This window comes from Bubalus bubalis, chromosome 14 (assembly GCF_019923935.1).
Source record: "Bubalus bubalis isolate 160015118507 breed Murrah chromosome 14, NDDB_SH_1, whole genome shotgun sequence".
Taxonomy (NCBI): Eukaryota; Metazoa; Chordata; class Mammalia; order Artiodactyla; family Bovidae; genus Bubalus; species Bubalus bubalis.
The window spans coordinates 6,298,936-6,443,114 of NC_059170.1; the positions used below are offsets into that span (position 1 = coordinate 6,298,936).

General features: G+C 45.4%; 1 protein-coding gene and 1 pseudogene across 1 annotated transcript; both read right to left on the minus strand.

Annotated features, from left to right (window-relative positions):
* Nucleotides 1-6,562: 6,562 nt before the first annotated feature.
* On the minus strand, nt 6,563-7,399 carry LOC102407835 (annotated as a pseudogene).
* Nucleotides 7,400-11,714: 4,315 nt separating this feature from the next.
* On the minus strand, nt 11,715-94,939 carry ARFGEF2 (ADP ribosylation factor guanine nucleotide exchange factor 2). The gene is made up of 39 exons (XM_006052909.4): nt 94,631-94,939; nt 81,527-81,557; nt 80,293-80,416; nt 72,656-72,802; nt 71,512-71,691; nt 70,924-71,155; nt 65,216-65,284; nt 63,269-63,420; nt 60,890-61,020; nt 59,474-59,708; nt 58,296-58,395; nt 57,440-57,579; nt 56,008-56,116; nt 54,888-55,056; nt 52,956-53,067; nt 52,223-52,428; nt 50,792-50,876; nt 50,518-50,689; nt 49,742-49,893; nt 48,136-48,264; nt 46,954-47,112; nt 43,098-43,245; nt 41,876-41,975; nt 39,594-39,634; nt 39,323-39,492; nt 36,244-36,395; nt 34,250-34,422; nt 31,387-31,547; nt 29,658-29,788; nt 29,407-29,536; nt 28,028-28,163; nt 27,444-27,582; nt 27,284-27,338; nt 25,706-25,820; nt 23,011-23,141; nt 19,845-20,013; nt 18,541-18,679; nt 15,950-16,067; nt 11,715-15,413 (listed from the first exon to the last, which is right to left on the minus strand). Exons 1-39 carry the CDS (start codon nt 94,749-94,751, stop codon nt 15,237-15,239), a joined length of 5,340 nt encoding a protein of 1,779 aa, XP_006052971.3. The 5' UTR covers nt 94,752-94,939; the 3' UTR covers nt 11,715-15,236.
* Between the last annotated feature and the right edge of the window lie 49,240 nt (nt 94,940-144,179).

Here is a 144,179-nt window from a genome sequence, read left to right on the forward strand (position 1 = left end):
TTGGTCATATTAGTCCGCTTTTCTGGACATTTTCCTCTAGTACGGGTGAGAGCAACCCTGGTGACTTAACAGTTTTTCATCCCTCAACGCCAATCAGGAAGGAAGCTGGCTGGCATCTTGTGTCTGTCTGGCATGATTACCAGGTTTTGTAGGAAGCCCCACACTTCCCAGGTGGCGCTAATAGTAAAGAACCTGCCTGCCAAAGCTGGAGACTCAGGTTCAATCCCTGAGTCAGGAAGATCCCCTGGAGAAGGGCATGGCAGTCCACTCCAGTATTCTTCCTGAAGAATCCCATGGTCAGAGGAGCCTCGTGGGCTATATTGCCATGGGGGTCACAAAGAGTCGGTCACAACTGGGGTGACTTAGCATGCACATAGGAAGCCCACAGGCTGTGCCACTTTTATTAAGTCTGTGGAAGTGGCTCCAGCAGGGCCATCTCCCCTTGCCCTTAGCAGCCCGAGGGACCATGCAGCTGAGGGCCATGGAAAGGCTTGTCCTCCCTCTCTACTCTCTGTGGGGCCCAGGTGACCCGTGAAAATTCCCTGGGAATTCCCATCCTGCTCGCTCACCACATGCACACACTCTTAGGTTTGCTACAACTGCTGCTGTGTTGAAAACCAAAGAAAACAGTTCAGCCATTTTCAGGAGCAAGAAGTCAGTATGCATGTAGTCGTCTTTCTTTCCAAATCCTGATAAAATAGTATATACATTATATGTATACCGTATGGAAAGACTTTCTGAAAGTGGAAGACACTTACGTTTGATTTGGATTCAGAAAAGCATGGACACATCTGACTGTGCTTGGAAAACAAATCTAAGTTTGGTTTTGTCTCACTTTTAAAAAGTCCAGTTGAGATCCAGAAGAGTGTTGATATCTAAAGTTGAGACAGGTCTGATTGCTTCTTACCTTTTATTTTATTGATTATATTTTTAATGTTGGTGTCTTTTTTCTTTTGGTGTGCTGCATGGCATGTGGGATCTTAGTTCCCCCGCCAGGGACTGCACCTGTGCCCCGTTGCAGTGGAAGAGGGGAGTCAACCACTGTGCCACCAGGGAAATCTCTCTCACTTTTTTTTTAATGAAGGCAACTTCCTTTCTTGGGCACATGGTGGGATATTCACATGGTGCAAATAGCCTTTGGTCTTTCACTAACCAGGACATTGTTGTTTAGTCGCTAAGTCATGTCCAACTTTTGCGACCCCATGGACTGCAGTCCTCCAGGCTCCTCTGTCCATGGGATTTTCCTGACAAGAATACTGGAGTGCATTGCCATTTCCTTCTTCAGGGGAGCTTCCTGGCCCAGGGATGGAACCCGCATATCCTGTACTGCAGGTGGATTCTTTACCACTGAGGCACCAGGGAAGCCCAGGTAGAACATTCCGTTCAGTTCAGTTACTCAGTCGTGTCCGACTTTTTTTGACCCCATGGACTGCAGCATGCCAGGGCTCCCTGTCCATCACCAACTCCCGGAGTTTACTCAAACTCATGTCCATTGAGGTGGTGATGCCATCCAACCATCTCGTCCTCTGTTGTCCCCTTCTCCTCTTGCCTTCAATCTTTCCCAGCATCAGAATCTTTTCCAATGAGTCAGTTCTTCACATCAGGTGGCCAAAGTAATGGAGTTTCAGCTTCAGCATCAGTCTTTCCAATAAATATTTAGGACTGATTTCCTTTAGGATGGACTGGTTGGATCTCCTTGCAGTCCAAGGGACTCTCAAGAGTTTTCTCCAACACCACAGTTCAAAAGCATCAATTCTTTGGCACTCAGCTTTCTTTATAGTCCAACTCTCACATCCATACATGACCACTGGAAAAACCATAGCTTTGACTAGATGGACCTTTGTTGGTAATGTCTCTGCTTTTTAATATGCTGTCTAGGTTGGTCATAACTTTTCTTCCAAGGAGCAAGCGTCTTTTAATTTCATGGCTGCAGTTACCATCTGCAGTGATTTTGGAGCTCAAAAAATAAAGTCTGTCACTATTTCCCCATGTATTTGCCATGAAGTGATGGACCAGATGCCATGATCTTAGTTTTCTGAATGTTGAGTTTTAAGCCAACTTTTTCACTCTCCTCTTTTCACTTTCATCAAGAGGCTGTTTAGTTCTTTGCTTTCTGCCATAAGAGTGGTGTCATCTGCATATCTGAAGTTATTGATATTTCTCCTGGCAATCTTGATTCCAGCTTGTGCTTCCTCCAGCCCAGCATTTCTCATGATGTACTCTGCATATAAGTTAAATAGGTAGGGTGACAACATACAGCCTTGATGTACTCCTTTTCCTATTTGGAACCAGTCTGTTGTTCCATGCCCAGTTCTAACTGTTGCTTCCTGATCTGCACACAGATTTCTCAAGAGGCAGGTCAGGTGGTCTGATATTCCCATCTCTTTAAGAATTTTCCAGTTTGTTGTGGTCCACACAATCAAAGGCTTTGGCATAGTCAATAAAGCAGAAGTAGATGTTTCTCTGGAACTCTCTTGCTTTTTCGATGATCCAACGGATATTGGCAATTTGATCTCTGGTTCCTCTGCCTTGTCTAAATCCATCTTGAACATCTGGAAGTTCACGGTTCATGTACTGTTGAAGCCTGGCTTGGAGAATTTTGAGCATTACTTTACTAGCGCGTGAGATGAGTGTAATTGTGCGGTAGTTTGAGCATTCTTTGGCATTGCCTTTCTTTGCATTGAAAACTGACCTTTTCTAGTCCTGTGGCCACAGTAGGACATTAGCTGTAGGTACTTTATTGAATATTTAAGTTCTTTATGTTCTTATTTTTAAATATTCTTTATCAATGTTCTCTGAGAGGCATACGAGTCTCCCATCGTGATTCTGACTTTGTCACTGTTAAATGGTACGTCAGTCAGCTTCTGATTTATATTTTGAAGCTATTACGTCAATAAAGGGTTCCTGCTGTTTCTTCTTGATGATGTCTATCATCTTATAATGTGAAATATTCCTCTTTGGCCCTTTCAAAGCTTTCTTTTTCCAATTCAGTCTTGTCTGATATCAACACTGTTGGATCTGCTTTCTTTCTGCAACAGTTTCCTGGGTCTTCTCCTCCCCGTTTTATTGAAGTATAATGGACATCCTTTTCAGCCTCTCTTTGTTGCCAGAATTCTTTCATCCTTTTGTATATCATAGTAGTTAAGAGTGTGAACTTGAGCCAGACTACCCAGGTTCAGACCCCAATGCCATCTGTGTAACCCTGGGTAAGTTACTTATAACTTGATTGCCTAATCTCTAAAACAGGGGTAATAATATGATTCTTCCTCTTACGGTGGTTGTAAAGATAAAGAATGATATGTATGAAGAAATGATAAGTATGAAAAAATGATATGTATGAGGCCCATGAAAAAGCAACTGGGAAACAGTACCCAACAGTGTTAGCTGTTATGACCATTTCTTATGACCAGTTGAAGTGTATTTTTTTTTCAAACATCATACCACATCCCTTGGCGTGCTGCAGTCCATGGCGTCGTGAAGAGTCCAACACGACTTGACAACTGAACAACAACAGCAACCACATCCCTTATATGTGGAATCTAAGAAGAAATGATACAAATGAGCTTACTTACAAAACAGAAAGAGATTCACAGACTTAGAAGATGAATTTATGGTTGCCGGGGGTAGGGAAGGGATATTAATAGTTAGGGAGTTTGGGAAGGTCATGTACCCACTGCTATATTCAAAATGGATACCATCAACAAGGACCTATTGTATAGCACAGGGAACTCTACTGGATGGTATGTGGCAGCTTGGATGGGTGGGGGTTTGGGGACAATGGATACATACACATGTAGGGCTGAGTCCCTTCACTGTTCACCTGAAACTGTCACAAGATTGTTAATCGGCTACACTCCAATCGAAATAAAAAGTTTAAAGTTTGAAAAAAAAAGTTTTTTGATGTGGACCATTTTAAAAGTATTTATTGAATTTATTGCAATATTGCTTCTGTTTTATGTTTTTTTTGACTGAGAGGCATGTGGGATCTTATCTCTGACCAGGGATTGAACCTGCATCCCCTGCTTTGGAAGGTGAAGTCTTACCCACTGGATGCCAGGGAAGTCCCGGGAGAGTATTTGTGACGCCCTCCCATTGTCCCAGCCCTCGGTTTTTCTCAGGTGGTGCTGCTTTAGACCTGGGCAAGCCTTTGGACCCTTCCCTTGGCCCCTGTATTTTAGAGGGCTCCACACTGGCCCTCCTCCAACCACTCCCTGTCCACGGACCAAGTGGGGGAGCTTCTGTGCTCACCCAGAACCTGTGCCATTCCCTTTCAGATCATGTTCTAGTCGCCCAACACCCTGGAAGTCCCCACCCTTAGGCCCTGAGTCCTTTTCCAAGATCTGTAGAAATCTCTTGCCTGGGTCAGTTCTGAGAGCAAACGTACAGCCAATGGGAGTGCCCGAAAGCTGGAAGTGTGACAGAGGCAAACGAGTTCGCAGCGGGTTTGGACGGAGCTGAGTATCTATACACAAGTTCAAAGCCCTGCGGTGCTGCCTGTGGCCTGAGGAGGAGACAGGGTGCAGGACAAAGGCCAGTTCTCCCTGCCCTGCTCTGTTCTGGCATGGAACGCTGGGGAGCCTGAAAATGCAACTTTTGAACCGAGACTTGCAGGTATTATAAAAGTATTTATGGAGGAAGCAGGTTCAGTTCAGTTCATTTGCTCAGTCATGCCCAACTCTTTGCAACCCCATGGACTGCAGCATGCCAGGCTTCCCTGCCCATCACCAACTCCCAAAGCCTACTCAAACTCATGTCCATCAAGTCGGTGATGCCATCCAACCATCTCATCCTCTCTTGTCCCCTTCTCCTCCTGCCTTCAATCTTTCCCAGCATCAAGAAAGGAGGTTAGGATGAGTTTTATTTAAAAGCTCATACCTTGATATTTGACTTTGAAATATTTAGACTCACTTCATGTGTGTAGTCAAAGCTATGGTTTTTCCAGTAGTCATGTATAGATGTGAGAGTTGGACCATAAAGAAGGCTGAGTGAGTGAAGTCACTCAGTCGTGTCCGACTCTTTGCGACCCCAGCCCACCAGGCTTCTACGTCCATAGGATTCTCCAGGCAAGAATACTGGAGTGGGTTGCCATTTCCTTCTCCAGGGGATCTTTCTGACCCAGGGATCGAACCCAGGTCTCCCGCATTGCAGGCAGATGCTTTAACCTCCGAGCCACCAGGGAAGCATATAAAGAAGGCTGAGAGCCCAAGAATTGATGCTTTTGAACTGTAGTGCTGGAGAAGACTCTGAGAATCCCTTGGACAGCAAGAAAATAAAATCAGTCAATGCTAAAGGAAATCAACCCTGAATATTCATTGGAAGGACTGATCCTGAAGCTGAAGGTCCAATACTTTGGCCACCTGATGCGAAGAGCTGACTCATTGGTAAAGTAAAAGACCCTGATGCTGGGGAAGATTGAGGGCAATAGGGGACGACAGAGGGTGAGATGGTTGGATGGCATCACTGACTCAATAGACTTGAGTTTGAGTGAACTCCAGGAGACAGTGAAAGCCAGGGAAGCCTGGGCGTGCTGCAGTCCATGCGGTTGCAGAGAAGGACAAGACAGCGCCAACTGCGTGAGCCCATGGTGGCTGCATTTCTGGCCCAGAGCCACCAGATGTCAGTAGTGGGCTATGTGTGCCCTCTGGAGCCACTGCCCCAGTGAGCTATATTCATTCAGTTGCTCTCCAGCCCCGGGTTGGGAAGATCCCCTGCAGAAGGGAAAGGCTACCCACTCCGGTACTCTGGCCTGGAGAATTCCATGGATTGTATTGTCCATGGGGTCGCAAAGAGTTGGACACCACTGAGCAACTTTCACTTCACTTTCCAACGCATTAAATAGCCCTTCCCTTGTGTGAGATCCCTGTTCAGGGAAGGCCTAAAGGGAACATCAAGGCTGCAGGTGGGGGGAAATCTCTGCTATGCAGTATGGCCAAAAAAAAAAGGGTGGGTGGGATGAATGGAGGTGAGGGATGCAGACAGGGACTAGGTAGCCAAACAGGAGGTGAGGCTCGTTCTTTTTTTTTCCAAGAAGTTAGCTTTTGAGTTGGAATCCAGGAGGAGGAACTAGCCATTAAGCAGTCCAGAGAAAACACATCCAGGAAGAGAAATAGCAGGACCAAAGGCTCGGAGGCAGGAGCAAGTGTGGAACTCTAGAGAAGTCACAAATTTGTGCCTTTAAAGAAAAAAATTAAAGTATAGAGGCTTCCTTGGTGGCTCAGCTGGTAAAGAATCTGCCTGCAATGTGGGAGACCTGGGTTCTATCACTCGGTTGGGAAGATCCTCTGGAGAAGGGAAAGACTACCCATTTCAGTATTCTGGCCTGGAGAATTCCATGGGCTGTACAGTCCAAGGAGTTGCAAAGAGTCGGACACGACTTAGCAACTCTCACTTTCACTTTCATAGTTGATTTACAATATAGTGTTAGCTTCAGGTGTACAGCAAAGTGATTCATGCATATATATATATATATTCAGATTCTTTTCCATTATAAGTAATTACAAGATATTGAATATAGTTCCCTGTGCTATACAGTAGGTCCTTTTGTTTGTTTGTTTGTTTGTTTGCTGCAAAAAGCTTTATTGTTTCCATTTGGTCCAAGGCTTGAGAGAGGGCTCCAGGATGTTAAAAAGCTGCCTAGTGGCTGCAGAGAGGGGCTTCAGGCAGCCCTGATGTTAGGTGGGTTCTTCAATGGCCACTGGTCTCCAGAAGCTCCTAGTCGTGCTTGAGGGTAAGCCTTTCGAAGAGATACTCGCCCAACCCAGCCTGAGGACCAGCCAGCCTGCGGAGGTTGGTCAGGTGGTCACCCATCTTCTTGATGAGTTTCACTTCCTCATCTAGGAAGTGGTTCTCCAGGAAGTCACAGATGTGGAGGTCTCCTTGGGCAGAAGCCAGGCCATGCAGATCCAACAGGGCTTGACTCAGGTTCTTCTCTAAGAGAAGGGCGGCTTCCATAGCATCCTGGGTTTTACCCCACTCATCTTGAGATGGCTTCTGCACGTCCAGGAAGAGGGCGCGGCCACCACGCTGGTTTTGCAGTTTCAAGAGTCACTCCACGCCCTCGCGCTTCTCCTTGGCCAATTCGCAGAAAAAGTGACCCACACCCTCCAGGGCCACAGAGGCCCGCAGTTGCATGTTAACCAAGCGGTTGACGGCGGCCTCCACCTCGGTAGAATAATTCTGACGAATCTGGGAGCTCATGATTGGTCGGTAATAATGAGTTAAAAAATGGTGGCTGGTCCCGGTGATCGCAGACAGCTGAGTGGCTGACTCCGGAGGTTGCGACTGGAAAAAAGGTTGGAGGGTGGTCGGAGGCTGGAGCAAGGGGCGTCCCTGGGTCTGTTCCGTCCAAGCACTGTTGAAGCAAGAGACAGATCCGTGGGGCCGCTGAGCACACTTCCTATACAGTAGGTCCTTGTTTAATGTTTTATATACAGTAGTGTGTATATGTTAATCCCAAACTCCTAAAGTATCCCTTCTTCCCCTTTCCTTTCCCTTTGATAACTCTTAAGTTTATTACTTCATTTAGTATGATAATCTTTAGGTTCATCCATGTTGCTGCAAATGGCATTATATCATCCTTTTTAATGGCTGAGTGATATTCCTGTGTGTGTGTGTGTGTGTGTGTGTGTGTGTGTGTATACACCACACCTTCTTTACCCAGCTTCCCCAGTGGCTCAGTAGTAAAAGAATCCACCTGCAGGAGACACTCAGGGGACCCAGGTTCAATCCCTGGGTTGGAAGGAACTGGAGAAGGAAATGGCAACCTGCTCCAGTATTCTTGCTTGGGAAATCTCGTGGACAGAGGAGCCTGCTAGGCTACAGTCCGTGGGGTTTCAAAGAGTCAGACACGACTGAGCGACTAAACAACAAACAAACAACATACCACATCTTCTTTATCCATTCAACTGTTGATTGACACTTAGGTTGCTTCCATTCTTGGCTATTACAGATCATGCTGCTATGATCATTGGGGTGCATGGATCTTTTTGAATGAGAATTTTTGTCTTTTCTGGATATATGCCCAGGAGTGGGACTGCTGGATGGTGTGGTAATTCTGTCTTTAGTTTTTTAAAGGAACCTCCATACTGTTCTCCACACCCTCTCCAGCATTTATGAACTGGTGACTTTTAAAGGTGTGTATTAAAGTGGAAAATGAAGGCACAAACCATGAGGCCTTACTGGCCCAGCCTCGGCATCTGCTTACTTTCTCTCCTATTTTCTCTGCTAGTCGCTATTTCTTTCCTTGACTTCTGAATGTCTGTGCTAGTCAGGAAAGGGTCTGAAGGTACAACCCTGCAAAGGCAATATAAGAGATCTGGTAACAATGATTTCCAACTCAGGTGTTTGTAATACCCAAGCAGTTCAACTTACAAACAGGATCCTGAGAGACCAGGACTGTGTTCTGTTGCAAGCCCTGCTGGGCTTCCCACCTCACCCCCCAGAACGGGCACAGTGGGTAGCGTGTGTGCTCTGAAGACAAGAGTCTGGGCCAGAGTCCCAGCTCTGCCGTGTTCCTGCTGTGCGATCCGGCCTCACTGGGCCTCCGTGTCCTCATCTAATGCTGCTACCCTCTAAGGGCAGAAAGTCACACAACAAATCCTTCTGAACAAAAAGTTCTTCCTTCCAGCTTCCACGATCTGACCACTGGCCTCTCCTACACAGCTTGTTTTTTTCTCAGAAACCCATGAACTCTGGAGAAGGAAATCAATATGCCATTATTTAAGCCCAAATTTACTCAAGCTAAGAAGTTTATTAGAACACCTGAGTATTCCCTGGACATAACTCAAGACAAATTCTTTAAGCAAATGTGAATTAGGTTAAAGGACAGGAAGCTATAGAAGCGTCATGTGAAGATTAGGAGTCTCTGCTGCTGCTGCTGCTAAGTCGCTTCAGTCGTGTCCAACTCTGTGCGACCCCATAGACGGCAGCCCACCAGGCTTCCCCGTCCCTGGGATTCTCCAGGCGAGAAGACTGGGACAGATGAAAATTGACTATGACATAAAATTATCCCCAAAAGCTCATTTTTTTAAAAAATTTTATTTTATTTTTAAACCTCAAACACTGTATTAGTTTTGCCAAACATCAAAACGAATCCGCCACAGGTATACATGTGCTTCAAAAGCTCAATCTTCAGTTGAATACCAGATAAGGTTGGCTTGTGTCTGGAAAGAGGCATTAAAAAAAAGTACTAAAATCATTTTTTCCAGAATCCTTACAGAGTCCTCATCCCTTCTCTCGCTGTTGGTATGCAACTGCATTTACTAAGCTGGACGTTCCTAAGATGTGACACAAATCACTAACCCAAGGACAATTTAGATTTCATTTTCTTGGGCTCCAAAATCACTGCAGATGGTGATTACAGCCACGAAATTAAAAGATGCCTGCTCCTTGGAAGAAAAGCTATGACCAACCTAAACAATGTATTAAAAAGCAGAGACATCACTTTGCCGGCAAAGGTCCGCATAGTCAAAGCTATGGTTTTTCCAGTAGTCATATACCGATATGAGTTGCCCCATAAAGAAGCCTGAGCACCAAAGAATTGATGCTTTCAAACTGTGGTCCTGGAGAAGACTCTTCAGAATCCCTTAGACAGCAAGGAGATCAAACCAGTCAGTCCTAAAGGAAATCAACCCTGAATACTCATTGGAAGGACTGATGCTGAAGCTGAAGCTCCAGTACTTTAGCCACCTGATGTGAAGAGCTGTCTAACTGGAAAAGACCCTGATGCTGGGGAAGATTGAAGGCAGAAGGGGATGACAGAGGATGAGATGGTTGGATGGCATCACCAACTCAATGGACATGAGTTTGAGCAAGCTCTGGCAGATAGGAAGGACAGAAAGTCTGGTGTATTGCAGTCCATGGGGTCACAAGGAGTCAGACGTGACTTAGTGACTGAACAGCAACAAAACCTAGACAACAGGCATATTACACAGGTTTGCAAAAATTCCAGGGAAGGCAACCACTCTGGTCCTCTGAAAAAGGAAATGTACTTTTGCCTAAAATGTGCACCAGTCTGTTAGGTTACAAAATGCAGTATAATGCTAAAATTACCTTTTCAAAATGCTTAAATCAGTAACCTGAATAAGCCTGTGACCTAAGCATGCCCTCCACTTGGGTGAGCAAAAGAGACTTGAACGGGATGGCCAAAATAAGCTAAAAGTATCTGCCACAGAGGGACTTTCAGGTCCTCCAGTACATGCTGAAGGAGCCCTGTTCCTCAGAGGAAGTCACTTTAGTTCAGGGTGTTTAAACCTTGGCATTACTGACACTACAGCCCCCACTCCTGCCCCCAACTTGCGGGTCAGAGTGGGGGGCTGTTTAGCAGCATCTCTGGTCTCTACTCACTAGATGCCAGGGAGCACAGCCACCCCCACCCAAAAATGTGACAACCAAACATGTCTGCAGACATTGCCAAGTGTTGGGGCAGAACTGAAAGCCACTGGTTGGCAGCAGGTTGAAAACCAGTGCTCTAGATAAAACTCAGGCAGTATCTGCTCTGAACAGATAAGAGACTCTTCAGAAACCTTTTCCAAAAGAAAAGAAAGTGAAAGTGAAGTCGCTCAGTCATGTCCGACTCTTTGCAACCCCATGGATTGTAGCCTACGAGGTTCCTCCATCCATGGAATTTTCCAGGCAAGAGTACTGGAGTGGGTTGCCATTTCCTTCTTCAGGGGATCTTCCCAGCCCAGGGATCGAACCCGGGTCTCCCTTATTGCAAGCAGACGCTTTGACCATCTGAGCCACCAGGGAAGCTCTTCCAAAAGAAAGGGCTGTTCTTTCGTTTTTCCCTGGAAGCACCTGAAATGTGGTACCAGAGAAAGATGTTTTATACCAATGAATTAGTAAAGACGACCATGTGTTAGTCAATTTCAGCAGTGGAATATTTTAATTACAGTCATAATTTACAACGTGAGGTATTTCAGAATGGATTCTGTAGGGGAATTCCTTGGCGATGCAGGGGTTAAGACTGTGCTTTCACTGCCGGGGGCTGGGGGCGGGGGTGGTGGTGGGGGTTTGCCGTCAGGCAAAACCAGAAAAGAAAAACGGACCCTGCATCTGGAAGCAGGAAAGGCGAGCTTCCTAGGCTGGCTCCCTGCATGAACCTTAGGATGGCCTCCCACTCATGTCCGGTTGGCTTCCCTGGGAGTCCTCCTCTGCAATCTTGCCCTCAATGCCAGCAAGGGGAGATTTCTGTCTCCTCTTGGAAAACCAAGCCACTGGTCAAACTAATTAATGAGATGAAATAATCTTCTCATGACCTCATAACTGGGTATTTTCTTTCATGAGGAGGGGGATGAAACGGGAATTTTACTTAAAAAAATTAAAACCCACAATTAATATTCTCCCATTAATAATTATATTAGTTAAATATAAAGGCCACATTTTACCACCAACTGATATAAAGTACAAGCATATATCTGCCACAAGAACAAACCCAAAACCTGATGTGCTGTGCTGCGCTTAGTCGTTCAGTCATGTCTGACTCTTTGCGACCCACCAGGCTCCTCTGTCCATGGGGATTCTCCAGGCAGGAATACTGAATATGGGGTTGCCATGCCCTCCTCCAGGAGGATCTTCCCAACTTAGGGACTGAACCCAGGTCTCCTGCATTGCAGGCAGATTCTTTACCAGTTGAGCTACCAGGGAAGCCCCCTACATGATAAGTCTGATATGCATAATGGCTTGATATACATTAATCACTACATTAAAAGCAATTTTACTTTTTAAAACTTTATTGATTTACCACTTGATTAAAGCATGGGATATTTAACAGTATTATACATAATATTTTTACATAGAAAACTTTACATAGCATTTCATATTATATAATTCTGCTTATTCTTTCAAAAATGTATACATCCATTGGGCAAGGAATGCTTTTCATTAAATTACCAATATTAAATGCACTTAATCATGTATAGATTAAACAAAAGTAGCTATTAACTAATTTTTAGGCATTTTTAAGGAGGTAAAACATACATTTGCACATAAAGAAATATTTGATGCAAATATGCAAGATAAAATTTTTTAAAAATCAGAATACTGAGAAAAACTACACTTTTGATGAGTGTCTTTTTTTGAGAGCATGGACTTTCACGTAGAGTCATTCTTTTAAATACTCAGCTTTGGTTTCTTTGTTTCCCAAATTACAAAGCTGCAGATCACAAACTCCAGGATTTCGCATGAGTTTGAGCTATGCCTACTTTTAACACAAATTTTAGAACAGAATTCAGAAAATGCAGTTGAGGACCCAGTTTCTATTTAAACCAATATCCATTCACATCATAACAACAAACGTCTGAATGCGACGGTCATACTTGCATTTATCAGCAGGTTCCTGTAATAACTACTCAGTATATAGCCATAATCACAAAAGAATGATGAGAAATTTTAGTTTTTTTAGGTGTCTTTTTTTTTGCATTTTGTACAAAAGTCACTCTCAGAGGAAATGTTGTTTCCAGATATTATTAAACAATTCCCATTATGTATGTTCTTTGGTTGTACGTGAGGAGTGACAGGAAAAAGGTGTATTTGACTAAAGATGCGTTATTAGAAATAAAATTTCCCATCCACCGTTTGTTGTTAAGATGCCAAAGCTGGTGATCTCCCTAAAGGACAAGGAAGAAAAACAAAATTGCTCAAAGCAGCAGTATTGTAACAAACAGAAGCTTCTCTAGAGACCCAGCACAAATAATCAACACTTAAAGCAACTGAGAAAGAAATAAGGCCTTGGAAACGCGCTGCTGTCCTCCGTAACATTGTGAACGGCTGCTGGCCCAGGGCTGCGGGGTCACCCCTTTCATGGATGTCTGCGGGGTGGCATGCACCACATTCACCGTGAGCTGGGACAGATTTATTCACAAAAGAGAATTTAGGCTGAATGGCTTATTACTGGAGGTAAGGGATTTTCATCTGTATGTCACGGTCCACTGACAAGAAAAAAAAATCACCCTAAATGGTTTGACATCCAGTTTTTAAAAGGTCCATGCTGGTACAATTCAAATGCCTCACTCAGAAAATCGAATCTTTTAAAAAAATGCAGCTGAAAAGAAATTCAAACCTGAATGTTCTGGCAAGGAACAAAATGCACTTACACATTTCCTATGCTGTGAGCAGAGGGAGAAATGAAAGAGGAGGCAGGAATACATGGGCAGAGTCCTGCCATCCCATTCAGTGAAGAAAATGTCCCATGAGACCCTCAGAGGGGAAGCGAAGATCTCCACGCAGGGACGTGGCTGGACAGAAAATGTATGAGTGGACCTGCGTGCGCCCCACTCACACCCTCAGTGCAGGCGGCGATGGGGACGGCCGACTTGCTGAGGCTGTGACGAGCCACAGAGCCAGCGAGGGAGTCAGCGCGTGGCTTCCACGCCGCAGGGTGAGGATGTGACAGAGTCCAGGACTAGGACGTCGTTTGTGCTAACGTTTTCCACTCACGGTAAAACAAACACTCTCCCTCTGCCCCTTCCTCCTAAGTGTCAGACCCCTCTTCTCTCATGGATGTAAATAACGTAAAAATCTAAACATCTCTTTTTTTCTTTGGTAGAGAAATTAAAACACTTTTTTGGGGAAAAAAAAAAAGTAGAGTACTGCTGGCCAAAACCAAACATTTCTCAAGGCTGGTAGTACACACACAAAAAAATGTGAGAAACGGTCTCTTAGTAAACAAAAGCACCAGAAATCTTTCTCTATAAAGAAAAACTAGCTGATTTTTTTTTTTAGATTAGGTTCCCAACTGACTAACTTCTAAGGCACCAGAGTTGACCTCAACAGAACCCAGTTTATAGGACTACAGGGCGTAGGTAGCCATCTGCATGTTTTAATACCTCTGTAACGGTTCTAACGCTGAGGGCTGCTCTTGGCGAGCAGAAGGTGAGGGCCGAGATGAAGCCTGTGTTCTTTCTCACCGACTTGAATCAAGTCAGCTCCCAAACCAACTGCTTGCAGGCCTTGGGTCGTACGCATAGACTGCCCACTCCACAAGCTGCACCACAATTCAGTTCTATGGCAGCTAAGAGTATTGCACCATCGTTAACATCATAAGGACCCCAGAATCTAACCCTTCAGAGAACTCAGCTCCTCGGCTCTAATTAACGGAAGCACTGAACATCGGCCACCTCTTGCCAAGGTCACGGTCAGCTGCGCTGGCCTCACAATGGCACAGGTCTGCTTGGGTTCACCCCGCGACACGTGGCTATGCAGGCTCACAGGAGCCCCCTCCTCACGCAGAGTGCCCAGCACCCTCCCCCATCTCTCTCTCTTTCGAGGGCTGGCCAATGCTGGGGACTGTGGCAAGCAGAGATACTAACTGTTGGTATACTCACTATTCCGAGGTAAAAATAAAAGGCTTACTCAAATATAAATTAACTCTCTTAAATTACTACTTCATTTTTGTTACTACTTCATATATTAGATGGACAATGTATTCTGGAAATTTTAATACCCCCTCCACAAATACTTCAAGGAAGACTAGCCATCTTCATTCAATTGTTTCCTTTTTCCTATAGACTTTTCCTCCCCCAGTTACTGAAACAGGGAGAGCCAGAAGCACTACATTTGTTTTTTAAACCTTGCAAGCTCTTAATTCTAACTTAATGACTAAGCTCTGCTTTCAGTCAAATCCTCAGTAATATCTTTTTTTTAAAAAATGCTTTAAAAATCACCCAGACATTAACAAAACAGGGAGGAAAAAGAACAAAGAACTCTTTTTTCCCTGTACCTTTCCCCAAACTAACGTAACTACAGTTGACTCACAACTGACAAAAACACCCAAACTTCTCAGCACATTCAAACAACAAAAACCCAGCGTGTTTTAAGTGGCACGTAGCCGTTACAAGAAATTTTATTAATATACTCTCTAGTAATCACGAACCTATACAGCTATGTTCAGTATTTTCAAGGAGGGTGACTTCCTCCGACGGGAGTGAAGAGCCAGTTGTGGGACTCTGCACGACAGGGACGGCGAGTGCATGACAGGTGACACGCATCCGATGGGTAATGAGGAAAGACTGACGGAGATGAGACAGACTCCCCACCTCCTGTGTCAACTGGGTACGCAGCAGTTTAAAGAAACACCGCAATGCCCGAGCCGGGACTCTGATGGAACCATCTTTACCCAGGCCTCTCTAGCTTCAGGATGTCAACTTTCTACAGTCTGACTCTTCTCGAGATATGCCAGGCAGGGGCAGCGTGAGGACAGTTCTGCAGAGATGCAGTGGTGCCTGCAGGGGCCAGGGCTACCAGATTGGCGACAGGCTCCCCGGGACTTGTGATGGCTCTTCTGGAATCCATATCTTATACACAACGCCTATCCTCAGGAAGAACTTCCGCAGAACGGCTCGGAGCTCAGGAATCAGGTCAAACTGCATAATTTCACACAGGTAGGGGTAGTACATGGAAGCATGTGCTTTAAACTTGAGGTGGGAGAGAAGGAGAGAGAGAAAATTAGACGTGGAACTATTCTTCTGACCCTGGTTTTCTGAAAGTATTCATCTCACCCTGGAACTTCTTACAAATAATAGTGGCACTTTTCTCCTCACTGTTGGGAAACAGGTGCAAAAATTGCCAATTAAAACTTCTTTTAGTTATATTTAACGCCAAACACAAACGGGGAACAGCCTTGCTACCAAAGTCAGTTTTCATTTCAGTAAATCAAGATTCCAGTTCTAATCCAGGCTTTCACAACCTCAACCCTCTCTTCCAACAAAGCCACAGTGAAAATCAGGTAGTTGTTTAACAGCAACCTGCCTTTCTCCACTGGGGTTCTTTGAGAGAAAAAGCCCAATAACCTCAGACACCCATTGTTCATGATGAGTCAGCTTCTCACCAATGCTCCGAGAATGGTGCTAGTTATGTAACCATCCTTGGGAGAATGGGGAAAGTACTTACTTCAGTCTCAGTATAAAGCCAACCCAAACCCAATTCTGGTGAAGACATTACTTGTTTATACCTTTTCGTCATTTATTTTGAGGGTTTTTGTTAGAAGTAACAATAGGAGGCTTGTCCAGGCTTCCCGATGGCTTTCAGAATTCACCGTGATGAAATAGGCCAGGGCCTCGGAGCACACACTAGAAGAACCAGCGGAGGGGGTGCATGTCAGACAGAAGAGGAAGGTCACACATTTCACTGGAGTGGAGAACTCTGTCATTTTTTTTTTAGACTTTTTATTTTGTATTGGAGTGTAAGTGATTAATAATACTGTGGTGTTAACAGTCTCAGCTGGACAGCAAAGGGGCTCAGCCATACGTACACATGTATCCATTCTCCCCCAGAGTCCCCTCCCATCCAGGCTGCCGCCTAACACGGAGCAGAGGTCCCTGTGCTCTACAGCAGGTCCTTGCTGGTTATCCATTTTAAACACAGCAGAGTGTCCAGGTCAATCCCCAACTCCCTAATGATCCCTCCCCCTGATCCTCCCCATCGGCGACCACAAAGAGAACTCTCTAATCTTGCAGTGAGTTTCTAACGAGCACCTGCTCTGGCTGTGCCATCTTGAGCAAATCCCTGAGCTTCAGTTTGCTCAGCTGTAAAATGGGAATAAACAACTGTACCAAACTCAAGGGGCTGCTGTGAGGATGAAACTGAACAAGGATATTCAACGTAAGGCCAGTGCAGGCTGGGCCGGTGGCGGGGGCTCGGTCAGGCAGGGTTTGCAACACACCCAGCACGAGAGCCTGTTACCCACAGTTAACCACGGACCCCCACTCTCTTCTCACACAACACACAACAGCTAGTTTTTTAAACACGCTGGGTTAGAAACTTAACACTTATGTACGTCCTCCAGAGAAACTGTGTGAGACTATGTAGGTAATTCTCTTTTGGACTTGATGTTAAGTTGAAAGGAGCTGCTGCTGTCCCCTTTAATTAATGAATTCATTTTTCAGTTTATGACTTGTCATATATTCTCTTTGTAAGATGACTGAAAAGGGCAAAAAAAAAATCACTGAAGAGAAAGAAATTCCCACAACCTCATCACTCTAAGGAACGTGTGTGCGTGCTATGTCACTGCATTCGCGTCCAACTCTCTGCGACCCCATTGATTGTAGCCCGCCAGGCTCCTCTGTCCTTGGGATTCTCCAGGCAAGAACACTGGAGTGGGTGGCCATGCCCTCCTCCAAGGGATCTTCCCCAACCAGGGATGGAACCTGTGTCTCCTGAATCACAGGTGGATTCTTTACCGCTGAGTCACTGGGGAAGCCCACTCTAAGGGACACATGACATTATTCTGGCATATTTCCTTCCAGCTATTTTTGGTGACTTTTAAAAAGCAATGCTGATATATTACAAGTATATATGGTTTTACTTCCTGCTTTTTTGTGGTGAAACTTGTGTTATGAGCATGTTTCCACATAAAGGAAAATTTTATTTTTTTAAATTATTTTTATTTTTTGGCCACACTGTGTGGCATACAGGATCTTAGTTCCTTGACCAGGGAGCAATCTGCACCCTTTGCATCAGAAGCTTGGGGTCTTATCTGCGCTGGACTGCCAGGGAAGTCCCAGAAAATCACTATTATTTTTTTCCAGAAGATTATTTTTTAAACACTTCATTTACAAAATTTCATATATTTAATTTTTGGCTGTGCCCATGCGGCTTGTGAGATCTTGGTTCCCTGACCAAGGATTGAACCCAGGCCATGGCAGTGAAAGCCTGCAATCCTAACCACTAGGCCACCAGGGAATTCCCCCAAACTTCATTTTTAAAGGCTGCCTAATATTCTATCATAGGATATACCATAATTTATATCCTATGATATACTCTGATACACAGCTGAGCTGTTTTAAATTTTTTCTCTTTATATCTGCAATGAACGTTCTGTGTGAGAATCACAATTCCCTAACAGTGGAATTACTGAGTCAAAGAGAGATGGAATTCTTTAAGGCTCTTGAGATACCTGTATACATATGTATACACAGATATATGTAAAACGCCCGTGATTTCCAGGAAGACCCAGTGGTGTGGGAAGAGCACGCGTCTTGTCACACGGTTGTCAGCACCCCATGTTAATGTTTTCAAATCTTAAAGGAGTGCAAAGAGGCGTAGACACGGCATCTTGCTCACAGTTGCCCAAGAAGCTGGGTGGCAAAGATCTACTTCTCTGCAGAGGACTCTCTCCATGGCATCCACTGCCTGCCCACTGCTGCATTTCTGCACAAAGTAAGTGCATCCTGGTGCCCACGTGATTCTAGTGTGCTTCTCTTGGGAAGCAGGAATGGTGGGATGTTGGAGCTGACAGTGCTCTGGAGGGGACCTAGCCAGGACTAGGGCCTGATGACTCTGAGCTCAGGCACTTTCCCCTGCTGAGGTTTCTGTGTTTTAAGAAATGATACATGCAAGAAGCAAGGCCCTGTCCTCTTTAGGGCATTAAGAAAACTGGAATAGAAGAGTCACCCAACAGAAAGAAAAAACAAAAAGGAGAACAGTTTCTAGGGAAGTCAACATACAGGTATTTTTCTGCTACTCTTTTCAAATCACAGTACTGTTGTAAAGCATTTGGTGTATTACAGATAAGAAATCTAATCAGAAATAATTTCTTCTTACCTTAAAAGTCGCTGCTGAATTTCTTCCCAGGAATCCCTGCGGTTCTCATCGACATACATTCGAAACAGGATCCTTAAACAACAGGCCAGGCTGCTGGTTTCTTGCTTCAGAAGATTGGGTTTAGACTTGCCCTTAAAACCTAGGGATCAGGTAGTCATGTAAATTGTGCACGCCCCTAGGGTAATGCTGAGAAAGCATGTGGGAACCTAACGTAGTTACTTTAGGAAATATCGAACCATCTCACATTTAAGAAAATAAAATTATTATTTATTTGGCTGCACAGGATCTTAGTTGCAGCATGTGGAATCTAGTTCCCTGACCAGGGATGGAACCCAGGCCCCCTGCACTGGGAGCACAGAATCTTAGCCACTGGACCACCAGGGACGTCTCGATCTCACATTTTTGACACGGCTCAACTGTGATACTGAGCAGAGGCAGCCCTGACGTTGCACCCTCCGTATTGGACATACTTTGTGCCTCGACACACCCTGAACTGTTCTCCATTCAGACTCTGCTCACGGTGGGTGAAGCCATTCATTTCATCTTCCCAAGTGTTATGGCTCTTTAAAGTTCTAGCATGTTTCTTGAGTTGCTAGATTTTTTCCCCGCACAAAGCATATATAAGAACACATTTTCTTAAACAAAGCAATACCAATCAGCCACTGGGATGTGTAAACCACTCTAATAAGCAAAATCTTATTATTGGCAAATCATAAAACACCTAGTTTAAACCTAAAGAGAAAACTGACATTTTAAAATTATGGGCTAAAACAGGCATCTGGGGAGAAAATTAACGGTAATAATACAAGAATTATATATAAAGTATCACTTTCATACAAAGTTCACAAACTGAGACTCCTACTATCTCCACCCCTGTACAAACATACGTGTGTGTCTACACACATACACCACTCATGTCCAGGACTTTGTATTTACATATGGAGGTGGGAGAGAAAAACCCCTAAAAGCCCCAGAAAATGTACCAGTGTGTCTGTTTCTCCTAGACTTCCACAGTTTTTATACCATCATATTTAACTTTACAGTTTTAATCTAATGTAAAATTTCTTGACTTGCTAGGTTAAACTCTAAACCGATTTGTTTTTCCATCAAATACTGAGACTCTCCTGTGTGCCAGGCTATATTCCTGGTATTGGGATGAAATTTCCCTTCTTTCTCCCTCAAGTGTGAAAACACCTGTTAAGTTATTTCAGCTGTGTGTACCATACCAGGGACTTTCCAAAGGCTTAACGGTTTAGGACGGTGACCGGGGCGACCACCTGTCCCATCTGTGTAGTCTGCCTTACCTGCTCGCCACAGGACAGTCCGTTGCTCATAATTGGAGTTGAAGGCCTTTGAGAATGAATGGGACTCCTGCAAGCAGTCCAGGAGCTTGAAAAGGTGCTGCGAAGACATGTACTTGTACATGCCCTGGTCCTCCGTCTCAATGTGGATATCTGTGTCCAGCGTGTCTTGCTGGAGAGGGGAGAACAACAGAGCTGAGTAAGGAAGACAGACTGGCTCTGGACACGCGGGTATCAGGGCTCTCCAGGAGTCCTCCTCTCTGTAAGGCACACTGCCTTCCTCAACAGCCTCAATGGTTTTCCACTGAGACCTGCTCCCTGGCTGGGGAGAGGATACGCTGAGCTCCTGCACGACGACAGGCTCTGCGGGCCAGTTTCAGTTGTGTCAGTACTGCCTTCGCTGCATGAACAGGAGTGTGTGTTTCTCCAATTATTTCATTACAGATTTCATTACACGACTGCACTGTCTGCTTCTTATTTTATGAAGAAAGTGGAAAATGAGAAAATCAAACTGTAGTACCCGTGACAGAAGCTGTGAGGCTCAGAGCATAGTGAAAGAAATTCTCAGCCAAAGCCCACATGGCAGCTCATCTCAAGCCTCATCACATGATCAATGAACTTCAGTAGGTCTGACAATTGTGTTTTTAAATGTGAAGGGAATAAACCATAAAAATAGGTATCAATTGCTAGAAATTTTTATTGAACATGTTGCCTGAAATGTCGGACATAATTAGGGATTTTATATTTGCTGAGCCCTCGAGGAAAATGGACCACATCCCTCCCTGTAAGCCAGAGGTTACAAAAGGGCAGAGTTCGCAATACTCCTGAAATAGATCTACAAATTCAGTGTAATCTCCATCAAAATTCCAGCTGACATCTTTGCAGGAATTGACAAGCTGATCCTAAAATTCATAGGTAAATGTTGTAAGTGACACAGAACAGCCAAAACAGTCTTGGGGAAAAAAAAAGCACAAAGCTGGAAGACTCATACTTCCCTATTTAAAAAAAAAACTTATTAAAAAAAAAAAAAAACTACAGTAATCAAGACAGCGTGATACTAGCATAAAGACAGACATACAGAAAAATGGAACATAACTGAGAATCCAGGAATAAACCCTCAAATTTATGATCAAGAGATTTCTAGCGTGGATGTCAGAATAATTCAACGGGAAAAAATAGTCTTTATATTGAATGGTACTGGGATAACTGAGTATTTACATGCAAAAGAATGAAGGCAGACTCCCTATCTCCCATCATATACAATAAACTAAAAAAAAATGGATCAAAGACCTAAATATAAGAGCTAAAGCTGTAAAATTCTTAAAACAAAATGTAGGCCTAAATCTCTGTGACTCTGAATTAGGGCAATGCTTTTAGAAATAACTTTAAAAGTACAAGTAACTGGAGAAAAAACAGTAACATTACTTTTATCAAAATTAAAAACTTGTTCTTCAAAGGACATCATCAAGAAATTGAAAAGATAATGCACAAAATGGTACAGATCATATATCTATGTGCTAAGAGACTAGTATCTAGAAAATACAGAAACTCTTTCAATGATAAAAAGATAAATAATCCAACAAAAAGGATCTGAATAGGTGTTTCTCCAAATACGAGAATAAATCCACAATGAGCTACTACTTCACACACACGAGGATGGCTGTAATAATTTAAATAAAACCAGCAACACAATGATAACCACTGGTGAGGAGGTGAAGACCCTGGAACCTTCACACACTGTTGGTGGGAATGGAAAATAGTCTGGCTGTTTTAGGCAAACACAAAGCTACCATATGACCCAGCAATTCTACTCCTAGGTTTATACTCAAGAGATTTAAAAACGTATGTGCACATTAAAATTTGTACAAAAATGTTCACAGCAGGATTATTTGTAACAGCCAGACAGTGGACACAACCCAAATGTCCACCAACTGATGAACAGATACACAAAACGTGGCATGGGCACACATGGGATATTATTCAGCCACAGGTGAGAACAGTGGAGGAGGGTACACGCCACAGCACAGCGAACCTGGAAAGCGGTGAGCAAAAGGAGCCAGACACAAAAGCTCACAAGTTACACGACTAACATAATATGTAATATCTGGGTTAGACAAACCCAGAGACAGAAGATAGATCAGCAGTTGCCAAGGGCTGGGGCAAGAAGGGAATGGGGAGTGATACTGATGGTCAGGGTGTTCCCTTTTGCAGTGATTAAAATGTTCTAGAATTAGTGGGGAAGTCTGCATAGCTTTGTGAATATACTAAAACCACTGAACTGTAGACTTAATAATATAAACAAAACCCCAAAAAGGACAGCCTTTGTGCTGCATCTCTCCCTCAGGTATAATTATAGTATTTAATAAACAAGAGATTTCCATTTTTCAGGGGGGTGGCCTGCTGCACAGCTTCTGAGATCTTAGTTCCCTGACCAGGGATGGAACCTGCACCCTCAGTGTGAAAGCGCTAAGTCCTAACCACTGGACCGCCAGGAATATCCCCTGAAATCTTGATTTCCGACTCCTCTCGAAACACTGGAAGACTCTCACAGCTTCACCCACCTGGCGGCAACTGGCCCTGGAGCAGGGAGGTGGCGGGGCTCAGCGGCCTCCCACTGTCCCCCCTGGCCTGCTGCCCCTACTCACAGCATCTCCCAGGCCATGAAGTACTCAGGTCTGCAACCTGTGGTGGAAGGTTACTGTCCCACTTTTGGACACTGAGTTCTGTTTCCAAGCATACTGTATATACAAAAAGGTTGCATATACAAAACAAAGGTATACTTTCTGAAGGAAAAAATTGGGACCTTCAGCCACATAAGTTTTCCTTCTCAGTTAGTCACGGGTTAACTGTGTATCAATGATAAGGAGCAGTCCCTGTGATTAATAACACATTTTTTCTGAAGCACCAAGGCAAGGGGTGAATCTCAGCAGTGGAATGCTGGTAAACCGGCTCTCTGAGAAAGGCTGATTTTCAGTGCTTGGTGATTTCTGTGGGGAAAGCACTCCCGTTACGGCCAATATTAAGTGACCAGTACCCTTGTCGCTGAACACAGGGCTGGGGCAGTGAGCGTGAGGGGCTCTGGCGGCCAACCCAAGGTGGCTCCAGCACACCACCGCACCCGGACAACCTCCCCACCGGCAAGGACGCTCTTCTCCCGGCCCGCCCTCACCTGGGCGGCAACCATGTGCTCTGCATCCTCCTTCTTGCTTGTCGCAGGGTAGAACACGATGTTGTCAATGGTCTGTATCAATTCCAACTGGACCACACACTTGATGAGGAGGCTGGCAAACAGTTTCTGATCTATATCAGATGATAAAGATTAACCCTAATAATGATTCAGCCAGTACTGAGTTCACTGAGCTCTTCCTGTGTGCCAGCACAGATCCTGATGCTGCAGCATAACAATGAATAAGCTGGACAAAAGTCCCTGGCCCCCCCATGGCAGAAGGACAGTAAACAAGCTCTTTAAGTATAAGATACAGGATGTCACACAACGAGGACACAAGGTGGGGACTGGGAGGTGGAAGGGGTGCTGTCAAGGTGGGGCTGCAAGCTGGCCAGAAAAGGTTCTCTCTGAAAATGTGCTTTCTGAGCAAACACCTGAAGAGGTGAAGCGGGTCAGTGACGCAGGTCCCCAGTTCTCCAGCACGTTTCTCTGCTCTTCTACAGACCAGCTCTGGGCTGTGCTCTGTCCACAAGAGGCTACAGGTTCCTGTGGTAGCTGGCCTTGCCAAAGGGCTGAATCTCAGCTGTGAGGGTCGGGGGAAGGGGTGCAGCTCATGTAAATTCTTAGCTCCTGGATCGCTAGATGGAGCAGCCACTGCCCATTTTTTCTGCTTCCATATCTCTCAGAATCTTCTCCTGCCTGTTTCAGTGGCTAAAATAATTCTTTGTGGAGAATTTTCCCTGCTTAGATTATTGATGTCGTTTCTGCCTACGGACCAGACTCCGACTAATGTCTCATCTTCTTAATCCCTGGGTTCTGGGACAGCCCATGGCTGATCTGACTCCAGTCCAAGTACAGCTTCCTTTCCAACTTATTGTTAAAGGACCAGAATGTTGAAAGTATCAGATAAATGTTAACAGGGAGTTGAGTCATCTTCAAGCTTTTGAAAATGGCTATGAAGTTATACATATAACAATTCTCCACACAGAATTAGTTTTAAGTGAAAAAATATACAGTGGAATTGAAACAGATGTAAACTTATACTTGTTCAATGACACCACCACCTTGGACCCAAAATAAAAAGAAAGAAAGTAAACAATGCAAGTGTGTCAAGGGTTGCGCCTGCTGCTCTATGCACTGAGCTCATCCCTGAAAAGGAGGTGGAGACAGAAAACTGGGAGAAACAAAGTTCTGTTCCCTGGAGAACTGGCAGGGCCTCAAGTCCCAGGCATTCCTCAGGATGGAAGTGTCTTGCTGCGCCCAGTGGTTCCACTGAAGAAACGTCCCCTTGTTCCTTTATCTGGGGCTGATGAGGACTCAGCTCCATCCTTTGCCTGGACTCTGGAGACACCCTGGCAGTGCCACAGACATGGAGGAGCGGCCTGCAGTCTCCAAGGTGGAGCCTCTTGAATGAATTCCAAGGGTGGTTATTTTCTAGCCTTCAAAAGATAATGGTGACCACACAGAGCTTTGTCTAATGTGCTGCCTCAGAAGTTCATGCCAGTGTGGACACCTACAGACTGGTGTGTTGAGAAGAGGGTGAAACCACTAGGAAGAAAAATGTCAGCCACAACTTTAAAAAAAGACCAGACTAACATCAGAAAGGGTTCAATTTCTCAGTCAAAAGTGTCTGAATCTTGACTCTACAACGTATTAGTAAGTCATGTCATCCGAGACCTAATTCATTCAAATGTAAAATGGCACCCCCTCAGACGGCAAGGGTAAGAATCACATGAGACTGTACACGCATGGGACACACAGTGCCTGGCTCACAGCAACTGCAAAACCATTCTTTTAAATGAGACAGGAAAACACACCATAAGCAACATTAACGGATAAATCAGTAAAAGTAATTTGAAACTTATATCCAGCAAAGGGATCTCTAACACACAGAGCCCCCTCAAATTAATAAAAAGACCAACAATCAGTACAAAATGAGCCAAGATTATAAACAGAAAACAGAGCTAAGAAAACAGAAATGGTTCTTAAACACAGGAAAAACTGCTCAGTTTCACTCATAATTAAAAACTGCATATTAAGACTACTCAAAAGATACCAAGTATCACCTAGGTGTTTTCAAAGATCATGTTAACAGGTGTAACCTTAATAGGCAGCAACCTGGAATTATCTATCAAAATAGCAAAGGGATTCTGTTTCTGGGGATTTACTGTACAGATAAACTCACAAATAACACATGTATTATGTGATTCAATGGAGTGTTGTTTATAACAGAAAAAGACTAGGAATAACATAAATATCCACTGGTAGGAACCCAATTAAGCAAATAACAGCACAGCTACAGTGTGGGGCAGCACACAGTAGTATAAAAGGGTGTGAGAGCACTTCAGGTACTGATTTTGAATGATCTCTAAGTTACATTAGAGATAAAGAACAATGAACGGTATTCTATAATGTCTATAAAAATGGTGGAAGAGAATTCATATATAAATATGCATTATATGCTTGTGTAGATGGATATGCATTTGCTTACACATGAGTCTCTAAAAAGGACTATTAGCAACTGGTGACACTGGCTGCCACAGGGGAGGGGAGCTGCAGACGGAGGCTCAGGGGTGGAAGGCAGGCTCACAGCCTCTTTTCCTCTCTGCATCTGCCGAATATTTGAATCATGTACATGTGTTACCTACTTAAAATAGCAAACAAATAAAAACAAAAACAGTAAGAAAAGGGGTCTTACTTGCATATGGTCTGGCTTTCCAGCCGTCATCGGTCGGGTTAGAGAGTTGGCTCTGACCCCTCTCAGAGGCATTTTTATCAATGCTGCTTAAAGACTGGCGGTCCAGATCCACATCCTGGAAGTTAACCAGAGAGAAACACAATGCTCACTCCTCCATTCACAATTTAGGACCTGCGCAGAGATGTGACTGGTTTTAACACCGCTGGCCCAACTTGAATGTTTAAGTGTCTTGCTGAGCTTGAAGTACAATGTAGCACTTTTCAGAGGCTGCATGGGAGAGATCATGAATTTCAATAATTTCTTTCTCCCATTAAAATTTCACATTTTCTGATTCCAAATTAGGTGGCATTTCTCTACACACTATGATTTCATGATGAGTGTGACAATTTTTAATGAGATCAAGTTCAAAAATAAATGAGTATGGTAGGAGCTTTTTTTAAAGTTGACAGCAGAAAGTTAAACAGAAAATGTTTACATACTGTGCTTTATTTTTAAATGGCTATATCCCAAAAGCCTTTCAAAATCTAATGCCTTTATAGTTATTTGGAAATAGAAGCTAGTAAGACTAAAGGTTTACCCTGTAAACCACAGTATTTTAAAGGGATACTACTTCTTTATGGGGCCTTACACAAAAAATGAAAACTATTTCATTGGTGAAGAGAAAAGCATTCTTTTTAAGATTTCTTTTTTTGGATATGGACCATTTTAAAGTTTCTTATTAAATTTGTTATAATATTGCTTTCTGCTCTGGTTCTTTTTCTGGCCATGAGACATGTGAGATCTTAAAGTTTTCTGGCCAGGGACTGAACCTACACCCCCTGCATTGGAAGACAAAGTCTTAAACCACTGTACCACCAGGGAAGTCCCAGGAAAGCACTCTTTATGTAAGAGGGCAATAAATAAGATAATTACACCAAAGCAATATTTACAACGGTGAAAGGCCAGAACTGACGTGACAGTTCAACAAGAGAAAATGCATTAAATAAATGATAATAATGTGCATCCAGGGAAGAGGCTGTTCTCAAAGACTATTTAAGAATACGGAAAAATGCCCACAATGGTATTAATACATTATGTACAAAGTGAGCCCAAACTGCAAATGTGGGTTGCATGTGCTCAATCACAGAAATAAAAGCTAGAAGTGCTTTGTAGCTTTTATTGAGTGAAGTGACTTATTTTCTTAATACTTCTTTGTACTTTTAAAAGAATACATTAATGAATATATACAGTGTTTAGCTCTTACAGGGCTTCCCTGGTAGCTTGGATGGTAAAGAATCTGCCTACAGTGCAGAAGACCCGAGTTCCATCCCTGGGTCGGGAAGATTTCCTGGAGAAGGAAATGGCAACCCACTCCAGTATTCTTGCCTGGAAAATTCCATGGACAGAGAAGCCTGGCGGGCTACAGTTCACGAGATCGCAAACAGTTGGACCCAACTGAGGGACTAACACTTTCACTTTCAGCTCTTATAACCTTCCTTACTCACTTTCCATCAGAAAAGCCTAAACTCCTTAGGCTCCTTAACTTTTTACTATGATATGTGATCAGAGAAAAGACAACTGAAAAAAAAAAAGTCTTACCAAATGTTTTTCTGCTGGATCGTCCTCCATTCCTACAGGTCTCCATGTCAGCAGACTTCAGGGAATGCAAGAGAAGGAAAATAATCAATGTGAAGGGCAGCCTGGAGCTTTAAAACAACTGAACATAGAAATAAAGAGCAGTAATCACATTAACACTTACACGTGGGGGATGGTTGTTTTGAAGATATCCAGCATGCAATTGCATGTTTCGTCCCAGACGTCAGGACTGAATTTCTCTCCGTTGGATATTACTAAGTTTTCTAAGCAATTTGTACCTGATCGAGCCAACTGCTCGTTATCTGCAAAATAAAACATCTATCATTAAACTTCAAATGCTGTTCTGATTCCAGCCTGATCACTGATGCTGCATATTGTGATGTGGGGAGACAATGCAACTGGTAGGCTAGTAGGCCTCTAATTAATGAAGCACTGCTAAGGATGGTATTAAAAGTTTTTAGTGTTTAAGTAGGCTATAAAGAGGTAAAATTATTTTTTATACTTTATTGTTAAGAATGGAAGAATGTCAACATTTTGATACTTAATTAATTGGCTCCTTGTATGAGAAATGCTTTATAAACTGACTTGGAGGAGAAACTGTTTCTATGTTCTAATTTAATTAAAAAATACTCATTTTCACCAATTTTAAATGCACTCTTCAGCCTTCATGCTTCTATATGTTGAAAAAATTAATCTCTCACTAAAGACTACATCAAGAAAAATAATGCCTAGCTACACAAAGAGTACCTTGTTTTACACACCACTGCAACTGTGCAAATACATCAGAAAGAAGAACTTCATTCAAAGTTTCATAGAACTGGGTAAATACGTCACAAATAGCATAAAGTGCGTGATTGCAAGTTGTTGTCATCCACTCGGATTTCTGGGGAAAAAAAAATTAAAAGATAATGTTTAAAAGGCACTCTCCTTGTAAGGTGAGATGGTAATTCTCACATATCACTGGCAAAATATTCTGAAACAAAATTTGGCAATAGGGATCAACTGTCTTAAACATGTGCACATCCACTCATGCAGTAACACTACTTCCAGGAATGAACCCTGAAGAAATACAGATCTGCGGCTGAAGATTTATGAATAAAGATGTCTACCACGCAGGTATTCATCCACTGTAAACACAGACATAGACCAACGCTCAGTAACGTGGCGATTACGCTGGGAACATCCATACGACAGAATTTAAGCAGTCATTCAAAGCGACACTGCTGGGAACTCCCTGGAGGTCCAGTGGTTACGACTCTGCCCTTTCACTGCTGGGGCCCAGGTTCAGTCCCTGGTCAGGGAACCAAGAGCCTGCAAGCTGTGTGGCACGGCCAAAACAAAAAAAAAAAACCCCCAAAAGCGATCCATTCAAACATGTTAGTTATGTTCAATACACCTTACACAAAAATGTAAATATTAAAAATGATGTTGGATAGACAAGTTTTTCCAAAGATATACAAATGGCCAAAAGATACATGACAAGGCACTCAAAATCACTCATCAGAGAAATGCAAATCAAAATCACAATGAGATAACACCTCGGGCCTATCAGAATGGCCATCATCAAAAAGACAAGAGATAATAGATGCTTGAGACGATGTGAAGAGAAGGGAACCCTTGGGCACTGATGATGGAAATATACATTGGTGCAGCCGCTATGGAAAACAGTATGGAGGTTCTTAAAAAATTTAAAAATAGAACTACCATATGATTCAACAAATTCTACTTTGGGGTATACACCTAAAGGAAATGAAAACATGATGCTGAAGAAACACATGCAACCTCACATTCTCCCAACTGTTCAGAAGTTGGTATGAACCAAACAGTGAAGAGGACCGCGAGGCACCTGCTGAAACCGGCAGGTTCGGTGCTCCAGGGCCGAGTGGGCGCACACTGGAGATTTATTTCCCCTCACTCGTCCCCAGATGGGAAGTTCCTCAGCTCTACTCGATGACTGGGAGAAGAGGGCCAGGAAGGGTGTTTTCCTTTTCAAAACACACCCAAAACGGCTCGCTGTGTAAGACCTCTGTGGGCTGTGGATGCTGACGACACAACCCTGGGCACAGACGAGGGCCAGAGCGGCTCTTCTCCCATCTCCCCCGGGCAGTGCTTTCGTCATCACCCACCTCCGACTGTTGCTCGGGGAGTTTCATGTTGTCAAAAATCCTGAACACGATTCTGAACAGGTCCTGCCACCAGTGCTTTTCAAAGGTGTGGCCATAGCTCTTCATGATCTCGAACATGACTGTGAGCCCTCTGGGGGAAACAAAGCCGGGCACAGAGGAGGGGATGGGTGGGGGAAGAGGGCAGGGGCCAGGGGAGGCGGGGACTGAGACCCAGGCGGGGAGGTGGGGAAGGGGCCCCGGGATGTGGTTACCTGGTCCGGACATCTAGCTTGCATCTGTTAATGATGCAGGAGAGCTCAAACAGGATGGGGAACCAGCCTCGGACCCAGACTCTGTCACCAGGAGCCACGTTCATGTCATCGCTTGTGTATTCTTGCAGCACCTACAACGAGACCATCCCTCAGAGGCGGACCCAGCAGGTTAAAGGAAGGAGCCGAATCAGAACTACAAGAAGATGAAAGCTCCTCATTTCCCCTCCTAAAAACCTCAGTTCAGCAAGGGTCTGTTGGGAATCCTGCAGAGATAGAGACCAGTCTGTTTCAAAGGCACATGCGCGGTTTCTCCCTATGGACCTTTGTGGGTTTTAGAGTAAGGTGAGTGAGGCAGATCACAAGAATCCTGGTGGCAGGAGGTTTTACATTAAGAAAAGCGATAAAGGTCAAATGGTGATAGCAAAACATCCAGGATGATTCAGTATCTCAGACTGTTCCCAAATGTTACTACAAAAGGAGAAGGGGGCAGCAGAGGATGAGATGGTTAGACAGCATCACTGATTCAATGGACATGACTTTGAGCAAATTCTGGTCGATAGTGGTGGAGAGATGAGCCTGGCGTGCTTGCAGTCACAAAGAGTCAGACACGACCTGGCAACTGAACAACTGTAGTTGTATTACTTAAAAGAGGAGTGGCAGCACCTACTATTGACTGAGCACTTGCTATGGGCCAGGAGCTGTAAAGGTGTTTTACCTGAATTAACAATTCTCACAATTCCCTGAAGCAGGTAGAAATAATGGTTCCACTTTGTAGATGAGTTAAGAGGCACTAAGGGATAAATAAGAGGCCCAAAGCCACGTGTATAGGCGCTGGCGGTCTTTACACAGTCCAAATGTGAAGCCCTACTTCCTGCCCTGTCTCTGGGGTCCTCAGCCCTCTGTTCCTTAACCACTCTTGAAGAAGCGTGCTCTGTTGCAATGGAGTTTCTCTATCAACTCTGGTTATTTAGCATTAGGCGATTGCTCTCTGTGCTTCACTTACTGCCCTTGTATAACGGGAATATAATTACCCCTCCTATGGGCCTGATGTGGGGGTTAAAGGAATGCACACACAGAACATGCCTCGAATGCTGCCTGACATATACGGAGTGCTCAATCAACAGCGGTCTCACTGTCATCTCATCTCATTGAGCTGTTGCTGGGACCAGATGTATCATCTCGGGGGCGTGCACTTCTGTAAAGAATGCTTAAAGAGAGATCTGTACAGGCCATCAGTTTAGTCCTGCTTGTTTTCACCCAACTGCAGTGTTTTGAGGCTGTCAGCTGACCCACTTTAGGAAAGTGAGATATAACAGAAAAACCCTCAGCATTTTTGGGAGAAAACAAAAGGTGATCTCTAAACGTGATTTCTTGGCTATATCACGGTGGCATAATGTCATTTCCTAGAAGAGAGGTTTGGTTTCTCTCAAATACAATGTCTAGCTTCTTCAGTTTTGCCAAAATTCACAGCTAAACTATTATCTTCTACAAAAACAATCTGTAGGATACTATATAAAAGTTCAGACTAAATAAAATACTTTCATACATACAAAATAACCAGAAGGTAAAACCCCTTTTATGGCAGTATGTGGAAATAAACATCTAGTTTAGGGCAAGCACACATTTGTAAGAGGGCAGCTGGAAAAACTCTTTCCCAGGAGAGCAAGGGTCTTTTGTCCACGCATCCTTCCCCGCCACGGCTCAAACAGTGCGAAGAGGAACACTGTACCCGCGGCCTCTCAGAGACGTATTTCCCACAGAAGCGGATAAGCCGGATGGCTTCCATGCTCGTGTCAGGGAAAGCAGCGTTGCAGGCGAACTCCGATAAGCACTTCACAGCATCTTGAAAGGAATCGATGGCTGCAGGGAAATGGTGCTGGAAAATGGTTGCTGGGGAAACAAAGGCACATTTTTAATAAGACCAGGATTTAGAAACGAGGATTAAACACACACACAAACATAGGAGATGATTACTGCAGTGAAAATCTAAGGAAGGCATGTCAGTGGTCTCTGGAAGACAGGGTTTCTGATGAAATTATTCAGGAACGAATGCCCTGAGTACAACTAGGGCAAAACTGCACTGCTTCCTCAGCTCAAGCAGTGAGGTAAAGGCCCAAATATTCATTCATTCGACAAACATTTATTGAGTGCCAACCACATGCAAAGTGTGTAAAGCAACTATACTGCAATAAAAATTAATTAATAAAAAATAAAATTATGGATAAGATGGGAAATAAAAATCCCACAAAGTGTGGTTGTGGGCCCCGGGGACAGAGATAAGCAGTCAAATTTCCCACCTTTGCTCCAATGGGTAAGATGGACAATAATCACCTCAATCAGTAGATACGTAAAATAATCCCAGGTGGGGTGGGTGCTGGGCGAGGGGACAGAGACAGGAGAGGCTGGTGGTGGGGGAAGGACTCTGGGAAGAGCTCCTTTCTGAGATGTGGTCCTAAGGAAGTGAGAGGACTGCCAAGAGAAGACCAAACTGTCCATTTTAGGATGGAGTCAGCAGAACCGTGAGGGATATACAAACGTGGATGCATGTGGGGTTGGCCTAGAGGGTCTGCCTGACGGAAGCCAAACACTGAGGGAAGCACTGGCCCTGGTTCTGTGACCCTGAGCACATCCCTTCATTCCCTGGCTGCTTCCGCCCTAAGATCACACCTGGTGCTACCTTGCTGGGACCTTGTAAGGACAAAGTGAGACATGGAAGGTCAGTGAGCCAAAGCTGACAGGCAGTTTAAAATCGACAGTTTTCAAAATCTTACAGATACCACCTGAGAATATGAGTGACAAGAATTAAAAAAAAGTTAAAAGATCTCAAAAAAAATCAAAGCTGACCCGATGTCTTACAATGTCCACCAACAGCAAGACCGGCAAACAGGCAGGCCCAGGGACAGAGGTCAGTGCAGGGCGCAGGGCCATGGCGTGAGTTCTGGGCTGGACTGCAGGCGGCAGGCTCCCTCCACCACCTCCTGGCGGTGTGACCTCAGACAAGCTCTCCTCCCCCAACTCTCCTGCGTCTGTTTCCTCTTCATTGAAACACGGGGAAGTACTGGTTTTTCTATCAGTGGGCTCAAACAACCCCAGACCAAAACTATCCCAGAAAAAAAATTTCAGAAAGTTCCCAAACTCAAAGCCTGAATTTGCTGCATGCCGGCAACTAGGTACACAGCCTTCTTATGTTGTATCATGTACTATGAGTAACCTACACTTGATTTAAAGTATATGGGAAGATGTGCAGTGGTTTTATGCTATTTCATCTTAGGGGCTTGAGCATCCGTGGATTTGGTACCTGAGGAGGGTCTTGGAACCAGTTTCTGACAGATATGAAGGGATGACTGTGTGTTCTTGTTACTCATGGTACTCGTCCTACAAAGCTGCTGTGAGCGACGCACTGGCAAACACTGACCCATTGCTCCTCGTGGAAATGGAGTTAGGCTCCTGTGAGCCTGTGCTCACGATACTTTCATCAACCTATCAACACACAAACTTGCTTTGTGTGCATTCCTGTCTAAAGACAGTTCAGTTCAGTCGCTCAGTTGTGTCCAACTCTTTGCGACCCCATGAACTGCAGCACGCCAGGCCTCCCTGTCCATCACCAACTCCCGGAGTTCACCCAAACTCATGTCCATCTAGTCGATGATGCCATCCAGCCATCTCATCCTCTGTCGTCCCCTTCTCCTCCTGCCCCCAATCCCTCCCAGCATCAGAGTCTTTTCCAGTGAGTTAACTCTTCGCATGAGGTGGCCAAAGTATTGGAGTTTCATCTTTAGCATCATTCTTTCCAAAGAACACCCAGGACTGATTTCCTATACTTAGAATATTTTGTTGGCTCACTGACACTGAACTTGCAGCCAACAGCAAGGCAGCTCATGCCTGAGCGAAGCTTAGACATGTATTTTCTCCATAAAGGACCACACAGACGTCCTGCCCTTAGGAACACTGGCTAGCACATCAGCACTGTGCTATGGACTAATTTAAAAGGTAAAATCACAAACTAAGACAAAGATGCCGAAAACACGGCAGTGAGTTTTTGTTTGTTTGTTTTTTACCACAGGAAGGATACTTGTTTTTTATTTGGCTGTGCCACTCAGCACGCAGGATCTTAGTTTCCTGACCAGGGTCCAAATCCACGGGCCCTAAGCTGGAAATGCAGACCCTTAACCACTGGACCGCCAGGAAGTCCCCACTTGTTTATTTACAGTAAAAAAGCCGAAACGTGAAGGCCTTGTTCAGTCTCAGCTGGGAACAGGCACCCTGGGGGACGAGCATTTTGCTGCTCTGTGTGTGTTCATGTCAGCAAACGACCACCAAAGGGCCAGGAATTTTGGTTTTGGGGTTACATATAAATTTTAGCAAGTACCTGAACTCACAAACATAGAAACGGTGAATAATGAGGGTTGACTGTGTTTCCTTTCACAGTTAAGCACATGTCAAGAGCCCAGCATACCACGTGACACATGAGTACATCACAGTGTAGCTGAAACAAGGAAGCCCCTTTTGGGAGTAAACTAGACAGGAAATAAGTGGTCACCCTCCTAGACTTGCATGTGGGGCGTCGGTCGGGAGGGGACGGAGACACTCACTGACGATGTGGCCCGTGGTCTGGAAGGCCAGCTCCACGATGTTCCCGTCGTGATCCGAGGCCGCCTGGTGGAACACGGCGAAGATGTTCTTCCAGCCTGAGCGGATGTTGGCCGCCTGGGAGTTCACCATCTGGGCGATGCAGCGGATCACCATGTCCCGGATGGTTGGAGACCTGAGGAAGGAACGGGCAGCCATGTCATCTGTACTTTGGACAATGGGAAGATAAATGAATATGGTTCAATCCATAAAAGCAGTACTTAAAAAAAATTTTTTTTTAAAGCATGTACTAATCCAGATTCATTAAAAAGAAAAAAATTAGAGAGACAAAAAGAAAAAAATAATAGGACAGTCAATGGGGCAGTTAGTTGCCTAGTCAGCGGTCATCCTCCCATCTCCTTAATAACAGAAGTCTGATTTCACCTGGGCAGCCACATGCTTGATCTCAGGGAACCAGCATAAACAGTGTAAGCAATGTGACAATCTTGTCTCATGTGTCAGATCCTCAATTTCCCAGTCTCCCGTGCAGCTAGGGGAGCCATGTGATCTGACCAATTAGGTGTAAGAGAAAAAACTATGCCATGGGAGGGGAGGGGTTTCTGGGAAGGTTCTGCTTTTGTCTTAAAAGGAATACACTTGTGAGGCGCTGCCCTTTCTCCTCTTGTTCCCATTCTGATGGTGGGCTCTATCCCTTTAAATTACTCCCACTGTGAACACGGCATGATGTCTGGAGCTGAAGCCTCCATCCAGCAATCATGAAACAATAAGCTCAAGGAAGAAGAGTACCCTGTTTTAGGTCAAACAAAGGGACAGAAAGAACCTGGTTCCTTGGTCACAATTTGGGCTATGGGACCAATGCTGGGACTGTCTTCCTCTGACTTGTTAAGCAAACAGTCCATAGCCTTGTGGTCAATTCTTCTGGCCCCAAACATTTAGAGTAACATACTCATAATTCTTCCATCCAGAGATGTGGCCTGTGTACACCATTCCTAAAAGTGTATATCCTCTCAGATTTTTGGGCAGAGATATTTATGTATGCTAAATACATACACTTGGATGGGAATATACGTATGTAACTTAAGACGAATATTTTAAATGATTACAAAACAAAACCTGAAGACAGAAGAAATGGTCCATTTCCTGAAGCAGCTGCAAGGTCAACATGGTGCTCCCTGGATGTTTACAGCAGATTAGAATGCATGTCTTTTAACACACCTCAGCTGACTGCCCATATAAGAGTTCTCCCCTTACCTTGACACTGTTTTTCAGAGCGGTTATCACCACTGACTAAACATTTTGGGTTTATTTATCTATCTCACTGGACTATAAACAGGGATTAAAAAATTTTTATTATGGAAAATTTCATTTACATAAAAGAGAAGATGGGGTAATAAACACACATAGACCCATCACTTAGCTGCAATGATCATCAAATCAGGGCCAAACAAACCAGGAACTTTTGACTGTTTTCTGTTTTGTTGTATGGTTGGCAGCGAGAACAGTATGTAGCCCATGGCAGGCCTCAAAAAATACAGGCTGAGTGAATGAATGAACAGAGTGACTACTTCAGAAGGACAGCTGTCCTGACCTCCCTTATTACCTCCCTGGGGCATAAAGGCTGGGTCAGACAATTGCTCCCCCTGTTCAAGGCTACTTCGGCAGTGGCCCTTTCTCTGAACTCCCTTGGCACCAGCCCAGGTAAGAATGCATCATTTCTATGAGCTGCAGTGGTGTAATCTGCCCTCTGTGGAAGGTGACGGACATATCTCAGTGGGATTTACTTAGAGACAATAGGTGTGAATCACAGTCCGCTCATTTTATCTGCTTCCATCAACATGAGAGGAAAAAAGACCAATTGTGTGGTTATTTCATCACAAAATGCAAGTGAGCTCCACAAGGACAGAGACTTCATCTTCTACCTGGTACAAGGTATTCAGTTTGTTAGACTTTTAGACCCCAACAGGGGTCTAAGGATCTTCCAGAATAATGCACATACCTGTTTTTCTTCATAATATGCTCAAAAGGCCTCAAAAAGTCTTTCTGGAAACGGAAGTTGGCTAATTCTCCCTTCTCAAGGAACTTCATGGAGAGCTGCCTTAGTGAGTCCACAGCAAAGATAGCCACGTCCTCATTGGGGTTACAGCCGACCTAGGCAGGGACAGGAGGAGACGTGAAACAGGCACAGCGGAGCAACTGTGGACGTGGGGTTCTGAACCTCACACACAGCCTGCCTTCAAAATAAATGCTCTGGGAAAACAGACCTCAGGAGGAGAAAAAGCTCTTTCTTGGCTATTACCTGTACAATTTAAAGTTTCACAACAAAATACATTAAACATGCTTTTAAAATATGCTCACTTTGTGTTTCTGAGTCACGTTTTGATAATTCATACACTATTTCAGACCTTTTCATTATTATTACATTTGCTACGATGATCTGTGATCAATGACCTTTGATGTTACTATTTGCAAAAAGATTACAACTTACTGAAGGCTCAGGTGATGGTTTACATTTTTTAGCAATACACTATTTTAAAATTAAGCTATGTACATTTTTTTATTACTATACACTTAATAGACTACAGCATAGAGTAAACATAACTTGTTTGAAAGTGTTAAGTTGCTCAGTCATGTCCGGCTCTTTGCAACCCCATGGCCTGTAGCTTGCCAGGTTCCTGTCCATAGCATTCTCCAGGTGAGAATACTGGAGTGGGTAGCCATTCCTTTCTCCAGGGGATCTTCTCAACCCAGGGACTGAACCCAGGTCTCCTTCACTGCAGGAAGATTTTTTACCATCTGAGCCACCAACCAAAAAGTTCATGTGACCCACTTCACTGAGTATTCACTTTACTGCTTTGGTCTAGAACTGAACCTGCAGTATCTCTGAGGTTGGCCTGTATATCGAATGGATTAAAAAAAATAATTAGCTTTGATGACGGTCTGGCTGAGGGTTGCTGATGGTCAAAGGTGCTGTTAACTGTAATATTTTAGTGCTCATGTAATGTTGACGTAATTAGAGACTAGTAACAATATTATTATTCCCTAGCTAAAAATCCCTGGCAGCTGCAGGAATACACCCTACGAGCTTTGCGCACCCCTGGACACACTTGTGCCCTAGTCTAGAAGAGGAGACACACGGGACCATCCCAGTGACTGCGGGAAGCCCGAGAGCTCTAGTCCACCACCCACCTGTTCAAACCCCCAGGCTTCGCATGTGCTCTGGCTCCCATGGGGAATGGAACACCCTTCTGAGGTGGTGAAGAGAGTGAAGAGCCCCAGACTGAGCAACCGAGAATGCCACAACCTTGCACTTCACAGCACTGATGAGATGGAACGGGCATATGTAATGAGGCTGACAACCATGAAATGTCTAATTACTACCTGCCAGCCTAGGTCTCAAGTGTGTCATAGGCCTGGACAAGAATACAAGATACAGTCATGCTAATGATTCACATTTACTCTCTCATACAAGTTCCTATCAGTGATGTCCACTAGGAATTTATTTACCCAGAATGGTGGGAAAGATGGGTGCTGAGTGGTTTGATTACTTCAGGTGGCAATGTTACCCTTTGCTCAACAAACATTTACTCTGGATCATCGACAGGCTCTTGTGGCTCCGTCCTCACTGAGGGTTCAGAAAGGTCACCTCCAGAGTGGCTGGACACACTGCAACGCCTGACCCTTTACCATCAGCTATTTTATCATGCGGCCTTCCCAGGCGGCTCAGCAGTAAAGAATCCGTCTGCCAATGCAGGAAATGCAAGTACAATCCCTGGGTCAGGAAGATCCCCTGGAGAAGGAAATGGCAAACCATGCCAGTATTCTTGCCTGGGAAATCCCATGGACACAGGAGCCTGGCAGGCTATAGTCCGTGGGGTCACAAAAGAACCAGATATGACTTAGTAGCTAAACAATTTTATTACAGAATGCAAGTGAGCTCCATGAGGGCAGGGACCTCATCTGTCTACTACTTGGTACAAGGCACTCAGTTAGTTTGTTAAACAGATGGTGTGCTCAGAAGTGCCTCACGTAGAGCTGATAAGCAAGCAAAGTAACAAAGACCTCAGATTAGCTGATGGGCCAAGTTAGAACCAAGCCTGCATGTGACTGTGCCTCCTTTCAGAGGGGCCCCACGGCGGCCTGGGACAGCCAACAGTGTCCGACTCTCCCCAGTCTGCGTTTAGTGACACCACACCGAGAGCTGTCCATCGACCACTGTGCGGTATTTACACCATAGAAATCGGCAAACGCTACAAATGATTCACCATCGCTCAACTGTTTGCTCTAAATCCCAATTACTTCTCATGATTTTCTTCTATTCAATGTAGAGAGAGCAGTTCTCTTTTGGATAAGCTGTCTTTTATTAACACTATTTCTAAGCATCTGTGTTAACAACTCTTTTCTCCAGGCCTGAGAAAATTGTTTTGAAATCATGAAATGTGTTTTGGTAGGAAACAGTATTAAGCTTTTAGTTTTCCCTTAAAAAGCAAATAACATTACAGATACATACATTTATGTACATAATATGTATTTTGATTTCATTTGTTCAGTATACACGTGCACGTGTCTATATGTATACAATGAAACCTCTCGTGGACAACAATCTGGTTTTCTCTCTGTAGTTTTCAGTTTAGAAGTCTCTGGCTTGTTTCTGATTTAAATAAATGTTAGTTTCCTCAAAAAGATTATAGATGAGGGGTGGTAATGGAAGCCAGAAAACAAGAAGCAGTGACATTTATGATGCGACTATAAAGAACCTAACGTAATCTGTGGTCATTCAGAGGCGCTTCAGGATTTCGCAATGCTTTCAAGCACCAATGTTTGTCCAGTGATTGTGATGATTTTTATGGTGTGAGCCTCCATCCTAAATATGGGATATTAAAGTATTCTATACACAAATGGATTTTTAACTCATTCTCCATAAGTTCTACCAGTAGTAAGTATGCTATCAGCTGTTCTTGACTCCACAAGGAAAGTGAACTTTGGCACCTAAACACTCAATCGCTTGTGTTTTGGATTTAGTCGCCTGCCTTTTGTTTTGGACATCAATTGAGTGGTTGTTGAATCTGAAGAGTTACCTTATTGAAGTGATCTCCGATCACATGCCATATTCGGGACCACTGCAGTCGGATCCGATTCATGTTGTAGTAAGAGATCTCCACGATCTTCTGCAAGCTGAACATGCGGGGGTGGTGGGGGGAAGCCAGCTCGTCCATGGACACGGCACACAGCCAGCGGACAAAGTCGACTACAGGCCAGACCCAACAACACACGCGAGGCCGCGTTAGTACTGGTCAGGCAGTTACAACAGGAGGCTCTGCAGTTGTCGCAGGGGAGCCCAATACTTACCTATCGCATTTCCATCCAGCCTGGTAGAGCCAGTAAAAATTCTAGGAAGAAAATTCCAGATATAACGAAAATTAAATTTGGAAGATGAAGGTTCAATTTCAAACACTCAGAAAAGGCAAAAAGGAAACATTTCAGGTTTGGCACTTCCACTAAAATAAATTATGAGGCATCAGAGGTATAGAACTGGTCAACGAGGTGCACTGAGAGCAGAAACGCTTATACTGGTAGGAAGAGAAAAGCAACATCAAAAGGATGGGGGAGAGTCAAAATAGGATAGTGTGGAACATGGTATTCCACAGCAGGGGGAATGCAGACTGAGGACCTTTAAAAAGGTGTTCCTCCGTAAGAGCAACCAAAAAACTTACAAAATTTAACAAATTTTTCAGATCTGAACTCTGGAAATTACCAAAGGCTTGGGACAATGTTTATTCAAGAAAAATGGCTGACTCTTTTAGACAGCATATAGTTAGACCACGTTTATTTTAATCCATCCTGCCAATCTCTCTTTAGATTCAAACCTGAATAGGCTGAAAGTAGAAGTATGAAAAAAATACCACATGCAAACAGTTAACAAAAAGAAAACAAGAGTAGCCATACTGATACCAGACAATACAACACTGGAGTCATTACTGGAGACAAAGAATATTTTACAATGATAAATGATTTAATATGTGAAGAAAATCTAGTAATTGTAAATATATATGTGTTTAACAACAGAGGGGCTTCTCTGGTGGCTCAGTGGTAAAGAATCCTCCTGCAGTGCAAGAGACATGGTTTGATCCCTGGTCCGGAAAGATCTCCTGGAGAAGGAAGTGGCAACCCACTTCAGTATTTTTGTCAGGAAAATCCTATGGACAGAGGACTCGACAGTCCACGGGGTCTCGAAGAGCTGGACAGGACTTAGCAACTAACAAAAGAGCCCCAAAATCATGGGCAAAAAAGACATACTTGAAAGGGGAAAATAAAACAATTCAAACAATGTCCAGAAGGAGCAGATGTACACAGGCAGGAGGTGCGCTGGTGGTTACAGGAGCTGTAAAGACGTGGGGCTTCTTTACGGGCTGATGAAAAGCTCTGAAGTCAGACGGCCGCACAACTCTGCACATACTAAAAACCACTGACTGGATGTACGTTTCAGAAGAGCAAGTCTTAGGATGTATGAATTGTGTCTCAATTTGACAAATGTAAGCACACAGAGAGGTGCTAGACAAGCTACTGTTGCCCACTCTCTGGCTGAGGCAGAGAAACAAGGAAGGGACAAACATTTCGTTCTATCAGCCCAAACCTAAGAGGAAAAGGTGGGGAAAACTCAACAAAAGTGTGTCGCAGACAGTATTTCTATTGGAGAGGAGAAAAGCAACAGGAGCAAGATGATCAAAGCATGCTAACAAAGAGTTTAAAATACTAAGAAAATTGTTCTGACAGCAATACAAATGATGTCATAAATTCTATACTGCTATTATCTGAAATTATTTATATTTAATGTATACGATCATTCAATGGCAATTTTCAGGAGTTTGTTGACTTTTAAGAAAATTCCTATTTTAAGCCCTAGTATGGAAAAGGCAACCCACTCCAGTGTTCTTGCTTGGGAAATCCCATGGACAGGGGAGCCTGGTGGGCTACAGTCCAGGCGGTTGCAAGAGAGTTGGACACAACTTAGCAACTAAACAACAACATAATGAATATCTTCAAATGAGAATATCTATATTTCTCTTGGATGTTTAGGTCAAGTTTTAAGTAAACAGAAACAACTGAAAGGTTGAGAGGAAAAAGAAATGGAAATGTCAACTTGGCCAACTCTCACTTACAGATAGGCTTTAAATCCAATACTCTTCGAAATTTTTTAAAAAGTAACTTCTAAACTAAGGAAATTCAAAACATTAGAACAAGCAAAAACTCTTGTTTCTGACATAATTTGGTCACAAAGTTAGTTATAATTTTATTTATTTATTGGCAGTGCTGTATGGCTTGTGGGATTCAACTGGGGATTGAACCCAGGCCCCAGGCAGGGAGGGTGTAGAGTCCTAACCACTGGATTGCCAAGGAATTCCCCAACATAGTTTTTAAAAAGTTATGACAGTTCAAGATCAAAATCCCAACGAATGCGAAGGTGATGAGCAGCTGTGGGCCACACGTGCTGCTTTTGCGCTTCCTCAGTTTGAGTGATCCGGGGTGACAACATAACAGTCAAACAGGTTAGGGATCCTTCACACCCAGCAACTACACAGAAGGTGCCAAGGCACCGGGTGGCCCAGCTTCCTGGAGAGCAGATTCATTACCTGTCTACAGCCACTACCACGCTCTGAGAGCTGGTCTCGCCAACGGACTCCTGGAAGCTGGCCATCTGTCTCTTGTCCACTCCGCCACTCACCAAATTTCCTGAAACACAGCGCACAAAAGCAACAGTGCTTCTGAAACAGTCAAGTAAAGAGAACTAAGTATCCTGTGACATCAGCGTGCACAAGCAAGAGACCGTGAGATAGGTTTGCAAGCGAAAAAAAACCCCTCCAATGATGGCAGAATAAAACTAACTCAGGTTTTGGCATTTTTGCATCTGGAATACGTTCTTACGCAAGTTCTCTCTCTTCCTTTACCATCCATCTCCCTGTCGTAACAGTCTTCTGTATTTTTTATAGTATTAAATGTCTATGTTTAGAAAAACAAATTCAAGTTGATTGATACTAACTCAGAGCTCCTAGAACATGTAACAGTTTAAAACTGTTGAAGATCTGAGGTGTTCTCCAGGGTTTCACTTCAGTCATCCTGACATAAACCCCGAGAAGAAGGTGCTGTTACCCTTTCATGTTCGGAGTTTGTACTTTTAGCTGAACGACGCCAACCAGTGTTCTGCGGGGCCAAGGAGTCGCCTCTCTGCATCAAATGACCCGGGTTTGAAACCTACCTCTGCTCCTTCCTCCAAACGGCACCTCGTTCATAGCACTTCACCCCCCTGTGCCTCACTTATCTCATTTACAAAATAGGGATAATAGCCCCAATCTCACTGAGTTGTTACAAGGATTAAATGAATTAAATATACAAACTGAGTGCTTAGAATGTGGCCTGGCATGTCTGCCCTTTTTTACTGTTATCATTGTATCACTGACAAGAGAGTCTCTCAGTTCAATGTATCACCAGAAATAACCCTACTTCATAAGGATACCTATTAATATAAGCCTCCGAAATGAACAGGGAAGAGAGGTTGAATCTATTTGATATCTAAAGATACGCACACCCACTCCTTGAACACCAGATGGCTTCCCACCCCCCAACATACTTATATGCATAGAAAGAAAAGTAATGCACCCTGCTAATGTCGATAAAATTAGCATTTACTCGACAGTTTATCACAACTGAGAGCTGAGGCAGCACTTCCACTCCGTTAACAGACATCCTGTCTGCTGGCACGTAAGAAACAGGTGATCTACGGTCCTGATGAGGCAAGGGCTTTGTGCCTATTAACTGGTGAATCTGCAGCGCCGGTTGGGGGGCCTGGCGCCTTACCGAGGCCAAGGCCCATGAACTCTTCTCCTGCCAGAGTGTGGCCCTTCAGGCTCCCTTCTCTCTCACGCCCGGAGCCAGACAGGTAGCGTGTCTTCACGCCGGTTCCTATCAGCTGAGCCAGCTCCAGCTGGCTGATGCACTTCAAGATCTGAGGAAAGAGGGCGTGAAGAGATGAGTGTACGCTTCATTGGCCGAAAAGGGCAGTGCCCCCTCAACTCAGTCATTACAGAGTTCTCTGAAACATGCAGCCTTTCAGGAGAGGATAACATCTGAGAGACTCAGGCTGGCTTCCCTACTTCTGGCTAGGCAACCCCGAGTGTGGGTCTGGAAGACAGACCTCATTACTTTATTTTTTAAACCATTAAAAAGGGAAAGAGAAAATGAGCAAAAGAAAAACTGGTACAACAGAGAGGCGAGATGGATTCCGTTTATGCAAACTTAAATAAGCGCTCCATAAAGACAAAGCATCTGATCAGAGTGGGGGGCTCCGGTCACCATGCCGTTCCTGCCCCCTCAGCCACCCCCACCTCCTTCCCACCCTTCCCCTCAGATCGACAGCACACCGGCTGTTCCTCATGCTTGAACGTGTTACTGTCGCTCCTCCCCATGGCTCACCCCTTAGACTCCCAGCTTAGACCTGTGTCCCCAGAGACCTCCCTCAGCCACCTGAGATCACACACCCTCCCCATCACCATCCCCGGGCCATGCAGTTTTCTTTTTTCTCTTAAGTACTTACTTTCTGGCATTATGTCATGTATTTGTTCTCTGTCTTTTGTGCCAAAAGGGCATTAACTCTATCTTGTTCACTGCTGAATCCCCAGCACTTGGCGATTATTTTCTGGTTAACAGAATAACAAGGGCATGCCCTGGCATGGGTGGGCGGTAGGAGAAAAGACGATCTCCCAGCCCCATGGGGTGGCTCAGGTGCTGGAAAAGTCATACCCATACACGGCCCTCTCTCACCTGGAGCTTATCTGAATACAGAGACCGGCTTCAACGTCTACTGCAGCAAAAACTGGCTGCTTGAAACTTGAGGAGGGACAGCACGTACATCTCCAGGTAAACCCTTCTTAAGGAATTTCCCTGGGGACTTCTGACTACGGCTGAGTTTTGCTTTCCATGGTGACCTTATAACCCAGCCCCAGAGTATGGGACTCCATGACATCACGGAGCACTGCTGAGGATTTTCACTTAGAAACTGCAATCCCGCTGACTAAGACAGGCACTTGAATCAACCACAGAGAGTCCACATGTCATACTATTAAATTATTACTAGTAAACTGCTAATGACCTCCCTTTTCCAGAAGCTGGGATGTGTATGTAACACCTGTGGCCAAGGACTTACTAACTCCAACCTGACTTCTCAGAGTGTCTGACCATCAAATCAGTGATGGCTCTTTTTGGCTGATTCATTAACATCTCCAGATGCCGCTGTATGCTCGGCAACTGGCAGGGGCCCCACATTAACGTCTCTCTTAGTTAAAAGAAAAAGAAAGTTCTAGGGGAGACAGCAGCTATCTACTGATTCATTAGGGTACACTGATTCCTCAGGAAACAGGAAATAATTTATTAATAAAGCACATAACTCAAAACAGTGACAACCTACCCCTCCCATGTTTTCTAATATGGAATACTTCAGAGTGGTGACAGAGCAAGGAGCGATGGGCTGAAAACGGCCAAGGTGTGTGCCACGATGATGATGTGACTAACAGCTAAGAGCTCCTAAGCTCTTGGACGTGCTAAGTCACTTCAGTCATGACCGACTCTCTGCGACCCTATGGACTGTAGCCCACCAGGCTCCTCTGTCCATGGGCTTCTCCAGTCAAGAATACTGGACTGGGCAGCCATTTCCTTCTCTTCTTGCCAAATTCAGTTCTAATCCATTTTCCACATGTTAATTCCTTTCCTTCTCACAACAACCCTCTGAAGGTTGCACAGAGGAGGAAGATGAGGCTCAAAGACTAAGTAACTTGCCATGTCACACAGGCAGAGAGGCGGACACCCCACCCCGACCAGCTGTCTAGCCCCGGGTCCTCCCCGAACTGCGTGATCCCTGTGGCGGCAAGAGGCTGCCAGCAATTTCCCTTCCAGGTCATCACAGCCCCACCACTCTCCACACCCCAGCCTCTATTCTTAGTTTTCCCTCTAAAACAAAAAGTAATACCTTCAGGCGGTAGAGAAATTAGAAAGTACAACTGAAGGAAAAAGAGAAAATAAATCGTCTCCATAATTCTATCACACAGAGAGGATGCTAACATGCTCGTTTATCTTTTCAAATCTCATTTTCTGTGTATGCCTGGCATGAAGGGTGATGCCGCACCATGCTTATACAGTGATTTTTTAATACACTGTGATCAAAGTATTAAAGACCAGCTTCAATAGCATCTTTTATCAGTTTTTCTCTGAAGTTTCTTTACAGAAAGAGACTTCTCTCTCTGTTTCCTTCTCTCCCTCACCCCTCTACTATTTTTCTTCTGATTTATTTGTTGAAGAACCTGGTCATTTGCTGAGAGTCTGACGTATCCCACAGTTTGCAGGCTGTGTTCTCATGATGCCACTTACCGCGCTTTTCCATCCCCTACATTTCCTTCAAATAAGCAGTGGAGGCTTGAACTGACTCAGGTTGGAGTTTTAGGCAAAAACATTTCTTAGGTGGTATTGTGTGCATCCATCAGGGAACATGTAATGCTGGCTGTCTCTCCTTTCAGAAACATTATCTTTTTTTCTTTTAAATATTTTTTTCTGATGTGGACGGTTTTTAAAGTCTTTATTGAATTGTTACAATATTGCTTCTGCTTTATATTTTGTTTTTGGCCAAGAGGCACGTGGGATCTTGGCTCCCTGAGCACGGGTCAAACCTGCAGCCCCTGCATTGGAAGGCAAAGTCCTAACCACTGGATGCCAGGGAAGTCCCCTGAGCAACTTCATTTTAAATGTCCATATAACCTAAGGAGTGGTACTGCTGCTGCTGCTGCTAAGTCGCTTCAGTCGTGTCTGACTCTGTGGGACCCCACAGACGGAAGCGCACCAAGCTCCCCCGTCCCTGGGATTCTCCAGGCAAGAACACTGGAGTGGGCTGCCATTTCCTTCTCCAATGCAGGAAAGTGAAAAGTGAAAGTGAAGTCGCTCAGTCGTGCCCGACTCGTAGCGACCCCATGGACTGCAGCCCACCAGGCTCCTCCATCCATGGGATTTTCCAGGCAGGAGTACTGGAGTGGGGTGCCACTGCCTTCTCTGAAGGAGTGGTACACCACACTTTATTTTTTAAAGATCAGTCTCTCATTGATGGGACAATCTAGGCTGTCCTTCATTTAATCTCTCCCTAGAACAACTAAAATTTCGATGCATGACCTTTCAAACACCTGTCTGGACACATGGGTAATTATTTCCTTAGGTGAAACTCTTAGAACATGGTTTAAAAAAAGAAGTGAACCTGCTGGCAATCTTCATGGCTCACGTTAGATGCTGACCATCCTTTTTGCTACATTTGGGAGAGAAACTGGGCTTTGGACTTTGTTTTAAATCCACTCCCTGCAGTAAGAGCTCTCAGGAGGGGCGTAAGGCCTTGTGGGAAGAAGGCGGCTACGACAGAGGTCTGCTGCGCATGGACACTGGGGATGGGGTTGGGGGCACTTGGTGAGGTGGCGGACCTGAGGCATTTCCCTCGCTGCAGCCCCAGGGAGGCTGACTTTCTGATACATGAGGGACACAGGGAGTAAGACAAAACCCAGAGTTGAAGTGAGGCTTGACTGCGGAGAAACAGAGTCGACCCAAGACAGACGGACTCTGAACGGAAGGAAAGCCGGGGCTCATCCCCACTGAGAAAAGGCACCATCGGGCTTTCAGAGGCGCTCACCTCGTGCCAGGAACTCCCGAGGTAGTTGCCGTCGGTGTGGGCCACAGCGATGAGCGTTTTTATGGTGTCAATGTTCTTCTGCTTCATCTCCGTGATGCTGGAGCTGGCCGTCAGCAGGGAGAAGCGCGCAAGGGCCTGGACGTAGGCATCTCGCTCCAGCTGCAAGGGAGGCAGAGAGGCGACGCTGAGATCCCGGCCTGGGTGAGACGGGTCTCGCATCGAAGGGACTGAGCACTGGTTCCTCTGCTGCCTCCTGCACATGTGGGGACAGGTTGTATGCCCATTAACACACCCGGGCCACACCAGGTACTCCGTGCCTCTGTCCTCCCACTACCCAAATACCTCATCGCACATTTGAGGACTAGCCTCTCCTCTGCCACTGACCTCCCCTCTGAGGGAGCGGCGGAACAATCTGCTGAATGCTCAAGCCGTCAGGTAAACACTGATTTCTACAACAGTCCTGCAGGTTGGTCTATTATCTCAAGTTTGCAAATGAGGAAATAAAGGGTGACTCAGGGAAGAGGTGGCTAGACCAACGATAGGCTAGAGAAGCAGCAGAGGTGAGGTGTGAAACCCAGACTGTCTGCAGTCCAAGCCTGGGGTCTTGGTACAAAAGAAAATGTCTGTCTGTAAGATACATGGGAACAGAAGACTGAGGTTTTCCAAATAGAGGGGTACAAATTCTTAGTGATTTAGGATATATGAAACTGACAACTTCCTGAGTTCATAAGAGTTTAGAATTGTATTTTGCTTATTTGCTTGAATTTTTCAAGACCCAAAAGATTTACAGACACATTCATTTTCCACTGAACTACTTATTTCCCCCAGAGAAGACCTGGAAATAAGGGAAATGAAAATAATAAGCTGGTTTTAAAAGGAAAAACACTATTTCCAGCACCAGACACCTAGCCAAATGGATAGGAAGGCTGTTTTGTCAAGTCCAATTAAGTAGCTTGGACACCCACCTACCTTCAAAAATGGTTTTTAATCCAAATTGCCAATTCTTCCCCCAGTCAGGCTGTTGCCAGCACAAATCTGTCATCTTCCTCTCAGTGGACATGAGTAAGGTGTCTGCTGAGAAGTTTTCAGCTAATTGGAAATATCTGATCATTTCTAAATTTTGCCAAATCCTGAAGAACACAGCCCACCAGTTTCTCTGGAGCTGTGTGAACGTACACCCACCTGCATTCCAAAGATGCAGGCAATCCGGATCGCACACCGGATGCCTTCCAAACACAGCGAGGCCACCTCGGTGTCGTCACAGTTCTGCAGTCCGATGCTGTAGGCTGCCAACAGTGGAGTCCACACCAGCTACCAAGGGAGGGAGGGTTGGAAAACGTCTGGAATCTCAGTGTGGAAGGGCACTTAGACGCCACACTGTTAGTTATAAGCACAGCCAGGGTGTCAATTCACGGCTCTTCTGATTCATTCGCAATAGGAAATACAAATTCCTCCTAAACCAGGGTCCAAGCCACCACTGCAGCCTGCCGTTTACTAAACGCACAGTCCTAAGGAGGGCTGGCATGCGCGTGGCTACCGGGCCACCGCCGCGTCTACTGTGCTCGTGGCAGGCATCACGAGTCAGCCTGCCGTTTACTAAACGCACAGTTCTAAGGAGGGCTGGCATGCGCGTGGCTACCGGGCCACCGCCACGTCTACTGTGCTCATGGCAGGCATCACGAGTCAGCCTGCCGTTTACTAAACGCACAGTCCTAAGGAGGGCTGGCATGCGCGTGGCTACCGGGCCACCGCCGCGTCTACTGTGCTCGTGGCAGGCATCACGAGTCAGCCTGCCGTTTACTAAACGCACAGTCCTAAGGAGGGCTGGCATGCGCGTGGCTACCGGGCCACCGCCGCGTCTACTGTGCTCATGGCAGGCATCACGAGTCCATCAGAGACCCCACTCCCTGCTTAGTCTCATCGGGGCTGGAGAATCCTTTCCACGGTGCACAGGCACCTACTGCCAATCAGAGGTTGGCATGCAAAGTGAAATCTATAAGCAACTTAGGTTCTATCAACTTAGCTTATTGAAAGCTTCCTAATTCAGATTACTTAAGAGTTTACTTTTCCTCCAACTTTCTTGTGAATTCCCTGAAAATAAAAGTACACAAATATCTAGAAGTGATCAACAGGATATCAGCAGTTACTTTAAAAACTTAAGAGAAAACATGAGTGCTATATATTTAGAACATGTACCTTTTCTAGACATTTAAAAAACAGAGAACTTCGGATATTGTTTTTTTGGCTGCACCAACTGGCATGTGGGGGTCTTAGCTCCCCCACTGGGGACTGAACCTGTGCCCCCTGCAGTGGGAGCATGGAGCCTCAATCACTGGACCACCAGGGAAGTCCCAAGGACATGTCTTTTACTTCTACCTCATGTCTTCTTATAGGCTAACCCTGAGGCCACTGAGATGACACATCACAATAAAGCTGTCTCTTTTGCCTGAATAATTAATTCATTCAATCCCCCCAGCAGCCCTGCAGGACCCATTTCACAGATGATGAACAGAGAGAGGCTGAATAACCTGATCCCAGTTCCAGAGCAACAAAGTGGCAAAGGCAGGACTTAAACTAGATGCTCTGACTGTTGAGCCTGTTCTGATGCATCCCCAGAACACCACGGGGCTTCCAGGAAGGACTCGCTTTAGTTACTAGTCAGAAAGAAACACCAGATGTGGCCTTTCCCCTCCCCAATCTCTTCACCATTATAAACTCGCTGGTGAGCTTCTGGCGGATCAACTCTAGAATCAGGTTCAGCCGTGTCTTAACTTCTCTGTATACTCACTTTGAACATTGGCCGGACATGGTCCAAGTGAGTGGCACTCGTAAACGGGGCTTTGGCATGGCTCACGGCTTCCATCAGAGCTTTGGCTGTTTTCGCCATTTGCTCCATTTCCAAGTTGTACAGTAGCCGTCGCTGCTTTTCACTAGCGACACCTACAAAGAAATGAGAGAGTAACAGCAGCTGATACTCACTGAGTGCTTGCTATGTGCCGGGCTCTGTTTCAAAAGATTTACAACAATTAACTCACAAATCCTCCTCATGAGGACCACTTCCTGAGTCTGTAACAAGTATTACTGCCATTTCACTGATGGGAAATGAGGCACAGAAACATTAAGTAACTTGTCCAGGGTCACAGAGCTAACAAGCAGTAGAGCTGGGACCTGAATTCAGACAGTGTGGCTACAGAGCCTGTGCTCTAAATCGGACGCTGCTGCCTCACCAATGAGACTGACAGCTTCGCAGGGGTCTTAAGTAGGAGAATTCTAATCAGGGTTGACGCAATCACCCCTGGTATTACAGCAAAGTTTTAAGAAACATTTTTTGGGAATAATTTAGCCCTCAGATTATTTTAAATTGCCTCTTGTAACTAATTACAAATCTAATAAGAAGTTAAGTGATGCTGTGAGAGTGTCAATGTAATCATAATAACTAATTTAATCACATTTCTTATTCAGATAGCTAGATATGCAAATTAAGTCTGTCACCAGGGAACTTAATCATGCATTCTGATACACCTGAACATTGGAACTGAGAAATAATTTGCCATTAGACCTTACTCTGCTTAGTAGATTTGGTGGCAATTGTGTGTTCTTTTGTTTCTTTCATCGCAATTTTCTTGCCTTCTATCTCTTCGTAGATGCTTGAGAGATACTCTTCAGGTAGATCTTTACTATCATTGATACCCCGGTTCATTTTAATATACTGCTCTTTTGTCATTTTATTTTTTACCTGAAATTTAAAAAAAATGAAGAATCCACTTAGGAGACACCCAGTGGCCCAAATAGTTATTTATTTAGCTACTGTAGTATTTAAGTCATTAAAATATGTTACCTGAGGGCTGTGCAAGTCTGTAGTTAGCATAATAATTGAATACGCCAGGACATACGCGGTGTCAGCACTAGCAAACAGAGTTTGCCTAGAAAACAAAAAAGATTTCAGACGTGAGAACACAGACAGAGACAAGGCTGGACGGCGGCAACAGGGCTCAGGGAGACACGCTTCGTGCAAAGCAGGCCGAGTGCTCCCCAGATGCGTCCATCGCCACTTAATGATAACTAATGACCCAGAGTCTAGAAAAACTTAGTTTAGAAAAAATAATAATAAATTAAATTTAAAAACAAACAAAAAAAGACCAGAAGAGATGTGAACCAAAGAAAAGAAACTCACTTTTTTATATGCTACAATGTTTCATATTACTAAAGCAACGCTGCTGCTGCTGCTGTTAAGTTGCTTCAGTCATGTCTGACTCTGTGCGACCCCACAGACAGAAGCCCACAAAGCTCCCCCGTCCCTGGGATTCTCCAGGCAAGAACACTGGAGTGGGCTGCCATTTCCTTCTCCAATGCAGGAAAGTGAAAAGTGAAAGTGAAGTCGCTCAGTTGTGCCCGACTCATAGCGACCCCATGGACCGCAGCCCACCAGGCTCCTCCGTCCATGGGATTTTCCAGGCAGGAGTACTGGAGTGAGGTGCCACTGCCTTCTCTGAAGGAGTGGTACACCACGCTTTTTTTTTTTTAAAGATCAGTCTCTCATTGATGGGATAATCTAGGCTGTCCTTCATCTAATCTCTCCCTAGAACAACTAAAATTTCGATGCATGACCTTTCAAACACCTGTTTGGACACATGGGTAATTATTTCCTTAGATGAAACTCTTAGAACATGGTTTAGTTAAAAAAAAAAGAAAAAGTACTGGAGTGGGGTGCCATTGCCTTCTCTTCTAGATCTTAATTCTCCCAAAAGCTAAAAAGAAATAGTTAATATGAGATGACAGAGAGGCTAATAATCACTACCATGGCAACCATGTTATGTTAGCATTTAGTTGTGTCTGACTCTTTGTGACCCCATGGACAGACTGCCAGGCTCCTCTGTCCCTGGAATTTTTCAGGCAAGACTACTGGAGAGGGTAACCAATCCCTTCTCCATGGGATCTTCCCCACCCAGGGATTGAACCTGGGTCTCCTAAATGCAGGCAAATTCTTTACCATCTAAGCCATCAGGGAAGCCATAATACAATATGAAAATGTATCAAATGTTGTAGACATTAAATTTACACAATGCTATATGTTAAAAAAAAAAAAAAAAGAATAGGAGCTCTTGCATGAGATAATCCCTCAGCACAGTGCCTGCTGGTGCAGAGTGAACAGAAACCTTAGTGGCTGGGCACAGATTTAAAAAGATTAAATCGAACCCCCAACCACAGTAAGACTGATGCTCTGAGGACGGCAAAAACATGGTGGAAGAGACTTAAACACGGTGCTCACCCCTGGTTGCACTCTATGTATCTTGCAGCAAACTTCTCCATAAGCCGATCAATCTTCTGAGCTTCTCCAGGTAGGCGGAAACCTTCTAGAAATGTCCGCAGGGCTGAGACAAACTCCTTTTCATGGAAGTCGAGTTGGTCCACATAGGCATACATCACCTCCTTGTTGAACTTCATGCTTTCTCCCAGAAAATCACCTACTTGGGTCTGAAACATACATACTCACTCACAACTAAAAACTGTCAAATATGAACACCCAGTGAAAGACACTTTAGTCAAACAGGGGAGGAATAGTGTCCAAGCTCTCAATACCTAGGATGGGCTGGGCTGCTAGAAAAGCTGGGTCACTCCCTAAGCCTGGCCAACCGCCAAACCACCCCAGGTTCAGCTGGCCCTGCCATGAAGAAAGGCACTGAAAAATGGAGGAATGATAAGACACACTCAACAGGGAGTTGAGTTGCAGATGAGCACCCGAAAGAACAATTTCTGGCAGTCAAGGGACACTTAGCTCCTACAACGTCCCCCCAAATAAACCACCACCTGTCAGGAGGCTGGTTTATTCCCTGTAAAGAACTTCTTGCAACACTAGCCCAAGGGATAAACAGGACTACTGTAAACAAGAGTGCAGACAATGGCACTGCACTCAGGGGCTGGCCAGTCTCTAGGTGAAAGCCAGTAAGGTCTCAGAGCCACACAGAAGAACCCACAAGTATGTGCCCAGCTCCCCGTCTTACAGAATCCAGACGCTCCTCTTGGTGCAGGAATTGGGCAATGTCTTCCACCGATGTTCCCAGCATGCCCTGCTCCTGGAGATACTGGATCCCTCTCTTGGGTTTCTTGTTAAATCTGTTTCAAGAGACGGGACACAGGTTGCTGATTCCAAACTCCGGGGGATGAAAATAGCTGGCTTTTGAGGCAAATTACAGTAACACCATGAACAAGTCATCCCATATCAGCTCGGAAAGTCTTGTGTGTCCTGGTAGCTTTTCTCAATTCCACCTTTAATTTCTGACCTAGCTCTAACAGAATCTGCTGGTTGTCACCCAAAATCCATTTTCTTCTTCTCCAACACTAATAAGACCTAGTTGTTTAGCTGGGCACACAACTATCTGGGATAAAAAACACACTTCCCTGCCTCCCTTAGACAAAGTATGGCAATGTGATACAGTTGTGGCCAGTGAGAGATGAGAACTGGTGTGGGTCCTTCTAGGAAGAATCCTGAAACAAAGCTGACTTGGCTGAGGGGGGGCAGGGGATATACGTCTTTTGCTTTTCCCCCTTCTTCCCCACAATACATGTGTGATGACCAGAGCTCCAGCAGTCATCTTAAACCATGAGGCAACGGTGAAAATGAAAATGGTATTCAGGGTGGTGAAGCAGAAGGTAAAAGCAGCCCGGGTTTCTGACATCCGTAGGAGCCACTGTAAGAGTCCTAGACTCGGTGCTCTGGGGTCTCCTTCAATGGCACTGGAGGAGTTACTTCTGTAATTCCTGTTAAAGGCAGGCAAATATAACCGCTATATAAATTCAACTTGTTATTCACCACGCCATGCACTGGGACTGAAAGAAGCACAGAGGCACAAACTGTGGCAAAAGCTGCAAAGAAAGGCTGTGCGGGGACAGAGGTGACCTTGGACCTGTCCAGAGAGTGTGGTTACTGGGGGCCTCTTTGAGGAAGAGATGCTTTGTCAAGCCTGAAGGTTGAAAAAGACCCAAGAATATTCCAAGCAGATGGTGCAATGGTGCTAAATGCTTGAGATGTTCAAGGGACTGAAACCCATATAAGATCCAGGAGTACTGGAAGAGATCAGAGAGGGAGGCTGGAGGCTGGACAGGGCTGTGGGGAGGAAATGGGAAACCTGGAGTGAGTGCAGGCAGGGGAGTGCTAAGACTGATGTGAGTTTTTAAAAGATTCCTTTAGCTGCTGTGGGAGAATACACTGGGGGGATGCAAGGGATGGTGAGAATAGAAATAATCACACTGGGGGTTGGCTAAAAATTTCGTTTGGGTTTTTCATCAGATGTTACAGAAAAATGCATGTGAACTTTTAGGCCAATCCAATAAATGAGTACTGTAACATCCATTTTTAAAATGAATTGAGTTTACAAAATTGACTAACCATTCAAAAGTTGGACAGCATGTGAGAATGTATGCATTTCTGTGTATAAAAGATGAAAGAAACCATGTTTACTCATGATTCTATAATGATGATGTGATTATATGGGAGAAGGCCCTTATTTTTCAGCCGTGTAGAGCTTAAGTAATGTGACGGCTACAAATTCCTTTCAAATGGTTCAGAAAAAAAAAAAGTAGATAACACGAATATGGCAAAAATTAAGTTTTTTGTATGCTGAAGTACAATAGTTACCAATGGCAAGTTTCTCTAGGTAGTAATTTTATGAGTGATTTTAACATTCTTGCTTTATACTTTTCTGCATTTTCTAAACTGGTTAAATTTTTTAAATTAGGAAGAAAGGAAAAAAAGACCAGGCATCAACCAAACAAAGCTATTAGATTTCTCTCTCACACACTCACACGCACACTCAGCGCGACTTGATCGGGCCTGACCATAAGCGCCAGCCCCAGTCGTCTGTAACGGGCGTTTCATCTTCAGGAGTCAAAGCCAGGTTCCCAAGAGACTCAGCCAGCGCAACAGCCACACTCACAGCTCGATGCCGTGCTCAATCATCTCCTTCTGTTGCTTGATGACCTCAAACTGCTCTGGATCGTCCTGGACGGTTGTCTGAGTCCCCGAGGACACCGTGGACTCCATGGACGTCACGCTGCTCCGCCTCGCCAGGTCCCCCATCTCCTGGTCCACGGGCCGCTCCTGACCTGCGGCGACGTAAAAGCAAAGGCAACCAAGTGAGCAGATGGGACGCAGGCGCGGCTGAGCTGAGGTCTGGCTGTGCTGTTCCCTTTCCCAGGCCTGTAACAATAAGCTTTGTACTGTAAGGTTCATGAAAACCTCGATACCGCGGTTACTTTACTTAACAACTTGCTTGTGGAAAATAAGCTAATGCTAAAATTCACATGAAAGAATAAAAGTGCAAAAATGCACAAGACACAGAGCCTGTCCTCTCAGGCAATGGAACTCACTGTAGAATTCTAGGCATCTGAAAAGCATGGGATTGGTGGAGGAACAGACAAATCAATAGAACAGAAAATTCAGAAACAGTTATGCACACAGGGAGATGTGCTACACCATCAAGGTGGTACTTCAAATCAGTGAGGGGAAAAAAGACTACTAAAAAAAGTTGTAATAAATGGTTTTCTGGAAAAATGAAGTTATAGCACAATTCACACTATCTCCACCCAACCCCCACCCAAGTTTCAGATGGATTAAAAAGCAGAACCTTTAAAACACTTCAGGTATTTCCCAAACTAAAGTATTTTGCTAATTCTAAGACAACTATGGGCAACCCACTCCAGTACTCTTGCCTGGAAAATCCCATGGACGGAGGAGCCTGGTAGGCTGAAGTCCATGGGGTCGCTAAGAGTCGGACATGACTGAGCGACTTCACTTTACTTTTCACTTTCATGCATTGGAGAAGGAAATGGCAACCCACTCCAGTGTTCTTGCCTGAAGAATCTCAGGGACAGGGGAGCCTGATGGGCTGCCGTCTATGGGGTCGCACAGAGTTGGACACGACTGAAGCGACTTAGCAGCAACTTAGCAAGACAACTGCATCAGGATAGCTTTTTCCAAAAGTGTGGGCAGCCTATTGTGAGTGGCAGATGGTGGCGGGTGGGAAGTGTGTGTGTGTGCACTGGGGGGTCTCTCACCCAGGCTGGTCTGATGATTGGGATTCACATACAGGTCTTTGCTCCACTCCACCATGCACTTGAGGATGGACACGAGGCACTCCAGGCCTTTCTTCCTGAGACTGAGCTCCTAAAGGACAAAGGTGACAAGTACAGAGACTCAACTAAGTGCAGATGTCTGGAGGGCTCTGGGAGTCCTGTGACAATACAAGATAATCACTGACGTTTAGAGTTACTGACCCAAGAAGAGGGAACCCGTGACGTAAACATTGAGGGCTCACTGCAAAAACCATGATCGTCTTTAAAGGTGTTCATTACAAACTCCCTATCTGCAAAAATATGGGATGTGTACTTTCCTAAAGTGAAGAGTATTATTTGGATTTTTAAAGTGAAATTCTCATTCATTGCTTATATAAATTAACAAAACAAAAAACAACCAACCAAACATTTAAAACACATTTTTTTTTTTTTTTAAAAAAGGGAGAGTCTTAACTAGTGACCCTGAAAAAAGAGAAAAGAATCTTATGCAGCAGATAAATGACCGTGGACACCATCATCCCCTGAACACGCACAAAAGCATTCCATCTTGAGGCTTACTCTGCAGGTAAATACTTTTTTTTTTTTAAGTAGCACTTCTCAGGACCTCCCTGGTGGGCCAGTGGCTAAGACTCCATGCTCCCAGTGCAGGGGACCTGGGTTCAATCCCTGGTCAGGGAACTAGATCCCACATGCCACAACTGAAGAGTTTGCATGCTACAAGTAAAGACCTGGTACAAATAGATAAATAAATATTAAAAAAAAAAAAAAAAGGTAGCACTTCTCAACTAAAAAGCTGAATGTGAGTGTGAGTTGCAGATCATCTTTTAAAAACTGCGAACATTTTAGACTCAAAATAGCATCTAAGATGGTCTGGCTCTCCCTGGGCAATCTAATGACAACTTTAGATCTTTGTTGAAGAAAAATGCCCCCATACACCAAAACTCTACGTGTAATTACAGGTGGCTCACAGACCTTGCAACCAATTTCTTCAGAGACCTCAGGTTAAGAACCCTATCATCTTTGTAGGGAGGGAACCTAGTAAGAAGCAATCTCCTTTGCCTTTTACTCTAGCCTGGCATGCTGTGTTCACACGATCTATGGAAAGGTTACAGAGTGAACACGTTTCCTACAGGTCTCAGGTCAAGTGTCACTTTCTGAGGGAGATGACCCTGATGGCCCCACCCTCACCTCCAACACCCCTTCTCTAGCGTCCCTGCTTTCTTCTCCCTGCAGCTTGCTTCTTCACTGCCTGCTTTTAAGTGTCAGGACCACAGCAACTGTGCACCTGGATGTGCCTGTCTGTGTTCTGTTCACTGCTGTGTCCCCAGCACCAAGGACAGTGCCTGGCACACGGTGGCTCGACAAACGTTTACTGAAATGAACAAACTGTAAACATAAACGTTAGTGGTTTTACCTGCAGAGGTGTCATTCCCAGCTCGTGTCCACTTCTTCCCTGAGCGATTTTCGATAAATCGTTTACGAGGCGCTCAAAAATGTTAGCAGCATTTAAATCACAGTCGTAGTTGACGTAAATGTCTACAACGCACTGGGCATCTTGGAAAATAACACACGGATGTTAGAAATTCTGATTGAACACGGAGAACAGCTATGTTTCCTTATTAAACGAGATTCCTTGGTCAAATAAAAAGTTTTCCCAGTGAATTAGTAACTCAGGCTGGACACGCCTCACTCAGGAAGTGTGTGACGGAAGGACTAGAAATGCAGGAGGCTCTCCTCCTAGGCCTGCCCTGGCACTCACTGAAATCTCAGGCTGCTCACTCAAACTCTCACAGCTTACTTTCCTCGTCAAAAACGGAGAACAACTGCCTCGTCCAACTCTTAAAGCCGTGTAACTTTGATGAGGTTACTGTGATGACAAATAGATGCTCAGTTTATTGTCACACAATTGGGTGGTGTAAAGGGAAATGCAAATGTACTTTAGCACCCAATCAGGAGTTAGGACACTCATACCTGGGACTCTCTGACTTATAAACCACGCTCAGCTTGTAGATACAGTGACAAGTGTCCCAGTTTTTCAGGATTAGGAGGTTTCCCAGGACATGAGATTCGCCATGCTACAGTCAGGAAGTCTGGGCAAAACAGTCTGGTCATTAGGTGAGCAGCAGCCTTTAAGGGAATGATTTCCTCAGCGCTTCATTACAACGTTAAAAGGAGGGGGTCAAGGTCTTCATCTGGACTGTGGAGAATGAAAGCCTCAGAAGTGTTTCTGGGTAAGTCAAAAGGATGAGCCCCACTCTGGGAGAAAGTACCTGCGCAGATCCTTGTCAGGGTCTGAATGACCATCCACCTGTGCTCGAAAGAGCTTGTTGATGTTTCTAAAATGTTCAGGAAAATCTCTTTGAAAAAGACCTATATGACAAGAAGAAGATAAAGGAGGACAGCAATTAATAGCTTAAATTAGGGCTCAAAACCCCTGAAGCCTTTACGAGCAGGCAGAGTCTATGAGTAAAGCAGGGAGGGAGGCCGGGTGTGTGTGTGTGTGTGTGTGTCTGTGTGTTTAGGTGGCTGCTGTGTGTGTGTGTGCAGGTGGCTGCCCAGCACAGGAGCCTGGGTGTGTGTGGGAGAGTGAGGAGGGCAGGACCACAGTGAATACAGCCCCATCAGAGTGCACAGTTGCTCCAGAGAAAAAGCCAAGAATTGCCACATGGAAAGGCAGAATTGGAGTTGTGGGGTTTTGAGAGGAAATCAGAAATATGGATTTACATGGAAAATGGCATTTCCCAATTTTTAAAAAAATGTGTATTTCTTTGGCTACTTCAGGTCTTACTTAGTTGTGGCACTTGGGATCTTTCGTTGCAGCATTCGAACTCCTAGTTACGGCACATGGGATCTAGTTCCCTGACCAGGGATGGGACCCAGGCCCCGTGCATTGGAAGCTCGGAGTCTTAGCCACTGAATCACCAGGGAAGTCCCTGACTTCTCAGTCTGGATACTAATTCAAGTTATTTCAAACAATTTATAGGCTAAACAAATGTCTGGGGGACTGAGCCCAACAAAAGACTACACAATTTAAACCTTTGGTTAAAATGAAAGGTATACAAGATTTGGGGCTTCCCAGGTGGTGTAATGGTAAAGAATCTGCCTGTCAATGCAAGAAATGTGGGTTTGATCCCTGGGTTGGGCAGTTCCCCTGGAGAAGGAAAATGGCAGCCCACTCCAGTATTCTTGCCTGGAAAATTCCATGGACAAATGAGCCTGGAGGGCTACAGTCCATGGGGTCATGAAGAGTCAGACATGACTGAGTAAAGCACACATATACAAGATTTGGGGGCAGTAACTTTTTATGAAAAGGAATTCTCTTGCTCAAAAAGTTCTTTGGGGTGCCAGCAAGTAGACTGTGTAACTCCCACCAGTATTTAACACATCATATAAAAGCGTCATCAAACTTCAAAAAAAAAACCCCAAAACAGTCAGTTGGAGTCCATACCTCTATTTGCATCTTCAGATGCATTTTAAAGTTTGAAAGAAGAGTGAGAAAAATAGCGAGAGAGAGCTCAAAGACATCAGGCACTGAGGAGACGCCGTTCTTGGACAACGCCACGCAGAGGTACTGCTTGATCGCGGTGATGAACATCTCATGAGTCCTGAAGACCGGGCCGGCGTTCTGCAACACGGACAGGAGGAGCTGCAGGGAGACCACCTTGGAACGCAGCTCGTGGGACCTGGCAGAGGAGACAGAGAACAAGGGCAGCGCTGAGAGGTAACGTTTCAGAAAGGATGTTTCTTAAGAAGGTCTCACTCCTCTATCAGTGAGAGGATTTTCTGAGAAGCCGGGGACTCAAGAATCAGCAACAGCACCTAAAATGTCAAGAGAGGGAGGGCAGCTGGCATGAGGCGGGTTCTCAGAACCCGCAGGCCCTGGGAGAACGAGAGCTGCCAACCGTTGTTTCTCTCTCCCACTCATAAAGCAGAAAATACAGCAGGAGCAAAATAAGTGCAAACCGATTCTGGAAAGCTGGTTCTGCAACTAATCTAACAGAACCAATTACTTCACATCCATCATGTGAGACTAAACTGTCTGTCCTGCTCTATGTTTAGAGACAACGAGAACAGGGCTCTTCATCTACCTGCCTCAGGCTCCCATCCCTGCCCACAGGGATGGAAAGAAAGGGAAACCTTCATGAGTCTTTTCCCTAATGGTCATCATATTCTCAACAGAAGAGGACTGTAATTAGCAACCAGTAATAATGACAATAACAGTGACTATAAACTATCGTGAACTACTAGGCCCTGTGCTCGGGATGTCAATTCTACCATTTTAGGTAAATGATCCTGTGAGTTAATGTTCCATATTCCCATTTTCCAGATGAGGTTCAGTAGCTCCTATGGGCATGCAGTTGGCCTCATGTGAGCCAGCAGCTCCCCGTGGCTCCAAAACTTGTGCTTTGACAGCCCACAGCACCACCTTCTTGTGGAATATCCTTCCCTCTAAAGGTCTGCCCTCTCTGGGTTGAATCTGGGGCATAAATCTGTACCCACGAAAACAGAAGTTTCCATTCAAGGCAAGAAACTGAGGTTCTCTATGCATCCAGGTGGGGGACTCTCACCTTCAGATGATTAAATTCATCAGTCAGGAGAAAGAGGGTGAATATTCAACTGAATGATTGTTTTTTAGTATATAGACCAAGGAAAGCAAAATTGGGCCCAATAATCTTGGTTCGTGGGCACATAATCTGTGATGAGAGGACTGTGGGACCTTCATGAGCCTGAAATCATTGTAAAACAGTCCTGTAAACCCCTGCATTTACACCAACCAGGGGACAAGGCAGTGGGGTTTCTTGGAGCCCTAAGATCCTCCTGGATCATTAGGATTACAGACGGCCAAGAACTGCTGTCAGCTCACTTTGGATCTGGGGGGCCTTCGCCAAGGGGTTTCATGGACAGCTTGCACAGGGAGCGAAACACCAGGAAGGCATCCTTCTGCAGAATGTGGGAGAACCTGGCGGCCACTGGATGTCCTTGAGCATCCGACTCCTAAGATCAGAACAAAGATGAGAAAAATCAAAGGGTCCAAACAAAAGGATGCTTCTTTTCAAAAATAAGAAATGTAATTATCTCATGAAAATGTAAAATTATTTACTCATTGGGGGGATGAAGGATGTGGGGAGGAAACAATACGTCACAACAGGAGCTTCTGGGGGACTTGTCACAGCAATTCTAAAACTTCCTTCCAAGTCCTTCAAAAAGCGGGTGTGAGTGGTTTAAAATGATAAACGAGCAAAGGGTAATCATAAAAAACCCAAAATGAATATAGATCATTATATTAGTTTGGGTAAAAAAGATATTTCTAAGAACACTGGTGGGTTTCGCAGGTGACTCAGTAATAAACAATCTACCTGCCAGTGCAGGAGATGTGGATTCCATCCTTGGGTCAGGAAGATCCCCTGGAGAAGGAAATGGCAATCCACTCCAGTATTCTTGTCTGGGAAATCCCAGGGACAGAGGAGCCTGGCGGGCTACAGTCCATGGGGTCACAAAAGAATAAGATCTATCTACAAGGATGTTCCCTGTAGAACTGTCTCCTGTGATTAAACTGAAATACTCCAAAAACCTAATAGGGAACCGGTTAAATAGATTATGGTAATCCATGATAGAATTTCACATGGCCATTAAAAAATTAGTACTACTGATGTGAAAAGATGTCCATAAAAGTGTTGAGGGAACAAAGCAAGTTGCAGTCTAATATGTGACACAGATACCGTGTGTGAATTTATACACATCCCTATGTACATGCAGTCATTAAAAAAAATTGTTTTATTGGAGCATAGTTGCTTTACAAGGTTGTGTGAGCGTCTACTGTCCAGCAAAGTGAATCAGCTATACGTGTACATACATCCCCTCTTTCTTGGATTTCCTCCCCATTTAGGTCACCACAGAGCACTGCGCTATGCAGCAGGTTCTCATTGTTGTCTAATTTTATACATATATCAATAGTGTATATACATCAATCCCAATCTCCCAGATCATCCCCCGACCAGTGCCTTCTTAATGGGGATGACAGAACCCCAAGGGGACTGCTATAGTCTGGATGTCTGTGAGACTCTTACTGAATTTATGTCGAAACCTAATCCCTAATGTGATGGAATTTGGAGATGGGGCCTTTGGCAGTGAGGTGGAGCCTTCACGGATGGGATTACTGCCCTTATTAAACAGGCCTCAGAGAGCTCCCCTGCCCCTTCTGCCAGGACAGAGTAAGAAGATGGCTGTCCACGAACCAGGAAACAAACAGGCTCTCACCAGACACTGAAACTGTTAATATCTTGACCTTGGACTTCCTAGCCTCCAGAACTGTGAGAAACACATTTCTATTGTTTATAAGGCACCCAGTATACAGTATTCTATTAATGCAGCTTAAACAGACTGAGACAGGGGCAACTGTCAGGGTGGGGTGGAGTAGGGAATAGTTGTAGAGAAAATCTTATTATTTTTATGCATAAAGTAGATAAACATACAGTACATAAACAGGTATCTAGTTTATCAATAACTAAAATTCCATGAAACAGGGTTATGAATAGGAAAATGAAATACATAAAAAGGCTCCTGTGTGTGTGTGTGTGTGTGTGTGTGTGTGATCATTTGAACAGTTGGGACACATGGGAAAAGGCAGAGACTGAGTGAGTTCAGGAGGCAAATTCAGATCATATTTCTTCCTGTTTTGAATGTTTATATATAGCATTTTCAATAGAACAACAAAGCTATCTAAAAAAATAATGTAGCAGACACACTTAAGGGTGCCTGAAAGGATGTTCATAATGTACCTTAAATTTAAAAAGCGGGTTACGAAACAGCATGCATATCATGTTATTACATTTAAGTGGTTTAAACATGGGAGGGAGAGAAAAATCTATGGTGTAAGTAAAACCTTAACAAATGTTATCTCTGGGTTACATTATGGATGACTTCTACTTCCTTATTTTTCTTTCTCTGTATTTCCCTTATTGTTTCTGTAATCAATGTATACCATTTTGAAAGAAAAGAAAAAGGGTAAGAAATGTTAAGTTTTTTTCAAGTTCTGAATAAATAGGGTTTAACAACATTACATACCACCAGCATTAACGAGCATGTTCCAAGAACACACAGAATATCAGGCCAGGATGGTGTGACTAAATAACTGAATAGGGCTTGCTGGTTTTCACTGGCTTCTTCTGACAGAAATAAAACTCTGCATCTTACAGAAAAAGTAAACATCGAAAGGAGTCTGCTGGGAAGATCACCAACGCACCAGATTATCTGCTGATGACAAGGACTGCCTGTCGTCCGCTATCCCGTTGGTCTGGGAGTTTTCATCAGCTGCAGGGGGGGCGGCACGTTCCTGGCACTCCAGTTCACTCAGGACCCTCTCGGGCTCCGTCAGCCCGTGCTTTTGTGCTGCTTCTTAAAATACAATGCGAAAGTCATCATCAAGTCAGTACTTACCCTAAAAGATGGCCTGATACCAAGAAGAAGTTTTGGGTTTAAGTTTGTGTGTGTGTGTGTGTGTGTGGACCATTTTTAGTCTTTATTGAATTCATTACAACATCTGTTTTATGTTTTGGTTTTCTGGCCATCAGGCATGTGGGAATTTAGCTCCCTGACCAGGGATTGAACCTGCACCTCCTGCATTAGGAGCACGTTGTCTTAACCAGAGAAGTCCCAGAAGTTATTCACATAATCTTCAAGTTACTACTTTTTCCCTTTCTGGCTTTATGTGTCTGTTACCCACAGCCTCACTCCCAGGTCACTTTATACTGTAGTCTGGGTCAATGGTACCTCCAGAAATGTGCAATATAGCAGCCCTGTCCACCCCTACCTACTTCTGAAGATAATTAGAAGCAGATAAACAGAAATGCACAGAAAGGGTTACTAATGTAGGGGTTAGAGAACAAGAGTCAAGAAAATGAAGAGAGGTTGACAGCTATGGTAGAAAACCTTAGTCACAGTAGGGGAAAAAAGGAGATCTGAGCTTCCTGGCAGCCATGTGGAAAAGGAAAAGACAAAGAATTAAATGGATTCCAGCATTTCATGAAAGAAAGCATATCTGATGACTAGCAGAACAGGTGACCTCTATGAGAAATTTACCATGTGGATTGTTATATTAATATATTTAAGGGACACCAAACAACTCAGTAGCACCATCTTCAAAAATGGTTTCTGAAGCATTTTCAGCAAATACTTATCAGGTGCCTACTATGGGCCAAGCTCTAGGCTAGGGGCTGGAGGATACAGCATGAGCAAGACAGACAAGGTTCACCATGTGAGGACTTCATATACTCATATATTGGCCCCAGGAAAGAAAAATCTAAAGGTATGAAATCAAATTACTTTATTTTTAAAGACACTTCTACAAAGAGTTAAACCAACAATAAAATCTATAGCTTGGGGGTACCTTAAATTAACAAAAGGACAGGGTTTTGAGCAGTGGGTCAAAAGGTCAAAGGTCAATACTCTTTGACCTTGATGCTCACTCATTAAGAGATACATTTTAAAAGTCAGGACCCAGTATACATGTGTGCACAAAGATAAATCATTGAAACATGTTTTATGGAACAATGCTTAACACTACTACATGCAAGACATTCAGTTTGTACCTATTTTTGTTTTATGTCTCCCATTTAAAAACACAGATTACGAACCACTAATTTATTGACTTCTCAACCCATTAATGGTTTACTGACCCCGAAGCTCAGTGTTCAGCACATAACCACTGACCTGAGAGTTGGAGTAAAAACAAAAGGAAAAATCATCTAACAGTCATTTTGAGCTATCCAAGGTTAATTCCACTGAAACTACACCAAAAACTGGGGTCGTTATGAATGAAGTCAAACAAAACTAACAGAGCTTCTCTGTGCATGTGACACCTGCTGACGTGGGGACTGTCCCCTGGACACATTGATGTCTAGCCCAGAAACTTCACCACCTCAGGGCTCCCCCGCCCACTCCTGGGGAAACCTGGCTCTACAGGGTGTGGACCTCTGCATCTCCAGTGGCACACCCAACTCTAACACTGTCAGACTGCGCATCCTGAACCCAACCTGAGGGAGAATGAAGCCCATCACGAGTCACAAGTGACTTCTTGGTTTCCCTGAGTGTGCAGCAGGTGGTGGCGGTGGTGCACTCTACCATTAACACACCTGGTGGGCACTCGTGTGAAGGAGCGAGGAGGAGGAGAGGCTGGGTGCTTGGTTCTCACCTTTAACTGCAGACGTGACCACATCTTCTAAGATCTCCTTCACCACCTCCTGGGCTCCATCTTCAGTCCCTACACACACACCAAATACACAAACGCAAATACATATATGTGGGCATTTCCAACGAGAATGAAGTAAGGTGGAGATTAAGTCAGCGTTCTCCAGAGTTACAGTCTGAAGCAAGAGTGCAAATAGGCCTTCTCCAAAGCCAAACCTGACCACGTCCCAGGAAATGTGGAAACTTGGGGGCAGCATCTGCTGTGACTCGGTTTTCCCCCAGTGGAACTCCAAGACTCCGCAGTCTTAGACACTCTTCCTTCCTGAGTCACAGCTGCCGGCCCAGGGCCCCCTTCACCACCCCTGGGCTGCAGGCAGCAGCTGGATATTATCCAGTTATGGTTTCTGACAGAACAAAAGGAGAAGCGTCATCTCGCCCCTTCACCTCGTGCACCCAGAGCCTTGGTAAACGGTGTGCCTCTGGCTGCTTCTTTTTCCCACAGTGTAAACCCAGACCTTAGCATGAGATTCCTCATGTGACAGCTGGGAACTTACTACATTCTAAATGGACTTATTCTGTACGATGGTACTGTTTAAGTGGAAAAGGCTCGCTACCAGTTGTTTTGGTAGAAAACTAGTTCTGGGAGAACCAATAAACAAGCACTCGACTAGACTTCTGGAAGTAAATATTAAGGGCCATCATGTTAAAGAAAACCAAAATAATCCTTTAAATTCTTCTTTAACAATGATTTTCCAATCAGGCCACGATTTTCTGCCTTTAGTCCTGGAGAAGCAACAGGGAAGTGTTTTCATTTCCATTGGGTACTTAACCCAAGTGAAAGAAAAATGCCGCCCCACACATCAGATCAGTAAACAAAGGATGCTGCAGCCTTCAAACCACTCCAGACACCCACTGCGGGAGGCCCTGAGGGAGCTCAGGATGGAGACAAAGGTCCTGGAGCCCTCAGCCGCCCCCTCCAGTGGGTGCACCCTGAGGGGACGCAGGATAGGAACACACAGGAGACTGGAGCCAGAGAGCCGAGATACACATCAAAGGAATGATCTCTGTGAGCCCAGACTCGCGCACCAGCCTGCACACTGGAAAGCGCTAAACTTACAGGACTGATAAATCTGGTTTTCAGTGCAGAAGACAGGAGTTAGAGCCTCCAGTCAGGGAGATCCCCGGAGAAGGAAATGGCAGTCTACTCCAGTATTCTTTCCTGGGCAATCCTGTGGACAGAGGAGCCTGGTAGGCTCTAGTCCACAGGGCTGCAAAAGAGTCGGATACAACTTGGCGAGTAAACAACAACAAATGCTCTCCTAAGAGGGCAAAGAAAACTTGAATGGAGGTTAGAAAAGCCCTCAGTCACGGGCAAAATCTTCTAAACCTGTTTCTTCATCTAAATAAGACGGTTCAGTCTAGATCAGTGTTACCTATGAAGAAGGAAACAGAACAGGCTCTATCTTGAAAGCAGGACTCCATCTTGGGCCGGACTGTGGACTTTGAGCTATATGCCCAGTATCTATGGAAACGACATACCAACTGGAAAACCAGGCCCCCAGAAGGAAGAGCCCCAGGGCTCTCCATCGCCTAACTGCTAAGTCACTTCAGTCGTGTCCAACTCTGTGCGACCCCATAGACGGCAGCCCACCAGGCTCCCCCGTCCCTGGGATTCTCCAGGCAAGAATACTGGAGTGGGTTGCCATTTCCTTTTCCAATGCATGAAAGTGAAAAGTGAAAGTGAAGTCGCTCAGTGGTGTCCGACCCTCAGCGACCCCATGGACTGCAGCCCTCCAGGCTCCTCCGTCCATGGGATTTTCCAGGCAAAAGTACTGGAGTGGGTTGCCATTGCCTTCTCCATTGCCTAAAAGAATACCCTAATTATCTGTGTAACCGAATAGAATCATACATTCTATTATGCCTATTGGGGTATGACCACAAGCCTATTGATAAGTGTCCACTGTTAACTACCTAGGCTTAAGGCATATGAATCATGGGTTAAGTATGATTGTATCTTTCTTTTTCCTTTGTTCAGACTAGTTTCAGAGAGCCTTATACACTTAGGGTATATAAAGTTTTCACAAATGCTGGTTGGGATCCTTGGCTAAGAGGAGACTCTGCCTTGGGCCCGCCGATGTAATAAACTACACTTCACTATCTGCACTGTCCTCTCTGAGTGAGCTTGTTTCCTGGAACGCGGGGCTACAACACACACAACCTTCATCATTTTTGCTCTTTCATGCACCACTTATTATATTACATGTGTATATAAATATATCTAACAGTGATCTTTAACTCACTGTAAGCAATAATTAATATTCACACAACAAAGGCTTCAAACACTAATCACACTTTCTTAATGCATGTTAGAACAAATGTATAACTATTAAAATAAAAACCATTCACCTATGAGCCATGTAAAATCATCTCGTCTATCATGATTTGGTAAACACACGTCTAGGTATTTCTAAGTTCCTTTCTAGTTCCAACATTCTCTGATGCTATGATTTAACAGAATTGTGATGACAGGGTCTAATCTCTACTAAACATTCCAAAGCCCCCTGTACACTATCAACACCCAAGAATTAGCAGCCTGATGAATATGTTTCATCAGAGGAGCTGCAGGCTTGGTAGGCTGTTGGGCTGTTTTTCCCTTAATGAATGGGATGCAAGACAAAAAAAGCGAGCCAAGACATCTGTGAGCACACTGGTAACCGTGTACCTACAATATTCCGTATGAGCTGTACACGTGTGTAAACGCTTAAGCTAATGCTGGGAGTTAAAAAGCAAGAATCTTAAAAATAAAAGAAAATGGGAAGTGACTATTTTTGGGTACAGGGTTTCTTCTGGGTGTAATAAAAATGCTCTAAAACTGATTGTGGTGATTGATTGTTGCTCAACTGTGTCAACATACTCCAAAGAACTGAACTGTACATTTTAAACAGGTGAATTTATTGAACTGAAGTGAATTTCAATAAACCTGTATTTTAAAAAATTGACATGAACAGTTGGGTCTTTGGAGGGCTGTGAATGGACAAATGGGGTGAGGTCACCAGGGAACCCTGTTGGCCATGCCCTAAGGTTCACAGAAGCTAGCATGTTGTAGGCTCAAAGATCTCATTTTGTGAATGTATAGAGCACTCTGATCCATTTCTTGAACGGGCTGATAAGACTGACAGAGTATCAGTTTTGTCAACCTGGGATGAAAATCTGCCAAGGGGAGGAAGGTGCTCTGGTCTGCTGTGGAGCTGTCGTCCACACAGATTCCACTGGGAGGCACATTATCTCAGCAAGGCCCAGGAGGGTTCGCAGTGAAGTAGGACAGAGCATGTGGAGTGCCCAGGTAGCAAGGACCACGCCTGGCACAGTGACTGCCTTGGGGAGGTGGGGGGCCTCCCCGATGGCCAGTCCACGGGAGGGAACCAAGAGGAGAGCTGGACAGGTCATCTTGGTCACAGAGGCACTGGAGCCCCCGGGGGCCTCGGCAGCCTGGACTCTAGCCCAGGGCGCTGTGTCTGTCGGCCAGCACCTCTGCCATCTGCCTCTCAGGCTGCCCTTCCTCCCAGGTGCCTCATCCGGTTCTCCTGAAGGACGTGTTCTTTCTTTAGAGCCACATCTGGACAAGTGGAGGCCTGCCTGTTCCTCTTAAGGGCGATGGTGCACCTCCACTCTGATCTACCACTTGGAGGTTTGTGGTCTGATTCCTACAGGCACTCTGATGCCCACGATCTTGGGAGAAGCCTCACGGGGTGTATTACACCTTGTGGCAACAAAATTCACAGCAATATGCTAAGTGTAAAGCATTCTGTGTCAGAGCAGAATTTTAGGTTCCTGGGTTTCTGTAAAGCCATATTCTAGAAATCAAATCCCCCCCAACACTCCATTCATTCAGGAAAAAAGGTATTTCCTGACTATATGTCCTGGGCACCAAACCAGGTGTTGGGAATATTGTGGTGAACAGGGTGGCCAATGCCTTAGACCAGGAACAAGTGAACACAAACTCTTCGGTGATTTGAAGACTGCCATGAGGAAAATAAGAAAGGGTGATGGGACAGAGTGATGGGGAGCTTCAGAGAGGAGATCAGTTAGAAACGAAACCTGGACACAAAGGTGGGGTAAGGGACAGTAGGTGCCAAGGTACCAAGAGCAAGCACGGCATTTTCAAGAACCAGAACCACCACCTGCACATCCTGTAACAAACAAGGGGAAAGGAAGGCAAGGAAGGGTACAGGGAGGTGGGCGGAGGCAGGACACACAGGGCCTTGGACATCGTGGGGATGGTGCAGGCACAGACATCACTGTGAATGGGACAGGATGGGAAATTACCAGAGGGGTTTAAGCAGAGGGAGGTCCTGATCTAATCCATGCTTGTAAAAGACCATGTTGGCTGCTGAGTGGAAAATGGGCTGCAGTGGAAGCACTTTCATGCAGCTCAGGAAGCCCTGCTTTTCCATCTGCACAGTTACGGTCACTACAGTGTGTGTAAATATTAATATTTGTTGATTGGCCACAGTCTGGTTCCAGTAAAAACCTGCCTGCTCTTTGCTCTGAGAGTTAATAAGGCAAAGATGAAAACCGGTACAGAAGGTGGGTCAGGACTTCCTGAACACCTTCCGAGACACGTGACACTGGGCAGCCAACAGGGCGCATCCAAGACACGTGTGGTTCTCTGTGGCAACTTTTTCTTTGATCCTTGCCTTGGATGAACTGATACAGAACAACATTCCAGCAACAACACGTGGTCTCTTCCTACCCATGCCAAGCTCTGGTAAATTACAGATGAACAAAAACTGCTCAAGTATGGGCTCTGGTAGCCAACATACCACCAACAGACCTCACTGCCAATAACGGGGCAGAAGAAGAAGAGGCCAATTACGAAGGCAGATCAGATACTTCATTGTTGAACCATCAGCTAGAGTGAAAAATTATTTGGCAGAAATCACTTGAGAATAAGGTATGTTCTTGAAAAATATATGAATTTAGAATTCTGTTTGCACAAATTGCACAGTGAAAGAGAGGTAAATATTAAAAAATAATCTTCTGTGACAACCCAATTCAAAACTTTCACACCTAATGTTTTATTTACTTCAAGACTATCATTGGGTGCGGAAGATCTTTCATTTAAAAAAGCAAGCACAGCCAAGTAGTAATGTACTTGGTCTCAGAAGAAGACAGAGCTGTCTGTGTGCCTATTTCTCTATGAACCCACCCACCCACCTTCTGGCTCCCTTCAGAGATGTCCATAAATAGTGACTAACTGCCCGTAAGTGGGCAGAGCACAGAGAGCCTGTGTATATGTGACAGATGATGTCCGTGTCCTCTTCTGGGAGATGAAACAGACATTAAATGCTCAACCACCCAAACGATTACCTCCTGGGACACAAGCACTCCAACGTGAACCCATGGCACTACAGTTGACACCAAACAGCAGTAGCTAGATAATATTCCAGGAACAACCCACCCCCGCCCCCCGCCCCGACCAAAAAAACAACCACAACAACCAAAACACTCATAACTGACAATGGGATCTGAGACACTTGGCCTCCTGGGTTATGTTTCGTAAGAGAAAATCAAAGGGGAAGTCAAGGGGGAGGCCCAGAAATAGAAGAGCCACTGGAGGTTTCCTGTCATGACACCAGACAGCTCCTTCACCGGCCCCTTGGATGCAAGACGGCCCGGTCAGTGGGGGACGGGGAGGCACCGGGGCCGTACCTGAGAGTGATGGGCCCCTCTCTCTGGGGGCGTGTCCGTTCTCTGTGATCACCGCGGAACCACTCCTGGCATGCTCGCCGTTGGTTAAATCTGCCTTTTCAGGAGTTGTTGGTTTGCTCTGTGCCTGGCTCTGCTTCAAACGATTGAACTTTGGGGACCCTGCTGCAGCTTGGATCACAGGGGACTGTGGTTTCGAATGGATTGGTTTTTCAAATTCTCTGGCCTCCTGCAGCTGAAAGGCAACGAAAAAGGGATTCAATCTAAATGGATCCACTGTTTTAATAAGGAACAGAAAAAAAGCCAGCCTGTTGCATAAAGAATATCCAAACAGAAGGATAGAATTTAAAAAAGGAAATAAATTTCTTCAACAAACTCACAGCAAATCTGGAATTCAAATTTCAAAACCCATCGAGATTCTCTCTCCGCTTTTTAAAGCAAGGACAAAAACAGAGTGCAGAGAATTCAGAGGAAGAAGGGATTAATTACAAGATGCTAAGACTCTTCACCAGGCACCGAGGCCACACAGGAAAGACTTCACAGCATGGGATGGTGTCCCACTCACAGCAGCTGCTAACTGCTACCACTCACCACTTGGTTTTCCATGCGGGTGAAAATGACGTTCAGCATCTGAGTGAGGGTAGCCTTGGCAGTGGTTTGATTGATGAGATTCTTGCTGGCCAAATAGATATTGTAACATGTCCTGACCGTCTGCAGAATGGTGCCCTCGTGAATTTCAATGTGTGGGGATGTGACCGCAGTGAGAAGAGCCTGGAACAAAAATCCAAAACCTTCATCTTCGGGAGTGCCCACTGCCCATCCTCTCAGAGCCCAGCTTTTCTACAAGGTTTGCCTTTGTTTTTATTTGGTTTGGTTTAAGAAGATGGCTCTGTGAACTAAACTGGATGATTAGTACCAAGAGCCAAGTACCTGCTGCTCCAAGTTCAAAAAAGTTTAAATACACTTATTAACTCCATAGAACCCAAGTTATGTGAAGTAACCGAGCTGTGTTGAAGTGTGTTCTCTACCAGCTTACTTTTTAAAAAGCCAAAAAAACCAGATACTTCTCTCAGGAGGGAAAACGCTCCAACCTGATCTCACATACGTCGATCACAAAATATACATGTTTTGATGGAGGTGCAGGGTGGGGTGGGGTGGGGAGATCAGCTTCCCAGTTCCCTGGTGGATTTTCAAGGGAGCTTTAAGTAGGGTGCAGTTAGCACAGAGCCATCCCTCACAAAGCTAACATGTCCAGGACTTAGGATCTGAAACGTTGACCACATCTATCCTGATTGGTTCTGACAAGCAGAGGGGACCATCCCACGCCAAACCATTCCTGGCAGCAGAAATGGAACAGGATGATGGGAAGGGAGAATAAAGGGACGGGGCAAACCGGTGATAAAAGTATCGACACAGGACCTGCTGAGAAATGGCAGTCCGGGAATCCAGAAATTCAAGGGGAGAGAGTAGAGGATTTCAAGTCAATGTAATTCACAAGCAATTTACGTGATTATTAGCGGAACTATTTACTTTGAAAACACACCTGTTTCTGCTCTTCTGTCTTGGTCCACGCTAATCAGTTCTGACACTTAACAAAAGATCTAAGTGATGCTTACATATTTTTGCTCTAGCTCAGTGCCCCCTGAGACAACTAACACATGGTAAATTAGAAATTCAAATTCCCAGAGGGGATGAGTTTTCTCATTTAAAATCCAGACTAGGCAGACAGAAATACCTTAATGATTTGTAACTGAACGCCTTCATCGGTCTGAGGGCCTTGAAAACAGTTGCAAATGGTTTCCACGATCCTGTCGATCAACCGCTTGCCGGGGGCGCCACTGTCGGGGGCGTTGCCAGTGATGTGCCCATAAGCGATGAGTTTCTAAACACAGAAAGCACAGACATGAGGAATTTCTGCCTGGCCAAGGCTGAAGCCATCCATAGCGGTTAAGAGGCAGGCGGCAGGCTTGGCCTTTAACTTCTGGTTCCTAGAGATCCCTCTGCTCCCCCTGGGTGCGGGGGGCATGGTCACCCCAAAAGCACAGCACCCAGCCTGACTCCTGATGGCAGAAAAGCCCATCACGCTGAGAGTGGCCGGGGGAAAAGGTATGTGCAGAATGGCCCCCAGTGCACAACCACTTCTGTGAAAGATGGATGAGTTAGGGACCTCCCTGGTGGTCCGGGGCTAACACTCTTGGCTCCTAATGCAGCAGGGGGCCTGGGTTCGACCCCTGCTTGGGGAACTAGATCCCATACGCTGCAACTAAGACCTGGCACAGCCAAATAAATTTTTTAAAAAACAGGAGAAATTAAACTATATATAACAGAGACAGAAGTTGTTAGCAACTGCCTAGAGCTGGGGGATTCCGGGGAAACAGGGAGTGACTGCAAAAATAAGGCTTCTTTCCGAGGATAAAGATGGTCTCTAATTAGACTGTGGTGATGGCCGCACAACTCCGTCAACATTAAGTCAGGGAATTGTACACCTCAGACGGGTGAGCTACATGCATCTGAACTATATCTCAAGCTGTTAAAACCCCCACCCCCCTACCCCGCAAAAGGCAAGATGCATTAAAAACTAATGATAACAAGTTTTGCTCGAGCTCAGGGAGAACTAAGCAGCTGTGAGCAGGAGCAGGACTAAGACATACTGTGGCTCAGGCTTTCATTCTTTCTGAATGGTGACCCATGCCCATGCGTTTTTCATTCCAAAAATTAAAGTAAAAACCCTCACTGAATTCTGCACCAACGCTATCAAACTGTGTGTTACCCGTGCCACTGAAGAGACAAGAGGCTGTCCGGGCTGTGCCTTCGGGGTCAGGTGACAGATCACTTTGGACATGGGCCACCTCCCTCCTGACCTGGATTTCGTCAGGGACAATCTGAGAGCTGGAAGGGAACTCAAAGGTCAGGATGGTTTCAAAGCTGGGCTGATATTCAGAGTCCAAGAGGGAGCCTGTGACAGAAACAGACTCCTGGACCTCAACGCAGACATGCTCGACCAGGCTGGTTGGGTGGAGCCCAGGAAACAATGTTTTTCTCCAAGTCATCCAGGTTGTCCTGACGGCTAACCGAATAAAAAGAACCACTCATCTGCGATAGGGCCTCTGGGGTCCGTGAACTCTAAGGCACCCTCTGCTTCCAGCGACTTAGTAAAGACTCTGACAGATGCTGCTCTGTTCTTTATCCTTTTAGTTTCTGGCGTGTCACGTTCTTGATCTGCCTGCCCAGAGTGACACAGCTCCAGAGGCGATCACAGGGCCACGGCCCCTGAGACACACAGACACGCTCCCCGCCGAGGCCTCACGCCACTTCTCAATAGCTTTTCCTCATTATTAGCCTCAAAAGCACTGCTGTCCAACACACAGGAAGAAAAAGTGGTTGAGAGAGAGAGGCTGAGAGCAGAAATATGACACTGCTGGACCGAGCGAGCAGGAGAGAGGCCTGCACACAGTGGGGCTGCAGATCAAGCCCAGGGAGCTCCAGTCGGAGGCAGGGAGGCGCTCCAGTGTGGTTTTGGTTTTTATTTATTTCTGGCCCCGTTAGCCCAGTGGGATCTCATGTTCCCAACCAGGGAGCCAACCTGCACCCTGTGCTGTGGATTGCAGGGTTGTTAACCACTGGCTGCCAGGGAGGCCCCTCAAGTGTGTTTCTGAAGAACAAGTCCAGATGCCCATTGTCTCATCCCCTCTCATCACTGCTCCACAGGCTGGCTTCCCATGAGGGCAGCGCTGCAGCTGTTGTTAAGCTGCTAAGTCATATCTGACTCATTTGCGACCCCATGGACTGTAACCTGCCAGGCTTCTCTGTCGATGGGATTTCCCTGGCAAGAAAACTGGAGTGGGTTGCCATCTCCTTCTCCAGGGGATCTTCTTGATCCAGGGATTGCACCCATATCTGCTGTGTCTTCGGCACTAGCAGGTAGATGAGCCACCTGGGAAGTCTCAACAGCAGGAGGAGTAAATAAAATGGTAGCATACTATTTATCAGGAATGCCCTCTACTTGCATGGGGTGTTTTAACAGACATTAAAACCAATGTTGTAAAAAGCAAGCCATAGAAATATCTGTACAAGTATAAATGCTTTATGATATAATTTCCAGCTACTATGGCTGAGTTGAAGAGTTGGAATGGAGACTATATGACCTGCAAAAAGCCTAAATACTTAGCATGCAGTCCTCTACAGGAAAATGGTATCATAAATGGTATCATTTATGTTAAAAAAAAAAGAGAGAGAGAGAATTAAAACATCGAAACAGGCAACTGGGTCTGGGGCTAGTGGTCTAAGGGACTCCAGCCATATCTGTATAGTTCTAAAAGAAATTTCTAACAGAGAATGTAGCTATGTACAACTTATATTATTACACATCGATTTTAAAATGAGCATTAAAACATACAAAGTCTTTTAGAAATAAAAGCTAAAAGATAATGTTTGTGGTATGAACCAGGTAGCTTAAACCAGTGGTTTCCCACAGCTTTATGTAGAAAGAAAATATTAGAACTCTATTTCTATCTACTTTTTATCTTACTCTTTTAAAGGTCTACTTTTGTATGGTTTATAATACATGTAATGTGATAGCAGTAGCACATGTATATAATCTTATACTTGAAGAAATACTGTGACAGAATATTCTCAAAAATAATTTCTGTGGTTGGTCTATGCCCAGAAAAACTTGGAGATCACTCACTAGTTTAGACAAGACAGAACTAGTTCTCTCTCCCCCAGGTCCTGGCCTTAGGGTAGTGTGCAGAGACCAGGTGCTGAAGGAAAGGATCTTTATCACCTGGGAGAAGCGAGAGCAAGGGAAGGCTTCTCCCTGTGGGGAAAGGGAACGCTGAGCTCTGTACTTGTAGCAAACCAAACCCGAAGCATCTCTGCTACCCACTCAACTTTCCAGGCTGAAAAAGGGATGCCTTAAAACGTCCAGGGCACAATACAGATGCACCCATAGCTGGCCTCAACCCTGACCAAACCAACCTTTCCTCCTGGACACTGGCCCTCTACTTCCAAGGCAGAAGTCACCTCGCCCACGCCAGGAAAAGCCAGTTGAGCAGGCTGTGCAAGGACAAACCCCAAGAGGAAATCATTTTTTTCATTCAGTGTTCCAGGGAGCGCCTAGCCACTTTTTAATGTCATAAAAAGGACAACACATTTTGTATACTAAGCAAAGAAATCCTGGTGTACCTACTACATCACAGAGAACTTCCAATCTAAAAAAGAGAGCTAACCATATGCCAACATTAAGACAGGTTCTGTAACTCAAGTTGCTGAAGCCAAGCAGGACGTCAATGTTTCCACCAGAAATCATACTCACACGTACACTGTTTCAGAAAAAAGACCATTTCTAGGAAAACACAGCCTATTTATAATTAAAGAGGCCAGAAGTACAGGCTAATAGTGAAGAGTGGAGGTCAGCAGCCTGTTTCTGCAGAGGACCATCTGATAAACAGTCAGGCTTTGCAGGTCATGTGGTCTCTGTTCCAACTCTTCAACTCAGCTGTAGTAGATGGAAAGCAGCCAACGAAAGGGCCCGGCTGTTGTTATGCCCTGAACCAAATGCTTGTGTTTCCCCAACTGAAGTCCTAACCCTCCATGTGATGGTAGTAAGAGGGAGGGTCTTGTGGAGGTGATTACATCTGGATGAGGCCATGAGAGTGGGGTCCTCACGATGGGATTAATGCCCCATGAGAAGAGAACAGGAACTTCCCTGGTGGTCCAGAGGTTAAGAATTTGCCTTTCGATGCAGGGGACATAGGTCTGATCTGCGGTCGGGGTACTAAGATCCCACATGCTGTGGAGCAACTTAGCCTGCATGTCACAACTACTGAGCCCACACTCTGGAGCCTTGCGCCACCACCAGAGAGCCTGTGCGCTGCAACCAAAGACCCTACATGACACAACCAAGACCCTGCGTGCTGGAACTAAGACCCAGTGCAGCCCAATAAACATTAACAAGAAGAGGAGACCAGACTCCTGGCTTGCTCTGTCTGCCACCTGAGGACACAGTGACAACCTGGCCATCTACAAACCAGGAAGAGGGCTCACCAGGAACTCAACCAGCTGGCACCTTATCATGGACTCCCTAGCCTCCAGAAAACTATGGGAAATAAACATCTCTTGTCTGTATTATTCTGCTACATCAGTCTAAACAGATTAAGGCAGCTATGTTCCAATAAAACTTTATTCACCAAAGCAGGCTGCAGGCCAGATTTGCACAGACTGGTTCTAAATCGGGAAAGGAGTATGTCAAGGCTGTATATTGTCACCCTGCTTATTTAACTTATATGCAGAGTACATCATGAGAAACTCTGGGCTGGATGAAGCACAAGCTGGAATCAAGATTGCCGGGAGAAGTATCAATAACCTCAGAGAGGAGATGATACCACGCTTATGGCAGAAAGAGAAGAACTAAAGAGCCTCTTGATGAAAGTGAAAGAGGTGAGTGAAAAAGTAGGCTTAAAACTCAATATTCAGAAAACTGAGATCATGGCATCTGGTCCCATCACTTCATGGCAAATAGATGAGGAAACAATGGAAACCGTGACAGACTTTATTTTTTGGGGCTCCAAACTCACCGCAGATGGTGACTGCAGCCATGAAATTAAAAGACGCTTACTCCTTGGAAGAAAAGCTATGGCCAACCTAGACAGCATACTAAAAAGCAGAGACATTACTTTGCCAACAAAGGTCCGTCTAGTCAAGGCTATGGTTTTTCCAGTAGCCATGTACTGATGTGAGACTGGACTATAAAGAAAGATGAGCCCCGAAGAACTGATGCTTTTGAACTGTGGTGTTGGAGAAGACTCTTGAGAGTCCCTTGGACTTCAAGGAGATCCAGCCAGTCCATCCTAAAGGAGATCAGTCCTGAGTATTCATTGGAAAGACTCATGCTGAAGCTGAAACTCCAATACTTGGGCCACCTGATGCAAAGAGCTGACTCATTGGAAAAGACCCTGATGCTGGGAAAGATTGAAGGCAGGAGAAGGGGACGACAGAGGATGAGATGGTTGGATGGCATCACCACCTCAATGGACATGAGTTTGAGTAAACTCCGCGAGTTGGTGATGGACAGGGAGGCCGGGCTGCTGCAGTCCATGGGGTTGCAAAGAGTCGGACACGACTGAGCAATTGAACTGATAAACTGATAGTTTAAGGACCCCTGATTAAAAACACAGGCTTGGAGTAAACAAGTCCTAGACACTCACCCAATCCCATCACCGCCTGCCCGGGGGAACTTGGCAGGGCTGGACACTTTATTCTCTAAGCCTCAGTTTCATTAGTTCAAAAATGAGGATGAGAGTAAGAAGCTCAGACAGTTGTTGGGAAGATTAAACACAATGTTGGGGGATAAAGCTCTTAGCACGGGGCCCAGCACAGGCTGAGTGCTGAAGGCGTTAGCTGCTGTTTAGCACATCAATAATGGAGACTATCGGCACCAGCTTCCAAACTAAACCTTAACATGAGGACACAACAATGAAAATTAAACTTAAGCCAAACTTTCCTCAGAAAATGTTCACAGCAACAAATATTTTAGGCTAGAAATAGGATTTGAGCCTGGCATTTGAAAATACTTGGCTGATGACACGCTTCACACAGTACAGAATTATATTGAATGAGAAATGGCTTTTCATTTGGAAGAGCTGTTTCTGTGAAGAAACTGTCATCAATTTTTAAGAATAGCTATAGCAAAGAAGAGAGATTAATAGAGTAAATATTAGACTAGAGATGCCAAAAGTGTGGCATGCCCACTGCCACTTGGCAGTCCTGGGTCTCAGCAGACAGAATCAATCAACTGTGGCACTTTCTCAAGAATCCAGATGAGGCTCCAGATAATTTTTCAACACAGCTTCTAAGCAATCACAATACAGAACCTATTCCCTATTCCTGTTCTAGAAAGTACTGGTAAACTGTGTATCTCTCCACTATATTTTGAAAAAATTTTCCTAGCTCTTTTAATTGCTGTAGGTTCCCACTGGGGTTAAAAAACAAATGTTTCGTGGGGAAACCAAAGCTTCAGGAGTAGACCTCAGGAAAAATTCAAGAATGCTGGACCAAAAATTAAGAAGCCCGAGCTGTAGTGCTGTTTCTGTCCCTCACTACCTGAACATTACCAGACAAGTCACCCTAGCTCCTGCATGGCTGCTTCTTCGCCAGTGAAAAGGAATTTATAACAAGGCTACTTGTGGCCCTAAATACAGTCAATCTCATTCTTCATAGATTTGCACCTGTGAACGCTCCCATTTACTAAAATGTAAGTCCCAATCAATACTTGGTAGACTAATATGGTCATTTGTGGACACCCACAGTGAAGAGAAAAATTTCAATCACTTGATGGTCAAGTTCCCAACTGAGGTCAAACAAGGAGCTGCTCTGCCGTCTTGTTTCAGCTCTCATACCGTAAGCAGTGACTTTTCTGTGATCTATTTAGTGCCATGGTGTTCACATTCTTGTCCTTTTTGTTGGTTATTTCACCATTTAAAATGGCCTGTGTACACAGAGCTGAGTGCTATCTTAGTGTGGCTAAGAACAAGAAGGCAGGGATGTGCCCTAAAGAGAAAGGACGTGTAATCAGCTTTGTTCAGGCATGTATCACAGTGCTGCTGATCATGAGCTCAAGGTCAATGAATTAACAATGCAGGCTGCTGTAAATAAGGGATCTTTAAACAGAAAATGAGCTTCCCTGAGGGCTGAATGGTAAAGAATCCACCTGCCAATGCAGGAGACCCAAGAGACGCAGGTTCAATCCTTGGGTCAGGAAGATCCCCTGGAGGAGGAAATGGCAACCCACTCCAGTATTCCTGCCTGGGAAATTCCATGGACAGAGGAGCCTGGAGGGCCACAGTCCATGAGGTCACAAAGAGTGGAACATAACTGAACATGCAAGCATGCAAACAGAAACCCACAAAGAGTAAGGTTGTATGTTCATCAACTGATGAACAGGTGACTGGAGAGGCTTGCAGGAACCTAGTCCTGGAGTTCATCCAGGAACAACGCTTCAGGACTTGCTAATTCTGTCTTCTCTCCCTGACAGTAATATAAAGAATGTGGTGAAAAGCTCCTCTGTCCACCAACTCAGAGCATTCTGAGTACCAGGGTCATGAGCACAGCTCCTGTGACAGTGGTCCCCACCCTTTTTGGCAGCAGGGACCAGTTTCACAGAGGACAGTTCTTCCATGCACTGGGGCGCGGGGAGGGTGGTTTCAGAACGCTGCGCGCACATTAAGTCTACTGTGCACTTTGCTTCTAGTCTCCTGTCGCTGCTGATCCGACAGGAGGGCCGGCCCGTGGCCTGGAGGCTGGGGGCTCCTGGTGTAAAGGACCACCCGCAGCCCGTGAGTACACCTTGCATGCCACCAAGCAGAAACGCAGTACCTGCAAGCAGTCGAGGGACGTGCTGACCACCCGGGGGGACCTGGACTGGCAAGCTAGCTCGAACGGAAGGAAGTACTTGTCAGCTTCTACGAAGTTTGCCTTTGGTGGCGCGGCAGCACCGAGCCTAAGAGAAAAGCAGGAGAGGGCCGGAGAGGGGAAACGAAAAAAAAAAAGCTTGCTTTTGCTCCTCTCCCCCACCACTGTAAGTTCCACTCCCACTTGCAATCGTTTAATTAAAAGTGCCTGCAAACCGCATCTGGGGGGCTAGACAGGGAGGAGTTTAAAGACACGCATTAGGGGAAAAACACACCAAGGCGCCACACGCAGAGAACAAGGTCTCTGATGACAAGCTGTCTCGTCAGCAGCCTGGCGCGGATCCCGGATGCCACGTCAGAGCTGCATTTCTGAAGGGGGGACTCTGGCCTCAATACTCTGAGGATGAGGGGCCACCCCGCAACAGCACACGCTGTCCTCCTGCCTGAGGAAGCATGACCTGCAAGAGCCAGGGCTCTGCCTCCTCTGTCAAGGGAAGGTGGTTGCTGGTGCTGAGTTGCTAAGTCGGGTCCAACTCTTGTGATCCCAAGGACTGTAGCCTTCCAGGCTTCTCTGTCCATGGGATTTTCCAGGCAGGAATACTGGAGTGGGTTGCCATGCCCTCCTCCAGGCAATCTTCTTGACCCAGGGATCAAACCTGCATCTCCTGCATTGGCAGGTGGATTCTTTACCGCTGAGCCACAGGAGAAGCCCCAGAGGAGAGGGTAAGGAAGGTCAAGTTAATGCTGGTGAGCCTTCCATGGGGGCTTCCCAGGGGGCTCAGTGGTAAAGAATCTGCCTGCAATGCAGGAGACTGGGGCTCAATCCTTGGGTTGGGAAGATCCCCTGGAGGAGGGAATGGCAACCCACTCCAGTATTCTTGCCTGGAGAATCCCATGGATGGAGGAGTCTGGTGGGCTACAGTCCTTGGAGTTGCAAAGAGTCGGATGCAACTTAGCACCCACATGCACACACCCTCTCCTCCAAATGCGCAGCTGTTAGCCAGTAGTCTGTTAACCTGGCATCAGTACAGACAGATACAGAGTCCTGCCGTGTGTCCAGCACTGTGCTGGGAGAGTGTGTGCCCCATCCTCCACCCGGGACCAGAAACAGGAGAAAACACGCAGAGGAAGGCGTTCCCGCGGACCCCGCCAGTTCCCATCACACTGCACGTCAGCAAGGAGAAGGTGCCCGGGCTCACCTCTGCTTCTCTATTTCTGCTTTAATTTCATCTGGTGGGGAAGAAAGAGAGGCATGTTAGGAGCAGGTAATGTGTATATAAAAGAAAACAAACAGAACAAAATACTGAAAGCTGTCTGAGTAGGGCGATGATGATCTTTCTATGGTAAGTGTATATACTTTTGCTTTAGCATTTACAAAAATTGTGGTAAATATGCTCACACAAAATTTACCACGTTAACTATTTTTAAGTGTACAGTTCAGCAGCATTAAGGACATTTCTACTGTGTATAATTATAATTTATATATATATAATTTTATAATATATACATAATTTTTATGAGTTAAAATTAATTTATGAACCTTTACCATGGAGGGTACATCAACTACATGGTTATAGTTATGGATATAGTGTCAACAATCAGCAATCACGATCTCAAAGAGAGAGTCTTATTTCTAGGAGGACACAATTTTGCGCCACTGAAACAAGAACATCCTATCTAAACACGCTGGTTTCCCCCACATCCACTTAGTCGAATGCATTCCTACGTGGTGTGCTTGGCAGGCTCATGGTATTATCAAAGCAGGCCAGTGAAGCTGTTCCACCTGAATTCCATGTATTCAGATAACCTCCAAAAGGCCAGCCTTCTTTATACAATCTCTTGTGAGCCAGTGGTCTAGACACTGCATTAGTTATCCTAGCAACCCTAGAACACAGTGCTGGGAGTAGCAAATTTCCTCTCCCTGGACAACTACATTCTAGACTGACTTTTAGGAAGTGAAAACCGAGTAACTGAACTTTACAAGAGGTGGCAGTTTTAACCTTCGAGCCAATCTTTCAATGTCCTCTTTCTACACACATAAGAAAGCAGGAGAGAAACACCCGGATGACTAATATCAAACATCTCGCTCGGGACCATGAGGCCGTGACACACTGGGTCAGCTAAACAGAGCTCCGTGTGTGGTTCCTGCCCGTCTGGGACAGGAATCCATGAAGGAGCAGCTGTGGCCTCCTCTAGCTGAGGCCTCAGGCTGTGGGAGTGGCCAGCGAATCCAGCCCAGGAGGCAGGTGGCCAAGCTTTCAGCTTGCAGAAATCAACATGACACAGCCTGGTGAGGTGAAAGTTAAGAAATGGGTTGGCAGTTCTGGCATGGATATCTCTCTGCTGAATGACACCAGGTGGGTTATTAAACCTCCCTGAATCTTGATGTCCTACTCTAAAAAACATGTGCATGATAAAAAGCAGCTCCATATGCTCCAGAGACTGTAACAAGGCAGGTAGGTGTGGGTAACTTTTGAGAAACCCGAAGTGGTCATGGCTAAGGCGGTGTCAAGCATACACCGGTGGTCAATAAATATCAGCTCTCTTAAGACAGGAGTCAGTAATAGTGCAAAGTCTCTACTGCCATTGGTGAACTACAGAGAGCCAAGGGAAAGAAGACAATTAGGGGAACACAAATCACGGGAACGGCTGACATTCACAGGGGCATGGGCCCATCTGGTCCTCCTTACGCCTCTGGAAGACAAGAGGCTCATCTCCTAACCATGTGCAGGTGGGAATCTGGGCCCAGAGAGGTGAAGTCACCTGCCCACGGTCACAGCCAGGAAACGCCACTGCCGCACTCAGCCCGGCTGTCTGCTCCAGAGAAGGAGGGAGGGGGGAAGGAGAGGAGCAGATGGCGGGGCACACCTGCTCTGGTTTACTGCCCCGCGTTTTAATAGGCCCTGCTCTCTAACTGCCAACTGGGCAATTAGCAGCAATAAATAAGCAGCCTGGAAAGGAGGGAGACCTGAGCAGGGTGCGGCAGCTGCAGCTGCAAGGCCAGGCTGTCTTCCTGGGAAATGCTTTCTGGGCATCACTGTCCTGTACAAACCCCTCGGGTCATACCTCCTGGTTCACTGATGATCTTGGCACCAGCTCACCTTCTTCTGCTCTGCTCCCAGGCTAGGTCCAACAATGACCATGACCAACCTCAACGACGCCATCGCTGGTCAACTCTGCCAAGGTTCCACAACATCCCTTGGAACCTTCACCTCCCCTCATACATCCAATCTGCTACACCCCTACCCCCCACTATGCAAATCCACAAGGCCCTCCCCCTCCCCCCAAAGCCAGCCTGGAGGTGCTGGTCACACTCTGAATCTTGTCCCTGTCTGGAACTTCCAGCTCCTCCCTGTACCTGCCCAGCTCCTGTCCTTCCAGTTGACCTACTAACTGCCCCAAGTAGGACCCTTCTTTGGTCTGTCAGACCTGACTAGACCAACTTGTCAGCTTTCCTTTTCTTCATTTTTCCAGGACAGATCCCATGAGCAGGATTGTAATCTGTTGCTGTTATTGTTCAGTTGCTAGGTCGTGTCCTATGCTTTGTGACCCCATGGACTGCAGCATGCCAGGCTTTCCTGTCCTTCACTATCTCCTGGAGTTTGCTCACACTCATGTCCGTTGAGTTGGTGATGCCATCCAACCATCACATCCTGTCGCCCCCTTCTCCTCCTGCCTGCCATCTTTTCCAGCATCAGGGTCTTTTCCAATGAGTCAGATCTTTGCGTCAGGTGACCACAGTATTGGAGCTTTAGCATCAGTCCTTCCGATGAATATTCAGGGATGATTTCCTTTAGGATTGATTGGTTCCTCTCCTTGCCAAACAATAGGCTTAACTTGTTCTCTGACTTTTAGTGTTAACTTCTGGCCAAATACCAAGCTTGTATGACCATCCCCTTCTGACCAGTCTCCACACAATGACAGGCCTCTTGACAGCAGGGAAAGCCGGCAGGTCTCTAAAGGCCCTGACAACCAACCACAGCAGTACCTAGACACTGCTGGTTAAGCCCACCTTCTCTACCTCTCCACGAAGACTACTGCACATTGCATTCTCTCCTCAAATACCCTCTCTCTCCCTCTTCATGTCACCATTCCTCTTTACTCACAACCAGTGAAACAGCCGATTTCATGCAAAAATTAAAAGCCACAAGGAGACTCCTTCAACTTCCTGTTAGCCAATACATAAACTGTCCAGCCCGCACTCTCTCCTGCTGGAAAACAGTACGTGTCAAGTCCCTCCATCTTTGCAGTGTCCCGTCCCTGCTGCCTTCTGAGGAACTATTTAAATCTGACCACTTCTCACCACGGGGGACCACCCCCATTACGCCAAGCCAAGCTGTCACCATCTCCTGCCTGGACCGAGAGCCTCTTTCTTAACTGGTCTCATGCCTTCAACTCTCACTATTCCTCATGGCCCACAGCGTTCTCTACACAGCAGCCAGAGGGATTTCCTTAAAATATAAATCAGATTATATCTGCTCAAAATAGATTATCCATAACCATTATAAAGTAAATCTGATAACATCTGCTCCTTTGCGCAGAACTCCAATGGCTTCTCATCTCACACAGAGTAAAACTCATAGTCTTGATCTTGGCCTCCAAGCCTCTGAAAGATCTGGGCCCTTGTGATCCCCTCTGACCTCACCTCCCACCACCCGACCCCGGCTCACTCATGGCCAGTTCCTGTTCCAGGGCCTTCGCACCAGCTCCTCCTGCCTCCTGGAATGCCCTTCTGCCCCAGATAGCCACAGGCTCACTCATCGATTCCTTCAGACGACTGTTCAAATGTCACCTCTTCCCTCGTTACCTGAAACTGCCATCCAACCCCTCCTTGTGATTCTTCACTACCTTACCTGCCCTGTTTTTTCATTTTACACCAATTTTTCTAGTCTTTCACCATCTTATTTACCACTTGTGACATACTCTTGTTTCACTTATACTCCGACTTCCCCAGCAGAACATAAACTCTGTGACAACAGAGACTTTGGTCCGTTCTGGTCACTGCTGAATCCCCAGCATCTAGGAATTCCTAGGCATAGAGCAGGCGCTCAATATTGGTTGAATGAATAAACTGTCTTTCTTCTTAGTTAACCTCTCCCTCAACTGGCTCCCTCCCCAATGATGTTGAAACAAGCTCAAGTCTCTTCTGCTGCTAAGTCGCTTCAGTTGTGTCCAACTCTGTGCGACCCCAGAGATGGCAGCCCACCAGGCTCCCCCATCCCTGGGATTCTCCAGGCAAAAACACTGGAGTGGGTTGCCATTTTCCTTCTCCAATGCATGAAAGTGAAAAGTGAAAGTGAAGTCGCTCAGTCGTGTCCGACTCCTAGTGACCCCATGGACTGCAGCCCTCCAGGATCCTCCGTCCATGGGATTTTCCAGGCAAGAGTACTGGAGTGGGGTGCCATTGCCTTCTCCAAGTCTCTTCTACCTTCAAACAAAGATAAAAATAAGGCCAAAAAACCCTCCATGATCCACATCTCCCTCTTCACAGCCCAGGCAAACCCTGGGAAAGAGTCGCGTCCGTTTCCTCACCTCCCGCACCTGCCCCGCCCATTCCAGTCTGGTTTTCACCTTCCCTGTGCCACCAGCGCAGCTCCAGGTGAGGTCCCCATGACTCGCAGGCTCAAAAGCTGATGGGCAGTTTTCCAGTTGCTGTGTGACTTGACCTCTCAGCAGCAATTGACCTTACTGACCTCCCCTCACAGAAATCTACTCGGAAAAAAAAAAAAAAAAAAAGAAATCTACTCGATTTAAGGGCTTCTCTGGCGGCGCTGGTGGTAAAGAATCCGCCTGCAATGCAGGAGACATGGAGATGCAAGTTTGATCCCTGGGTTGTGAAGATCCCCTGGACAAGGAAATGGCAACCCCCTCCAGTATTCTTGCCGGGAAAACCCCACGGACAGAGGAGCCTGGCGGGCTGCAGTCCATGGGGTCATGAAGACACGCCTGAGTGAGCCTGAGCACACTGCACAGCTGGCCTCGTAAGCACATGTTCCCATCAGCCCTCTGCTTCCTGGCCCATCTCTCCTCCGTTTCCTTGGCACACTCAGCCTCCTTTGCCCAGCCAGGCGGGCAGGGCTCCTGGGGCCCAGGCTCTCCTGCCTTTCCTTCTCTGCAACACTCAGCTCTTCCTCAGAGGCATCCGCAGCCTCGCCTGCCCCTTCAATTCCCGCCTGGGCTCGGATGACTCCCCAGTCCTCGTTTCCGGTGCAGGCCTGCCTCAGGAACATGAAGCTCGTACATTCATCCAATATCCAAGTCCCAACTCAGATCAAGCTCCTCCACCCACCTCTCTCCAGATGGTCTTCCACAACCATCTTAAGGAACTGCACCACCATCCATCCAGTTGGGTGAGTCACAAACTTAAGTCAGTCTTACTGATCCACATTCTGATGCTGTTATCCAACCCAACATCAGGTGTTCTTAGCTTTACCTTCTAAATCAGTGGGGAACACCTTCATTCTACTCTGCTTCTGTTGTCACTACTTTAAGTCTGGGCCACCAGCGTTTCCCCTCAGATGATAATAACTGCCTCCCTCGTGGTCCCTGGGCAACCTCTCCAGGTTTCCTTGAAGATGTTCTGAACATAACGGCTCAAGTGATCTTTCCAAAATACTAACCTCTTTATCAACTTCTGCCCTGTTTAGAACTCTGGGGTATTATTTCACTGCTATTGGTCTAAAAATCAGACTCCTCAGCACAACCTCCAGGGTCTTGTGTGCCGGGGCCCTGGACTGCCTCTCCTGCCTCACCTCCAAACCCTCTCCCCCTTCATCTGCCATGCCCAGTCACACAGTGGCCTCCTTTAGTTTCTTTTTTTTTTAAATTATTATTATTAAAACTTAAAAAAAAAAAAAAGAAACTCTTAAGGTAACTGTAGACTCACAGGCAGTTGTATCTTTTAGTTTTCCCAAACTGTCATATTCCTCTCTGCCACAGGGCCTTTGCCTATGCTGTTCTGCCCCTGCTGCCAAAGTGCCTCTCACTCTAACCTCTTTAATTTTTGTTTGTTTATCATTCCACTCTCAACTTCCTCAGGGAATCTTTCCTTCATACCTTGTCCACTTTGCCCATGGGATCAGGTTTTCTCCTTCACAGGACTTGTCACATTACTGGTATGACTCAGAAAACGTGATTATTTGAACAGACCCCTTCTTCCCCATTAACTCCAAGTTCCATGAGAACGGGGTCTTTGTTTTCTTTGTGTCCTGACAGCAGGTATGACACCCAAATAAATAAATACCTTCTAAATGAACGTCACCCTGGTTCAGTCAAAAGACAAAAGGACTGTATAGAGAACACACCGACCATTCCTGGGGAACGAGGACAATCTTAAGACGTCTAGGTCCTGGCATAAGAAGGCTGTTCTACAAATCTAGAAAACCTAATGAAATACCGAATAAAAAAGCCCAAAGACTCATTACAACCAAGAGAGTAATCCCAAAGAAGCTTCTTATAGAAAGACTCCAGGAATGAGCTAGTAAACATGTAAGTATTTTCTAAGGTAACCTTGCTGGAAAGAAAGTCAAGTATTTTCCTGGCAGGCCCCCTAGGCCTGGTGAAAATGGTAAGAATTAAACACAGTTCTGAGCTATTTATATGAGAGACTCTATGTACTTGCTGATTAAGTACACGGTTTCTAAGTTTGCGCGTTTCCATAAAGAATGATCTTACTGTTTTCCCCAGCACCGCTTACAGAGTCTCCCCTGAGATTTACAAGTACGGGGCAGAGCTCTAAACTCTTCCAACCACTTGCCTCGCTGGTGTTGAAATGTCAGAGACCAGCAAAGACGTCCATAAACCAACTAATAAGGGAGGCAGAGAAGAACAAGCCTTCAGTTCCTTCTCCTTTAAATACAAGCAACGCCAATGCCTCTGAACTTCAGTGGGTCATTTGTTAGGTGCCAGGTACGTTGTCAGTTACTTACTGTATTAGTTCATGTAACTTTTACAACAATCCTGTGACACAAGTATTATCACCTTTCTCATCCCAGGAAACCAAGGCTCCCAGAAGCTAAATTATCAGTTTAGGACTACAAGACTAATCAATATGCAAAGTTTCAAACACAGCTGCCAATGAATTTTCTGCCAATCCAATAAATAAATCCTTTTCAATAATCAAAATCCAATTTTTAGTGCTGCTTCTAGACAGAGGGCCTCCTCCTGTAAAATAATCATAAAGCTTTTCAACAAAAAGTAATGTCAATTAAAAAAGTCCTACTATTTCTCAAAATTTTTATAATCCACAGAACTCATAAACAAAATGTCTAATCAAAACACCAGACTTTGCTAACATTAAAGTTTTATTCTGTATTCCAACTGAAAGCCTTACTTTATGATAATTTAGGGATATTTTTTATATTTTTTAAATTTTGCACTTATATTTCTTCTAAGGGTGAGAACAGTTATTTTGAACACATCAAAGTTAGAGGAACAATAGCGTACAGGGAAAAAAGCAACTTATCATGTTATATGGTCATGTGAATGCTGAATGTTTTTGTATATTAATACGCAACTAAAATTTATGACCCCCTGTAGAAGGAAATGTGTTTTCCCAGGTGGTGCTAGTGGCAAAGAATCTGTCTGCCAATGCAGGAGACGTTAAGAGATGCAGGTTTGATCCCTAGGTCAGGAAGATCCCCTGGAGAAGGAAATGGCAACCCACTCCAGTATTCTTGCCTGGGGAATCCCACGGACAGAGGAGCCTGGCGGGCTACAGTCCACAGGGTCGCAAAGAGTTGGACACAAATGAAATGACTTAGCATGCATGGAGAAGGAAATGGCAACCCACTCCAGGACTCTTGCCTGGGAAATCCCATGGACAGAGGAGCCTGGCTTTGATCCCCTGGCGGGGTCAGAAAGAGTCAGACATAATTTAGCAACTGAATGAATGAATGAAAATTTATGAATGTACTCCCTTAACTGGCTTCTTCCTAAAGGTATTTAAACAAGTTTGAGTTTTTCTATCTTTAAAAAAAAGAATAAACCAGAGCACTCCTATGATCTACACTTCCCTCCTCCTCTTCACAGCAAAGCCAATCTTTGGGAAAGGGTTGTGTGTTGCTCACCTCCCACTCACACCTCAGCCCACTCTGGTCTGGTTTTCACCCATATCATGCCACCAAAACAGCTCCAGCTAAGATCACCAATGATCCACATGTTTCTAAACCCTGTATATTAAACAGAGTTGCAAGTCTAAAACTGGACTTTATGATTTATATGTCAGCTGCATGTTGTACTTGTTGCCCACCTGGCTGGGCAGATGTGGGCAAGTTGCCCTTGAGCCTTGGTTTCCCTTTGCCTGCTTGTATTCAAAGATGGACATCAATTACATGTCACAACTCGAGAAGGAATAAGAGGGAGTTTACTGCTGATAAAGAGACAGAGATCATACATCAGAAAGATTTAATACCTCAAACGAAGCTTATGGGAAACCAGCTCTTTACTCTCATTTCTTTCTTCCTTTTAGTCCCGAAATTAAACCAAATATACATATGCAGTGAAAAGCTGCAGAGAAAAAGCTGTGATCTTTTTGATTACAGGCTTTCAAATACTACATCTCAAAATTCAATTCAACCGTACTCAAAAAATATGGTCTCTTTACTTACTGAAACATTACCAAACCATCACTGCATAGAAACTTCGCCTCAATATAATGACTGTTTAAGGCTCCACTGAGTAGCTCACACAGCACAAGCGCTTCCTTACGGAGAAGCAATGGTGGTGATGCTTACCGTGGGCTCTGGAGCCAGGCTGCCAGTGTTCACAGCCTGGCTCCACGGCTTTCTGGTTGAGTCAGTTGGCCGAGTTCTTTAGGCCTCAATAAGGACAATAATCATAAGAACTAAACTGCAGGTAGAGCACGTGGCACTGCGCCTAGACACAGAAATGCTTAGTACATGGCTGATGTCACATAGTTATTATATGTGATTTTTAAAAAGTCACTCACTTGACTGGGTAATAATGATGCATCAACGTTAGGTTCATCACTATAAAAACGTCCAACTCTGGTGAGAGATGTTGGTAATCGCATGTGTGTTGGGGGGAATACGGGAATTCCTTGTACCTCCTGTGCAATTTTGCTGTGAACCTAAACGGCTCCAAGATTAAAGTCACTGAATTTCATACAAAAAACATAGGTATGTTTAATAACAGTGGGCAGTTACAGAGCACTCAGCCCTCACATGGCACTTCGTGGGTATTAAATGATGAAATAAGACACTCTATCTCCTATACATGAAGAGTAATGTTAGAACAATTCAGTTCAAGTTTGGAGATTTCAGAATCTTCCCACACCATTTAAAAACGCTCAGATTATCTTGTCAAGTCTCGAAACTTTATAGTTTTTTTAAAATTTTATTTTTAATTGGAGGATAACTGCTTTATAATGTGTTGGTTTCTGCCGTACAATGTGAATCGCCCTTCAGGATACGTATATCTCCTATCCCGCCCCTTTAGGTAGTCACAGCATCAGGCTGAGCTCCCTGTTACACAGCAGCCTTCCACTAGCTTCTGTTTACATGTGCTAATGTATGTATTTCAATGCTCCTCTTTCACAATTCGTCCTACCATCTCCTTCCCCCACTGTGTCCACAAATCCATCCTCTACATCTCTAATCATGCCCTGCAAATAGGTTCATCAGTTCCATGTTTCTGGATTCTAGCATAGGGTTTAAAACCAGAAATATAAAAACATCATGGGAAAGAATAACTCTCAAGTAAGGCAGGTGTGAAAGGAAGGTTTAAAAATGTGATTATACGCTCCAACTGGAGGGGTGAAAGGTTTGCGATTATTAACATATATCAAAACTTCACTATGAAAGTAAAGAGCAACAGCACCCCTGGGGTGATGAATACTCTCACAGGCTCTTCTGATTTCTCAATAAAGGTTGGAGGGCCACGATTTTCTAACTGGGCAGACCCTACCTATGCATTTGGCCTTTAGTGAGGACGAATGCTGTTCAGTTGCTAAGTCGTTATCCAACTCTTTGTGACCCCATGGACTCCAGCACACCAGGCTCCCCTGTCCTTTACTAACTCCTGGAGCTTGCTCAAACTCATGTCCATTGAGTCGGTGATGCCATCCAACCTTCTCATCCTCTATAGATCCCTTCTCCTCCTGCCCTCAATCTTTCTCAGCATCAGAGTCTTTTCCAATGAGTTGGCCCTTTGCATGAATCCCTGAGATTACTCCAAACCTATTCATCCTGATCATCACTGCTTTCACAAGGAACATCTCCTGTCTTCACTGAGCTAGGCAAGATAATACTCTCATAAACACAGCCTTTCAGTCATGTAATTACATTCTTGTTTATTGCATCTACAAACCAAATAGAGCAATAAGTCATTCCTGAATGAAGAACCAACCTAAGCTAAGAACACCAAGCCCCGTGCTTACAGTGTCTGTGGTTTGTCACAGCTTCAAATAACAAAAGTAAACAGCACAGCAAGCCTATACAGTGTACCTGCTGCATGACGAGGGTTGTGCACATGTCAATTAACTTCATCTTTATAACAGCCCCAACAGGAAGGTGTAACATCTGTCCAAGATCACAAAGATAGCAATTGGAAGGCAAGGGATTTGAAGCCAGTCCAGAGAACACACTCCAAACCCCTACACTACACAGCCCCTGCATCCCCCATTCCCTCCCCCCAATATACCACAACTCCTGGAAGGTCAGAGAAGCTGTTTCCAGGAACAGCTTCTATTGGTCAACATTTCAACTTTGAGTGGTCACTTACAGTTCCTCTTATCAAAATGATAGGTAATCTCTACATTACTCGCTGCCCTGCAATGCTTCTTGTGCACAGCAATATTTCAGCCACTTTTCGTGCGCATGCTCAGTTGTGTCCGACTCCTAGCAACGCCCTGGACTGCAGCCCACCAGGCTCCTCATCCATGGGATTCTCCAGGCAAGAACACTGGAGTGGGCTGCCATTTCCTGCTCCAGATGACCTTATCGACACAGGGATTGAACACGCATCTCCTGCACTGGTAGGTGAATTCTTTACTGCCGAGCCACCTGGGAAGCCCCCTTCAGCTATTTTTGCTGGACACAAAACTGGGCCTTGAGATGCAGAGTAAAGTATCATCAGATCCTTTGCTATATCTTTTTTCTGCAGTCCTTTATTACTTAACAACAATGACACACAAGTACTGTCTTAAAAAAAAAAAAAGATGATCAGTTTAACTCAACACTTTACACAGGTTACTTTATAATAACTACTCAATTTGATGATGAGCTACCATGACAATCAGCTATTCAGTTAACCTGTGTCAATTACTTCCTTTATAGGTTATTTTTTTCTTAAATAACATTATATGGGATATTTTATTTAACTCATCTATATTGTTTGACAAGAAAAATATTTTTAATGGAGAATTTATATGTTCAGAATAGGCTATTTCTTACAATTCACTACCAAAATACTGAATGTGTGTTCCACAATTCAGGTTGGAAAATCCTGGGGCTCTCAACAAAGATATGATCTAAAAATATCAAGAAACCTCCCAATGTTAAGGCTCTTTTATAACCCATGTGATGATTTTATAAGTAGGTTCCAACAAAGTGATATACGATTTGGTGAAATTTTGATGTTAAGTTTTCTGAAGGGTGAATGAAAACTTTGCCAAATAACGATTTTCAAACTTCTGCAACAATTCACTTAAAGTAACAATGAGAGGAAAGAATGCAGGCAGATTTCAAAGTGGAGCTGTAAATATCCGCTTTCGCCTAACTGCTTTGTAGGGTTTACCCTGCATTCCTGATAAAACAATATCCAACAGTTAGCCTTGGATTTCTGAATAAAAAAGCTTTACAAATCTAAATCTCAGTGAGTTCCTTCAATTGATCCTGAATTTCACAAGACTAGCATCTGTTCCCAGCAACAACCACCTTTGTTATCAATAGTTCTTGATCCTTGAGGGTGTCTCAGACCCATGAAAGCTAGGGCCTTCCAGAAAAATAAATGCAAAGCTCACAAACCCATTCCTAGGCTGCAAGAAAAGACTCCCAGAGTTCCTTGCACCAAATGAAGGGAGAAAGATGATGGTAACCTCAAACTTCAAAAGGTGACAGAAGAAAATCAAACTTTCCATTTACTCAGTCACTTGTTAGGAAAACAGGTCTTTTTACAGATTCCAAAGCAAAGGCATTGGGACGGCGAATTAACCCGAGAGCCAACTCGGGTCAAATGTACCGATCCTCACTCCCTCTTCTCCTGAAATTCCACATGGCGGATACTTCCTGACTTTCAGTACTTGGCTCAAATGTCCCCTCCTCAGAAAGGACTACTTTCTTGACCACGCTGTCTCAGGCCCTCTTTATTACATTTTGCTCGTTTACAAAAAATTTTACAAAAGTAATTACAAAAAAATTTACTAGTACAGAAGTATGTATTAGTATTCAAAAATGTCTCATTAATCTTGAAATTTACTTATTTTGTCTCCTCTCTTAGACTATAAGCTCTGTAAGGGCAAATACCTTGTCTGACTTCTTCCCCACTGTATCCTCAGTGCCTGGTACACGGTGGGCACTTGATAAATAAATATTTGCTGAATGACCGAAAACTAAAAGACAGAATGTTGATAATGGAATCAACTACTAAGGTTTTAACTAGGGATGAATAAGACTTCTCCCTGTCGCTCAGTCATCTGTGGGTCCATTCAAATCAGTATGATCTACCGTGTGCCAGTCACTGTTGGGGACCCTGCGGTGAATAAGACAAGTATCTCTGCCCTCACAGACCCTCTGTTTGAGAACGAGTAGATCTCGTGCACACTGCAGTATCTGGGAGGTGCAGGATAACCCTCTCTATAGTCCCTCCTGGAAGGAGTTATGGGAGATCCCAAATGAAAGAAAAACAGTCACCACTTGGGCACTTACAAAGCAGGCCTCAGTTTTCCCTAAACCAGCTGGGCGGCTCTTCCCACCTGCCCATCTCACAAGGGACAACTCCAACCAGCAGAACCCACGTAAAGAAAAACTTAAAAGCAAGAGCTGCTGCTTCTGAGGGTGACGGGGGGACGAACCAGGAAATGGGACGGCAGGGAGTCGTGGCAAGAACCCAGGGCTGGGAGGCTGGACAGCCGGCCCTGACTGTCACCAACTTGCTGGGTGACCTTGGGCCAGTCCCGAGCTGCCAAGGTACCAGGTCCCCCCCGGGTATAATAAAGAGACCGGGCGGGTGGGCCTTGGGGTCGCGGGGGTAAAGTGGCGCCCAGGAGGCCGGGCTAAGGCCGGGTGGGGTAACGGCCGACATGGGGAGGCCGGCGCGGGGCCGGGCCGGGGCGGCTCACCCACCGAGCGCCACCTGGCAGGCCCTGCGCAGCTGGGAGTGCTGGGGCCGCTTCACCTCCTTGTCGGCTAGGATCTTCTCCAGGGCCCGGGACACGAACATGCTCTTGGTCTGGCTCTCCTGCATGGCCCCGGCCCAGCGGGGGCTAGCAGCCCCGCGGGCGGACGGCGCGAGCAGGCGGGCGAGCGAGGCTGCGGGCCCGGCGTCCCCGCCTGCACCAGACGCGTCCGTCCGCGCCACCCAGTCAGGAAGCGACGCCGCGGCCACACGGCGCCGCCATGTTGGAGCGCGTCACGTGACCACGTGACCGGCGGAGCAGCGACGGCGTCCGTCGACCCCGTGACCTCTGGGGCGGGAGCCCGCGACAGGGGGCGGGACCTGTAGCAGGGGCGGGGTCTGTATCAGGGGGCGGGGCCAAGTGGGCCAGGCGGGGGAAAGTGGGGGGAAAAGTTGCCTAGAGAGTAGAAATGGGCGGAGGCGGGAGGGACTTGAAGGACAGAAGACAAGAGGTGACAGGGAGGAGGCGGGGTGACGGAGGTGTGAGGAGAAAGAGGCAACGAGGAGCGTGAGGATGGGGGAGTGACCGGGTGGGAGATGAAGGAAAGAGAGGGAACTGGAGAGGAAGGAAGAGAGAAGAGAAGACTGGGGAAAAAGGCGAGAGATGGCGAGAGAGGAAAGACAGGAGGCGAGGGACAGAATGGGGAGAAAGTTGGCGAGGGAGAGGTGATAGGGGAGTCAGGGCAGGTCAGAAGGAACAAACGAGAGGAAGCTGGAGAAGCAGGTGAGGGAAGGGAGGAAGTGGGCGAGAAGAAGTGGGGGGCCGTGGGGAGATGGGGAGAGAGCAGGGAGCAAGAAGAGCGCTCAGGGGCAGAGCAGGGGCGTGGGGGGAAAGACAGGGGAGAGGGGCGTGAGGAGCCAGGGAGGGGCGTGGGACAGAAGTGCTGTGGCAGGGAGGTGGAGGGGAGGACGCGAGAAAACAGGCCGGGACAGAGAGAGAGCAAGGGAAGGCGGGGTGAGGCGTGGGGCGAAAGGGCGGGTGAAGGGAAGGCTGAAGCAGAAAGAGCGTTTGGAAGGAGGTGTGTTTATGCACGCTCTCCAAACGGGATTTCCCCACCCCAGTGGCAAGACACGTGCCTTCCACGCGCAGCCTTCCTGCTCCTGGAGTAGAGCCGACTCCTGGCTTTCCGTCCAGGTGCTACGTCCCTGCACGGTGGTGTCAGGAAGGACCACCCCTGTGCACCTCCCCCTGGAGTGTATCCATCTATTCCCGTAAATCCCTGGTTCTTCCCAGTTCTGTGTCTCAGGCGAGGGTGGGGGGTGTTCGGGGGGCACTTGGGGGCATCAGACAGGGGAAGAAGGCAGACATGGCCAGTGTCACAGGCCTGCCAGGGAGGGTAGGAGACAGCGATTCCAGCCCACTCTCTCCCACAGCCAGTGATGTCACACCATCGGTGATCTCCACTGGACCCTCCCTTGAGGGGGGCCGTGGTGCTTCCGGGCTCATGCAAGAGCAGGGTCTTCCATGGAATCTTCTAAACTTCTGACGCAGACATGCTCAGATGCTCAGGTGTCAGCTCCAACATCTCAGGGAGGCCCTGTCTCCCTCCAGCACTTTCTGACCTTTTTCCCTAGTTGACTTCCTTGTCTGACCAGGGTACAGGCCACAGCGGGGCAGGCTACATCTCCAGGGCCTGGCCTGGAGCCAGGTTGCAGGTTTCATGGCCTTAAGTTCCATTGCCATCTCAAGACTTGGCAGCTCCTCAGATCAAGAAGTAGAGTCTGTACAGGATGGATAAACAACAGGGTCCTACTGTTTAGCACAGGGAACTATATTCAGTATCCTGTGATGAACCATAATGGAAAGAATATATACACATATAACTGAATCACTTTGCTGGATAGTTGAAATTAACACAATGTTGTAAATCAACTATCCTTCAATATTTTTTTTTTTAAAGACTTTCTGGAACAGAGACAAGTTTAAAATGAATAAATATTACCTTAAAAAAAAAAAGTCTGTTTCTCTATCCCCTTGGACTAGTCTCATGACTTGCCTTGACCAATGAATGTGGTGGAAATGAGGCTGTGCTCTTCCAGAACTTGGGCATCATGAGATCTTCAGATGGATGTGTAGAAGCATCTGGAAGAAAGAGCCCGTGGAGAGAGAGGCTCATTGTCCCAGTGCTTCTGGCTGAGTGCAGCCCCAGCTGACCTACCACCAAAATTCAACAGCTTGAGAAACCCTGGTGACACCAATAGAGGAACTGCCCAGCTAACCCACAGATTTGAGGAAAACAACAAATGACTGTTATTGTAAGCCACTACATGTTGAAGTAGCTTGTTATACAGCAGTACGTATATCACTGAGACGCTCCTCAATCCTCATGTGTTGAATGAATTAGTGAATGAATGAACGCGTGAAACTCAGAAGAATGCAGTGCAATCCACTGAATGACAGATGTTTTGAGCCCTCCCCGTGTGGACAAGGTCAGGCCACATCACCCCGGCTGAAAGCCCTACAGTGACTCCCTATCACTCTTGGAATTGAGTCTAAGTATCTCAGTGTGGCTGACTTCTCAGGCCTCATCTCTCTTCCCCTTTCCTCCTCATCAGAACTCTCCAGCCATTCTGTGTCCCTTTTTGTTCCATCCAGAGCTTGGCTTAGGCACCTCTGTTCCTCTCGATCAGTGCTTCTCCATGAGGCAGTACCGCCCTCGGGGGAATTTTTGGAACTTTGTGGAGGAAGTATTTTTATTGTCGTGATAGGGGAGCTGGATTGTTCGTCTGCATCCTGCAGAGAACTGGACAAGCCCAGATAGCAAAGAATAACGCATTATCTCATGTGGCTAGACTAGACACTTTTGGAAGTGAAAAACCTATAATGAGGTGAAACTAGAACCTGTATCTGCTTTACCTATAAACACAAAGCATTTTTAGTATGGTTTTAATATATATCGAATTTTCCAGGAATGCAAATGTGATTGTAATTCAAGGGAACACTGTACTTTATCTGGAACATGACCAAATGCTGTTCACCATTTCAAAACCACGTCACCAACGTTGAAGTCAACTATCGTATTTGAGTTTCCCAATGGCACCCTGGCATTTGGAGCTGTCATTATCCAGGGGGTTCGACTTTCAGGTTCCAGCAGCTGACTGCTTTATCTCTTAGTGTAATTGAGCCTGAACATTTATACATTGAAATAAAATCTGCAAATTATGCATTGCTTTACTTTTGTTTCGTCTTTACTAGGTCATTATCTTTTCCAAGAAATTATGTGTGTGGGAAGATTTCATTATCTATGAATTTCATGTCAGAATAGTTAACAGAGGTAGAGTAGGCATCTATGCAGCTGGAGACATGGTCTGTCTTGTTCACGTCTCTGCACAGAGCACACAGGAAGTGATCGATAACTGTGGGGCAAATGAATGAAGGACAGAATGAAGGGGGCTGGACTGGGGGCCACAGAACTTAGTCATTTAATCAGCAAGTTATGGGAAAGGTGGGGTAACTTCTGTGTTTCTATGGTGCAATAATCATCCCCAAAGACATCCGCCTCTTAATCCCTAGTGAATAGACTATGTTAGAAGGCCAAAGGGACTTGGCAGATGTGACAAAGTTAGGAGCTTTTTGTTTTGCTTTAAGTTAAAGGTGTTGAGATGAGGAAATTATCCTGGATGATCTTGTTGACTCAGTGTGATCAGGAGCCCTTAGTAGGGGGACACAGAAGTGTCGGAGTCAGGAGGAGATGTGTTGTTGGAAGCAGAGGTTGGGGTGATTGTGGGGCCACAAGCCAAAGAACACAAACCTCTAGAAGCTGGGAAAGTCAAGAAACAAGTGCCCTGAGCACCTGCTCAAGGAACACCACCCTACTGATCCATTTCACCCTTCTGACCTCCCAAACCCTGAGAGCATACATTTGTGTTGCTTGCCTGGAGAATCCCAGGGATGGGGGAGCCTAGTGGGCTGCCGTCTATGGGGTCACACAGAGTCGGACACAACCGAAGCGACTTAGCAGCAGCAGCAGCAGCAGCAAGCCACTAAGTCTGTGGTCATCTGTTACAGCCATTACATTTGAATTTCAGCTAAACAAGCAATCCTGTTTTTAGTATAAATAGGTCCCATGCGATAACTGGGACATAGTTGTATTTTGAAAAGTATTCGCTGTCTACCTGAACTTTAAATTTAACCAGGCACGTTGCATTTTGTCTAACCATCTTCCTCCCAGTTCCCTTTGTCCAGTAGCTGTGTTGGACCCATGAGGCACTCCTTGGGATAGGAGTTTTTCTCAGCAGAGCAACAAGAGAGAAGGCGCCTGGGTCCCTGATGTTCTGGAGAGTCATGCCAATTCTGGGGTGCCATGCCAGTTCTGGGGTGCTAACTTTTACATGAGATAGAAATAAGCACCTTTTCTTTTCGGTTCCCTATCTGTTGCAGCTGAGTCTAGTCCTGATGGATAAAGTTGGCAGCCCATGCCGTCTGCTTTGACTCCCGCTCCCCTCTGAGTAATGTCTCGACTTGGTAACAAGTACCAGTCATTTAAGGCCCTTGGGGCTGTGCCTGCCGTCGGCCCTTCCAGCTGCCAGTCTGGTTTCTTCCCACGATACACAGCCTCTTTATAAACCCAGACGTCCTGGGTGTTCCGCCCCCCGCTCCCACAGTGCCCTTGTGTGTCACTGCTCCCCTGGAAACAAATTTATTTTCCATGTTTACTTTAAGGCAAAACTCCAGCGCAGCCTCCTCGATGCCTGTCAGCAGGGCTGGGGAGGGGGTTCAAGGCACCATTTGGTTGGGGCCTCTTATTTAGGAAAAGCCTCAAATGTAGATTTTCAAGATTCTCTGGTATTCTCTCCAAAGGAGGTTATGTATACGGCAATTGTATTCTGGTTTTTTTTTTTTTTTGGATTTTTTGGCCATGCCCCGAGGCATGTGGGATCCTTGTTCCCTGACCAGGGATCGGACTTGCACTCCCTGTATTGGAAGCACGGAGTCTTAGCCACCAGACCACCAGGGAAGTCCTACTCTCCTTGTTTGTGTCCGTGTGTCCAGCTGCACTAAAACAGTGTTAACTTTCCCCATGTAAATATTTAAGACACTGCAGTTGTGGGGTTTTGTTGTTTATTTGTTTGTCCCTGGATTTTGGCTTTGGGTCCCTGAGAAGAGGACCCCAGGACAAGGATTCCAGTGTGTTTGGGAGGTGATCCCAGGATACAGCAGCAGAGGAGTGACGATGGAGCCCAGACAGGTGTGCTATCAAGCCCATTACCACTGAGCGCATCTGGGGCTCCATCCCACCGGCAATTCTGGGAGCCAGGGTAGGCATGCTGCAGAGTTATCCCAGCCTTGGGATGGGAGAGCCAGGGTGTCCATGCACATACTTCTCACCCATCGTTACCTAAAGGCTGCTTCTAGGGGCATCAGCTCTGACACCGTGTCCTGCTTACGAGCCCCAGGGCTTATGGGAAGCAGGCTTTTGCAGCAGAGGTGAGTACCGGGGGCAAATGGCTGGGGCACTGACAGTGTTGGCTACATGCTGCATTGGTATTTGTTTTGTTTTTAAATATGCCAGCCTCTTGGCCTGAGTGCTCTCTGTGGACACAGATGTGTGCTTGTCTGAGCCTGGGACAGACCAGCAGAGCCAGTGGGTTGACACGCTGGGGAGAGTTACCCAACAGTGAACAGATGGCTCTGGCCGCACACGCAGTCGTGGCTTCCTTCCCTCCCTTGTCTCGCTTCCCCTCTCTCCTACTGATACTTCCCAAATAAACCATGTGCGTCCGAATCCTTATCTCAGAATGAGTGAGCTGCTGGAGAACCCAGCTGTGGTAGACAGACTAGTAACTCTCCAAAGATACCCACCCACACACTAATCTCCAGAACCTGTGCCTGTTACCTTATGTGGCCAGAGGGACTTTGCAGATGGGAATAAACTGAGTTTTTTTAGTTTTTATTTTATATTGCAGTAGAGTTGTAACTCTGTCTTCTACCAGTATGGGCTTCTCTAGTGGCTCAGTGGTAAAGAACCCGCCTGCCAGTATAGGAGATTCAGGTTCGATTCCTGAGTTGGGAAGATCCCCTGGAGAAGGAAATGGCAACCCACTCCAGTATTCTTGCCTGGGAAATCCCATGGACCCCATGGATTGGCAGACTACAGTCCATGGGGTCACAAAAGAGTTGGACACGACTTAGCAACTAAACAACAAGTAGTTGATTAACAATATTGTGTTAGATCGACTTCCGTGGCTGCCCAGTGGTTAAGACTCTGCACTTCCAATGCAGGGGGCGGAGGTTCAATCCCTGGTCAGGGAACTAGAATTCCACATGCCGTGAGCTATGGCAAAAAAAAAAAAAAAAAAAATGTGGGCTGAATATAATCACAAGAGTCCTTATAAAGGAAAGAGGGGGTTTGAAGAGTCAGAGTCAAAGCCAGAGAAGGGAGAGGTGATGACTAAAGCAGAGGTCAGAGTTATGCCCTTGCTGGCTTTGAAGATAAAAGAGGACCACAAGCCAAGGGATGTGGGCTGCCTCTAGAATGTCTATGGCAAGAAGACAGATTCTCCCCTAGAGACTTCTGAAAGGATCACAGCCCTGTTGACGTCTTGAGTTTGGCCCAGTCAGACCCATTTCAGACTTCTGGACTCCAGAACTGTAAGGTAATCAATTTCTGGTATTATAAGCCACTAGGTTTGTGACAATTTGTTTCAGTAGTCAGAAGAAAATAAGATCTAGACAGGGAGTGTATCAGACAAGGTTCTCAATTGTGAACAATAGTACTCATGCTAGATAATTTAAGCAGAAAAGGGTTTTGTTAAAATATATCAAAAAGCTGGGACTTCCCTGGCAGTCAGGTGGCTAAGACTCCACGCTTCCCTCACACGGGGCATGGGTTTGATCCCTGGTCTGGGAGCTGAGATCCTGCATGCTGCACTGTGCAGCCTAAAACATGAAAGTGGAAGTGTGAGTCGCTCAGCTGTGTCCAGCTCTTTGTGACCTCAGGGACTCTTTACTGTCTGAGCCACCAGGGAAGCCCAAAACATTAAAAATAAGATAAATCAAGAAGATGATGCAAACTCTGGGAGGGCCAGAAAATCAGGTTTGGAGGCTCTGCAGCCGGATGCAATGTCCACATTTCATTTCTGGGCTACCCCAGAAAGATCCCCTGCCATCATCCTGGATACACGCTCCATGGACAAGGCTGGGCATGGGTGCCATTTCCACGACCTCCACTTCTGCAAACAGCAGGCCTACTCTTCTTGGATGGATTTAGGTATACCTTCATCACGGCACTCACCTCCAAACTGAAGGCTGGCACAGGTGTGACTGGTTAGCAAAACCAAGCCACACAACACAAGGGAGGCTGGAGATTTATTCATCAGCAAAACGGGAATAGTAGCAGTGCTAGCCTTGTGGGTTTGTGTGAAGATGAGTCAGTGTATATAAAGCATTAGCTCATTAACTTGCACATAGTAGGGGCTCTGTATTTGTTCTTACTCAAAGGGCCAGTTTTTAACTTTCTCACTAGATAGTGAGTGAAGAACAGTTTGAGGTTTGGATGGGACATAAAAGAGGAGAAGGCAAGGTCTCCTGGATCGTATATTATCTTCTACTACAATTAGGAGTGGAAAACAAGGCCCGGTCAAGGGTGAAACAACACAAGAAATAAAATATCATGGATATTGGCGGATCCATAGATACAGAGTATAGATTAAGGGTTTTCAGGCACTGGGGAGAGACAAGGTGAGAAGTAACTGCTGAATGTATACAGAGTTTCTTCAGAGGGCAATGAAATGTTCTGATATTAGATTGTGGTAATAGTTGAGCAAGCCTGTGAACACACTAAAAACCCTTGTCTACCTGAGGTGGGTAAATTGTACAATATATGAATTAAAGTTCAACAAAGCTGTTCTAAAAGTAAAGAAAATACACTGGAAAAATAACTAACAATGTAGAAATAAGAGAGTTAATAGTGGGTAACACACATATTCGGAGAAGGCAATGGCACCCCACTCCAGTACTCTTGCCTGGAAACTCCCATGGACGGAGGAGCCTGGTAGGCTGCAGTCCATGGGATCGCGAAGAGTTGGACACGACTGAGTGACTTCACTTTCACTTTTCACTTTCATGCATTGGAGAAGGCAATGGCAACCCACTCCAGTGTTCTTGCCTGGAAAATCCCAGGGACAGGGGAGCCTGGTGGGCTGCCTTCTATGGGGTCGCACAGAGTCGGACACGACTGAAGTGACGCAGCAGCAGCAGCAGAAGCAACACTTCCCCCAGGTAACACTGCTGTAAATGCTTTGCTTAAATTAGCTCAACACTACCCCAGAAGATGGGGTCGAAAATTGCAGGACATGACTAAGCAACTGAGCACACACACCCCAGGAGATATGTGTGGTAACAGTACCTCCTTTATATAGAAGAGAAAACTGAGGCTTTCTGAGGTTTTTTGTCCAAAGTCACACACAGGTTCACATGAGTGCTGGGGTTTGAATCCAGGCTGCCAGTTGCCCAGAGCTGAGCCCATCTCTACAGGGCACTGTGTTTTAAGACATGGCAGCTTAGTAGAGTGACTCGGCAGGAGTTTGAGAGAGCCACAGAGGAGGGAGCGAGGAAGCTTTAGCCTAATCTTGGCAGAGGATGGCAGCCAACATTTCCTTCTGTCCCATCGCACTGTGGTTCTCATTTGGTTCCAGCCACTGGGGACACTGCAGCGAACAAAATGCCCAAGTCTTTACCCTTACTGAGCTTAATTCCTTTTTTTTTTTTTTTAATATTTATTTGGCTGTGCTGGGTCTTAGTTGCAGCATGTGGGATCTTTAGTGCAACATGCAAACTCTTAGTTGTGGCCTGTGGGATCTCGTTCCCTGACCGAGGATAGAACCTGGGCCCCCTGCATTGGGAGCATGGAGTCTTAGCCACTGGATCACCAGTGACATCCCTTATTGAGCTTAATTTCTAATGTGGAGAAGCAGATAAGAAACACGTAAACTAACGTGGTGGGTGTTGGAAGCCTTATCTGTATCACACTTTAAGTTTTATGGCACCCCACTCCAGTACTCTTGCCTGGAAAATCCCATGGACGGAGGAGCCTGGTAGGCTGAAGTCCATGGGGTCGCTAAGAGTTGGACACGACTGAGCGACTTCACTTTCACTTTTCACTTTCAGGCATTGGAGAAGGAAATGGCAACCCACTCCAGTGTTCTTGCTGGAGAATCCCAGGGACGGGGGAGCCTGGTGGGCTGCCGTCTCTGGGGTCGCACAGAGTCGGACACGACTGAAGCGACTTACAGCAGCAGCAGTCGTGGTGGCAGGTTTAAAATATAGCCACAAATTCTTTGAGACTCTTCCCATTGAGAGGTGAGATCTATGTCCCAACCCTTGAAACTGGGTGGGCTGTTGAGGCGGTGATCAATTAATAGAGTAGGACAGACGTGATGCTTTTGTGTTTTTGAGGCTAAATCATAAATATTGGTTTGGTTTCCACTCGGCTCATGGGGACACTTGTGTGTGAGCCCTGAGTTGCCATGTAACCAGGCATGCCGCCCTTGCCCACCATGCTCTGAGGAAGCCCGGCAGCCCATTTGGAGGGCCCAGGTGGAGAGAGGGAGACCCTGCCCCCACCCCGGCCCCCTGAGCTGCTCTGGCTCCCACGGTCCCAGCCCCAGTTCCTGTAGTCACTGTCATCCTTCAGTCACAGAAGAAGTTTCCATCCAGAACTGCCAAAACCACATTCTTGCTGAATTCTTGACCCACAGAAACAGTGAGAGGTACTGATGATTAAGTCACTACAGTTTTTGTTATCATTGTTGGAAAATTAAAATAAGTTTTAAAGCCACTAAGGTTTGAGGTGATTTGTTCTGCAGTGCAGTAACCTGAAGCGTTATTTAGTTAAAAAAAATAATTTGACGACAAAGGAAAAGATCGCCCTGCTAGAATGGGTCTAAGTGAGAATACTTCAAAGAGGAAAGCTTCTGCTGTTTTCTAGCTGACAGGGGAAGGAAGGTGGCCTGTACCAGAGCAGGTGGTGAAAAACAGGAAGGTTCAAGACCAGTGTAGAAAAAAGTTAAATGATCGGGCCTCAGGATCGATCTGAATGTGAGGATGAGGGAAGGTAGACTATCTGGAACCATCCCCAGGTTTCTTATTGGGGAACCAGATGGGTGGTGAGGCCCTGGAACATTGGAAGGGGTGGCTCCAGAAAGAGAAGGGTGTTAAAGACTCCAGCTCCAAGATTACCCTTTCCAATGGGCAGTTCTCTTAACCCTGGAGAGAGAGCAGGGCTGTGCGTGCACCTTCCGTCGTGTCCGACTCTGCAACCCTGTGGACTGTAGCCCACGAGGTTTCCCTGTCCATGGAATTTTCCAGACAGCACTGGAGTGGGTTGCCATTTCCATATCCAGGGGATTTTCCCGACCCAGGGATCCAACTCTCTTATGTCTCCTGCATCCGCAGGCTGGTTCTTTACCGGCTGAGACGCTAACCTTTGCCTTTGTCATAAAAGGCAAAGACCCTCCACTCCTCCTCCATCTTCAACTTTCACACAATCTATATTTTGGCCATCAGAGGGCGCCAATGTTCAGGCAGTTCAGATAGACGCCACCTGGATCTATTTTACTCTCTTCTGGGGGAAAAAAAGGAGGGAAAAAGGTTTTGGCTTCCTCCTCTTGCCTTAAAATCATTCTCCTGAGCTACCTTGGCGCCCGGAGGACCTCTAATAGTTATGCCATGTGTGAATGCATACCAGCTTATTTTATTTCCCAGAGCTAATCAGAAAAAAATCTCCCTCACCACAGTTTCCCATGAGCCCATCTTACAAAGTCTGGGGACTTTTCCTTTTTTATTTTCATTGCCAGTCTTGTGCAAAAATCAATCAAGATTTTGGTGCACTGACACCTGTGCTTCATACTCCCTGTGACTCCCCTCCCCCATCTTCGACCTTCTCTTTTGTTGCCTGTTCTCATTTCTGGGTTTCCAACAGGGAGCTCTGGGACTAGAAAGGTAAGAGGGGAATTCCTCCCCACCATGAGTTCAGCTACAACTGCCCTGTATGTCCCCTGAATTCTCCAAGGGGGCATTAGGAGTTGGGGTCGCAGGGTCTCAGTCTTATGGAGCCCAGCCCTCTGAAGTATACTGTTCCAGGCACCTTGTAGTCCCTCATGATGGTGTGAGGACCCCACCTGTCTCCTGACCCCCCCAACCCCCCACCCCCGGGGACTGCTGTTCCCCTCCCAAACCTGCCCGGGATGGGGGGTGGGCAGACAGTTAAAGGCTATTTTCTAAGCCGGATCCTATCAGAGGGGATGGTTTTCAGAGTGTCTGGGGCCCAGGAGGAGAGCAGACCGAACCCTCCCCTTGCTTTCATGAATGCCCCAACTGGAAGAGATTATTTGGCAATAGAATCTCTGCTCCTAAAAGGTACCAAGACTCTAGGAACTGTAGATTCTCTCTGGTCTGGGAAAAATTACCTCCCAGATTTATGGGCACGTAGAATTCTTCTCACCCCACTCAGATCTCTGCTCCCCACCTGGTTTTCCCCACAGTCAGAACTGATTTCTGTCTCCCGGTTCTCTTATTACTTGTGCCTCAAGGATTAAAGCAATTATCCTATGTATTTTTTTTCTTCTTGGAACCTGAAGCTCCTTAAGGCAAGAACCACTTTTTATGCATCTCAGAATTTTCTAGAGCTGGGTACCTAACATCCCCCCAACTATACACACACACACAACCTGGCTAGACAATGAGGAAGGTTTTGGATTTGTTTTTGGTTTTGTTTTTTATTTTAACCAATTCATGGTACTTTGGGGAAAACAACAATGTAGTGAAATTTTTATAAACAACTGCTGTTTATTCTAATATTTTAGTCTTTTCCCCTTTTTAAGGGGTAGTGGTGGTTAAAATGTTCTTTGTGAAATAATGATGAAAATAGCTCTTTAATTTTCTTTTTATCTTGACATCTTTACTTAGCAGTATACAAAGGAGACCATCTTGTGTAGATCACCAAATCACGTGTTTTGTGGAAATATGACATTTGTGAAAATGCCATCTGATTCCAGACAGCCCTGTGCCTAACTCAAGAAAAATGAGAAAAAAGCCTCTGGGGTACTACTCACAACCTTTTCCACAGTTTATTCAGGCCTTTCTCGCTTCTGTAAACATCCACATTCATGTAACAATAGCATTGGAGTCCCTGGATCAAACTGTGCCTGACATCAGGACATCCTCTGGACTTTTCAGTTATATAAGCTAATAAGTTCCCTTTTGCTGCTTAAACCATATGGGGTTGGGTTTTGGGTCACTTATAATTAAGAGTCCTAACACATTTATCCAGAGAAGGCAATGGCACCCCACTCGAGTACTCTTGCCTGGAAAATCCTATGGATGGAGGAGCCTGGTAGGCTGCAGTCCATGGGGTTGCTTAGAGTCGGACACGACTGAGCAACTTCACTTTCACGTATTGGAGAAGGAAATGGCAACCCACTCCAGCGTTCTTGCCTGGAGAATCCCAGGGACGGGGAGCCTGGTGGGTTGCTGTCTATGGGGTGGCACAGAGTCAGACACGACTGAAGTGACTTAGCAACTTATCAGCAACACATTTATCAAGCACCTTTATTCTTGTATTCAGGAGATACATTCCAAGTATTGCCAAGAGTTCATCATTCTGATCTAACAGCTTGGGAGGAAACCAAATCCTGTAGGTAGAGTCCAGTCAGAGAAGCAGAAGCACCTCAAGTATTCAAACTGAGGGAAGATAATACAGGGAATTGCTTATGTGGGTGATGGAAGAACTGGAAAGCCTAACAGGGCTTATTAAGCAGCCCAGTTATTAACCATAGTGGGAAGAGGCTGCCACCTTGTAGAGGAAGGAAGACAGGAGTTGGTGGTAATGATTCCATCCCTGGGTCGGGAAGATCCCCTGGAGCAGGAAATGGCAAAACACTCCAGTATTCTTGCCTGGGAAATCCCATGGACTGGGGAGCGTGGTGGGCTACAGTCCACGGGGTTGCAAGGAGTTGGACATGACGGAGCACATGTGCACACGCACACGGTTAGAGCCTGGGCCACCCGGTGGAAGCTCTGACAGGCAGCAGGGCCAGGACCCGTGGGGAGGGCCTATGTGGCAGGAACTGGAACCACAGAGGAGACACAGCAGCTGCTGGAGTTGCTGCTGGAGGCAGAGAGAGGAGGAAAAATGCCCGGATCTTCCCTTCCTTTCACCCTCCAGTCTCCAACTAGTGCCTCCCATTTGGCAGAATTCACCCACAAACCAGTATGCTTATATACCTACAATACCTACCTGAGTCCTGGCACGTGACAGACCTTTGGAAGGTGTTGGTTGAATTTGAAGAAAAGAGAGAAGTCTGTAATTTCTTCGTGTGGACAGTGAGGATAAGGAGAGAGTGAGATGTAGGATGGGCTTGAGGTTTAGATGAGCTGATTAACACCAAGTATTAGCACAGACATTGGCATATAGTAAGTGTACAATAAACACATTATAATAACGACCATCTGTCCCACTGCCGCACAAGGCAGATGTGAACACGTTGTTCTCCCAATTTCACTGGGAGGCTTAAATCTTTTTGGAGCAGTGGTTCACAGCTGAGGATGGCTTTGCTCTCTTGGGCATACTAGGTTGGCACAGTGGGGTGGGAGTGCTACTGGCATCTGGGGGAAGAGGCCAGGGATGTTACTAATCCCTCATTGCTCAGGACAGTTCCCACAACAGAGAAGGATCTGGAGAGAACCCCACGGACTCCCCGCAGCTGCAGCGGAACCCAGTGTGTGTTTCCTTTTCCCCCTGCAGTCCCTTTCTTCCCCTCCCCTAAAGCCTGACACTGCTTTCAATTCCCCATTGGCTTCTGGGAAGCATTTCTTCCTGTTTGTAAAATCTCATTTAAGTGGCTTGGGCTCCAAAATCACTGCGGACGGTGACTGCAGCCATGAAACTAAAATACACCTGCTTCTTGGAAGGAAAGCTATGACAAACCCAGATAGCATATTAAAAAGCAGAGGCATCACTTTGCCAACAAAGGTCCATATTGTCAAAACTATGATTTTTCCAGTAGTCATGTATGGATGTGAGAGTAGGACTATAAAGGAAGCTGAGTGCCAAAGAATTGATACTTTTGAACTGTGGCGTTGGAGAAGACTGTTGAGAGTCCCTTGGACTGCAAGGAGATCAAACCAGTTGATCCTAAAGGAAATCAGTCCTGAATAGTCATGGGAAGGACTGATGAAGCTGTAATACTTTGGCCACTGGATGCGAAGAGATAACTCATTGGAAAGACCTTGATGCTGGGAAAGATTGAAGCCAAGAGGAGGAGGGGGTGGCAGAGGGTGAGATGGTTAGATAGCATCACCGACTCAAGGGACATGAATCTGAGCAAACTCTGGGAGATAGTGAAGGAAAGGGAAGCATGGCGTGCTGAAGTCCATGGGGTTGCAAAGAGTCAGACACGACTTAGTGACTGAGCAACAACCACAATGTAAGTGGTTCAGCTCAGCCAAGTAGGCACTCTGTGGGGAGCTCTTCAGGTGCTTTCTCACTTAATCCGTAGGACAAACCCCATGAGGCCAGTGCTTTTCCCTGCCCTTCACAGATGGAGAGATGGAGGCTCACAGAGAATGAGTGAATTTCCACATAACTAGGAAACACTGAGCTCCTGAGTTTGAACCCAGGGCCACGCGATTGCAGAGGCTGAAATTGACGCCATCTAGCTAAGGGCTCTTCCAATCTCTCTTGGACACTTCTAGACAAGGAGATCCAACCAACAGGACCCAACCCCATCTCCAAGAGCCAAATTGCAGTGCAGCCTGCCTAGGGGATTAGATGCTGGAGGGGCTGCACAATCGGTTTTACAAGTACCAGCCAGAGCCAGAAGAGTGTGGATGGAGTGGGTCCAGAGGGCGGGGTATAGGGAGATAATGTGAGATTGCCTATGAACGACCTCACCATTTGTGAGTATTTTCCTGTGATTTAACACCTTGGCATTTCCCCAGGAGAAGGATGATGCTCATATGCTCCCTGGAAGGCAGCTTGAAAAAAAAGGGGGTGTGGTAGAAATGCCAGAACTGCCCCAGCAGACCATGAAGGAAGGGAGCCAAGACCCAGAAAGGCAGGTTTGTAAGAGTGGGGAAACCCCATCCTGCGAGTCCGTTCTGCAGAAGGGCCCAGGGACTGCTCCATTACCAAGCCCAAGAGGGATCTGCTGGTGCAGAGCTCAGGGGAGCTGGACCCCGTAGATCAAGGCTGGTAATAGAGACACTGCCACAGACCCAGGCTCCCCAGTAGGTGTGGGATTGCTGGACATATCACAGTTTTTTAAATTATTATTTTTAAATTTTTTGGCTGTGCTGGGTCTTCACTGCTGCGCTCAGGCTTTCTCTAGTTGTGGCGAGCAGGGGCTGCTCCCTGCTCATGTGGAGCGTGTGGGCTCAGTTCTTGTGGTGGACTGGCTCAGCTGTCCTGAGGCATGTGGGATCTTCCCAGACCAGGGATTAAACCTGTGTTCGCTAGAGTGGAAGCTCGGAGTCTTATCCACTGGACCACTAAGAAAATCCTTACTTTTTTTTTTTTTTTTTTTAAATCAGCTTTCTCCTTAAAGAACACTTAGGGTGTTTCCAATTTATTGCTGTTACAAGCAAAGTCTCAAGAAGTCTCAATAAACACCCTTGTGCACGTGGGCATGTTTTTCTCTGGAGTAGAAAAAAGTGGAATAGCTCAGCCAGAGGGTGTGTACAATTTTAATTTAGTAGATATGCCAAATTTCCCTCCAAAGAGGCTGCTATCAGTTTGTAATTCCATGTTCTTACACTCTTGCCAACATTTGATAACATCAGTTTCAAAATGTGTGTTTCATAACTAGCGAAATTGAAGTTTTTCATGTATTTGTTGATCATCTGTTTTACCTCTCGCATGAATTGCCTATTTCTCTCCTTTGCTTGCTGTTGCCTTGGATCATTCGTCCTTTAAAAAATTAATGTGTAGAAGTTCTTTTTTAAAAAGATATTTTATTTTTTTATATTGAAGTACAGTTGATTTATAACATTGTATTAGTTTCAGGTGTGCAACATAATGATTCAGTATTGTTATAGATGATACTCTAATTAAAGTTATTATAAAATATTGGTATATGCTCTGTGCTGTACACTCATCCTTATATCTTATTTATTTTACCTTCCCCTGTCTTGCATTTGTAGGGGTTCTTGACATATTCTGGGCCCTGATCCTATGCTTGGATAAGCTACAGATATTTTCTCCCATCCTGTCCCTTGCTTTTCGATTTTGTTTATTTCTCTTCTTGTTGAGCTGATAGATATTAATAAAACTTTTCACAGCAAGTCACCAAAAGAGTTAGCAATTCCCCGAAAGAAGCGCTAACAATGGCAAAGGTGTGATGACTGCTTCCTCTATGCAAAACAAGGCTGCAGCCAGGCAGGTTGAAGCAAGCCAGGCACGATTTAAGGAGGTGCCAAAAAAACTCCGTGATTGGGAGAAATGATATTTATAATGCAATATTTACAAAAATAAAAATGAATACCAAAAAATCTACCACGATCAAAATACTAACATTTTCTGTAAGGACAGGATCAGAAACACTGCCATGCTGCACCCTGTTGGAGCTTGGGACAAGAGGCACAGTCTATAGAACCTCGTTGTTTCTATTGTTTACTTGCTAAGTCGTGTCTCTTTTGCAACCCCATGGACTGTAGCCTGCCAGGCTCCTCTGTTCATGGAATTTCCATGGGATTTCCTAGGCAAGAATTCTGGAGTGGGTTGCCATTTCCTTCTCCAGGGGATATTTCCAAACCTAGGGATCAGACCCACATCTCCTACATGGGCAGGCGGATTCTTTTCCACTGAGCCTCCAGGGAAGTCCCCTATAGTACTGCTCCTGTATATTTAAAATGTTGGCTATTTTTATCCAAGGCTTCCCAGGTGGCCCAGTGGTAAAGAATCCACCTGCCAGTACAACAGATGCAGGAAGACCCGAGTTTGATCCCTGGGTCAGGAAGATTCTCTGGAGAAGGAAATGGCAACCCACTCCAGTATCCTTGCCTGGAGAATCCCATGGACAGAGGAACCTAGCAGGCTATGGCCCATGAGATTGCAATGAGTCGGACATGACCGAGCACACATATACACACACACATTTTTATCTATCACCAGCTTTTTACATTCATTTAATTTTTTAAAAATATGGCATTACAAATATCATTTATCTTAATCATCAAGTTTTTAGTGTCCCTTAAATTTTACACCAAAGCAAGTTCCTTACTCATCTCAACCTGCTCCCAGCCTAGGTTCCAAGCACTCTTCTAGATTCTTACATGCATTAATTTACTTAATTCTCATAAGAATGCTAAGAAAGATGGGGAAATTGAGGCACAAGGGAATGCTTTAACTTGATCATGGTCATGTGGCTTCTTTTCCATCAGCAAGCAGAGTCTAAAATTCATGTGGAAATGCAAAAGATCCAGAATTGCTGAAATAACCTTGAAAAAGAACAAAGTTGAAGGACTCACAATCCCTGCATTCTAAAGTTAATACAAAGCTACAGTAATCTAGAAAATGTGGTTTCAGCATAAAGCCAGATGTAGATCAATGAAACAGACCAGAAGAGTAGAAGTAAATCCCTTAGTTGCTTTTTGACAAGGATGCCAAGATAATTCAATGGGGATAATCTTTCAATAAGAGGTGCTGGGACCAGTCAATATCCACATCCAAAAAATAAATTTGGATCCCTTCCTTGCATTATACACAAAGAATAACCCCAAATGGATCACAGACTTAAAGGTAAGAACTAAAACTATAAAATTTTTAGAAGAAAACATCAGAGCAAATCTTTGTGACCTTGAGTTAAGTACAGCCTTCTTAGATCTAACATCAAAAAATGCACAAGGGACTTAGGAAGAAAACAGATAAATTGGACTTTATCAAAATTTAAAACTCTTCTGCTTCAAAGATCACCATCAAGAAAGCGAAAGGACAAGCTACAGAATGGAAGAAAGTGTTTGTAAATCATGTATGTGATAAAGGGTTTGTAACCAGAATATATTTTCAAAAACCACCTATAATCCAACAATTAAAAAAAAAACAATAAACCAACTGAAGAGTGGGCAAAGCATTTGAAATGACATTTCTTCAAAGAAGATATACAAATGGTAAATAAACACATTAAAAGATGGTCAATATCACTAATCATTAGGCAAATCAAAGCCATAAGACACTATGTCATGCCTACCAGTGTGACTAAAATAAAAAAATAGACCATAATAAGTGTTGGTAAGGCTATGGAGGAGCTGGAACTAGGAGACATTAGTGGTGGGGATGTAAAATGATGTAGCCGCTTAGGAAAACAGCAATTCCTTAAAATGTTAAATATGGAGTTATCATTTAACCCAGTCATTCCCCTCCTAGGTATATAAGCAAGAGACATGAAAATACATATTTGCACAAAAACTTGTACATGAAAGCTAATATCTTCATTATTCACAGTAGCCACAAATTGAAAGGAACTAAAATGTCCATCGATGGACATTTTATCCGATGGTTGGATAAACAAAATGTGGTATATCAATAACATGGAATACTCTTTGACTGTAAAAAGGTATGAAATACTGATATACGTCCCGACACGGATGAACCTTGAATACGTTTTGCTAAGTGAAAGAAGCTAGTCACACATGGGAAAAATGACATTGTGTGATTCCATTTGTGCGAAATATACAGGCTAGGCAAATACATGAAATGAGGAAGTAGACAACTGGTTTTTGTCTAGGATTGGGTATGAGAGGAGGGACTGGGGAGGGGAATGGAGTGTGACTTCTCATAAGTATGGAATCTCTTTTGTGGGGTGATGAAAATATTCTAAAATTAGTCGTGCTGATGGTTGCATAATTTTGTGAGAAACCAGTGAACTGTATGTTTTAAAAGCATGAATAGTACAAGAGGTGAATTACATCTCAATAAGGCTGTTAAAAAAGTAAGTTGATAAAGAAAGTAGATAGAAAGGCCAAAAAAAAAAAAAATGAGAGAATAGTGATGAGAGAAACTGCCTGTCAATTAAGCTTAAAGCAAGTTTATTAAAAGGAACATTTAAAAAGCAATTGTTGGAAAGGATTCATTGCAGAGTTTAAATCTTTTTTTATTATGGAAAAACTTAAAATATAACCAAACAAAAGGGAAACATAAAACACAGGCCCATGTGTCCATCACCCAGTCCAGCAATTTTCAACTCATGGCCCATCTGCTTTGAGCTCTTCTCCCACTCACTCCCTTGTCTTGAGTTTTTGAAGCAAATCCCAGAATCGTGGTGTTCCTTTATTGCAGGAATATTGTTAAAGATATTACCACCATGTTGCCTGTCTTCCTCATGAAGACCTGTGGGGAGACTTTCTTTTTAACCTCTGTATTTGGAAAAGGTAAGTTTTTTTGTTCATTTGTTAGTTTGGTCGTGCAGCTTATGGGATTTTAGTTCCCTGACCAGGGAACTGAACCCCAGTTCTCAGCCATGAGAGCATGGAGTCCTAACCACTGGACCACCAGGAAATTCCCAGTTTTGTTTTTTTTTTCTTCTGAGCAATGGATTTGCTTTCATATGTGTGTATGTGTGTGTGTGTGTGTGTGTATGTGTTAGTCGCTCAGTTGTGTCCAACTCTTTGTGACCCCATGGACTATGGCCCGCCAGGCTCTTCTGTCCAAGGGCTTCTCCAGGAAAGAATACTGGAGTGGGTTGCCATGCCCTCCTCCAGGGGATCTTCCCGACCCAGGGATCAAACCAGGTCTCCTGGATTGCAGGTGGGCTCTTTACTGTCTGAGCCACCAGGAAAGCCCATATATGTGTATATCTGTATCTATATCCATAATTTTATTTATTAATTTTTGTCTGTGCTAGGTCTTTTTTGCCATGTGGACTTTTCTCTAGTCATGGCAAGAGAGGGCTACTCTCTCATTGTGGTGCACGGGGCTTCTCATTGTGGTGGCTTCTCCTGGTGCAGAGCATGGGCTCCAGGGCCCACGGGCTTCAGTAGTCATGCTACACGGCTCAGTGGTTGCAGCTCCCGGGCTCTAGAGCACAGGCTCAGTAGTTGTGGCTCACGGGCTTAGCTCCTCTGAGGTGTGTGGAATCTTCCCAGACCAGGGATTGAACCCATGTCTCCTGGATTGGCAGGCAGATTCTTTACCACTGAGCTACCAGGGAAGCCCAGCAATAGGTTTGCTTTCTTTGTTTAGATAAAAGGTTTTGTATTTAGCCACAGATTCCTTTCTGCCATCGTCACTAGGACGCTCGAAGACAATCTGATCACCAGATACCTGAAATATCTTGGCGGTAGGCAGCTTTGTGAACCAGCTCAACTCCTAGCTTTCTTCCCTTTTCTGACCTGTGGCAGAGATTCCTAAGGGCCTATCTCTTATCCATTATCCCTCTTTCTTGGCAACCAAGCCCTAATTTTATTTGCGGTGGCAATAATGCACAGTTAAGAGACTTCACTTCTCAGTTTCCTATGCAGCTAGGGTTAAATGCTGGCCAGTGATAGATAAATAGAAGTTTGGGGCTGGAACTTCCAAGAAGTTCCTTAGAGAAAGCTCCTTAGAGAACCCTTAGGCAGGGTTTTCTCCCTTCTAGCTTCCTGTTGCCTAAAAGGTGGCTGCAATGGCTGGAGGTCCCATAGCCACCTCGAACCATGAGAAATGACCTTGAGGATGGAAACCACATTCTAAGGATAATGAAGGAAGATGCTAGAAGGAGCCTGTATCCTCAGTTATTGTGGATCTGTCACAGCAGTTCTGGACCTCCTCTCTCCAGACTTAAGTTATGTAAGAGAAAAATAAATGTCTATGGTGTTATTTCTGGTTTCTCTCGCCAGCAGCTGAGCACAATACCTATCAGATGTACTGCTCTTTATTTTTCCTTCTCCCCGATTCCCTCATGTATTGATTTCATCTTGTACATATTTTTAAAAACCACTTTAAATCCTTTATGGACTTAGAGTCAAAATAAATAATTTATTAAATGGCAGCATTACGCAATCGAACTCAAGATTCTTATTTCAAAGAGCACCCACAAAAATCATTTGCAGACGAAAAGTTAAACTGCGTCTTGTGATTCGCAAAACTGGAGTTTGAAAGCAGGAAGGAAATCCGTTGCTTATTACCAGAAAGATGGGCACCACATGGAAATTCAATTTCCAACAGAGTGAGTTTTTAAAATTTGAAAAGCTGAACAAAAATGGACCATATGTCCCGCCGTGGAGGAAGGGTGAGGCCAGTCATCGTGAGTTAAAACAAAGGAATATCAGATTGCCGCCAGGAGTCACAAATGTGCCCATGATGTAGAAATAAAGGAAGGAGCGCTACAAGATAATGGGCAGGGAGGAAAAGAGGGCTTGGTCTGGTGTCCGTGCCTGCTTGGTCACCTCTGTGCAAAACTATGTCTCTGGCATCATTAGGATCAGAAGAGGTGACTTAATTAACAATAACTGGTGATTCGAGGGATCAAGGGTGAGGCTTTTATTTTGTCGAACTGTTGATAATTTAGTGTTTCCATCTGATGCATGTATATTGAAGAGTCGACAGATTATCCAGAGGTGATATTAAAAAAAACATGTAACCTTAGTCAGAGAGCGTGTCCAAGAGGCTCCAGCTGGCCCTGGGGTTAACTCTTTAGGTGCTAGATTTTAGGTCAGGCTGGAGAGTCCCAAGAGAGGGCTTGGGGGCATCCTGGAAATCCAGGGAGCACTTGGGAGATTCAGAGTGGTGCTATTTAACAACCACCATGAAAATATTTTAGCGTTCTAGCAACCCACATGGCCATGCTGGTACCAAGTGAATACCAGCCCTGATGACATGGAATTTTAAAAACTTTTTTCTCAAGTAAATGTTTTTTTTTTTTTTTTAAGTAAATGTTTTAAAAGTGAAAACAGACTTCAATATGTGTACAGAAGACAGAATCATAAAATGCTAATAATAATGATTCCTATTTTTTGGAGCACTTCCTGTGCTAAGCACTTTACTATTCACAATCTCATTTAACCCTTATAACAGCAGCCCTTCAGTATGTTTGTTTGGTTGCAAGTGACCGAAACTGAACTCAAATCGACTTGAGCTTCTAAGGCCTATAACGTTAAGTCTAGAGGAATTCAGGCATGGCTGGATCCAGGGGCTCAAAGATACCACCAAAACTACTTTTTTTCTTCCTCCTTCACTGAACTGTTTTCCCTGGTGTCTGTCAAGCAGACTCTCTCCCTCCACATGGTCACTCTGGTGACTTAATACTTGTATTATCTTTCTAACAACATTAGCATAAAGAGAGATTTTTATTTCTAATAATTCCAATGGAAGTGTCAGGATTGAATCTATTAGACTGACTTGGGTTACATACCATCCCTCAAAGAAGCTCTTTGAATAGTTCTGGAATGCTGCTGGAATGCTTGGTCAGTCACAAGACTATCTTTGGATCTGATATGGGGTTAACCCTTCCTGAAACACTCAGCGGGTGAGAGGATGTCACAGAGGTACCAGAAAAAGAGGAATGCTGGGTGGACAAAATGTAAGATGTCTCCTATAAGTATCCCTGTCTTATTCATATAGAAACTGAGGCTACTGCGTGCCTAACAGTTCATGGATCAGCAAGGACAGCCTGGCTGGAACATGGTGAGCAAGTGGAGATGAGCGGGAGAGTAAGTCTGAGGAATCGGAGTTGGGCAAGGGGCAGATCATGCAGTGCCTGGTAGGCTGTTGTAAGGACCTGGGCTTTTGTGAGATGGAAGGTCCAGAGCAGAGGAGTGAAATGACCGGATATGTTTAAAAAGAATCACTCTAGCTGCTCCGTTGCTTGAATGGAAAATATTATATTGCTGTCTTTAGCCTTTCATATTTATTCATGTAACAAATATGAAACAGCCACGGGCCCGAGTTTGGCCAATCAGCACATTCCATTCCCCTGGCCAGTGACTGTCTCAGGAAACAGCTTGTGACCCACACGAGTCCAGTAAGATTCAACCAGGCAGTTCTGCTATAACTGCTAGGAGAAAAGAAACCATTTCCACTGCAGATGCAAAAGATATAATTCTTGCCACCAAAAGTTGCCACTTAGAATCTACTTGAAAATGAGGCCAACACGAAGAGCACAGGAATAGGTGATGGGGGAGAGGTGGCAGAAGAAAGTCTGACCTTGATGACTTCCGTTGACCCGTAGGTCCAGCCATGCCTGAAATCATTCTGGCCTTGGATTTCCCAGTTGCATGTGAGCCATCCTGAGCTGGGTTTCTAACACTCACTGCTGAGAGAATTCTGAATGAGATGACATGTCTATGGAGCCCCAGTTTGTGCTTGGTACCAGAAACAGATGCCGGTGTGGTTTTGACTAGGTCTTTGCTCCGAATGAGATGAAGAACCTGTGCTTCTTGTCGCTCATTTATCTAGATTTGTTGTTGTTCAGTTGCTCAGTTGTGTCCATCTCTTTTTGACTCCATGAATTGTAGAATTCCAAGCTCAAACGTGTCCGTTGAGTCGATGTTGCCACTATAGACCCCTTTTACGCCAAGACAGTCTTTTACTTTTCTGTCCCTCTCCCTAAATGGTGTTCAACAGTTTACTTGAGGACGTGACTTGCAACAAGAAAATGTTAAAAATCCAGGGTGGCTGAGAAACCTGCCTGCCTCCCAGGCCAGAGTACAGTCTGGGGATCACCCACAACTTCCATCCCCCAGACCCCCTGGCCAGCAATTAACCAGGAGGTAAAAGGAGAGAAAACAAAGACAGCTCTATTCCTTTTGTTTGATTCCAAGGTGGAGTTGGCTCGCTAAGATCAGCACTCTGCCACCTCTGCCATCTTTCATGTTGCATTGGGTTTCACTTGTGTCCTCTAAGGGGCCGGTCTCGCGGTGAGAACTGTCTCCAGAGGATGTGGGCTGGCTTCCATCCTGCCCACCTGAGGCCAGGTGGATGAGAAAAACAGTTTTCCAACCTCAGCCTTAACAGCAGACTTGGGCTGGAGCCTGCTGGGGAAAGGGCTTCCTGACCCAGGGGTTGGGGATAGGATTACAGGATCTGTCACGCCCATCTGCCACCGTGACCCCTCCAAAAGGTGTGTCTTTGTGTGAAGGAAGAGAGGGAAGGGCTCCAAATGCTTCGTTCTGGTCCCTTGGGATGAGAGAGCACAGAGCTGAGCCCGATTATTATCGTGAACCATCTGATCCTGCTGCTTCCAGTTCCCGGGCCTGGTGTGGGACGCTGTGTACTGCCTACCCCCGGCCGAACCCTGGCATCCCCTGGGCCCCTCTCCTCCAGGAATCTAAGCCTATAACCTCTCCCTGACCTATTTCCTTCATCCATCGGGGGCGTTCAGAACACCCTGCCTTGGCCTCTGCTCTGCCTTCTGCCTGGAGTGTCCTCCCCGCCCCCCTCGCTTAGTGAGCTCCCATTCATTCCTCAAGATCTAGCTCAGATGTCACCTTGTGACACCTTCCAGATGCCAATCCCTCCCTCCTCTCTCCCACACCACCGACACACCAGAATTTGTCTCCTCTGTGCTTTGTCCGAACTCCGAGTAAACGGCTTCTCAAGTTTTGTTATTCTAGGCACCCCTTTGAAACCTTGAATTTCTAGCTGCAGAGCTGACGGAGGATGTCATATCCCAAATCATCACACGATTTACACAGTACCTCCCCGGCCCTGACCCAGAGCCATGCGCTGCCCTTACCTTGCTCTCTTATATGCTCCTGAAGTCACTCTTGCACGGTCACGTAGGTGTGTGGTCTTCCTCTGGAACCAGCACATGGTCACGCACACTCAGCCCCTCTTACCTGCTCATCCCACGCAGGTCAGCTCGATCCCTGCAAGCTCCGCTGGCCGCCTGGCCTTACCTCATCCCTGCTTCCACGCCTCCATCCCCACCCGCTACCTCACCACCCAGGGATCCTCTCATTCTCGGATGCTCACACCCTCTCTGGCTTCCATCAGGGCTTTGCCACGTGCCCTTCTCTCTCTTCCCCTGTTGTTTTTTTTGTTGCTAAGTCGTGTCTGATTCTTTTGCCACTCCATGGATTGTAGCCCGCCAGGCTCCTCTGTCCGTGGGATTTTCCAGACAAGAATACTGGAGTGGGTTGCCATCTCCTCCTTCAGGGATCTTCCTGATTCAGGGATTGAACCTGCATCTCATGCGTTGGCAGGCAGATTCTTTACCACTGAGCCAGCAAGGAAGCCCTACTCTTTGCCTGATTTCCACTCAGCCTTTAAGGTTCTGCTTTAAGGTCAGATCCTCAAGAAACCTCCCCTGATCCCGGTCTAAACTGAGCCCCCTGGTGACACAGCCACATGACATCATGTTCCTGATGCAAGCCAATATTCATTCTTTCTCCTTTCTCTAAATCCCTCCCATTTTCTAGGAAAGTGCTTAAGGCTCACGTCCTCCGGCGTCCACCTCTCAGAATAACAGAAAATGTCCCATCGGTGTCCAAGGGCATCCTGCTGTGACATTCCACTGCGTCAAAAGAGACCCCTTCCTTCTTTAATTGTAAGTGACCGGAGGGTGGGGGTCTTTTCTCCACAGTGCGTCTCCCAAAGCTCTTAACACAAGCCCAGTCATAGTAACAACTCCTTTTTCCTTTTCCGAAAACTCACTCACTGTCAACACACATACAGAGTCTTCCTTCTCGGAGGTCCCAGAGGATAGGCAAAGTGGGCTACTGGCAACTTTAGTGGTACAACTGGATCCCCCTTTTATAGAGGCAGTCTCATTGTAATAAAGATAATTTTGGAAAGTCCTAGGTTTGAGTCCTGGTTCAGCTATTGAGGAATGGGATGATCTTGGGTAAGCGTCTTAACCTCAGATTCCTCGCTTATAAAACAGCAACTCAAAAACTCTAATCATAGGGTCAATATAATTGTTAAATGGTTAGATACTTATAATTGTCATGTGAAAATACATGGAGTATGAGCTTATTGTGTAAAATAAAAAACTGTGTGTGTGTGAAAGTGTGGGAAAAAGTCTGATGGGACTTGACCCAAAATGATGGGATGATTATGCCTGGCTGGGTAGACGGGAGGATGGGGAGGAGGGTAAAACATTTCCATCTCTTGTTATGTTTTTATCTTTCTTTCCTTTTAAAAAAATTATATATTTTTAATTGGAGGATAATTGCTTTACAATGTTGTGTTGATTTCTGCCATGCATCAACATGAATTAGCCATGTTTTTATACTTTCCTGTTTAATTTTTTTTAAACTATTAGGCATGATAGTTCTATTTTTTTAATAATTAAAAAAATTTAGTTCTTACTCTCTTTATTTTATTTTTTATTTTGTATTATTATTTGGCCTTGCCATGTGGGATCTTAGTTCCCTGACATTGTAAGTCCATAGTCTTAGCCACTGCCAGGGAAGTCCCTCTTGTTTGAATATTTAATGCCACTCCATTCACATACCCACTCCAGTATTCTTGGGCTTCCCTTATGGCTCAGCTGGTAAAGAATCCACCTCCATTGAGGGAGACCTGGGTTCAATCCCTGGGTTGGGAAGAACCCCTGGAGAAGGGAAAGGATACCCACTCCAGTATTCTGGCCTGGAGAATTCCATAGATTGTATAGTCCAGTTCAGTTCAGTTCACTCACTCAGTCGTGTCCGACTCCTTGCAATCCCATGGACTGCAGCACGTCAGGCCTCCCTGTCCATTACCAACTCCTGGAGTTTACTCAAACTCATGTCCATCAAGTCGGTGATGCCATCCAATCATCTCATCCTCTGTCGTTCCCTTCTTCTCCTGCCCTCAATCTTTCCCAGCATCAAGGTCTTTTCAAATGAGTCAGTTATTCACATCAGGGTGACCAAAGTATTGGAGTTTCAGCTTCAACATCAGTCCTTCCAATGAACATTCAGGACTGATTTCCTTTAGGATGGACTGGTTGGATCTCCTTGCAGTCCAAGGGACTCTCAATTGAGAGTCTTCTCCAGCACCACAGTTCAAAAGCATCAGTTCTTCACCACTCAGCTTTCTTTATAGTCCAGCTGTCCCATCCATACATGACTAGTGGAAAAACCATAGCTTTGACTAGATGGACCTTTGTTGGCAAAATAATGTCTTTGCTTTTTAATATTCTATTTAGATTGGTCATAACTTTTCTTCCAAGGAGCAAGGGTCTTTTAATTTCATGGCTGCAGTCACATCTGCAGTGATTTTGGAGCCCCTCAGAATAAAATCTGTCAGTATCCACTGTTTCCCCATCTATTTGCCATGAAGTGATGGGACCAGATGCCATGATCTTCGTTTTCTGAATGTTGAGTTTTAAGCCAATTTTTTCACTCTTTCACTTTTTTCCTCTTTCACTTTCATCAAGAGGCTCTTTAATTCTTCTCTTTCTGCCATAAGGGTGGTGTTATCTGTGTATCTGAGGTTATTGATATTTCTTCTCGGCAATCTTGATTCCAGCTTGTGTTTCATCCAGCCCAGCATTTCTCATGATGTACTCTGCATATAAGTTAAATACACAAGGTGACAATATATAGCCTTGATGTACTCCTGTTCCTATTTGGAACCATTCTGTTGTACCATGTCCAGTTCTAACTGTTGCTTCCTGACCTGCATACAGATTTCTCAAAAGGCAAGACAGGTGGTCTGGTATTCCCATCTCTTTCAGAATTTTCCAGAGTTTGTTGTGGTCCACACAATCAAAGGCTTTGGCATAGTCAATAAAGCAGAAGTAGATGTTTTTCTGGAACTCTCCTGCTTTTTTGATGATCCAATGAATGTTTGCAATTTGATATCTGGTTCCTCTGCCTTTTCTAAATCCAGTGTGAATATATGGAAGTTCACGGTTCACATACTGTTGAAGCCTGGCTTGGAGAATTTTGAGCATTAATTTGTTAGCGTGTGAGATGAGTGCAATTGGGTAGTTTGAGCATTCTTTGACATTGCCTTTCTTTGGGATTGAAATGAGAACTGACCTTTTCCAGTCCTGTGGCCACTGCTGAGTTTTCCAAATTTGCTGGCATATTGAGTGCAGCACTTTCACAGCATCATCTTTCAGGATTTGAAATAACTCAACTGGAATTCCATCACCTCCACTAGCTTTGTTCGTAGTGATGCTTCCTAAGGTCCACTTGACTTCACATTCCAGGATGTCTGGCTCTAGGTGAGTGATCACACCATCGTGATTATCTGGGTTGTGAAGATCTTTTTTATATAGTTCTTCTGTGTATTCTTTCCACCTCTTCTTAATATCTTCTGCTTCTGTTAGGTCCATACCATTTCTGTCCTTTATCGAGCCCATCTTTGCATGAAATGTTCCCTTGGTATCTCTAATTTTCTTGAAGAGATCCCTAGACTTTCCCATTGTATTGTTTTCCTCTATTTCTTTGCATTGATCACTGAGGAAGGCTTTCTTATCTCTCCTTGCTATTCTTTGGAACTCTGCATTCAAATGGGTATATCTTTACTTTTCTCCTTTGCCTTTTGCTTCTCTTCTATTCACAGCTATTTGTAAGGTCTTCTCAGACAACCATTTTGCCTTTTTGAATTTCTTTTTCTTGGGCATGGTCTTGATGCCTGCCTCCTGTATGATGTCATGAACCTCCATCCATAGTTCTTTAGGCACTCTGTCACTTCCACTGTATATCATAAGGGATTTGATTTAGGTCATACCTGAATGGCCTAGTGATTTTCCCTACTTTCTTCAATTTAAGTCTGAATTTGGCAGTAAGGAGTTTATGGTCTGTGCCACAGTCCGCTCCCGGTCTTGTTTTTGCTGAGTGTATAGAACTTCTCCATCTTTGGCTGCAAAGAATATAATCATTTTGATTTCGGTGTTGACCATCTGGTGATGTCCATGTGTAGAGTCTTCTCTTGTGTTGTTGGAAGAGGGTGTTGTTATGACCAGTGCATTCTCTTGGCAAAACTATTAGCCTTTGCCCTGCTTCATTCTGTACTCCAAGGGCAAATTTGCCTGTTACTCCAGGTGTTTCTTGACTTCCTACTTTTGTATTCCAGTCCCCTATAAGGACATCTTTTTTGGGAGTTAGTCCTAGGTGGTCTTGTAGGTCTTCATAGAACTGTTCAGATTCTTCAGCATTACTGGTTGGGGCACTGACTTGGATTACTGTGATATTGAATGGTTTGCCTTGGAAATGAAGAGATCATTCTGTCATTTTTGAGATTGCATCCAAGTACTGCATTTCGGACTCTTTTGTTGACTATGATGGCTACTCCATTTCTTCTAAGGGATTCTTGCCCACAGTAGTAGATATAATGGTCATCTGAATTAAATTCTTCCATTCCAGTCCATTTTAGTTTGCTAATTCCTAGAATGTCGATGTTCACTCTTGCCATCTCCTGTTTGACCACTTCCAATTTGCCTTGATTCATGGACCTAACATTCCAGGTTCCTATGCAATATTGTTGTTTACAGCATCGGACTTTACTTCCATCACCGGTCACATCCACAGCTGGGTGTTGTTTTTGCTTTGGTTCTGTCTCTTCATTCTTTCTGGAGTTGTTTCTCCACTGATCTCCAGTAGCATACTAGGCATCTACCAACCTGGGGAGTTCATCTTTTAGTGTCCTATCTTTTTGCCTTTTCATACTGTTCATGGAGTTCTCAAGGCAAGAATACTGAAGTAGTTTGCCATTCCCTTCTCCAGTGGACCACATTTTGTCAGAACTCTTCACTATGACCCGACCATCTTGGGTGGCCCTACACGACATGGCTCATAGTTTCATTGAGTTAGACAAGACTGCGGTCCATTGTGATTGTGGTTTTCAGTCTGTTTGCCCTCTGGTGGAGAAGGGTAAGAGGCTTATAGAAGCTTCCTGATAGGAGAGACTGAATGAGGGAGAAATTGGGTCTTGTTCTGATGGACAGAAAGTGAAGAAGAACTAAAGAGCCTCTTGATGAAAGTGAAAGTGGAGAGTGATAAAGTTGGCTTAAAGCTCAACATTCAGAAAACTAAGATCATGGCACCTGGTCTCATCACTTAATAGCAAATAGATGGAGAAACAGTGGAAACAGTGGCAGACTTTATTTCTGGGGGCTCCAAAATTACTGCAGATGGTGACTGCAGCCTTGAAATTAAAAGACACTTACTTCTTGGGAGAAAAGTTATGACCAACCTAGACAGCATATTCAAAAGCAGAGACATTACTTTGCCAACAAAGGTCCGCCTAGTCAAGGCTATAGTTTTTCCAGTAGTCATGTATGGATGTGAGAATTGGACTATAAAGAAAGCTGAGCGCAGAAGAATTGAAGCTTTTAAACTGTGGTGTTGGAGAAGACTCTTGAGAGTCCCTTGGACTGCAAGGAGATCCAACCAGTCCATCCTAAAGGAAATCAGTCCTGAATATTCATTGGAAGGACTGATGTTGAAGCTGAAACTCCAATACTTTGACCACCTGATGTGAAGAGCTGACTCATTTGAAAAGACCCTGATGCTGGGAAAGATTGAAGGAAGGCAGGAGGAGAAGGGAACGACAGAGGATGAGATGGTTGGATGGCATCACCGACTCGATGGACCTGAGTTTGAGTAAACTCCAGGAGTTGATGATGGACAGAGAGGCCTGGCCTGCTGCAGTCCATGAGGTCAAAAAAAGTTGGACATGACTGAGTGACTGAACTGAAATGAAGGGTGGGGCTATGCTCAGTAAAAATTTCATCCAGTTTTCTGTTGATGGGTGGGGCTGTGTTCCCTCCCTGTTGTTTACCTGGGGCCAAACTATCAGATCAGATCAGTCGCTCAGTCGTGTCCGACTCTTTGCCACCCCATGAATCGCAGCACGCCAGGCCTCCCTGTCCATCACCAACTCCCGGAGTTCACACAGACTCACATCCATCGAGTCCGTGATGCCATCCAGCCATCTCATCCTCTGTTGTCCCCTTCTCCTCCTGCCCCCAATCCCTCCCAGCATCAGAGTCTTTTCCAATGAGTCAACTCTTCGCATGAGGTGGCCAAAGTACTGGAGTTTCAGCTTTAGCATCATTCCCTCCAAAGAAATCCCAGGGCTGATCTCCTTCAGAATGGACTGGTTGGATCACCTTGCAGTCCAAGGGACTCTCAAGATTCTTCTCCAACACCACAGTTCAAATGCATCAATTCTTCGGCCCTCAGCCTTCTTCACAGTCCAACTCTCACATCCATACATGACCACAGGAAAAACCATAGGCTTGACTAGATGAACCTTTGTTGGCAAAGTAATGTCTCTGCTTTTGAATATGCTATCTAGGTTGGTCATAACTTTCCTTCCAAGGAGTAAGCGTCTTTTAATTTCATGGCTGCAGTCACCATCTGCAGTGATTTTGGAGCCCAGAAAAATAAAGTCTGCCACTGTTTCCACTGTTTCCCCATCTATTTCCCATGAAGTGGTGGGACCGGATGCCATGATCTTCATTTTCTGAATGTTGAGCTTTAAGCCAACTTTTTCACTCTCTACTTTCACTTTCATCAAGAGGCTTTTGAGTTCCTCTTCACTTTCTGCCATAAGGGTGGTGTCATCTGCATATCTGAGGTTATTGATATTTCTCCCGGCAATCTTGATTCCAGCTTGTGCTTCTTCCAGCCCAGCGTTTCTCATGATGTACTCTGCATATAAGTTAAATAAACAGGGTGACAATATACAGCCTTGATGAACTCCTTTTCCTATTTGGAACCAGTCTGTTGTTCCATGTCCAGTTCTAACTGTTGCTTCCTGACCTGCATGCAAATTTCTCAAGAGGCAGATCAGGTGGTCTGGTATTCCCATCTCCTGAAGAATTTTCCACAGTTTATTGTGATCCACACAGTCAAAGGCTTTGGCATAGTCAATAAAGCAGAAATAGATGTTTTTCTGGAACTCTCTTGCTTTTTCTATGATCCAGCACATGTTGGCAATTTGATCTCTGGTTCTTCTGCCTTTTCTAAAACCAGCTTGAGCATCAGGAAGTTCACGGTTCACGTATTGCTGAAGCCTGGCTTGGAGAATTTTGAGCATTACTTTACTAGAGTGTGAGATGAGTGCAATTCTGTGGTAGTTTGAGCATTCTTTGGCATTGCCTTTCTTTGGGATTGGAATGAAAACTGACCTTTTCCAGTCCTATGGCCACTGCTGAGTTTTCCAAATTTGCTGGCATATTGAGTGCAGCACTTTCACAGCATCATCTTTCAGGATTTGGAATAGCTCAACTAGAATTCCATCACCTCCACTAGCTTTGTTCGTAGTGATGCTTTCTAAGGCCCACTTGACTTCACATTCCAGGATGTCTGGCTCTAGGTGAGTGATCACACCATCGTGATTACCTGGGTCATGAAGATCTTTTTTGTACAGTTCTTCTGTGTATTCTTGCCATGTCTTCTTAATATCTTCTGCTTCTGTTAGGTCCATACCATTTCTGTCCTTTATCGAGCTCATCTTTGCATGAAATGTTCCTTTGGTATCTCTGATTTTCTTGAAGAGATCCCTAGTCTTTCCCATTCTGTTGTTTTCCTCTATTTCTTTGCATTGATCACTGAAGAAGGCTTTCTTATCTCTTCCAGCTATTCTTTGGAACTCTGCATTCAGATGTTTCTATCTTTCCTTTGCTCCTTTGCTTTTTGCTTCTCTTCTTTTCACAGCTATTTGTAAGGCCTCCCCAGACAGCCATTTTGCTTTTTTGCATTTCTTTTCCATGGGGATGGTCTTGATCCCTGTCTCCTGTACAACATCATGAACCTCAAACTATGGTGGAGGTAATGAGGATAATGGCGACCTCCTTCAAAAGGTCCCATGATGCACTGCTGCACTCAGCGCCCCCAGCCCTGCAGCCGGCCACAGCTGACCATGCCTTTGCCGGAGACTCCTGGACACTTTTGGGCAAGTCTGGGTCAGTCTTTTGCGGAGTCACTGCTCCTTTCTCTTGGGTCCTGGTGCACAGACGGTTCTGTTTGTGCCCGCCAAGCGTTTGTTTCACAGTCCATGTATAGTCCGTGGGGTTGCAAAGAGTTGGACATGACTGAGCGACTTTCACTTCACTTCCATTCACATATTATTGGTTGCAGTAGACTTGGTTTGAGCACATATATATCTTCTCCATCAGTTTCTCCATCTCTTGTCTTTGGCCTTAGCCATGTGATTGGCTTTGGCCAATGAGGTATCAGTGGACATGATGTAAATAAAGACTTGAGATGTGCTGGTGGAGTCCAGATGCTCTCCTGGCCTCCTGCATTTTACCGTGAGAAGAACATGCTCTGCGTAGCCTGCTAGTCTCCAAAAAAAAAAAAAAGAGTGACATGTGAGGCATCCCTAAATCAAATCCCCCTGCCCAGAGGCCCAGCTGAGATCATGAGATCAATGGTAGCTCCCTGCAAAATCCACAGATGTGTGAGCCAGAAATAAACGAGAATTTGTTCTGTAGCAAAAGCTGACATACACTTTTTTTTTTTAAACAACCTCCTTTTTTTTTTCATGTTCCCTTTTTAATTCCTTTTTTTGTTGAAGTGGAGTTGATATATAATGTTATATAAATTACAGCTATACAATAGAGTGATTCACAATTTTTAAAGTCTATCCTCCAGAGGATAAGGAGGAGAAGGGGACGACAGAGGATGAGATGGTTGGATGGCATCACCGACTCGATGGAAATGAGTTCGAGCAAACACTGGGAGATAGTGAAGAACAGGAAAGCCTGGTGTGTTGCAGTCCATGGTGTCACAAAGCATTGGATGTGACTGACCAAGTGAACAACAACAAATCCTCCAGTTATCATTACAAAACATTGGCTACATCCCCCGTGCTGAACAATGGATCTTTCTAGCTTATTTAATTACCCAATAGTTTATAACTCTCACTCTCTTTCCCGCGTGATGCCCCTCCCCCCTTCCCTCTCTCAACTAGTAACCACTAGTTTGTCCTCTATGTTTGTGAGTCTGCTTCCTTTTTGTTATATTCACTAATTTATATTTTTTTAGATTCCACATGTAAGTGATATCCTATTGGTGTTATTTTTTAAAGAGAAAAAACTCAATAGAAAAAATTAAATCAGGAAGCCGAGTGCCAAGCAAATAGCTGTTTAGTAAATGTGAGGTCCTCTGGAATTCCCTAACCCTCCTTCAAGAACTTATTCTGAATACTCCAGAAGCCCTTCCAGGCTCCTGTTTGAATGGGTTGCCGTTCCCCATGGCACTTTGCACATTTATTTCATTCTATCTTGCAAAATATTTAGCCCTTCCCTTGCTTGTCTTACCCACTAGAAGATAGTCCCTGCTGTCAATCTAGTTGCATAAAGTTGAAAGTGAAAGTGTTGGTTGCTCAGTCGTGTCCGTCTATTTGTGACCCCATAGACTGTAGACTGCTCCTCTGTCCATGGGATTCTCCAGGCAAGGATACGGGAATGGGTTGCCATTCTCTTCTCCAGGGGATCTTCCTGACCATAAACACAATATAAATAAAAAGGAACTGTTTTCCATGTGTATGCAACCGACACACATCTAATTATATTAATATGTGCTCGATGGAAAAAACCATGATGTGATGAGTATGGGTGATTCTGTGCACTATTCTTGACTAAATGAGGGTGTGACGTGGAGGAATAAGAACCGGTAAACCTTCTCTCCTTTCATGAAGGCCCAGTTCCTTTGAGCCTTTCATAGCCTGAACATCTTGGTGAGCTGGGCCTGATTCTCATGTTCAAGGTACTTATTTTGTGTCCACTGTGATTATCACAATTCCAAATGGGGACTATTTTTATCCTCCTATTATAGTTGAGGAAAAAGAAAGCTTCAAAGAGACAATTATCCAAAGTCATACTGTTTACAAGAGGATTGAACCAGAAGAGAAGCTCAAGTCACTCTGGACCCAAAGCTACTTTCTGGGTTTAGTTGCAGAGTCACTTCTGCAATAAGGGGCTTCCTCAAGCATTTGGGCTTCCCTTGTGGCTCAACTGGTAAAGAATCGCCTGCAACGTGGGAGATCTGGTTTCAATCCCCGGATTGGGAAGATCCCATAGAGAAGGGAAAGGCTACCCAGTCCAGTATCCTGGATTGGAGAATTCCATGGACTGTATAGTCCATGGGGTTGCAAAGAGTTGGACATGCCTGATTGACTTTCATTTCACTTCAAGCACTTGGATGAAGGATGTTAAAAGCACCCACGCAAATAAGAGTTTTGTGGTTGATTGTTACACAGCAAAAACTGACTGATATATCTGAGAGGAGGTACTTGCTGGGTGTGGGGGCAGCTCCGTTGACAGTCACCATCTGCAAATAAGCCTGATTATTCTTTCAAATGCTCGAGTTGACAGGATAACTCTGCAGAAGCTCTAGTTTCTTACCACCTAAGCTGAGGTGTCCCCCAAGTGGGCAGTTGACTGAGAAGTAGCTCAGGAATAGGAATCAAACTGTCAGGATTTGAATCCTGACTCTGCATTTCATCTGCTTTGCAACTTGAGGGAGGTCGGTCGGTCAATGTTTCTGGGCTTTGAAGGGCTGACTCTGTTAAAGTCGGGGCTGACACAGTCCACAGGCATGTGTGTTTGGATGCACATCGTTTTTATTCTGTTTCATTTTGTCAATATTAAAACAATAAGGTGTTTAATTGTGAGGAAACAGTCATTCATACACGATTAGTGGGAATGGATCTCGCCCCACTACTATGAGGGGGACAATTTGGCAGGGTTGTTAAATATTAAAAATGCAAATATAAAAATTCTACTTTTTGGAAATTAGCCCACAGATACATGTGCACATGTGAAAAATGATATATATTGGAGGTTATTCAGGCAGCATTGTTTGTAATGCAACAGTTTCAAAAATTTTTTTAAAAAAAGTTTCTATCAATAGGGGATGAGTTAGATCAAATGTAGGCCATCCACAGAATGGAATACTATGCAGCTGAAAAAAATGAAGACTCTGCCCAGTACTGATCAGGTAAGTTCTTTAGGATAAACTGTTAAGTAAAAAGCCAGATCTAAAACAAAGTGTTTATTGTGGTCTCTTTGTGTAAAAATGGAGAAAAGAAAAAAAGTATGTACATGTTAATACTATTTGTATAATTATGAAGAGACTTTAAGCGTTCATAAGAAACCAATAACTGTTAGCTATGGGAGTGAGGGACCCAATTGTGAGGGAAATTTTTATGTTTATCTTTTCAAAATATTTTTAATTTTGCAAAAAAAGTTTAAAACATTTGGTGTTTTCAACCGCCAGGACATGGAAACAACTTAAATTCCACTGACAGATGAATGGATAAAGAAGATGAAGAAGATGTGGTGTATATATGCAATGGAAAAGCCATCAAAAAGAATGAAATAATGCCATTTGCAAACATGGATGGACCTAGAGATTAGCATAATAAGTGAAGTATGTCAGAAAAAGAAAGACAATGCTGCAGGCTATCACTTATATGTGGACTCTAAAATATGACACAAATGAACTTATCTCTGAGACAGAAACATACTCACAGACACAGAGAGCAGGCTTGTGGCTGCCAAGTGGTCCAGGGAAGGATGGGTTGGAAATTTAGGATTCGCAAACTATTGTGGCTCAGCTGGTAAAGAATCCGCCTGTGATGCAGGAGACCTGGGTTTGATCCCTGGGTTGGGAGGATCTCCTGGAGAAGGGAAAGGCTGCCCACTTCAGTATTCTGGCCTGGAGAATTCCACGGACTGTATAGTCCATGGGGTGGCAAAGAGTCAGACACGACTGAGCGACGTTCACTGTTCACTGATCACTGATATAGACAGTGGATAAAAAAAAAGATTTTACCATATAACACAAGGAACTATATTCAATATCCTATGATAAACCATACTGGAAAAGAATATGAAGAAATATGTATATATAATAATTGAGCCAGTTTGCTCTACACCAGAAACTAACACAACATTACAAATCAACTATACTTCTATAAAAACACGTTTTAAAATAAGTCAGATGTTTTCATATACAGATGATCTAGCATCCGTGTAGGCATGTGTCAGCTGGAGCTGAGTAGTGACTGCCTCGTAGATGGGGGTGCGTGCACTCCAGCTTGCCACAGTCCCCGCCACTCCCTATTGTCTCCCTGACCCCAGGGTCTGTAGCCATTTATCATTTCACTCCCTGCAGTTTTTCTTAGACTAGAACTAAGAGAGTGATAGACTTGCCATCTGCATACTCTACCAAGAGTGGCAGGCTCGCTATACAACAGTGTGAACGCACTCAATGCTCCTGAAATGAACACTCAAAAATGGTTAAGATGGGACTTCCCTGGTGGCCCAGCAGTTAACACTTCACTTTCCAATGCTGGGGGTGTGGGTTCAACCCCTGGTCTGGGAGCTAAGATTCCCACATGCTTCAAGACCAAAACACCAAAGCATTAAAAAACAAACAAACAAACAAAAAAAACCAGAAGCAATACTGTAACAAAGTCAATAAAGACTTTAAAAAAATGGTCCACATTAAAAAAAAATCTTTAAAAAATGGTTAAGATGGTAAATGTTATGTTATGCACATTTTACTATAGTTAAAAATGTTGGCAGGCTCTCCACCTGTGAATAGATGCAGAGATGGCACCCAGTACCAATCAGGGTTCCAGAACCAATTCTCATGAGTCTGTAACTCTGAAGTAGGTGGTTTCAAGGCCTCTCCTACCTCTATGATTCCTGAGCTGTTGCTGCCCCTAACTTGCTCTGTGACCTTGGACAAACCGCTTCCCCTCTCTAAGCCTTGAGTGCTCCACCTGCTAAATGAGAAGCTTAAAGTGAATTATCTTAGAGGCTCTCTAGCGCCAAGAATCTCCCACGTGAATCCTCCTGGAGCACCGCTTCTGTCACTGTCTCCAAAGAGATGGAAAGTGGGCTTGGAGCTGGGGAGAGGGGAGCGGAGTCCTCCTTTCATGTCGGGGCTGTGTGGGCTGCAGTGGGAGGTTCCCTTTTCTTTCTTCCTTACTTTTTTAAAACTAGAAAGTTATTTTAAACTCTTTAGTGGGGAGCTGCTGAAAGCCACACGCCTCAGACCTCACGTGCTACAGCCTCTTGTGGGGAGAGAGCAGAGTTCTGAATCCTTCCTGTTCTCTCCCCTCCCCCACCCGCACCTAGAGGGAGGGGGCCACTCTTCCATTCATCCTCTGCTCAGCTGAGTCACAGAACTGAAAGACACTCGTCTTCTGGACTTGGAGCTCTGGGGCTGGCTGCAGCCTGAAAACCAGTGCCTCTCCACCTTGAGCCTCCTCGCGACTCACCTGGGCATCTTTTCAAAAGGCAGGTTCTCTTTCTGCAGGTCTGCGGGGGAACTGAGGTCCTGCCCTTCTAGGAGTCCCCTAGGTAATGATCATGAGAGGCCAGACTGTGAACCTCTGGGCCTAGGATGCTGGAAACTCAGAAAAACCCAGCTGGAAAACCACCCGAAATTACTCAGCTGCTCCTTCTCCTTTGGAATTTGCCCTGCGCCCCTATTTCAATAATATTCTTGAAACATATGGTATATACAAAATAAAAACTCAAACTCTTCAAAAAGGGGGTGCACTGAAAAGTCAGCAGCCCTCTCTCCCACCCACATTCTTCAATTCCCAGAAGCAGCCCCTGTACCCTGTTTCTTGTGGCTTCCTCCAGAGAAAGTCTGTACATTATATTGATAATTATTATTATACCTACCTTTTGTTAACCACTTCCTATGTCATAGGTACTGAGCAGAGCCTCCCATGTAGCTTACTTTATTGAATCCTTCCAACAAGTCCAGCTATCAGGACCCAGTTTCACACTGAGGAATCTGACGCACAGAGAGGTTAGGTACAGTCATTTCTTGGTCACTGGGGGTGTTTGGTTCCAGGACCCCTGTGGATGCCAAAATCTGTGGATGTTCCGTAAAATGCTTATAGCAGATGATGTAGTGCATACAGTCAGCTGCCTGTATCTGCACATTAAACATCCCTGGATGTGGAGGGCCACCTGTACTTTGCTCTTCATTACACAGCAAGGTGGGGGGCTTCCCTGGTGGCTCAGTGATAAAGAATACGCCTGCCAATGCAGGAGATGCAGGTTTGATTCCTGGTTGTTGGGAAGATCTCCTGGAGAAGGAAATAGCAACCCACTCCTGTATTCTTGCCTGGAAAATCCCACGGACAGAGGAACCTGTCCAGCTACAGTCCATGGGGTCATAAAGAGTCAGACACAACTTAGTGACTAAAGAACAACAGACAGCAAAGGAGGGGCCAGAAGTAGAATGCCTAGCCAAAGGACCTAGTCCTCTCTCAAGATTCAGCACCTCTGTAGACAAAGCCCTCCCTTCCCACTTCTTTCTGTTACAGCCGAGATCTCATATAATATTCTGAGGCTTGCTTTTTCCCCTTTAACAATTTATCTGGAAGAAACCTTAATCACAGTAAGTGGAGAGCTGACTTTTCTTTTGAACAAAATTACAGTTTCTTTGTGAGTCGGGGCCTTGTTTGTTTCACCAGGGACCTGTTTAGGGAATAGGAGAACTACGGGGTTATTTCACTTTTTTTGCTACAAACTGCTGTAATGTTTGAGTTTGTGCCTATATCATCTTGGATATGTGTGTGTGGATGACGTTGATGTCCTTAGGATGAACTCCCAGACTTGGGATTGCTGGGTCAAAGGCTGTGTTCCTTTAAAGTTGAGTAATTGTGATCAATTGTTTTTCAAAGCAACTAGAGCCACTTTCTCTCATCAGCAGTATCTGAGTACCTGTTTCCCCAGAGGTTCACCAACATGGTTCCAGAAGTTTTTGGCTTTTTCTGCTACTGATTTTGAACCACACCGGCAGGAAGCAGAGCTGGGCGAGACTGCCTCCCTCCCACCCCCCACCCCCCACCCACCGCCTGATTGTCAAAAACACCAGCTGAGGTGTGTAGCTTTTTTCCATACCCAGGGACTCTGTTCTCTTGGTCAGGTCAGCCTGCTCTTCCGAAGGACAGCATTTGTCATCAGGCATTTAATGTCTTAAAAATAAAGGGGATCTGATTGCACTCAGGAGCCCTGGCCAGCCACGAGCCCTTCCCCCCAACCCCCAGGGACCAAAGCTAAGAGACTGGAAGAAGCTAGAAGAACAATGAAGTTTGGCCTCTCAGAACCTGAAAGGCCGGGAGCTCCAGCACAAAAAGGCACGAGAAACTGAAGATCAAGGTCAAGCCTGGGCTCTGCCGTCAGCCCTCAGTCTAAAATTACCTCCCATTATTTCACTGTGTAGACTTGGGAGACCCAAGACTGGATTCAAATTCTGCTTCCTCCACTTTCGAGCTGTGTGACCTTAGATCAGTGATTTAACCTCTTTGGACTCCAGTTTTCCTATCTGCAAATGGAATAATGATAGTCTTACTTCCCAGGAGGCTTGTGGGGATCAGCTGCCTTAATGCACACAGAGTTTGAAACAATGCCTGGTGCAAAGAAAGTACAGAATAAATATTGACTGTCCTTTCATTATTTATATTATTTATTTATTTGCTTAGTTATTGTCTGTCTAGCATGTCAACTCTAGGAGGGCAGAGTCCTAAACTTTCTGTTTTCAGTGCCCCCTACCCCAGCACAGTACCTACACATAGTAGGTCCTCCATAAGTATTCACCAGAGGAATGAATGAGTGAACGTGTCACTTCCCCTCCCTGAGCCTCAGTTTCCTGATCTGTAAAATGGGAGGTTTTTATTTCATTCTCAGTGTGTGTCTACCTTGTTCTAATCCATGATGTTCCTATGTCACTGCTTTTTACAATCGGAAGAAACAATTATTTAAAAGTGTATAAACTTTTGTTCATAATTGCTGAAATGTGGAAGCAACCAAGACGTCCTTCAATAGGTAAATGGATAAACAAAGTGTGTTACCGGCAGACCATGGAATATTATTCAGCATTAAAAAGAAATGAGCTCTCAAGCCATCAAAAGACAAAGAGGAACCTTAAATGCATAGTGAAATAAGCCAATCTGAAAAGGCTACACACTGTGAGATTCCAACTACATGACATTCTGGAAAAGGCAAAATTATGGCTACAGTGAAACAAAAATTGGCTTTGCAAGTGGCTCAGTGGTAAGGAATTTGCCTGCCGATACAGGAGTCATGAGTTCGATCCCTGGGTCAGGAAGATCCGCTGGAGAAGGAAATGGCAACCCACGCCAGTTTTCTTGCCTGGAAAATCCCATGGACTGAGGAGACTGGCAGGTATAATCCATGGGATCGCAAGGAGTTGGATATGACTCAGCGACTGAGCTTTGCGTTGCAAAATGAAAATTGGTGGCGGCCAGAGGTTTCAGGGGAGGAGAGGGAGGGATGAACAGGCAGAGTGCAGAGGATTTTGAGGGCAGTGAAGCTGTTCCGTGTGATACTGCAGTGGTAAGTACGTGTCTCTATACATTTGTCAAAGCCTATAGAATACACAACACAGAGTGAACCCCAACGTGAACTATGGGTCGAGCTAATAATGATGGCATCACTGACTTGATGGACGTGAGTTTGAGTAAGCTCCAGGAGTTGGTGATGGACAGGGAGGCCTGGCGTGCTGCTTCCCTGCTGCTATACCTGGCAGGTATAGTCCATGGGGTCACAACGCGTCAGACACAGCTGAGCGACTGAACTAAACTGAACTGAACTGATGTGTTGTTATTGGCTCATCAGTCCTAACAAAAGCTCTTTTTTGTTTGTTTTGTAATTATTTGATAACCAGTGGCTAGTTATCCACATTGACTGCAGAGTTATATAATCTATACATATATATTCATATAATGTGTATATATATATATACACACACACACACATACACATACACACATACATATAGTGGCCATACTGCATGGCATGTAGGGTCTTAGTTCCCTGACCAGGGATCAAACCTGCACATTCCAAACCTCCGCATTGGAAGTGAGGAGTCTTAACCACTGGACCACAGGGAAGTCCCCAGGTTTTTGAAAGTGGCGGCAGAGACACAGGGAGCCATTGTACAGGGCTTGTCTGGTGGATCTTCGCCCTCGTTACGCTCTCCGTACAACACCCACAGGTATAGTAGCGGACAGTCCTTATTCCTCTGGTCTGAGTCAACGCTCAGAGGCAGAATGCATGTCTCCTTCACAGTAGACTTCTGGATCTCCCTGAGTGTCCGAGGAGCACGCTCTGTGAAGTCCATTCCATGGATGTGCTTGAGAATGTTGATGGTTTATTCTCTGGGTACCCCCTTGTTGCTGGCAGAAAGGTCCTTTTTACTATAGTTTTTTTGTGGGAGCTGTTCTACTGTCCAGAGTGGGAAAGAAAAAAATGCAATGGATTACCAATTAATTGGCTTTTAAAACACACGCACACACACATACACCCAACACGGGCAGGTAGGTGGTTTCAAATTCATTCTTTTTGTGTATGCTTTGATTGTTAGGAAATGTGTTCAAGGCATAATAAAAAATTTAGACCATCATGATGACCTTGCACAGCTTAGAGATTTCACAGATGCAAAAACTGAGACCTGGTGAGAGGAAGTGACTTGTCCAAGGTCAGATCATAAGAGGTAGGAGAGCTGATGTCTCTTCCCCACCCCTGTGTGGGCTGTGCCTCCGTTGCCTCCTCTGTAAAATGGGGCTAAAACAGCACCTACTTCATCCACTTGTTGTGAGGACTAAATGAAACAATATGCAAAGTGCTTAGAAGAAAGCCTGGTACACAGCAAATGTTCAACTAAAAACAGCCATTATCCGTATTAATGGATGGTGAGGCGGCGGAAAAAGAGGATGACAACGTTCCTTTCTGTTTCTCCTACTTGAATTGTCAGGGAACAATCACAAGAATTTAAGAAGGGCGCATTTTGTTTTTATCTTTTCAAAATAATTTGTATTTATTTCCTCATTTTCGTTTGTCGCTTTACCGAGGCTTTCTCTGGTTGCGGTGTTTGGGCTTCTCATCGCAGTGACTTTTCTTGTTGTAGCTCCCGGACTCCAACGCACAGGCTCAGTAGTGAAGCGAACTAGTTGGGGCACACAGCCTTAGTTGCTGCTCAGCATTTGGAATCTTCTCAAACCAGAGATCGAAACCCAGGTCCCCAGCATTGGCAGGCGGATTCTTATCCACTGCCCCACCAGGGAAGTCCTGCTTTTTCACTTGCTATAAGCTTAGAGATGGAGGGTAGAAAGGAGATGATTGTCTTAAAGCCCTTCAAACAAGGAGGCCTTGGCGGGGGGTGTCATTGTAGGCTCTCTTCCTTTTCTGCTGGGAACCCCAGAAAACTGAGGTAGGAAGTCAAGTTGTGGGTTGTCAGTGGGGGTTTGTGGGGTTCCCTGATTTAGAGAATTGGTCTGCGGAATGCTGGGATTAGGAGTTCAGAAAAAAAGAGATCCCAGGTTCAGTGGGTCCCATGGTCAGAAACCTCAGAGCTGTGTTTTCAAGGAAATCCTCACCCAGGAGACTGTCACTGAAGCAGGAGGGCCCTCGGATGTTACCTTATTCAGGCTTTGCAGACTCGGCCACCCTCAGGGCCCTGTGAGGGAAGGTTCAGGCCCGTGGGGGGAATGGCAGGGGGCTCACCGGCCCTGTCCAAGAGGGCCGCCTCGGATGGCAGGGACCACAGACGGACAGACCGTGGTGGCTCGGCCTTCTAGGGGAAAATCTCCCAATTTAATTATTTTTAAAATTCTTCCTTGGGTTCTTTCCGTGTTTGGCTGCACTGGGGCCTTGCTGTGCCCACGGGCTACTTTCTACTGCGGTGCGTAGGCTTCGCATTGAGGGGGCTTCTCTTGTCATGGAGCAGGGGTTCTGGGAGCTCAGGCTCCGGAGTTGGGGTGCACGAGCTTCATTGCTCCTCGGCACGTGGGAACTTCCCAGACCCAGAACTGAACCTGTGTCTCCTGCAATTGGCAGGTGAACTCCCAACCCCTGGGCCACCTGGAAAGTTCAGAAATCTCCCAATTTTAAATCTTGGGAGGGCCAAGTAAGACATGTTGGGGGCTGGATATAATTTCTGAAGTCCATCCCCATCACTTGTACAGATGGGGGAACTGAGGTCTCAGGAGATAGAATAAATTGTTCAAGGTCCCTCACCCCCAAAATCAACCTTAGAATTTCCACTTCATCCCTCTCCACCTCCTTCACTCCTCTACTGTCCTGGGGCCCAAACCGAGATGGCTTCTCATAGGGTCCTAGAGGCTAGCCTCAGATCATTAATGTTCAGAAGGAGCTGAATGGGGCCACAGGGCTGCAGTCAAAACCTTGTCCTCCCCATCAGAAAAAGAGATCTCCTCTCTGGGCCCCAGCAAAGAGTCTGGGGCATCTTTGTTTTTAAACTGATTAATTGTGATAAAGTACTCCTAACACACAACTTGTCATCATAATGGTTTTTAAAACCTATAGTTAAATGGCATCACTGGTCACATATGGTTGTGAGAGCTGGACTGTGAGGAAGGCAGAGCACCAAAGAACTGATGCCTTTGAACTGTGGTGTTGGAAAAGACTCCTGAGAGTGCCTTGGACTGCAAGGAGATCAAACCAGTCACTCTTATAGGAAATCAATCCCAAATACTCATTGGAAGGACTGATGCTGAAGCTGAAGCTCCAGTATTTTGGTCACCTGATGTGAACAGCTGACTCATTGCAAAGTCCCTGATGCTGGGAAAGATTGAGGGCAGAAGAAAAGGGTGTCAGAGGATGAGATGGCTGGATGGCATCACCGATGCAATGGACATGAACTTGGGCAAACTCCGGGAAATGGTGAGGGACAGGGAGGCCTTGTGTGCTACAGTCCATGGGGTCGCAAAGAGTTGGACACGACTGGGCGACTGAACAACAACGACGAGTCTATTCACACTGTGGGGCAGCTACCCCCCCATCCATCTCCGGAACTCCTGTCACCTGGCAGAACCGGAGCTCTTGCCCCATTGAGCAGGAGCTGCCCCTCCCTCTCTCCCCAGCCCCCGTCGACTACTGCTGAGCTCCTGTCTCTATGCGTTCGGCTGCCTAGGTGCCTCATGGAATCATAGTGTCTGTCCTTTGTGACTGGCTTGTCTCCCTTCACGTTGTCTTCTCAAGGGTCATTCGCGCTGTAGCCTGTGTCAGAGTCCTTTCCTCTTTTAGGCTGGAGAGTATCCTGTGGTGTGTGTATCGCGTTTTGCTTACCCATTATCCACTGATGGACACTTGGGTGGCCTTCACCTTTTGGCAACCGTGAATACTGCTGCTGTGAACACAGGTGTGCAAATATCTGTTTGAGTTACTGCTTTCAATTCTTTGGGGATGTATACCCAGAAGAGGAATCACTGGGTCATATGGTAATCCTATGTTTAATTTTTTGAGGACCCACCATACTGTTTTCCAGTGGCTGCACCATTTCACATTCTTACCAGCAATGCGTAAGGGTTCCAGTTTCTCCACACCCCTGCCAATACTTTGTTTTTAAATAGCAGCTACCCTAGTGCATGTGAAGCGAGGCTGGCATCTCGATTTGCATCTGAAAGGTCTTCCTGAAGGATGTTTCCACAGCGGTTGTGTGCCATCACGTGGGAGGGTCTTTCAGATGGCAAGTTATGGGGGCAGAGAGGGGGGTTAAACAAACTCACTGGTTTTGTTTATGTAGTTGTTTTGACTTAGCTGGCTTTTGAAAAATCCATAAAAATCACCAAGTTTTCCAAGAATCTTTTTATTTCCATAGGACATAGATGCTTTTATGAATGAAAACTTCAAAGTACTTAATTGTATGCATAGTGTACAGTAAGAGCTCAACACACGTGCAAACATGTGCATGCTCAGTTGTGACTCTTTGTGACCCCTTGGAGTATATCCCACCAGGCTCCTCTGTCCATGAGATTTCCCAGGCAAGAATACTGGAGTGGGTTCCCATTTCCTCCTCTTGGGGATCTTCCCTTCCCATGGATCGAACTTGCATCTCCTATGTCTCCTGCATTGTAGGTGGATTCTTTACCACTGGGAATCCCAAGAGCTCCATAAATCTGAGCTCTTATTATTATTAACATTCAGGAGACTTATGGTTGCCAGAGGTGGGGGCTGAGGGTGGGCAAAATGAATGGAGGAGATCCAAAGACACAAAATTCCAAATGAAATGAATCCTAGAGATGTAACATACAGCATGGCGGCTATAGTTAATAATACACTATTGCATATTTAAAATATGCTAAGAGTAGATCGTAAAAGTTCTCATCACAAGACACAAAATTGTAACTGTGTGTGGTGATGAATGTTAACTGGATTTACTGAGGTGATCATTTTTCAGTATTTACAAATATCAAACTTTGGCCACCTCATGCGAAGAGTTGACTCATTGGGAAAGACTCTGATGCTGAGAGGGAGTGGGGGCAGGAGGAGAAGGGGACGACAGGATGAGATGGCTGGACGGCATCACTGATTCGATGGATGTGAGTTTGAGTGAACTCCGGAAGTTGGTGATAGACAGGGAGGCCTGGCGTGCTGCAATTCATGGGGTTGCAAAGAGTCGGACACGACTGAGCGACTGAACTGAACTGAACTGAACTGATATCTGAAACTCACATAATGTCATAGTTAAGTCTCAATTAAAAGAAAAAAAAGAGAGAGAGAGACAAGTATCTATATCAAAGAAAGATATCACCAAGGAAGGGTTTTAGAGGTCCCATGGTTTGGGGACAAAACCATGATTTGCTGGGGAGTGAGGACTCACACTTCCCCCACAAGGGTCCCCTAGAAGCTGGCCCTATGCTTGGTTTTTTGGGCCAGCCTCACTCTGGTATCCCATCTGCCATCACCTAACACCAGGAGTGAGGCCTGAGGAGACAGCTCTGGCTTGTAGAAGCCTGTTCCCAGGGCAGGGCTGATAAGCCCCTCATTCATGTCTGGCCCACGTTCTCCCTCCCTTTCTTCCTAGTTCAGAGTCACTCCTGAACTTCTCTGCTCGCTGTCTTTCCCTACCGCAATGCCTGCCAACGCCAGGGAGGACCGAGATGTCAGTTCATCTGCTGCAAGACCCTCAGTGAGGGTGAACTTGAGAAACCGAGGTGAAGACCTGCTTTTGTGTGAGAAAGGCAGTTGCTGCTGAGCTTGTGGGTAATGAGAGCCGGGGGTGGGGTGGGGGGGCGGGGACTTAGAGTCACGAGCCAGGGGTACAACCAGGAACTTCAGGGTCAGCTGAGGAAGTCCCGGGATGTGCAGGAGGCCAGAGGGAGCTGTGGACAACTGAGCCTTGGTTCTGAAGAAGATTTAACACCAACCCCAGAACCCTTCACCGACAGCCACAGCTCTTAGGACTGAATCCACAGGGGCCTGCGAGGCCCTGCCCCCACCTCTCAGATCTCATCTCTCACTTGCCTCCTCCTGGTCTGCCCTGCTCCAGCCACACTGGCCTTTCCTTTCTGTTCCTCCAACACCACGCTTGTTCAAACCACAGGGCCTTTGCACGTGTGGTCCAAAGGCCTGGAACCCTCTACTGCCTGGCTCTGAGTGTGGTTGGTTGCTTCTGGCCCCGCTTATATGTCACCTCCCCTGGGGCCCTTCTCTGACCACACTCAATTAGTCTTGCCAGTCCCTCTGTTTTATTTCATCCATACTCTTGGTGTTCTCTGAAATTAGCTTGTTCGTTATGTTATTTTCTGTGGGGTCTGCTCCTCACTGTTTCCCCACCGTTCACAGTGGTGCATATATGCTGACTGAATAAATAAACCTGCTGTACAGCCTCAGATGAGCAATTTCACTGCTCTGAGCCTAAGTGTTCTCATCTGTGGAAAGGTGATGAAGCGCTCAGCTTGGGCTGAGAAGACCTAAGAAGATCGGGGAATGTTCTGAAAAGCACAAATGAGAAGTCGATGAGAGCAAAGAAACCAGTCTCTGGGATAAATTGCTCATTTAACACATGTAATTTGCTTTGCAAAGTGTTCCTCACCCAGCGGCAACCCCTCAACCAATAGTCTCACCTCCTTCTTGCCCTGGGGAAAGTAACAACTTCTTAAGGAGACAAGACTGTTGATTTTATTTGCTCTCATCTTTCACCTGAGAGTTGGATGGGTCAATATTTGTTATATTTTGGAGCCAAGTCTTGAAAACCAGGGCCTTAGCAGGAATGTACTAGGTGGACTTGGGCAGATCTCCCTGCTCCCCAGCTTTTCCCTCCCTGGAGTAAGAGAAGGGAAGTGTTGGAACCTTGGGCTCACCCAGTACTGTCTTTAGGATGACAGAAATCACCCGGCAGGAGGAGAAACAGTACAGTCAGTAAGTGCTCCTGGCGTGGGCCTTGTACTGTGTGTCCATTCGTGACATTCTGATCAGCTGCCCGGTCTCCCTCTCAAGGGGCTTCCCCGATGGCGCAGTGGTAAAGAATCTGCCTGCCAATGCACGAAATGCAAGAGACGCAGGTTCCATCCCTGGGTTGGGAAGATACCCTGGAGGAGGAAATGGCAACCCACTCCAGTATTCTTGCCTGGAAAATTCCATGGACAGAGAAGCCTGGTGGGCTACAGTTCATGGGGTTGCAAAAGTCAGACACATGAGCGACTTAGCACACACACACACACACACACACACACACACTCCCTCTCAAAGCTCTTTCCCTTCATTATATCCTGGTGGCTCCCCGGTGGAGGTGGGGTAGCAGGCTGCTGTCTTCATCCTAGTGTTTCAGATGAGAGAGCAAGAGAGAAGCAAGGCCTTGCCTGTCTATCCAAACTCATTTCCTACCATTCTCTCCCCTGACTGCCTCAGGGCCTTTGCACATGCTATTCACTCCCTCAACCCTCACTTCATTAGCTCTTCACTTAAATATTTCCAATTGGCCGTCCCAGATCACTCTGTTAAAAATAACGGTTCCCAACGCCTACCACTCTCAAGGCCCTTGCTGTTGTTGTTCAGTCACTGAGTCGTGTCCCACTCTTTGTGACCCCATGGACTGCAGCCCCCTAGGCTTCCCTGTCCTTCACTATCTCCCGGAGTTTGCTCAAACTCATGTCCATTGAGTCGGTGATGCCATCGAACCATCTCATCCTCTGTCACCCCCTTTTCAACCTGCCTTCTTTCCCAGCCTCAGGGTCTTTTCCAACGAGTCGGCTCTTCACATCAAGTGGCCAAAGTGTTAGAGCTTCAGCTTCAGCACCAGTCCTTCTAGTGAATATTCAGGGTCGATTTCCTTTAGGATTTATTGGTTTGATCTCCTTTCAGTCCAAGGGACTCTCAAGAGTCTTCTCCAGCACCACGGTTCGAAAGCATCGATTCTTCAGTGTTCAGCCTTCTTTATGGTCCAACTCTCACATCTGTACATGACTACTGGAAAAACCATAGCTTTGACTATATGGACCTTTGTCAGGAAAGTGATGTCTCTGCTTTTTAATACGCTCTCTAGGTTTGTCACAGCTTTCCTTCCAAGGAGCAAGTGTCTTTTGCTTTCCATGCCTTTACTCCTTTATTTTTCTGCATGGCATCTCTTGACACTTGGCATTAGATGATCTCTTTACCTGTTTATTGTCTGTCTCCTCTTCCAAAAGGCCAGCTCCATGAGATGGGGGTTTTTCATGCCATCTCCGTAGTCCCCAGCAGGTGCCTGGAACAGCCCAAATACTTACTAAATGATTGTTGGATTAGTCTCCAGGTGGATATAGAGATGAAAGTGATCTTGAAAAAATTTCATCTGTCCCTCTGCCACCAGGCTAGACTTGCTCCCCCATGTAGGTTTCTCTTCTGTGACAATCT

Excerpts from the sequence above, each read along its gene's own strand:
- ARFGEF2 (XM_006052909.4), bottom strand. The coding sequence starts at position 94,751 with ATGCAGGAGAGCCAGACCAAGAGCATGTTCGTGTCCCGGGCCCTGGAG. Across the intron at positions 29,537-29,657 it reads AAGCTAGATGTCCGGACCAG|AGGGCTCACAGTCATGTTCG; the intron begins GTAACCACATCC and ends TGTTTCCCCCAG. Across the intron at positions 20,014-23,010 it reads AGCACATGGTTGCCGCCCAG|CAAGACACGCTGGACACAGA; the intron begins GTGAGGGCGGGC and ends TCCCCTCTCCAG.